Source organism: Mercenaria mercenaria, chromosome 12, assembly GCF_021730395.1.
Source record: "Mercenaria mercenaria strain notata chromosome 12, MADL_Memer_1, whole genome shotgun sequence".
Lineage (NCBI taxonomy): Eukaryota > Metazoa > Mollusca > Bivalvia > Venerida > Veneridae > Mercenaria > Mercenaria mercenaria.
This window is the reverse complement of record NC_069372.1, coordinates 76,765,637-76,909,815: the sequence shown is the minus strand read 5'-3', so window position 1 is coordinate 76,909,815 and position 144,179 is coordinate 76,765,637. Positions and strand designations below refer to the sequence as shown.

At 35.3% G+C, this 144,179-nt stretch overlaps 2 protein-coding genes and 2 long non-coding RNA genes across 6 annotated transcripts; 1 reads left to right on the top strand and 3 right to left on the bottom strand.

The window, feature by feature from the left end:
* Nucleotides 1–53,868: 53,868 nt before the first annotated feature.
* LOC123534398 (uncharacterized) lies at nucleotides 53,869–93,438 on the bottom strand. 3 transcript variants are annotated; one of them, XM_053520364.1, is made up of 22 exons: nucleotides 93,308–93,433; nucleotides 92,966–93,029; nucleotides 91,719–91,877; nucleotides 91,383–91,502; nucleotides 90,883–91,020; nucleotides 84,268–84,378; nucleotides 81,449–81,559; nucleotides 79,429–79,628; nucleotides 77,942–78,221; nucleotides 77,352–77,564; nucleotides 75,957–76,097; nucleotides 75,324–75,485; nucleotides 72,308–72,439; nucleotides 66,823–66,978; nucleotides 65,476–65,586; nucleotides 64,686–64,796; nucleotides 63,970–64,160; nucleotides 59,317–59,527; nucleotides 58,541–58,636; nucleotides 57,999–58,175; nucleotides 55,521–55,691; nucleotides 53,869–54,883 (listed from the first exon to the last, which is right to left on the bottom strand). In XM_053520364.1, the coding sequence occupies exons 2-22, from the start codon at nucleotides 93,027–93,029 to the stop codon at nucleotides 54,786–54,788; spliced, it is 3,153 nt and encodes a 1,050-aa protein (XP_053376339.1). In that variant the 5' UTR covers nucleotides 93,308–93,433; the 3' UTR covers nucleotides 53,869–54,785. The 3 variants fall into 3 exon arrangements, with proteins under 3 accessions (XP_053376339.1, XP_053376340.1, XP_053376341.1); XM_053520365.1 differs by having other exon boundaries at nucleotides 66,841–66,978; nucleotides 93,308–93,430; XM_053520366.1 differs by lacking the exon at nucleotides 55,521–55,691 and having other exon boundaries at nucleotides 93,308–93,438.
* On the bottom strand, nucleotides 59,591–63,963 carry LOC128547462 (uncharacterized). Its single transcript, XR_008366573.1, has 2 exons — nucleotides 62,670–63,963; nucleotides 59,591–62,328 (listed from the first exon to the last, which is right to left on the bottom strand). It is a non-coding gene; the product is annotated as an uncharacterized LOC128547462 (long non-coding RNA).
* A 356-nt stretch (nucleotides 93,439–93,794) lies between the features above and the next one.
* LOC123534399 (uncharacterized) lies at nucleotides 93,795–109,072 on the top strand. Its single transcript, XR_006683001.2, has 4 exons — nucleotides 93,795–93,930; nucleotides 94,792–94,958; nucleotides 107,675–107,885; nucleotides 108,942–109,072. It is a non-coding gene; the product is annotated as an uncharacterized LOC123534399 (long non-coding RNA).
* A 3,593-nt stretch (nucleotides 109,073–112,665) lies between these two features.
* Nucleotides 112,666–143,784, bottom strand: LOC123534127 (uncharacterized). The gene is made up of 22 exons (XM_045316215.2): nucleotides 143,590–143,784; nucleotides 143,400–143,463; nucleotides 142,097–142,255; nucleotides 141,687–141,806; nucleotides 141,128–141,265; nucleotides 140,061–140,171; nucleotides 134,881–134,991; nucleotides 134,223–134,422; nucleotides 132,810–133,089; nucleotides 131,547–131,759; nucleotides 130,898–131,038; nucleotides 130,219–130,380; nucleotides 126,702–126,833; nucleotides 124,505–124,642; nucleotides 123,446–123,556; nucleotides 122,469–122,579; nucleotides 121,386–121,576; nucleotides 120,011–120,221; nucleotides 118,205–118,300; nucleotides 117,655–117,831; nucleotides 116,401–116,583; nucleotides 112,666–114,913 (listed from the first exon to the last, which is right to left on the bottom strand). The coding sequence occupies exons 2-22, from the start codon at nucleotides 143,461–143,463 to the stop codon at nucleotides 114,816–114,818; spliced, it is 3,147 nt and encodes a 1,048-aa protein (XP_045172150.2). The 5' UTR covers nucleotides 143,590–143,784; the 3' UTR covers nucleotides 112,666–114,815.
* Nucleotides 143,785–144,179: the final 395 nt, after the last annotated feature.

The window sequence follows — 144,179 nt, the reverse complement described above, 5'->3', positions numbered from 1 at the left end:
CAAAGGTCGAATGTGGAATAATCAATTTCGATGACTCTGTTGGGTCTGGAACACATTGGGTATGTTATATTGGTAAAATATACTTGATCAAACCAAGGGTTTTCTTCATAGTACTTTGTACTTTGATCCATTTGGACTCCCTCCACCGAAAGAGGTAATTAGTTATATACCCGGAGTAAATAAAATCAGGAAAGTAGATCCCTCGGAAGCACCGAGAACAAGGCAAACAGTGAAAACTGCAGACTCGGTTTGATTGAGTCTGTTCATGAGCAGTAATGTAAAATGCAACACTGCCCACGCCCTCTAGCACCGGCTTAAGCAGTATTCAATCTTCAAATCTAAATGAGTTGAAATCAATGATCCCGAAGGACCAGAAAATATAACAACACTGAGATGAAGTCGGGGCGACATTTTACGGCCGCCACACAGCACTTAACACCCGCTGTTGTGAAGTAAATAAAATCTGGAAAGTAGATCCCTCGGAAGCACCGAGAACAAGGCAAACAGTGAAAACTGCAGACTCGGTTTGATTGAGTCTGTTCATGAGCAGTAATGTAAAATGCAACACTGCCCACGCCCTCTAGCACCGGCTTAAGCAGTATTCAATCTTCAAATCTAAATGAGTTGAAATCAATGATCCCGAAGGACCAGAAAATATAACAACACTGAGATGAAGTCGGGGCGACATTTTACGGCCGCCACACAGCACTTAACACCCGCTGTTGTGAAGTAAATAAAATCTGGAAAGTAGATCCCTTGGAAGCACCGAGAACAAGGCAAACAGTGAAAACTGCAGACTCGGTTTGATTGAGTCTGTTCATGAGCAGTAATGTAAAATGCAACACTGCCCACGCCCTCTAGCACCGGCTTAAGCAGTATTCAATCTTCAAATCTAAATGAGTTGAAATCAATGATCCCGAAGGACCAGAAAATATAACAACACTGAGATGAAGTCGGGGCGACAATTTACGGCCGCCACACAGCACTTAACACCCGCTGTTGTGAAGTAAATAAAATCTGGAAAGTAGATCCCTCGGAAGCACCGAGAACAAGGCAAACAGTGAAAACTGCAGACTCGGTTTGATTGAGTCTGTTCATGAGCAGTAATGTAAAATGCAACACTGCCCACGCCCTCTAGCACCGGCTTAAGCAGTATTCAATCTTCAAATCTAAATGAGTTGAAATCAATGATCCCGAAGGACCAGAAAATATAACAACACTGAGATGAAGTCGGGGCGACATTTTACGGCCGCCACACAGCACTTAACACCCGCTGTTGTGAAGTAAATAAAATCTGGAAAGTACATCCCTCGGAAGCACCGAGAACAAGGCAAACAGTGAAAACTGCAGACTCGGTTTGATTGAGTCTGTTCATGAGCAGTAATGTAAAATGCAACACTGCCCACGCCCTCTAGCACCGGCTTAAGCAGTATTCAATCTTCAAATCTAAATGAGTTGAAATCAATGATCCCGAAGGACCAGAAAATATAACAACACTGAGATGAAGTCGGGGCGACATTTTACGGCCGCCACACAGCACTTAACACCCGCTGTTGTGAAGTAAATAAAATCTGGAAAGTAGATCCCTCGGAAGCACCGAGAACAAGGCAAACAGTGAAAACTGCAGACTCGGTTTGATTGAGTCTGTTCATGAGAAGTAATGTAAAATGCAACACTGCCCACGCCCTCTAGCACCGGCTTAAGCAGTATTCAATCTTCAAATCTAAATGAGTTGAAATCAATGATCCCGAAGGACCAGAAAATATAACAACACTGAGATGAAGTCGGGGCGACATTTTACGGCCGCCACACAGCACTTAACACCCGCTGTTGTGAAGTAAATAAAATCTGGAAAGTAGATCCCTCGGAAGCACCGAGAACAAGGCAAACAGTGAAAATTGCAGACTCGGTTTGATTGAGTCTGTTCATGAGAAGTAATGTAAAATGCAACACTGCCCACGCCCTCTAGCACCGGCTTAAGCAGTATTCAATCTTCAAATCTAAATGAGTTGAAATCAATGATCCCGAAGGACCAGAAAATATAACAACACTGAGATGAAGTCGGGGCGACATTTTACGGCCGCCACACAGCACTTAACACCCGCTGTTGTGAAGTAAATAAAATCTGGAAAGTAGATCCCTCGGAAGCACCGAGAACAAGGCAAACAGTGAAAACTGCAGACTCGGTTTGATTGAGTCTGTTCATGAGCAGTAATGTAAAATGCAACACTGCCCATGCTCTCTAGCACCGGCTTAAGCAGTATTCAATCTTCAAATCTAAATGAGTTGAAATCAATGATCCCGAAGGACCAGAAAATATAACAACACTGAGATGAAGTCGGGGTGACATTTTACGGCCGCCACACAGCACTTAACACCCGCTGTTGTGAAGTAAATAAAATCTGGAAAGTAGATCCCTCGGAAGCACCGAGAACAAGGCAAACAGTGAAAACTGCAGACTCGGTTTGATTGAGTCTGTTCATGAGAAGTAATGTAAAATGCAACACTGCCCACGCCAGTAAAGTACAACAACATACAATATCAAGACAAAACAAGTGTATTGTGTGGTTATTATTGTTTATTTTTCATAAAAATGTTACAAGATGGTATAAACATTTATGATTTATTGTATAAAATACTATACATTAACAATGTAAAACAAAATGAACAAATAATTATAAATTACTTTTCAGTATAAGTTTAAATACCTTTACATTTTATCAATTAAAATAATCTGTCAAAAGTTTGCCAAAAGTTTGCCAAGTTGGCAGACACTGCCACATTGTTGCCTTCGTGGCAGAAATTTGAAAGAAATTTAAATATAAGTATTTTATCAAATTTAAATATATTAAATAACTTTGTCGAAGTTTTGCCAAAAGTTTGCCAAGGTGGCAGTCGCTGCCACTTTGCTGCCTTCGTGGCAGGATTTTGGCAGAAGTGTTTAATCATAATTTACTAAAGGTTTTCATAAAGTACTATGAAAACCTGTTTTAAATTTGCTGAAATTGGTCAGCATTGGTCGGTTAGGTCAAAGGTTAAAGTTACGTTGGGTCAAAATTGGGCTCGCTCCATCATTTCTTATACTACTAACATGCTTACTTTTCTCAATCATTAAAGTCTGTGACGATGTCGTTATTGCAACGAAATAATATATCTAATACGTCAAGATAACTTGATATCTTACATTATCTATAAGACATGAGATTTGAACTATTGTTGCACTCATTAGTCCATAATTCCATATACGGTTATCTAAACCTTTGAACATACGGGTATACAAACAAGCTTTTATTTGGAGCGCACAACTATTTCTAATGTAGCCGAATCCAATTTCATCTGTCCGGGGGGAAATGTAAAATTCTAAGCCAATACTTTGATACAACTTTTAGCAGCAATAATTTAAATAAGATATATTTCGCAATTGCCCGCAACTGCAGCATTGCATGCTCCAAAGCGGGCATATATTTGAACTCGTTCATTGTGCTCCATATGATGAAGTTCTCATACCTTTGATCTATAAAATAGAATTGCATGAAACAATTTGTTAAACACACATTTTATCATTGGCATTGGGTGATTCAAAGAGGACACTAGCCAACAGCCATATTCTCTGACATTTTAAAAATGATAACTTGCTTGGTAATTAAAATCTATCATTGTTAAAGTCTTAACCACTTAGAGTTTATCTAAGTTATAGAACCATTTCTTGTGAATCGAAATTTCGAAAAATTAAGCTCTCTTTGTAAAACCGTTGAAAATTTCTGAGATTAGAGTTATTTTATTGGCAAAAATAAGAGAGAGAATTTCAACAATGTCAGGGGACGTCTGTATATTAAGTATATTATTTTGTGCAAGACATCATATTAGCATTAATTTATAAACAGAGAAAATATAATCGGACTACATCCCTCTGTTTAGCCAGTATGGCAATCGAATATTTCACAGTAAATAGTACGATTTCTAACGCACGCCTTAACAGATATATAAATACCTTATACTGCGTTTAATAAATGTCCCAGGATTCCCTAGCAAAAAATTGCAATGTACAGAATTTGTAATACAATGGCTCATCCTGTATACATTGTATTTAATTAGTCGGTAAACAAGTACTTAAAATCGGTAATATATAAGAATGACTATATGACAATGATATATTGTCACAGACCATCCTAGGCTTTCCAATGTACAGTTAATGAGAGGTCAAAACAATTAAACCATCATAATGTATACTATCTTTAGTAACGTGTCCGAATAATAGTTCTACACTATTTCTCCATATGTTAGGAAAACGTGACTTGGTCAGAAGTCCCGGCCAAACCAGCCAATAGCTGGTCAGCCAAGAGTAAAAACAGCTTTGACCAATCATTTCACAGTATTCTGCAAAAAGCGACAGGCATGTGATTGTCACATGACCTAAAGTATAGAAAAGAAGGGCTCAAACTGCCCAAGCTTCAGTCTGGCCTCGGTTACCATCTGGCTAACTCAGTTTCAAGAAATATTTTCTTAAACTAAACCCTTATGTTAAAATAATCTAAATCTGTGTAACTGTAAATATCAAATAATGGACATATTCTCGTTAAACGGACTTGGAGTAGAGATGCGCGAATTAATTATAAATGTCAATCGGGTCAACTGTACTTGTGGGTTAAATCAATCATAATAGGGACAGCATAATATGGCAAGTAAAGCCTGTGTAGAAAAATAATTATTTGTAAAAATATTTTCAGATGACTAAGGAACATAAAATTAATATAGAAACGCATTAAAAAAATATTGAGAAATCTTAAAAAGGCTTATAATAGACGTAATCGTGCGAAGTATTTTTTTTTTGTAAAACAAAAATTATAAAAACTGAAAAAGTTATTGTTTGTTTAGGCAGGAAATCGCTGTCATAATTGGTTATAGTACAATGTCAATAAAGGTCAAAGATGACATATTTTATTGCTTAGATAAAATGGTTGTTCCCTCAACTACAGGTCAAAATCATTAGACTACCAAGTGTGGATATGATAACGTTAGTTGGTTGGAGAAAGACTAATTCTATTTAATGCTCCATTTACTTATTGTACATAATTTAATGTTCTTTTGTTTTATGGAGGTATGGTTCAATTATTTCTTGATGTATGGTTGATGAATGTCACTGGTTATTTAGTGTATGTGAATTTTGTTATGGAAAAACATTGCGGTATTATGAGAATTCACTGTGAGAGTTTGCGGAACCACAGGTTTTAAAAGATTTATTGGCATTCGGAGAATGGTGTAATATTGTTTTACATAAAGCGGTATTCGACTCTTTCCTTATAAAAATCTTGATGTGGTTACGTTTGACCTTGTAAGTGCCGAGTAATGGCGGCCAAATGAATTTTGTGCTCAAGTAGATTAATAAAATCTGTAAAAAGATCCTTTGGAAGCAAAGAATGCAACCAATAAGAATAAAGCAGACTCGGTTTGATTGAGTCTGTTCATGAGAGGTAATGAAATGTGCAACACCTCTCACGCCCCCTAGCACCGGCTTAAGCGGAACTCTATTACACATATGTTGAATGGACTCCATGATCCCAAAGGACCAGAAAATATAACAACACTGAATCCAATTACGGGGTAAAACTGGCTTACTGGAGGGTCACCTTATTGATGATGTTTTCGTGTTAGCAGAATGATGCTAAACGTTGTTCATATAGCTATTTACCGTGTAGATGTATATTGTAATTATTATTTGGTCTATGACATTGTAACGGGAAACATACCGGTGTGAGAGTATTCACATTTGACTAAGTGTAGTCAGTAACATGGAATGCCACGGATACATAATTGGTTTTGTTGGACGCCTGAAGGCTGTGCATTAGCTTTGCATTAATCGAAGTAACGGTTACCTACTGTAAGAACCTGGATATTTGCTGTAAAGTTAATGTAGAATAATGACGTTAAGTGTATATATTGGATAATGTTTTGGTATAATAAACATATGTATTGTAAATATTTCAGATAAGACAACGACGTACTTTAGAACGTTTATTTGGACTTTGCTCTCACTAGCAGGTATGAACGCATTAATGCATGAAAATGTTTTCTTCCATGAAATTGGAAAGTTTTCCATGTCAAGATCAAATTGGTTATTAAGGTTTGTTATTGATTTGAGTACATATGAAAGATTCTCACATAAACTTACGTTTGACATCAATAGGACGACGGAACTGACAAGCGAACTTCTCAATTCAAGGAAAAAACCGAGTTCTTTTCAGCCACAGTTCTATAGAAATGTATTAAGCGGGTTTCAAAATGAAATAATAGTCTTAAAAGTGATGCATTTTGATATAATTGATAGTTTTTCAGGTTTGTGAAGCTCTAAAGTTTCTACTAGATAGTATATTTGACTTCATGCTTAGTTTATCCACTGAGACGCAATTTGAAATTATTGAAGCTTTAATGGAACCTCAAGGTATCTTGATGATATTCTAAATATGGACAAACAATATTTTTCAGAAATGGTGAAATATATTTACCCAAAAGAGTTACTGCTTAACAAGGCTAATATTACTGATTTAGAAGCGTCATTTTTTTATTTAAATTTAACAATTGTAAATAATAATCTAGATAAGAAATTATATGATAAAAGGGACGATTTTAATTTTGAAATTGTCAACTTCCCTCATCTTGATGGAGATGTTCCTGGAGCAACATCTTATGGTGTCTATATTTCACAACTGATTCGTTTTGCAAGAGCTTGTTCAAAGATAGATGATTTTAATGACAGAAATCTTCATATCACCAAGAAATTGTTACAACAGGATTACCGTTATCATAAGCTACGGAAAGCTTTTAGTACATTTTACTACAGATCGTCGGAACTGTTAGAAAAATACAATACGAACCTAAAAACACTTTTAAAACTTGGACTTACACACCCGGAATACTGTGGAGATGTAGTTTATAAAATACATATCCCTTGTTTTAATCAAATATTTGTAAAATGGGTTAAAAAGTTTATCAAAAGAGGATACGATGTGAAAATCGTGAAGCACAGTGCATGTTTAGTGATTGACCCCTCTACAGTTAATTGCTACGCTTTACTATTTGATGGTGCGATGACTAATAAAGTGTAAGACTCCATAATGCTTTTCTCCTAAATCCTACATACAACGGACGGAGGGAGTTGATTTTTGTCTTACAGTTTTCTTAAGTTAGGCTCTTGTTGCTCCGACTTCAGACAAATTGTTGAGTACTTTGGTGAAATTATACCTTAGATTTACCTTAATTTTATGTTTTGCTTTATTTATCTGTTATTTTTGCACTAATGTTAGAGCCTTTCTCAGCGGGGATTTTATTTACATTGTATTGTCTAACTTGTTGAAGATAGGGTAAGTGCGAGGTTGGCATGCCCTAAACGCGTTTAAACCCCCAGTTTCCTTTAAATAGGTTACTGACCGTTCCAAGGCGGTGTCCCTATTTTCAACTGGTTGTTTTGTCTGTCTTGTATTGTCTGTTACGTATATTTTCTTGTTTGTTGTAAGCGTTTTTTCCTCCTCCCTCCCTCCCCCTATTGCCCTCTCCTTTCCCTTGCATTTACGCTACTTTTTGCATCCCCTCCCCCTTTACTTTGAGTAAGTTTTCGTGGCTCCCCTTTGTTCTGGCAGCCGGAATCCTAAGACGGTACACGATTGTATTTTTCTATTTATGTGGGTGCGTTTGTATGCTTGTGAGTCTATAACAGTGCCCTTCTTTTTTTTTATGTGGTGCTTGTTCGTTTTTCTATGTTATTCAGTTAGTCGTGGTTGTATGTTTATCTTTGGTACACGAGTGTCTGCGCTATTGTCGTTTACGTTGTAGCGTGACTGTTATTAATGAACGTGGCATTCCCTTTATATATTCGACCTTGTTCAACTTTTCCCTTCGGGTTCCTTTCGCCTTAACCCCCCCCCCCCCCCCCCACCACCACACACACACATACACATCCCCGGCCCAATTTTGCCCCTTACCATTTCCTTCCCCTCCATCTATATTTAGCATAAATTAATATGTACTTGTTGGATGTTAGAAGCAACCCGTCTGAAATATTCTTCCATTACAGCTTCTTTTTGTTATGGGCCTGCTATGCACAGGCGTGGCTCTGTGGCTGTGTTTTTGGTGCTCTGTGCTTCCGAGAAATCTACCCTTACCTATTATCTTTTAAACTCCTGAAGGAAAGTTCCAAAAAAAAAGAACCCTCGAAAAAAGCGTAAAGTATTGGGTTGTGTTGGGGAGATTCTCAGTGATTTGTTTGGTGTAATGTCTGAACGGGACCTTTCTAGTACACAAATCAAAATAAAGGAAAACCGTGAAAGAATAAATGATTTACTCTCTGTAGTTCAGAAAATAGACGACAAAGTCATTAATATGTCGGAGTATTTAGAAGCTGAGATTATTATTTTTTTTTCTTGATTTAACGTCGCACCGACACATGATAGATCATATGGCGACTTTAATGGTGGGGGAAGACCCCAGGTGCCCCTCAGTGCATTATTTCATTACGAGCGGGCACCGAAGCTGAGATTAGAGATGTTAGGACAGCCTTAAAATTATTTGCAAAACTAGATCCAACTACTGAAGAAATTTAGGGCGCCTGAACAATGTCCGTTTACTTTTATACTACATTTCAAGTACAGTTGCAAGCAGTGGCGATGCAAAGGTAAACACCATCTACTGTTCCACCTGGCGTTTTAAGAAACATGTTATTACAAATTGAGGATAGGTTACCGAAAACTGTAGGTTTGCCACGTGATCCTAGGACTCATTTATTTGACTACTATAAATTTGTAAAGTGTGTACCTATATTTGATTGAGCACATATTGTTGTATTTATCAAGATTCCTCTTGTAGAACATTCGCAACAGTTTGACATATTCAGAGCTTATTCTCTTCCTGTTTCACTGTTAGACAGACCGAAAATGAGCGAAAATACTAAAGATATATTCTGTTAAGCGAATCTGAAGCCAAGCTTTGTATTGAGTCTGGTCTAAATATATGTAACATAAAGAGTTCAGTTAGAAATAGCAATGTAGGTCACAAGTGCCTATAACTTCAATCAAGATAAAGAAAAGGTCAGAAAGTACTGCGATGTTTGGGTGCATCAGACTGTACCCCCTACTGCAGTCTATCTATCAAATGACATATATTTGGTAATTACAGAACATCCCATAGTATTTCACTTAGCTTGTAAGAAATAAGGAAGTGGTAGAATAGTAGGTAATCCACCATTTGGATTCCTTTTCCTTGACAAAGATTGTCAAGCTACCTCCGATCAGTTCGCATTGATGGGTTATTATGAAAATAGGAGTAATATGACAATTGAAAATCCTGCAAGTATAATGGTTAAGTCCTATAATATTAGCGACACGAATCTTTGGAAAAAGCTCGATCTTGTCGTACCCTTCAATACCGAAAGTATCAACATACCCGAACACCTTGCAAATATAGAAGATTTTCCACTTAATAATCTTGTGCAAGAATTCCTTGAGCATGACTCGAGTCGTGAACCAATGGAATCAAAGCATTTTCCAATACATATTAATAATAATAGGGGCAATCATAGCTTTGCAACTCATTCTTTTCTGCTTCCGTAAATATAAAGAACTTTTTTTTCTCAATTGTTCTGCCTTGCTAGGAAGATCCCAAAAGCAAATTAACAAGGAAACACTAGAGTGGCGAAGTATAACGCAACTGTCCACCAGGGAGAAGAACTGGAATTCATTCCATCAAAGGAGGAAAAATCGATGAATATAATAAAGAAGAAATTCACGGTGCTGGACGATACGAAGCGTTGAGAGGCAGCGTGTATTGGAAATCCTCAAGATTTCTAAGAAACTGCAGTTCAAAGACTCTTTTGTTGAAAGTATTGTAGTACAGTGCGTAATAAGCAACACTAACGAAAATGACATTCAAGAAGATATTTCTAGAGCAAATAACTTATTAGAGAAACTTTATATTCTTTATGGCATACAACATGGAGTTTCTCTCCTGAAAAAAAAATGACATTAATTTCTTACCTTCAATATTGAAGCCAACGCAGAATATCAAAATTCCGTAAGATATCAGAACATGACAGCCTCGTTGTTTAACCAGTTCCAAATAGGATTAGAACAACTCCAAGTTGAAAAGTATAAAACACCGTCAAGTATTGCATCAGAAACACAAACAGAACTATAGTATATCACTTTACAACACACGTAACTTTAAACTACAGCGATAGAAGTAAACACAGGTGCATTTTTTCAACAGCACGAATTGACAACTAGAATCACTATGACGTATTGTTTCCTGCAGCGCTACAATAAACTATGCTATTGACAGGTTGGACATCGCAACCTTCAGTATGGAACGCCACTATCGCCAAAATTCCACAATCGCCAAGATGTATCAAGACGACACAGACAATCGAATTTACGCGTGGATTGTTATTGCTTGTATAATTAATTAAGTTGCGAGAGAGTTTGTGAGCAAATTGAAATGAAATGTATTATTTTTGTTCATATTTTTTCTTAGATATGACCTAGGCACGTAGGATAACTATAGTATATTATCACTGTAGGCGCGCATATATTTTTGGTTTAGGGAAAAAGGATATCTGTATATATATTTCCTTTCATATATTCATTGTTGCTTTGTTTTGATTTAAAATGAAGAAAACTTCGTAATGCTTATTTTTAAACATTTCAAATTCTCTTATTAGGATGGGAGGAATATGTAATACAATGGCTCATCCTGTTTATTTAATTAGTCGGTAAACAAGTACTTTAAATCGGTCGTTATATAAGAATGACTATATGACAATGACATATTGTCACAGACCATCCTAGGCTTTCCAATGTACAGTTAATGAGAGGTCAAAACAATTAAACCGTCATTATGTATACTATCTTTAGAAACGTGTCCGAATAATAACTGTACACTATTTCTCCATATGTTAGGAAACCGTGACTTGGTCAGAAGTCCCGGCCAAACCAGCCAATAGCTGGTCAGCCAAGAGTAAAAACAGCTTTGACCAATCATTTCAGAGTATTCTGCAAAAAAGCGACAGGCATGTGATTGTGATATGAGCGTAGAAAAGAAGGGCCCAGTCTGCCTAATCTTACGTCTGGCCCCGGTTACCATCTGGCTAACTCATTTTCGATAAATATTTTCTTAAACTAATTTTTTTTGCTCTAGATCTAAATCTCAGAAATATTCATTTATTTTATAAGTTAGTGAGAAAGGACTTTAGAATCTAAAAGACTTTAATAAATATTATAAACTATTAATAAACAAGTGTTGCTTATTGACTTTTAAAGTGTTTATTAAATCACAACGCAGAAGTGCGACATTTTACTCTGTCGGCACTATTAAAAGCTTTTTTGAAATCTAAAAATGTTGCGTACAGTTTTCTGCGCTTTAACAGGAGATATTTAACAAAAAGATAAAGAATAACATGATTATCAATCGTAATGTAACCTGACCTGAATCGACGTTTGGCTTCAGTAATTTTACTAAACACATTAGCATTAAAAGTTAATCGTTTATCTAAAATACTAACATAGGCCTTGCTTGAAATGTCTAATAATGCTTTTTTCTGTAAGTATCAGAATTATTCAGAAAACCCTATTTATGTGCAGGAATAGGAACTGTAAGATACAGGAAAAACTCCTCCAACAAAAATTCTATTCTAAACCATACGTCATTATTGCAACAAAATAACAATAGTGTAAATAGCATGTTCATGACTAAAATTCCCTGCACAAACAGGTAGTCAACTTTTTATCCTTCACCCATCAATCTCTATCATTAAGGTATGCAGATGCATGCCTTATGGGGTGGGGTTGGGATGTAGAAAAAATCAACTTGTCATGTTCGTTTTGCCTATTATGCAGATATACAAGCTGGTCTTGTTTTCTTCTCAGATTTCCATCCATTAATCAAGTATGTTAATTCAGGTATGTAGATATATATGCAAAAGGGAAAATCAACTTCAGATTTTTCTCTGTTTGTCAACAAAAACTATGGAGGAAACAACTAACTACAGGCTCAAAAAGTCAACTGGATTATTACGATATAGTTTTTGTTTAAAAATAACGAATAGGATCAAAACCAACTTATCTCATTGAGGAAGGTTTTACCTTGCTTTCTGTGCGAGCAATTATGATTTGATTAGACCTCAGTTTTCAGTTCTTTAGAATATGAAACCCATATACAATCAGTTAGTATAACAAACCTTATTACAACAATAACAAGAGGCCCATGATGGTCCTGAATCGCTCACCTGTCCCCACATGACCCAGTTTTGAACTGAGTATGACGTCGTTTTCTCTTTTATTTGACATATTGACCTAGTATTTGAACTCATGTGACCCAGTTTTGAATTTGACCTAGATATCACCAAGATTAAAATTCTGTCCAATTTTCATGAAGATCCATTGAAAGATTTGGCCTCTAGAGAGGTCACAAGGTTTTCCTATTATTTGACCTAATGTCCTAGTTTTTGAAGGCACGTGACCCAGTTTTAAACTTGACCTAGATATCATCAAGGTGAACATTCTCACCAATTTTCATGAAGATGACCTCTAGAGAGGTCACAAGGTTTTTTTATTTTTAGAACCTACTGACCTAGTCTTTGACCGCACATGACTCAGTTTCGAACTTGACCTAGATATCATCATGATGAACATTCTGACCAATATTCATGAAGATCCTTTGAAAAATATGGCCTCTAGAGAGGTCAAAACGTTTTTCTATTTTTAGACCTACTGACCTAGTTTTTGATTGCAGCTGATCCAGTTTCAAATTTGATCTAGATATTATCTTAATAAACATTCAGACCAACTTTCATACAGATCCCATGAAAAAAATGGCCTCAAGAGAGGTCAAAAGGTTTTTCTATTTTTAGACCTACTGACCTAGTTTTTATTGTCAGGTAACCCAGTTTCAAACATGAACTAGATATTATCAAGATAAACATTCTGACCAATTTTCATGAAGATCCATTGAAAAGTATGGCCGCTAGCGAGGTCACAAGGTTTTTCTATTTTTAGACCTACTAACCTAGTTTTTGACCGCACTTGACCCAGTTTCAAACTTGATCTAGATATTATCAAGATAGACATTCTGACTAAATTTCATAAAGATTCCATAAAAAATGTGACCTCCAGAGTGGTCACAATCAAACGTTTACGGACGCACGGACGACGGACGCCGCGCGGTCACAAAAGCTCACCTTGTCACTTTCTGACAGGTGAGCTAAAAATACTAATGTTATTTACATATAAGAAACACAATCTTTTCTAAAAAAAAGAATAAAAAAACGTCTGAAAATGATCCCATGAAATTTCCTGTTTAGCTATTATGCGCATATAGACATTGTCTTAATGAACCAATGTAAGACCTGGAAACTCACAATAAAAGTTGGCCAGGTCTTTTCCTAGAACAACAAGCAATTCAACAAAGCCAAAGATCCTAATAAGATTTCATCTAAATGAAGTGTGAAGGAGGAAGGTATATAGGAGTCACCATGGTCTGTTCGTCCGGTCTGTTTGTATGTGTGTTCTCATGAATTTGATCCTGGAATTATTTGAATGCTTTTACATCTATAACACACACACAAACGGGCACGCACGCACACACACACACACACACTCACACGCACACACGCAAACACAACACACATACACGCACACACACGCATACATATACACACACCCTCAGGCAATATGTAGATAATGCCCGTTCTCTTCTTTTTCTTTTCTTTTCAAAGTCATGGCCACACTTTAGGGTCAAAGGTAAAATTGATACATTTTCGGGTCCGTGCCGTAACGTCTTTATGCATTAAGGGAATCTTAAATAATTTTGAAAAGTTCGCCATCATAAGACAATGTGTCGCATACAAGACACAATTTCCTAGCTCCAATGTCAATGTTACACTAAGAGGTCAAATGTCAAAAATAGGGATGGTTCAATTCCCGTGTTCGGGCCATAACGTCTTTATACATGAAGGGAATCTGAAATAACTTGTTAAAAATATTCACCATCATGAGTCGATATATAATACATAAGACACAGAGGCCCGTCTTATCAAACATACTACTAAATCGGTCGAAAGTCAAAACTATTATCCCCTCCTGTCTCACATCATCAACTTTTTGGAAGTCGTCAGGAAATTTTTTGTGACTTTCCTAGGAAATCTACAGAAGGAAATTTTTTTTGCGTGGCATACTAAGGACCCTATGTATATTTTTGGTTTCTAATTTTGTATTTTATGAGATTATATGTCTGTAAAACCAACACGGAATACTTTCTGAAACAGCTGCATTTTATTATTAGGCAAGATAGCAAGTCACAGACCCCTCCCTCCTACCAATGGATAAGGACATACATAGCACGACTGGTTCGACATAAAATGACATATACATGAAGACTGATCGATAGAGACATTTCGGTATGTTTTGTTTTAATTTCTTTTACGCCCTTAAAGAACATATCTTGCATACTTAAATCGCAAAATGGAATACATTGTCAGTCGCAAATACGAGTTCAGATCAATATCAAAATTAGCAAGTCGTCATACAGTGAACGGTTGCACCGTCTGGATAAGAAGTAATTTCTTTTAAAACGCAACAACTATGCAATATCTTATTTACATATTTGTTTATGCATGCTTATTTTAGAAAACAACATGGATAATTAGAATGCAAAGCAATATGACATTTTATTCACCAGTTTCGTGACTTGGTCTAGGCAATGAGTGTAATCAGTCAACATTTGTCAGCATTTTATAAACATTATTTGTTTGTTATATTACCACATACACATATTTATGTTCAACTTATCGTAAAATGTAAATACACATATCGTATAAATCAAAATAATTAATTTGAAGACGATTTCTTACCTTCGGCCTGTCGGTTGTTTGTTTTGATCGGTCGCATCAGGAAGAGGCGGAGTACAGTCGTTTATAGGGGGAATATTGGGCGTTTCAAATCAAAAACATTTTATTAGATCACGGATTGTTGTAAAGCTTCTATGGATATCTCTGTTAACATAACTAAATAACGAATAATTGATACTTATCTTCAGAAACGGTTTTCTACTTGGGTTTATGCCTTAGTACAATCGGTCCCCCTTCCTGTTCGAAATAAATAAATTACACGTTCTTTTCATGTTGGTCTGCCCTACCATATGCAAAAGTATATACTTTTATATTGTACATATATATCCATATACCTAAGCATAAACGTTTCTCCTCCTTTTTGCATATTGTCAACATATGCATGTCCCACATTATAACCCAGTATTATGCTGTTAAACTATACCTGTATAATTTTTTACAATACAACTTAGAGTAAATGCTTCCCACCCTCTAATAAATTCACACATCCCTTCTTTTGAGTTTTCCCAAACATTCTAACACGATCCGCAGCAGTTGCTATATAAACATATAGCGAAATCGCCTATACATGATTCTACGATAAAATATAGTGTTCCATTCCACCCTACGGTTGTAACATGACTGTGAAATTCTACATCGTCATGCAGACTAAATACTCTACTTCTGCAGTGCTAAGTAGTAGTAATAAAATGTACATCAAATTTTCTGAAACAAACATTTTATACGGTTTATATTTTTACCGTAAGAAAATGTTTCAGCCCGATAAGTTTCAACTTCAGCATCGGTGCATCTAGATCTATATCTGGTCGTGTGCGTAGTTTACAATTTCTGCGTTGTAGGCAACTAGATTCTACTTTGACAGTAAATAAATTATAATTCACTCATGTTCCAATCTTCCGGACTCAAGTGTTTACGTATTTACATGCCGCAATGTTCTGGTGTGTATATTTCAGTGCCATCATAGGTGACGTGTACTATTTTTAGAAACTGCATATGAATGAAGTATTTACTTATGATTTCTATATCCGACCTTAAATGTTATTGAAATTAACATTTTCACAGTAGTAACTACTTAATACTTTAATCAAAATTTACTGAATATCGGAAAATTCCGTTTTATGCAACGCTTTCGTGAGGAGGTTTTTGTAATAGCATATGACCAGCCGAATGACGTATCGAAATAAAATGTAGTCCCGTAAAGTGCGAAGAATTTGCGTGGTTAGAATCGAAATAATAAATATGTTCCAATAATTTTATCAGTAAATAAAATATGGGCAGTCGTCCGTGAATTGAATTTTTTCGCTAAATGGTGTCTCATTGATCATACAAAGCTACCAGCAGTTAGTTTTCCAACTGACATCAGAATTTTACATGTATCGGCTGTATAAATTTTCTAAAGAATTAATAATCATTATCTCTCACCTTAATTTACAGACATCCAAAATCACGATGTTCTCTTTATAACAAATATTGACGGGGGCCAAAATTCGAAAGTGTACCCTGCTACCTTAAGATTTTTCAGTTAATGAACAGAAGAGGGTTTTACTTGTTCTGAACTTTTATATGTCTTTCGCCAATTTAACCAAATAAAAATGTTTTCAGTAGCATGAAAAGAAGTCTGTTTGAGAGACTCTAAACTTGCCCACCCCTAATGCACAAATTTAGCCAAAATTTACAAATCGTCGCTACGAGACAAAGAACGTACAATATATCCGTTTTTACCATTTTCTGATATTATTTAACGTATTTTGTCATTAGGAATGATATAAGCGCAATTCTGCACCATTTTGCGAAAATAAAATGTCTCCACCCCTTATTTTCTTATTTCATGGGGTCCCCACCGTCCGACCATCACCCTGATTGACGAACTGCATAGCTGGTGGGCCAGATATGCGCTGTGTGGGTTAATAACGATAAAAATGATGTTTTTACTGTACCAGAACCTTGTTTCTGGAGCTAGAATCCAAAAAAATCGTATGCGTGTATATTGACTTTTATGCTTTTATGTGTCCTCACCGTAACATTTTTGAGCTGCTGTGCCGTCAGGTAGCGTTTTAAGTGCCCAGAAAGTTTAGAATATCGAAGAAGAGGTTCTAAACTATTTGAAACCGCACAAATTTAAGAGTTCTTTCAAAATTTAATTTTGGCAGATTTTCCTTAAGGTAGCAAGGTACACTTAGATGCGAAAATTTTGGGCACGAACGGTCTTACATGTAGCGAGTCGCAATATTGCACTTCCCCTATGAGCAAAATTTGGGTGGCTATCTTATAAATTGCGTGCATGTTTTGTGCTTTTAATTAATGGCAAGATCAGGATTCTCAAACAAGAATAAAAAAAGTTATCAAAGCGAAAGGTTTACATCATCCATGAAAAATAGCGTGCCAAAATCATCAATTTTGCACCTTTTGGACAGTCAACAATGATCCCGCTGCAAGAACACTGTCCAATTTTATTGCATTTCTTAATTTAATAGTCCTTACTGAACGTCAGGACATAAACGGAATGGGGGCCCATCCAGCTCGTTTTTTCGGAAAATAACGAAAATGTTCATGAGTATCAATCAACAAGCACAGAACCCTTCCGTGAATTGAATTTTTCCGCGAAATGGTGTCTCATTGATCATACAAAGCTACCAGCAGTTAGTTTTCCAACTGACATCAGAATTTTACATGTATCGGCTGTATAAATTTTCTAAAGAATTAATAATCATTATCTCTCACCTTAATTTACAGACATCCAAAATCACGATGTTCTCTTTATAACAAATATTGACGGGGGCCAAAATTCGAAAGTGTACCCTGCTACCTTAATTATTTCTTAAATACCATACACCGCGGTATAAACGGCCACTCACCCATTCCAGTAAAGGAAACACTTCTCGTGATTGGAAAAATAAATGAGTATGTCCCTAAAAATTCTAATTCTTACTATTAATATATACATACACTACTGTATACCCCCAGTATAAACACATCTGTCCTTACTATTTACCTTTCCCTCTCCTATTTACAAACAAATATGTAAAATATCATTCAGTTCAGATTAATTTATACCTCAATTTACTTATGCAAACTGTAAAAGCAAACTATTGATTGATGTATGTCCCCGTTTAGCACTCTTTTAAAATTGTTAGTATTGGAAAGAATATTATGAACATTTCATATGCAATAAACATAACACCCTTTTAAATGTTTTGTGCCTCGTTCTTTCAAGTAAATTAAGTAGCACTTCCTAGGTCAAGAATAACTTCGTGGAACATATATCAGTTTACTGTTTGTTCTCGAATAAGGCCAATCTTTTCAAATTTTTTCCTCTACTACCGTAACGTATTAAACGTATTAGCGTCTGATGTTCTTTTCACGCTTCTGTAGAACGAACATTTATTCATTTTGAAAATATTTCTGAAATGTCTAGGTCTGCAGCTCAAAAATACAGAAAAATCTAACATTTTAGGTATACAATGAGATTTTCAGACAACATCAAAGAGAACATTTTGAACGATTTGAGGAAGTTCCAAATATTTCCATTGACCCTGCTCAGTTACGGACCCCTTTGGTATTTGTGTTTATTTCGAGTTTAACTGAAAAGCGGACACGACTTTTTCCAAATTGATAGAAAGTGCTGAAAATCGACTTCCTATTAAACGCTTAAAATTTTTAGGCTATCGGAAGGACTAATGCTCTTTGATCTGTTTTACTGAAACAAATGGGGCCATTATTTTTGCGATAATGGAGCTTTGAGAAATAGAATGTTAAAGTTCTGCATTCTTTATATATCGGAAAACGAAGTTTTGTTGAACAAGGTGTAGATTTTGATTTTTGATTTTCTACTAATTGCAGACGTCTTCAATTTCAGTCCCTTTCTTTTGTTTACATTTTGAAGTTTCATTATTTTGCACACTGCGGAGCTGGGTGCTGGTTCTGTCAGTTTGTAGCGCTGTCAGTTTGACATTTTCAAATTGTGTAAGGCAATGTCACCTGCAGCAAAATGAGAAATGTCACTCTAGGATTTATCAGCGTAAATATTTTAACAAGCCAAATAAAAGTATTGCACTGCATTACTACTACGCATGGTGGTTGACAAGTTTTGCATGTAATATTATAGAACTAAATACATGTACAGGCTGTAAAAAATAAAAAGATTAATTCAACATTTGTTAACGTTAACATTGTTTTGGGCTTGTTTGAAGTGTACAATTACAATAATCTTCTTTCTATCGTTCGCCTTATTGCAACAATACAAATGTTTTGCCAAATGTCTTTATACCTCATGCGAAGACTTAATCAATTGGCAGAAGACGAGTAACCGATTTTGAACTATTTAGTGGGTCAAGGGTTACCTTCATATAGAAAACCCGTGAATAGAGTTTCAAGTTGCGTGAGAACGTTTAACATGACTAAAATACTTGAGATATGATTAACCACGCTTAATTTGTTTGCCTGCACTTAAAGAATTTTATAAATCTAAATCCATGTTCACCAAAACTATTCGGTCTCGGCACAGTTTTACACTGAAATCTTGATAGTAAAGTATTTTATTTCATTATTGAGTAGTCATTTGAAAATAGTCATTAACAAAGCAATCAGATTTTAGCATGCATTTTAGATATATGCCAATAATGACAACTAACTCAAATTCAGCCGAGACTACAAATGTTTCTGCAAGCTTTGTTTTGGTTTGCAGCGCAAATGTGTCTAAAATATCTTCTTTTTAAACATTTTTTTTCACAACATTAATGTAATTTAATGACTTTTTGACATTTTTAGTTAAGTCTTAAATCAGTTTAAAGAAGAGCAAACCTAGATGATGTGGAAAGATATCGAAATGTCAGATATATTTTCAGTATGTGAGAATAATAAAATTAGTTACAATTGCAATATAAGCAGTCTGTCAATATCTTTGAAACAAACGTTGTCATAACTTTATATATATTTTAAGTTTCTCCTGATGTCAAAGTTAGAAAATAGATATTTGGTAATTGTGAATATTATAAAATGTTGCATTCAGTAAGCATGAAAATGATATTTTAAACTTTGAATCAGCTCTCACTGACGTGCTCTCTCATTATTTTCATTAACTTATTAGAAATAAAAACAAAATAAAAACACTCCCATTCTGCAAGTTATTAGTGTCTTAGCTCGGTATTTTCAATCTTAAAACAGCTAGATGTTGACGAATTAGGATAATATATATAAATATATATATAATTAGGAATTATTTTCAATTTCAGTCCTCTCGTTCGTTTTCTTCTTGTCCTGAATTTGTAACGCGAATGAAATCTATTATTAGGCCACAATATTGTATCATTTAATTTGTACTTTTTTGTCAATCAAGTGAGAACATAGATAGTTTTCATGAAAATATCGGAGAGCGGTTACAAATCAGTAATGTACTTCAATGAATTTTGGTATTTTAAATCCACCTGTTCTTTGATATATTTCTTTATTTCTCAATGTATAACATTTCGATTGGATATGTGTAGTGTCGAAATGATTAATTTTGGTTTCAAAATGATATCATAAAAGGCAACCTATCTGTATCCAGCCTCAGATCAGACACTTGGTAGCATACATGTGTTTAAATATTATTTGATTCCATGAAAAGTTATGTTACAACTGACGTTTAACGGATATGTATAACATAAGGCGAAACAAAAAATGTGGTTATGTGCCGATTTTCATAAATGAATAGACAATGTAGTAATAACATATATTGTAGTACACATGCCAAAAAACTCATATTATAATGTTATTAATCAAGTGATTTCATATTGGCCTTGTTATTTGTCCGAGGGTTGTCATGAACAAATAACTAGACCAATATGAAATTACTTTGTTTAATTTAATGATTATTTTATTATTTAACATTTGAATTTTGACTAGAATGCAATAAGTATTAATCCAGTTATGCACATTCGTACCAACTTATTCTAGCAGTATTGATTAAACCCCGATTTTTTTTTTAAAAAATTACCTTATTTCATCTATACAACAGATAGGTCTGTGTACATAAGTGTGATTAAGTTTACTGATATTGCTTCAGTCAGCTATAATAGCAACTTACCATAATTATCTTCTATAACATTTTTGATGTTGCGAGTCATTTAATTCAGAGTTGGGACGGAAACTGCTTTTCATGTCATTTCCTTGCAGCTTGTAGGTAACGAGACAAAGAAAATTGAACACATAGATGTGTTGATCGAGTAATATAAATGATCATGCACGTGCCTCGTTTATTTTTTATCTGAAATGGTTACAGCTGACACCGTGTTTGTTATTCCTTGTATAATCATTTTTCTAGTATGTAAATCGCTATTGTGTAACTGCGCAAATAATCCAAACCATCAGTATGTATGTTCAATATTGCCTAAGCATTATCCTCTTAATATATCCAAGTTTCGCAGAATGTTCTGTATTTCCCAAAAAATGTCAGAAACTTTGACAAGAGCTTCTTTTGCAAAATGCACTACCGAAGCAGCATACAGTATCGTTATCATTTAAACAGATTTACGTACGCTCGGTAACATTTATATTTCTCGCGCGAAATTTTAAAACTGTTACAAAGTGAATTCTTATGTAAAACAAATTGGCGTCATTCAAAATTCTAACGGAAGTAACATCTCCGTATTGGTTCTGTCACTAGAACCAATGAATATGTTTGAATCTTTTATTGGCCCTGTGTTGTTTTCGTTTTGGCCCTGATTTCCTTATACTGGCTCAGTTGAGTTGAATTTGTTATTAGCTCAATCTATTATGATTTGCATAGTTTGTGTCCAATATCTCATTGTTGAATAATAATAATGGATACAAATTGCCCCCTTAAAGCAGAAAGGTACCATGTGACATGTTTATCTTTTAGAAAAAATTGCTTTTAAAGATTCAAGACTTGATATAAAATAAGTAGTTTATTTTGTAACACTGAAACTGCTTTTTAAGAACAAATATTAAATCCTGATCTCTTTCCCTTTATTAATCAATGATTATTAGTCACATTAGTATTATTGTTTCATTTTGCATTGTTGCATTTGCTGATCCTTTAATTGTAAGAATGTGCCATATTACAACTTGGTCCCTTTATGCATTAATATTTTCTTCAAGTTTTAGTTCAGAAAGGAACAATATGGTTTTAAGTGACAGATGGTGCCATTCTGCACCAAAGAAATACTGTGGAAGGAATGAAAGCTAGATTATGTTAGAAGCTTGAGTTTTGAATTTTGATTTGTCACTTGACACATTTTCATGTTTTTAACACTCTTTCAACAGCTGAAACATACAATTTACATATAACACATTGTCACATTCATCAAAGAGGTATTTATTCCATTTCAGTGTCATCTTCATCTGACTCCACTGGCACAAAGTCTTTTGCTTGCTACTTGTTGGCAGTGATGTATAGCAATTATGAAACACGTCTTGGATATATTTTTGGCACAGTGTAACCAAGTCACTTTTCTTTTAAACTGATATTCAATTTGGTAGTTTCTTTTAGGCTTGGAACTTGCAATAATGTTTACAGAATTGTTGCTGTAACCAACTGATTCCTATTTTGATCTCCACGTGAATCTGAATAGCATATAATTTCCTTGACATTGCTTCCACTACATCTTGACAGAGTATTCTTCATCGAACATGTTGCAATTTCAGACGAGCCTCGCTTGCCCTTCGTTTCATCACAAGTATGACACGCAGCAAGAATAAACGCTTAGGTTATAACAACAAAGTTGCCGTGAATAATACAGTTCGCTCCCCAGAGAACATGGTATTGTTAGTACAGTCAAAACATGCAACATAGACACTTGAATCTTTCTTTGCTCTTTTTTATCACTGAACTTTTCCTCACGCTACTGTGTCATCTATGCTTGTTCTTCATATTCTGTTTGCAACTCTTCAGTGGTGAGTGTTTCCGTTTCGTTTCTCTGATCATACAGTGTGAAAATGAACATAATCATTGATCTTTTTCAAGTTTTAAAAACGAAAAGTTAAATTCTTCGAAAAAAATCATCCTGTACATTGCTATTACAGGAATAACTCCCCTCTTATCGCAATCTTCACTAAATAACATTTTTATTATGTTTTGGTTGTGTGGTAGGTATTCTTTTCTAGATGATTTCTTGACGTAATGAGATTCCATTCTTTGGAAATTACAGTGTGTGATTTGTCACAAACCTGACTGTACCCTCATCTAGCTTGTTGACAAATGCAGATTTGGTTCCATTCTGCTTAACATTTATGTGTTTCATTATAAACAATTTCCATGCGAAAGGTACCATAAGTGACATATGGTACCTTTTAGCACCAAAATTAAGGTATGTGGAACCTGTTTGCAGAAAATAATTATGTCTTTTTAAGTGAGTACAAACTTACATTACATTTTATATCTTTAACCTTCAGGCATTAAACAGTTGATTTTTCAAGGATGAAAGATGGCTTAAAGTAGCATTAAAATATGCCAAACGGTCATTTTTAACCAAAATGTAGGATGGTCCCTTTTTGCTTTAAGAAGGCAAAATAGCTAGCTCTGTTTTCAATTATTTCCCTGTTTTCTTTTTTAACAATTTTTTTGGAGCTTCATTTATATTCGAAGATACTAAGCGGACTAGGTAACTCATAATCATTTATCAGTTTTAATTTATTTGTTGTTATCTTGGATGTTGATTTTAATGTTACACACAGTATGTTTGTAATAAAATAATATTAATATGATAACATACTTCCTGGTTGAAAAAGAAGGTTCTGTATAAAGGGAGATAATGCTTGCAATATAAGTAATTTCCATACATGTAGTTATCGGTACCGCTGTTAAATTATTTAAACCTAATGTTCTGTGCTGATAGAGGCAATGCTTTCAATATAACCGATTTCTGTACATACAGTCATCGGTACCGCTGTTAAATCATTTCTAATGCGAAATTTCCATTTATTACTAATGGAACTGGATGGCATTTATTTTTCACCTGAGCTTAAGTATACTTTAAATAACCAGTCTTCTACCTATGCTTTATAATATTTGAATGCAAAATGTTTGATCAACGTGTCATTAACACGGTAGCGACAGCAGTGAAAGTGAATACAAGGCTTTGAAGAGTTTACTATAAAAGAATATGAGAACATTGTGGAAAACAGACAAAGTATAATTTGTAACTTAGGTACTTGGAGTTTCAGATTCTGGTGCAAACGAGTTTGACCTCGAAGTTCCAATTTGTTTGTTTGTTTGTTTTGGGTTAACGACGGGCAGTTAACCTAACCAGTGTTCCTGGATTCTGTACCAGTACAAACCTTTCTCCACAAGTAACTGTCAAGTTCCCCAAATGAATTTATCAGTGGATGAGGACGAATGATTTCAGACACAATGTCTTTTATCAAATCGTTATGAAGAGCATACGCCACGCCCCGGGATCGAACTCGCGACCTTCGATTCGTAGACCAACGCTCTCCTACTGGAGAGTCGGAAAATGTAATGGTTTTGTCACAAAACTCTTCGTAACCTGTTACTGTCAATAGTGTTTACAATAGTTTTGAGTCAAGCCTTGAAATGAAAGACATTTGCTGAAGCAAATGAAAGTAAAATGTAAAGGTAGATTTGATAGAAGCACTGATCACAGCAACCACAGCTATAGCCACGCATCGCAGTGTAGGCCAGTCACAAATAGAATTTGCTGGAGAAAGTGTGTCATGTGACTAATCAAAATTCAGAACTCAAGCGTTTAAAATGGTCTAGCTTTATTCCTTCCACAGTATTTCTTTGGTGCAAAAAAGAACCATCTGTCACTTGGTACCACATTGTTACTTTCTGAACTAAAACTTTAAAAAGATATTAATGCATAATGGGACCAAGTTGTAATATGGCACATTCTTACAATTATAGAATCAGCAAATGCAACAATGCAAAAAGGAACAATGATACTAATGTGTCTAATAATCATTATTAATTAAGGGAAGGAGCTCATGGTTTAATATTTGTTTAACCTAATTGTTCTTTAACAGCATGTAAAGTTCAGTGTTATAAAGTAAACTACTGATTTAATATCAAGTCTTGAATCTCTAAACGCTATTTTCTCAAAAAGATAAACATGTCACATGGTACTTTTTTGCTTGTAGGGGGCGATATGTATCCATTATTATTATTCAGCAATGAATTATTGGACAATAGATTGAGATAATAACACACTCAACTCAGCTGAGCCAGTATTAGGAAATCAGGGCCCATATGAAAACAACACAGGGCCAATACAAGATATAAGCATTTTCATTGGTTGTAGTGACAGAATCAATACGGAGATGTTAGGAAATCAGAACCAGTACGAAAACAACACAGGGCCAATACTAGATTCAAGCATTTTCATTAGTTCTAGTGACAGAACCAATACGGAGATGTTACTTCCGTTAGAAGTTAGAATGACGCCAATTTGTTTTACATAAGAATTCACCTTTGAAACAGTTTAAAAATTTCGCGCAAACTATTATCTTTAATATGATAAATGTAATGTTACCGAGCGTACGTAAATCTGTTTAAATGATAACGATACTGTATGCTGCTTCGGTAGTGCATTTTGCAAAAGAAGCTCCTGTCAAAGTTTCTGACATGTTTTGGAAAATAAAAAAAATTCTGTAAAACTTTGATATATTAATAGGATAATACTTAGGCAATATTAAATACACATTCATACATAGCGATTTACATACTATAAAGATGATTATACAAGAAATAGCAAACATGATGTCAGCTGTAACCATTTCGGATAACCCAAAAAAAACGAGGCACGTGCTTGGTCATTTATATTTCTTGATTAACGCCATAGGTGAAACCTTTTCATGGAATTAAATAATATTTAAGCACATGTATGTTAGCAAGTGGATACAGATAGGTTGACCTTTATGACATCATTTTGAAAACAAAATTCATCATTTCGACACTAAATATATGCAATCGAAATGTTATACATTGAGAAATATAGAAATACTTCAAAGAACATGTGGATTAAAAATATCAAAATTACATTACTGATTTGTAACCGCTCTCCGATATTTTCATGAATACTATCTATGTTCTCACTAGGTTGACAAAAAGTACAAAATAAATGAAACAATATTGTTGCCTAATAATAAATTTCATTCTCGTTACAAATTCAGGTCTAGAAGAAAACGAACGAGACGAATGAAATTGAAAATAATGGATATTTATGTAGCTCAAATAAGTTTATTTGTAACTATTTCGTTTTATTTTCCAAATTACTGCAAATAGCTTATATAGCTTCCACATATAAAACTACCTTTTCATTTGTTTTTACACATAATAAATTAATAAAAAATGTCGTTAGGAGCGAGAACGTGAAAAATGTCGTGGAGATGTCGTCTCATGTTATCGTTAAGACTTTACTAACGTTAGAACGCACTTCTCCCGGAGTGAAGTGGCGTTTTGTTTTGTTTTCTGCATTCCATTACAATGATTAGATACATCTTACCTGTTGAATCTTGATTCCGTTTAGAACTGGAAGTATGAAACAGGTTAATGTGACTGTTTTCCAAAGCTACAGATGGTGTTCTATCAAACACTTGTGGCACCTGCTAGTACCTGTATCAACTAGGTGTGAGCAACAGATGGACAACTTCATTCCTATACAAACATGTCTGCACCTGCTATTCATGTTGAAAATATTTTAATTCTGAAACGAAGGGATCCTTCGACAGCAGTGAAATCAAAATAAACAGTGAAAATTGCAGACTCGATTTAATCATGCTGTAATCTTGACATTTAATGTAGGGCCGTGGGTGCAATGTGGTGCATCATTCAAAGAACCTCCCATACGTAAGCAGGGCTTATATGCTGAATATCATTCCTGTGAGGTTAGCTGATTCTAGCTTTAAATTTTCTAAATTACATCATAAAATGACAAACATAATTATATTTACTAAAGAAATGTAACAACTTTAACATTATGAACGTTAATGCCATAAACAATCCTTGTTTTGAATATTCCGAGAATATTTGTAAACTATCATACTTCTAAAATCGTACGTGTAAGAAGCCAATACCACCAAACCATTTTACGACCGTTTAAGGTGGTGCCCCACTGTGTTCCTGTATTTGTTTGTTTTGTCCTTGTGTGTTTATTGTGTGTGTGTGTGTGTGTGTGTGTGTGTGTGTGTGTAGTGTGCGAGTGTTGTTCGTGTGTGCCTTTGGGGACGCTGCGTTTTTGGAACGTGGCTTTCCCTGTTGGATATTCTTCCTTGTTTTTTTACTGATTCTAGGTAATACAAAAGTCGCGTGTCACAAAGCCGAATATTAATTTTGTTTGTAAAGTTATTTAAAAGACATCTGTGACTTATTATGTTTCGTTTCTTTATGTAAACCGCCTATAACAAGTGATAATAAAAAAAGACAAATAACTAGCTGCTTTTTGTATCTCACAAGTTCAATGTATTTTGTGTAAGTGTCTTTTTCGGATAAAGTCGGAATCGTAGTTTCAACTAGAATGTGTCTGTAGGACACAGGGTATGCCCCAACTGGTACATTTGTCACAAATAGGGGCAATGATTCCAATTGTTGCAGTCTCAAGGGAGTATAGCCTCAACAAACGTTCAAACGTTTTATATAATGGATTCATTATTCTAAGCCAAATACTTTGGAGCTTTGGGCATCACAAACAAGAAATCCACTATTTTGACTATTCCAACGACCATAACTCTGTAATTAGCGCTAAAATCTGAAGAAGAACGCCCAGTGTGCAAGGTCACATCATGATAAAGTCTCAAGCAAGGAGTCATTTACATCAAATAGTTCTTGAGCTAGGCATGTCATTAGGTAAAAATGTAAATTTTTGACTACTTCAGGTGTCTAAACTTTGCATAAAGGGGGTGGAGCCAGACGAAAAAAAGTAGGTGCCCAAGTTTATATCATGATATAAACTTATGCAAGATTTCATCAATTTATATCAATTACTTTTTGAGCTAGGAGCACACAAGGTGAAAATGTGTATTTTTGACTATTTCAGGGACCATAATTCTAAAAATAGGGGGCGGAGCCCCGGCAAAAAATAGGAGGTCCGCAAGTTCATATCATAATTAAGACTCACACAAGGATCCATCAATTTATATCAAATTATTTTTAGCTAGGCGCTATCACACAGGTCAAATGTGCAATTTTGACTTTTTCAGGGCCCATAACATAACTCTGACAATAGGAGGCTGAGCCCGAAGAAAGATCAAAGGTGCGCAAGTTCATATCAAGATTAAGAGTAATGCAAGGTTCCGTCCATTTATATCAAATACTTTATCAGCTAGGCGCGTCACAAGGTGAAAATGAGCATTTTTTTAATATTTCAGGTGCCATAACTCTACAAATAGGGGAGGAACAGACGGAGGAACAGGTGCGCAAGTTTATATCATGATAAAGACTCATGCAGGGTTTCATCGATTTATATCAAATACATTTTGATCTAAGCGCGTCACAAGGTAAAAATGTGCAATTTTGACTATTTCAAGGGCCAGGGGATGTTACATAATTCAAAGATCAATAACTCTAGAATTCAGACCAAATCCATACATCATGATTGCTCCTACATCAGTATACCATAGTGATACATATTTAAATTTCATGAAATCCTATCCATTGGTTACTAACGGCTGGCTCAGGTTGGATAAACTTTAATGATTTTTTATAAATCAATGGACAATAACTCTACAATTAAAGTCCCAGTACAAACCCAGGTTGCACATGCAACAGTGCTCTATTTATTTAAAGTTTCATAAACTTCAACCCATTGATTATTAAGATATGGCTCCAGACAGGCAAGTTTTAAGGTTGTTTTATAAATCAAAAGACAGTCATTCTTGAACTTAAGACCCAGTACAATTCCACCCATTGGTAGTTCAAATCTGGCTCTGGACGGACGCACACATGGACAACGCCAAAAAACATCCATCCCCCTTTGGTGGGGGATAAAAATTGAATTTACAGTTAATAATCATCATGTTGTGTTATAGTCGACAGCATTCACAGCATCTTAAAACTATGCATCATTTAACTGATGATATACCCTTTGTTAAATTTCATGTAATATGCATGAAGGTGATAGAAATTATTTGTTTCCAACGAATTGATATTAAATTGATTTGTTCTCTTACAACTTTTCAGTAGTATCACACAGTAAAACAAGTGAATGAAGTATTGCCATGCACTACAAAGTCCCCTATAGGCATGATTGGAAGGCACCTACTTTTCTCTATTGTGGAATAACATGATCTGATCTCTCAATGTTGTATAAACAATATTGTAATAGATATATACTAACATCTCCGGTATTCCTGTTAAAGTTCAAAATGAAGTGTTCAATCTAAAACTAACACAACTTGCTGATGATGACAAAGGGTTTAGTTTTGGCCTAGGGCTAGCTCATACCCTTACATCAAAATATTTGTTTGGTAGATTATGAGTTCGCTTTGGGAATGGCTCAACTGCAGCTTGCTGAAACAATAGATGTAATTAAAGATAATTAATTGCATATATATGCATATCATGTCCTAATACAACGATGAATAAAGACTAGGTGCAATGAAGCAAATCAATATTCATGAACATCTATATAAGAAGTCATGGGTGAAAGGTTAGCATTTGTTAGCGAAGAGGGTAGTATAACAGGATAACGGGACTATTGGATGTGTGACGTATAGGATCATTGTTCAGTATCACTTATCTCAAAGCTGTCACTATTTTATAAAAGGAGAACTTTAAAACAAAAATTCATTAACCAATTTTAATTCACGTTATATTTCTGTTTAACTTTTTACTCTACGACAATGACACTAGTCTGTTTGTAAGAAATAAGGATGACATTGAAAACACTATTTCTATCTAGACTTTGGATTCGGTATGTTGCATAAAAAGCCTTCTTACTGCAACAGCACAATGGCTGTTCTTTTCGCTGACTCTCTCACTCTTGCCCGTTACACTCTTATGTACTCTGACTAAAGGTGTCCACATATAGCTCTATGCTAAGAATTTGGAAACTCTTGTACTTTCCTTGAAACTATTTCATCAAGTTCATTATCTCTCATAAGACAATATAATTCTCTTATTGACAAATTGTAATACCTTAATTTCTGAAATCCTATAACGATTCAGAACACCTCTATTAAAAATTAATCCTTAAAACATCATTTGTTTGCAGTTTTAGGTCAGTAGGTAGAGAATTTTTAGGGTATCGTTATAATGGAAAGACAACTTTATTGAAAACTGCTACAAATCCCTAGATTGTAGATAAAAATATTTTTACAAGAAAGGCTATATATAGCTAAATGTTTTGAGTAGGGATACTTTTGAAGAGTAGGAAGTGAAACTGCAAACAATAAGATATACACACAGTCTTCGTAGGCATATCCACGCCAGTTTTAAAATGCAAACATATTCCTTATGTGCAAGAATGACTTTTGAGCTTATAAAACACCAAGAAAACAAGAGCTCGTAGAACACGGAATGCCCTCCCCCGCCCCTCCCCCTTTGGTGCATTCAGTAACTGCACTATTATTATTATTTGGACATTTTACGTACTGACCTCAAATTAATATTTATGGGTCATTTATTAGTCATAAGTGACCTCTGTATCAAATGTGATCTTAAACCAAAGCATAATCTAGTTATATGGCAAAAAAAAAGGTTCTACTGTTCAGCATCAATGTGACCTTGACCTTTAATATACTGATCTCAAATTCAATAGTGTTCATCTGCAGGTCATGCTAAACCTATCTATTAAAATTCGTTATCCTAGGCCCAAGCGTTCTCAAGTTATTGTCCTGAAACAGTTTAACTGTTCCGTGTCCCTTTGACCTTGACCTTTGATCTACTGACCTCAAAATCAATAGAGGTCATCTTTTGGTTAAGACAAACCTTTCTATCAATTTTCAAGATCCTAGGTTTAAGCAATCTTGAGTTATTATCCGGAAAACGTTTAAATGTTCCGGGTCTCTGTGACGTTGACCTTTGACCTATTGACCTAAAGAGGTGGTTTGCTGATCATGGCGCTGAATTTCAGAGTTTTTAGCGGGATTGGGGGTAGGAAGGCATGCCCCAAACCGCCCTATCTGGTTAGTTATTGTTCTATTTCAGGCTGGTCAAAACATATTGACAACCATGTACTTGTAAACACCTAAATTCCAACAAAATCACACTAAAATATTTAGTGTATAAATACACGTTTGTCATAGTAAGCCCGGTGTCGGTCGGTCCCCTGAGAACGTACCCTGCGATAAAACTGTACTGTCCGATAAAAAAGTTGGCTATTTACAATTAAAATTATCTACATACTGTTATAGGAGATGGAGGGCCCAGGCCGTGTGTTCACAAAACATTTTCGGTCTAAGCTGAGTTTGATAATGAAACATTATTTGTATTTTATATCTAAAACTAAATTTTAAGTTGATAAGTATTTTCAAATGGCTGTTTAGTACTGAAGATCAGATTCAATTGGAATTCAACAATGAAGTTTTAGTTAAATTAATATTAAACTTCACACTCAAACTCAGCTGACCGAAAAATACTTTTTGAACACGGATCCTGGCCTCTGTCCTGAAACTCTTAGTTTAAACTTATTTTATTCCAAACATATGTGCAAACTACATTTTACAATTTACAATATCGATATTATACATGTTGAAAAAGGATAAGATCCGAAAGCTAGGCTTATAAAGGTCTTCTCCTATATGGGATAAATTACAGTAAATTTGGCGGTATTACATAATTTGTTTGAAATATGTTATCGAACAAACATTTAGCTAATATGCATTGAATAGAACAAATGACATAAAACTAAACATAAAAATTAGTATCAGTTAGAAATTAACAAAGTTTTGACAAGAATCAAGATTAGAATTCGTAATTTATAGTATAAATAGCATTGAAAAAATAAAAAGAATTTTATGAATAAGAAGGTTATGTCCATTAGTACAAACTTCATAGACAAATATATAATATTGGTCAAATATAAAGCATCCCTATAGAAATGAGACGAAAAATATAAAAAAAAAATGTATAAAATCTGATTTGGATTGATGAAGGTTTGGAGCAAACTGGAATGTTAGTTAATATAATTTTAAGTTCATGGAAAACGTTTCCCTGGTGTAGTTTTGAACTGCTAGGACTATGCTATTGATGACGTAGGTCGTAACTCTTGGTGACGTAGGTGGCCGGCAGCAAGTTCCAATCCCTGGTGGTTCTTTGGAAGAACCAAGAAGAATGTGTTAGCTCAAAGTAGCGCAAAGACAATATGTTAAAAAAGTGAAATAACTCAAGTTAGAAAAAAAAAATACCTACAGATACATATGGTGGAAAATGATCTAAGGGACATAACTATTGGAGCTTATTTACGGCAAGTTTTACTGAAAATGCCGAATATTCATATGAACACTTACTAGCGCCCCCTCCCTCGTGCAATGATAAAACTAAATCATGCTTGGTTTCTTATGCTTCCTTCTTGCTTACACGTGATCATCCGCTGTCCTGTTTTCTCACATTCGATATGATGTTATTCGAACAGTTCCTGTTAGAATAATGTGTCGAAGATTAAACAGCAATGTAAACAGCCAAAATGGCGGATTTATTAAATTTTTAGATACCCATTTGAACTGTATTTACTTATTTCAGTAAATATTTTCTCTACTTTTTCCAGCTATAATTAAAGAAAGTATCATGTTTACACATTACAAAAACATATGAAAATTATTTTATTTAAAAGGTTATTTGCTAAATAAAGAATTCAGCAGTGTGTAAATGACGTCATAAACACACTAAAATGGCTGCCTCCACGAACAGCCATTTTCTTAAATTTCAAACTACCATGTCTTTTTCAATAGTGGTCCGATTTTAAAAGTTCTTTCACCATTATAAAAAGCTTGAACATGGCTTTCATATAATATTAACTTATTGCTAGGCTTTCCTTACCCTTTAAGAAGATACAATTTCAGTAGTAAAATGGAGCACTTACATACCATAAAAAAGAAGCCATTTACTGATTGAAAGGAGGTGTTATGCAGCACGAATAACCCATCAGTCAAAGAAAGAATAATTCTGCACGCATCTAAAAACTGAAAGTTGAAATACCAGAAAGAAAGATGTAATTTTGGCAGCGATCGTCCTCCATACATATCTGTAGAATGTAAAAAAATACGTATATTGTACTGAGCATTAAAGCAATACACGGCTGAAAAATCAGATTTGCATAGAAACTGTGCCTTTGTCTGAGAAACTAATATATCAATCGATGTTTTTGAACGGTAATTTGATCTGTTTATAATGAAGATGATACTTTTATCAATCATAACTAATAAGTGTTACATTTTATTGAAAGACACGAACGAGAGGAGCATAATATCATGTTTGAAGAATTTAATGTATCATTCACCACCAATGATTATTTTATAAAAAAGCGGTATGTTAATTGAGTACAAATAAAAATGGAGATCCTAATTCATACGTAATAAATGTACATTAACCATAATTTTGTTATCATTGATAAGATTTTTACAATAAGGTATTTCCCCTAACAAGGCGCTATATTTTGGCATGATGAACATTCGAGTTGCAGCTTTAATATTGCCTCCAAGTGACAGCTATGATCAACCTCCAAGCGGCAGCCATGATGAACATCCGAGAGACAACCATGATGAACCTTCGAGTTGTAGCCATGATGAACACCCAACTTGCAGCCATGATGAACCTCCGAAGTGCAGACATTATGAACCTCTGAATGGCAGCCAAGATGAACCCCAAGGTATTAGCCATGATGAACCTCTGAGTGGCAGCCATAATGAACCTTCGAGTTGCAGCCATGATGAACCCCCAACTTGCAGCCATGATGAACCTCAGAAGTGCAGACATTATGAACCTCTGAGTGGCAGCCAAGATGAACCCCAAGGTATAAGCCATGATGAACCTCTGATTGGCAGCCATGATAAACCCCAAAGTACTAGCCATGATGAATCTCTGAGTGGCAGTCATGATGAACCCCAAAGTATTAGCCACGATGAACCTCTGAGTGGCAGCCATGATGAACCCCAAAGTATTAGCCACGATGAACCTCTGCGTGGCAGCCATGATGAACCCCAAAGTATTAGCCATGATGAACCTCTGAGTGGCAGCCATGATGAACCCTAAGGTAGTAGCCATGATGAACCTCCTAGTAGCAGCCATGATAAACATGGTTAGTGGTCTTTCACTCAATCTCTGTTGTAACTTCCAACTAAGATTAGAACCATTTAACAGATCTTCACCAACCTATATCTATAGCATCATTTTACTGTCTTCCGTCAAGTTTAAAAAAAAATTATGAACCTCTATAATTTGATAAAAGAAAAATCTTTTCAACTAATCGATATTCACCAAACTTGTTCAAAAGCATCTTTATATCGACCTTTCTCAATTTTGAAAAGATTTTTAAACAGCATTCAATGTACTCTTTTGAAGGTTTCTGTTGACCTTGATCTTAAGCATCCTTGATTGGATATTTCTCCGTTTTATGCAAATGCATGTATGGGCTGTCAGTGTCAATAACTAAAAATATCTTTTAAAGAAACTTCTTTTCACGAACAACTTGATGGACAACACTTATCTTTAGCTCCCTTGACTGGATTTAATGTTTGTTCAGATAATTACCAATTTAAGGACCAACACTGAATGTATATTCAAATAACTGTTAATGAACTGCATAATGGATGTTCACCAAATTTGGGCAAGAGTAAATTCAAAAGGTCACTTTGGGCCTCTTGTTTATAAAACAAAAGTATGCTTTCATGGTTATTGTGGGATACGCCCTCTAGCACCTAGCCCAACTTACCCTATCATTGCTCGCATTCATCTGATTTGATACAGAATTTATTAATATAGATAATTTTATTACTTTCCTTGAAGCAAGGACATAAACATGATAAATGTCACTTTACCTCCTTGTTTGAAATTATAAAATTACGTCCTTGACCACATCTGTTGTGTATATAAATGTACCTTGCTTATTTTCGCAATAGCCAAGACGCAGCGTTAAGTTAGAATTATTATTGCTCGATATTACATGATATGTTTTGTGTTCATTTTTCTATCTACTGATAAATGGAAGGACAGTCTTAAATGTTGTCAGAACTTGTGACCGATCCTTTCGCCTTAAGTTGAAATCGTTATCAAAATCATCAGTAGTATAGGCGCCTCTTGGGCGCCACGAGTGGGCATGCGCGGCAGTCATCTTGGATCTATGACGTCATGTGCGGCGGCCATTTTGAATTCTATTTTAAGAATGACATCATCTTTCTATTTTAAGAATGACCTCACTCTGATATTTATATCTCCCGGACGTATACAGATCTGCCTTATATACTTATCTAGGGCGTGGTCGCGCACATTGAGGGTCAGGTGCTCAGCCCTAGAAGGGGAGATAACATAAAAACAAAAACTCTACATTAATTATGTTCAATTAATAATCATATAGATTTATCTATAACGTAAATGAATAAATACATTGTATGGTAAACAAAGAACTTATATAATAAGTAGCAAAATATTTATTATATTTTTAATTAAAAACATTAAGCTTTATTTAGGATAGCTACGTTAGAAGTAACGTTAACTGAAAATAAAAGACTACTATTTTGCTTACGATGTTTCTTCCTTGGCGTCCACTAACAAAATGACCCAATCATAAGTGTATTATTTCTAAATGCGCATGATCGGACCTATTTTTCACAATGACTTCATAAGCTATATTTAGATAAGGTCATAAGTGCAGCAAACGTGATCATGGTCAGAATGTCTAGCGTGTGCTAATTTAAGGCCGGATGGCCGGACAATAAAAAGTAAACATGTCAAAGTTAATCCCTTTGAAGTTGCCACAATGTCTGGCGTGTATTTATTTAAGAGCGGATGCGTTAACAATAGCCTATTCAACTGTCAAAGTTAATCCTTTTAAAGTCGCCACAAGGTCTAGCGTCTATTGACTTATGGACGGATGCATTAACAAAGGCCTATTGATCTGTCCGAGTTAATCCGTGTATTGAGTACAGGAAGGGAGACGACATCAGGTCTGGGACACATACGGACCGAAGTGCCTCTTTCATACCATCAATAATATGATATTAAAGAACATTTTGATAGTTTTCTAAAATAATTGGCAACATTTTCAATGGCCATCTAGACTTTTAGAACCATTAAGGTACTTTTTGAGAAGGTTGCTAAAAATCATCAAAAATAAGACGTTTTAAGGTCCAGTTTTACATTTTGGGTATCTGACATTTTTGAAAAGCCTATAGGGTACTCTTTACCATAACCTAGGTACCAACCGGAAATGAAGTCATTTAATTTCAAAGTCATCGTACAGGCTCGGTACTGGTTCCGTTAGAAAGATTTTAACGACTAGGTTCGGAAAATATGTACTATTATGGGTCTATCTCTATCCGTTTTCCAGATATTGAGGTTAAAACCGGAATCATTCATCCGGAAACACCCGGTCTCATGCCTTCAGTATTAAAGATAAACTAGGCATGTTGGGTATCTAACCGAAGGTCTCGACGAGTACTATAAGTCGGTACACACAAACTGGAAGTGAGATCAATCACGCGTAAAATCAACATTTTCTGCGCGTTTCCAGTCTCAAACCTGATCAAGTGAGGAATCTTAGGAAAGGTCTTGTCAAGAAGATTCGGAAAATGTATACTTTTATAATCGTATTTCCGAAAGGGACCAAAAAATGAACCGAAATCACTCAAGCGTTAAAACCCTGCTAACTCCTTCATAATTCAACTAAAGCTAGGCATGTAGGGTATCTAACCAAATGTCTCGATAAGTACTATAAGGCAATAAACTTAAACCTCAAGTGAAACCACTCATGCGTAAAATAGAACACTTTAACCTCTTTTTGGTATAAAAAAAAGAACCATTTGAGAGAAAATGTTTAATAATGATATAATTACGTACTGTCTATGGCTTGATCAATCGTTAAAATAAAGAGCATTAAAACGATGTGAGAATAATTGATATTCTATTTGTAAAATGAAATTATAAGATAAGATATTACCTACTCCTCGATACCTCGCGCTAAAATGAACCAACACGTGTGTGACACTCTTGATACCTTAAGCAAGTCTGTGCAGGATTTTACAAGACCATACATGAAATTCAACCTTTTAAATGTCAGCGGACATTAAGTATTAATATTTTTTGACTTGAGATCAGCTTAAGATAATGTATGAAAGGGAGCTGGCCAATGTTGACTGTAATACTTTGAAAACTGTAAAAGCGGATTAAATTTCGGTCATTTTTTTTACTTTTAGGAGAAACTTATAGAAACGAGTATTTTGTGTTATAAAACTTTCGTAGTCCTTTAGGATGCTGTCTTAAGTACAGGTAAGTTCTAGAAAGCCCATTTTGACCATTCTAGGAAATCGTCAAGATTTTCAATGAACAGAAATACAGTTAACATTGAACAATCAGTTTTTACCATTTCGTGACACACTTTCTATTCATCAATTCTGAGATTATTTCATGTGATAGAATTCATAAAAATCTTTCATTTACATCCCCCATTCTCGATTCGATTTTCAACCGTTATCGAGTTATGACGTAACATCGATTTTTAAACCCTCTTTTTTAAACTTTCCAATAAACTCTTGAAACAGGTAGTATTTGAAAGATCTCGTCGCATAGGTTCAGAATATGTATAGATATTACCTCTATTTAGATCCGTTCTCAAGAAATTTGCGTTTAAAGATTGAAGATTTGTTACGTCATTGCAAACTTTTTGGGCGGTAAATTCAAATTTCGCAACCGAAATTTTCAAAATGTAATTTCTCCTCTATTTGTGGACCGATTTCAATGATCTTGGTGTCAGACCAAAACGCTTGACGAGAACTAACGATTGCATGCATCCGACTGGAAATGAAATCACTCATGCGTAAATTATCGATTTTCTCCTTTATTACTCAACCGAATATAGTCGTGTTTGGTATCCTGCGAAACTGTTTGACAACGTCTATCAGCTCACGGTGTAAAAGCGAAAGTGAAATCACTCATGCGCAAAATGCAACTTTTATTCTTTATTCGACTATAGCGGTGTTTGGTATCCTACGAAAGGTTTTGACTAGTACTATTTAATTGTTTACACTAAAAGAATATGGGGTCACTCATGCGAGAAATATGCCAAAGTAAGCTTACCCGATCCTTACACTTTGATATCCAAAATGGCAGTGAATGAATCTACTGGGAGAAATATAATAAATAGAGCCAAAGCAACGTTCTGATTAGTCAGTATAGCTTATAGCAATGCTCTGATTGGCTAGTGATATGACGCAATCTCATTGGTCACTCAGGGATCACACGCACAAGTCATATATAAGTCGTATAAATCAAAAGTAAATTTAACCATGTCTGAAGGTGTTACGAGCTACTGTATATACCAATAACACCTCCTCCACTCCTCCTCCTCCACTACCTCCTCCTTCTCCACTACCTCTTCCTCCTCCACTCATCCTCCTCCTCCACTCCTCCTCCTCCACTCCTCCTCCTCCTCCTCAATCTCCTCCTCCACTACTCCTCCTCCTCCTCCTCTTCCTCCTCCTCAATCTCCTACTCCTCCTCAATCTCCTCCTCCTCCTCCAGTCCTCCTCTTCCTCCTCCTCCTCCTCCTCCTCCACTCCTCCTCCTCTTCCATCTCCTCTGCTCCAAGAAAGCGTAAGAATGGCTAACAGAACAGAATAAAGCAGTGTCTGTTTGAAAAAGATATATAACTTACATCGGTTTCACAAATGCATCAGTGTCCTGTTTGCCATCAGTCTTTCTCTAGGATTGACAACATGCGGAGAAATCAACGTTATGTCCACGGAAATGACGAAGCCACTGACAGTTTTTTACCGCCATTACAAACATGGGACATCTCAAGAGAGACGAAGTTTCAACATCCATTTTCTATGGTCGTTTCAGGACCAGGTGGTAGTGGAAAAACTGAATGGACAAGAAAACTGTTATCATCAAATCTTGTAGGACCTCAGCCTCAGCGTATCATATGGTGTTTTGGACAATGGCAACCATTGTATGATGAACTTCAGCGTGAAATTTCCGGGGTGGAATTTGTACACGGTATTCCAGACTACTTGAATGATTCCCAATACATAAATGTTAATCAAGGGAACCTGCTGGTCTTTGACGACTTGATGACTGAAGCTAAATGCGATCAAAGAATTGCTGATCTCTTTACCAAAGGCAGTCACCACAGGAACATATCTGTCGTATATCTCACTCAAAATTTGTTCCCTCAATGTAAAGCTTGTAGGGATATTGCTTTGAATACGCAGTATCTGATGCTATTTAATAATCCGATTGACAGACAACAAGAAGCTACATTGGCAAGAAGAATTTACCCTTCCTCTAGTAACATCTTTATAAAACGGTTTGAACGAGCGACATCAACACCGCATGGTTATTTGATAATATACTTAAAATCGAGCACCCCAGAACAACACCGTTTACGTGATAACATTTTCGAGGCAAACAATCCAAAAAAGAGAAAACGAAGAGATGATGAATATAAACCAGAAGACTATTTCAATGGAGAAGAATACTTATCTGACAAAAATGATGACAAGGATGAAGATGAGGAGGAGGAGGATTATGATGACCATGATGAAGATGATGATGATAGTGATAATGAAACAGAAAATAGGAATAATGACACAAGCTTTGTAAAGAAACGATCTTTGATCAAGGGACCTCCCGGTAAACGTAGTAATGTTGAGATTATAGAAGAGCGATCACGTCGTGAGATTTGGGATAAGCGTTTTCAGGATCCTCTCAGACAATCTATTAAAAAACAATTTAGAGCTAAAGTTAACATCTATACAGAACAAGGGCTCACTTTTGAAGAAGCTTTCCGTCGCACTGCTAATGACGAATTGCCTCAATTAAGAAAGAGACTGAGACAAAATTATGCCCGATTTCTAATATGAGCTACAAACGATTCTACTCAGCAGCAGATTCTACAGTCGGCTAAGAAACTAAGAAGTCAGCACGGCATGACTGTCAAAGAATCTATTCGACAAGACATAGCACTTAGAAAAGACTTTTTTGTTGAGTTGTGGCCCGATCATGAAAGCAAAGAAGAATATTCAATGGGTGATAATAAAGAAGCTGATGATGAAGAATGAACGTTGTAAGAACGATTGGCGTGCTCTAACTTTCATCACGCCAAAATGGGTTCCATAGAGTTGTACGATTATAAACAAGAACAATGGGTACCGTATAAACCGGACCCAGAGAAATGGTATCAACACTTCAAAGACTTGAGGGACGGATACGTACGGCCTGATCATATAGGCCGTTCCATAGTAGGTAGCGGTGCACATCGAAGAAAAATGACTGAATTAAAAGAGGAACAAAAAAGGGAAGCAATGAAACAAGAACAAAAAGGGGAAGATCTCCAAGTAGTTGATATTGCTAGGTCGGAAATAAGACGGTCACGAAAGCAAAGAGATCTGAAGCGACATGGGGATAAAAAATGGACACAACTATGAGTCATGATTTAGACAGCCCACGACGTAAGAAATATCGCGAAAGCATGACCCAAGATACTATGGATTGGAACACCTATACATTTTAAAATGAATAACTATGAACTCAAGAAAATGTTAAAAGAGTACCCTGTGACAATATGTGCTGCGGATCAACTTCAGATACGTAGGGGACAATACGTCATTTCAAATACAGACACGAGCCAGTGATCAGGAAAACATTGGGTGGCCTTTTATTTTCCTAAAAGTGGACCCTACGAATTTTTCGATTCACTAGGTAATAGACCAGTGCACTACAAAGTTCATTTTGAGCAAGTGTTAAAGAAGCGTTATTGGATGAACTTCAGTCAAATACAGGATACAGATTCAAACATATGTGGGCTGTATTGCGTATATTACATTATGAACCGATGCTCTGGACGAAAAATGAAGGACATTTTAAAACCGTTTGATGTGCATTGCAAGAAGTTGAATGATGACTTAATTTTGTCTTAGTATTAGTGATACAAGCTTTGGCAATAAAAGATTGAAAGAACAATAGGTCTTTGCTATTTATAACCTATACGTTTTAATTTGAGCTGACAGAAAAGATGAAGCGTTGGTAAGTGTGGTAGTGTACACAAATAAAACAACATATTTGTTAGTTTTATTTTATTTCTTCAACATCGTTTCACAAATTGATTTCATGCTTTTCAAGAAGCGTCTCTAGCAGTTCTAAATGAAGAATTGCATCAATGATATCTACAGATTTCGTAAGTAAAAAAAGATTATGTTTATTATTCTCATACGACTTATATATGACTTGTGCGTGTGATCCCTGAGTGACCAATGAGAATGCGTCATAATCACTAGCCAATCAGAGCATTGCTATAAGTTATACTGACTAATCAGAACGTTGCTTTGGCTCTAATTATTATATTTTTCCCTGTAAATTCATTCACTGCCATTTTGGATATCAAAGTGTAAGGATCGGGTAAGCTTACTTTGGCATATTTCTCGCATGAGTGACCCCATATTCTTTTAGTGTAAACAATTAAATAGTACTAGTCAAAACCTTTCGTAGGATACCAAACACCGCTATAGTCGAATAAAGAATAAAAGTTGCATTTTACACATGAGTGACTTCACTTTCGCTTTTACACCGTGAGGTGATAGACGTTGTCAAACCGTTTCGTAGGATACCAAACACGAGTATATTCGGTTGAGTAATGAAGGAGAAAATAGATAATTTACGCATGAGTGATTTCATTTTCAGTCGGATGCCTGCAGTCGTTAGTTCTCGTCAAACGTTTTGGTCTGACACCAAGGTCATTAAAATCGGTCCACAAATAGAGGAGAAATTACATTTTGAAAATTTTGGTTGCGAAATTTCAATTTACCGCCCAAAAAAAGTTAGCAATGACGTAACAAATCTTCAATCTTTAAACGCCAATATCTTGAGAACGGATCTAGATAGAGGTGATATCTATACATTTTCTGAACCTATGAGACGAGATCTTTTTTTTTTTTTTTTTTTTTGGTTGGGTTTAACGTCGCACCGACACAATTATAGGTCATATGGCGACTTTCCAGCTTTGATGGTGGAGGAAGATCCCAGGTGCCCCTCCGTGCATTATTTCATCACGAGCGGGTACCTGAGTAGAACCACCGACCTTCCGCAAGCCAGCTGGATGGCTTCCTCACATGAAGAATTCAAAGCCCCGAGTGAGACTCGAACCCACATCGATGAGGGGCAAGTGATTTGAAGTCAGCGACCTTAACCACTCGGCCACGGAGGCCCCGAGACGAGATCTACCTGTTTCAAGAGTTTATTGGAAAGTTTAAAAAAGAGGGTTTAAAAATCGATGTTACGTCGTAACTCGATAACAGTTGAAAATCGAATCGATAATGGGGGATGTAAATGAAAGATTTTTACGAATTCTATTACATAACATCTCAGAATTGGTGAATAGAAAGTGTGTCACGAAATGGGAAAACTGATTGTTCAATGTTAACTGTATTTCTGTTCATTGAAAATCTTGACGATTTCCTAGAATGGTCAAAATAGGCTTTCTAGAACTTACCTGTACTTAAGACAGCATCCTAAAGGACTACGAAAGTTTTATAACACAAAATACTCGTTTCTATAAGTTTATCCTAAAAGTAAAAAAAATGACCGAAATTTAATCCGCTTTTACAGTTTTCAAAGTATTACAGTCAACATTGGCCAGTTCCCTTTCATACATTATCTTAAGCTGATCTCAAGTCAAAAAATATTAATACTTAATGTCCGCTGAAATTTAAAAGGTTGAATTTCATGTATGGTCTTGTAAAATCCTGCACAGACTTGCTTTAGGTATCAAGAGTGTCACACACGTGTTGGTTCATTTTAGCGCGAGATATTTTATCTTATAATTTCATTTTACAAATAGAATATCAATTATTCTCATATCGTTTTAATGCTCTTTATTTTAACGACTGATCAAGCCATAGACAGTACGTAATTATATCATTATTAAATATTTTCTCTCAAATGGTTCTTTGTTATACAAAAAGAGGTTAAAGTGTTCTATTTTACGCATGAGTGGTTTCACTTGAGGTTTAAGTTTACTGCCTTATAGTACTTATCGAGAACTTTGGTTAGATACCCTACATGCCTAGCTTTAGTTGAATTATGAAGGAGTTAGCAGGGTTTTAACGCTTGAGTGATTTCGGCTCATTTTTTGGTCCCTTTCGGAAATACGATTATCAAAGTATTCATTTTCCGAATCTTCTTCACGAGACATTTCCTGAGATTCCTCACTTGATCGGGTTCGAGTCTGGGAACGCGCAGAAAATGTTGATTTTACGCGTGATTGATCTCACCTCCGGTTTGAGTGTACCGACTTATAGTACTCGTCGAGACCTTCGGTTAGATACCCAACATGCCTAGGTTATCTTTAATACTGAAGGCGTGAGACCGGGTGTTTCCGGATGAATGATTCCGGTTTTAACCTCAATATCTGGAAAACGGATAGAGATAGACCCATAATAGTACATATTTTCCGAACCTAGTCGAAAAGATCTTTCTATCGATACTGGTCCCGAGCCTGTACGATGACTTTGAAATTAAATGATTTCATTTCCGGTTGGTACCTAGGTTATGGTAAAGAGTACCCTATAGGCTTTTCAAAAATGTCAGATACCCAAAATGTAAAACTGGACCCTAAAACGTCTTATTTTTGATGATTTTTAGCAACCTTCTCAAAAAGTACCTTACTGGTTCTAAAACTCTAGATGGCCATTGAAAATGTTGCCAATTATTTTAGAAAACTATCAAAATGTTCTTTAATATCATATTATTGATGGTATGAAAGAGGCATTTTCGGTCCGTATGTGTCCCAGACCTGATGTCGTCTCCCTTCCTGTACTCAATACACGGATTAACTCGGACAGGTCAATAGACCTTTGTTAATGCATCCGCCCATAAGTCAATAGACGCTAGACCTTGTGGCGGCTTTAAAGGGGTTAACTTTGACAGTTGAATAGGCTATTGTTAACGCATCCGCTCTTTAATAAATACACGCCAGACATTGTGGCGACTTCAAAGGGATTAACTTTGACATGTTTACTTTTTATTGTCCGGCCATCCGGCCTTAAATCAGCACACGCTAGACATTCTGACCATGTTCACGTTTGCTGCACTCATGACCTTATCTAAATATAGCTTATGAAGTCATTGTGAAAAATAGTCCGATCATGCGCATTTAGGAATAATACACTTATGATTGGGTCATTTTGTCAGTGGACGCCAAGGAGGAAACATCGTAAGCAAAAAAGTAGTCTTTTATTTTCAGTTAACGTTACTTCCAATATTCTTTTACTCGTAATTGTTTAGCATTAATAAAAATAATTAATATTTTGACTAAGACATAATGAAATGAAAGACTGTTCAAAATACACATGAAATCTTGCAATGTAACGTTGGTGGTTCGCCAACTGTTAGTATTTTCCATGCTTTTAATGGTTCCGTCCACCAATCTTACTGGAATAGTAAAAAATAGTAAAAGTTCCTACAATATGTGTAGATGTATATTATCTTAAACGTGGTTCATCACATTTGAACAACATTTTATAATATTTTCCTCTTTTCATACATCTTATTAGACATTTATCTAATGAACAAAAAGACCCATAACATAGAGTCAGATCCATACTCAAAAGGTATATTTATTACTTTTCATGAAATATTGTAATTTCCCTCCCCCTACCCCCAGTATGAACAATGAAACATGATAATATAGACCTTATAAACAATATTAACAATGAGAATGAACTATAAGTATCAACAATAAACTGTTTGCGTCATCAAACAACGAAGCTTTAGTTTCATCATAAATAATAATAGTATATTAACTAACATTACTTAAGTAAGAAATGTTATAAAAATGAACAGTCCACACCTTTAATTGGATATTTATTTATTTATTATAGTCTCATCAGAATAATATAATATTATGTATAAAACACAATGAGTGCTTCCACTCAATATAGAGTTATAAGAGATTTATATATATATGCAAATAACCGCATATAACATCTTCAATGTATAAAGAGTATTCTAATATGACTAACAATGCTTTAATCATCACACCGATGTTATATTGACGTCACGTCAACGTGATATTTAGCGCCATGTACGCATCAAGAAATAGCGCTTTCAAATTTCATGAAATATTTTACTTAACAACATGTTTTAAACGAAATGTCACATTGCACAAATGTTTTGATTAATTTATACACATACTGAATTAGTTATTCGTTTGCTGAATAATTCGCCATGATTTTCACTCGAACTGAATTCTGCCGCAAGACGTATTACCGTTTCCGGTCCTGGCGTGTTTTAACAAATACCTACTATCGGCGCCATGCTTGCGCGAAGAAACAGTTCCATCATATTTAATATAAATTTTACAATAAAGAACATATTAGAATCGAAATAATTTATAGCAAAACAGTGCTTTATCACTATTTATACAATTTTTACGAGTTTAGTGATACTGTTGAATAATAACATCAACCGTGCATTCTCTTTTCAAAACCAAAGAAAGTATTTGATAAAATCTGATATGATTTGATACCATATGAGTAATATTGACAATTGTTCATTTTAATCTTATTGTATCAGGCTGTCTTCACATATGCCTATAATAGCGTGTGCATCATCTGTACATTTGTATTTGATAAATATTGTGATATTCAAACTACCTGAAACAAAAAAGTTTTAAAACAGTATGTAGCTTTGAAAATCATCTATTCTCATTCTATCTTGGTTGCGCAAGCCAACATAGGCAACGGAAATATATAAAATAAATTCATTAACTTGTATTTTTTATGAATTTTGGCAATATGTAAACTTGTCAATGCAAATATTTGACCAATTTGATATAATAGTACTGATATTCTTGTCATTTTTTAGACAAAATAAGTTTATGAAATTTATGCATAAATAACGCTTTCTTGTTTGGGCAATAAGGAAAGGAAAATCAAAGTTTAAAAATACTTTCAGTTCAAATCAAACATGTATTAAGAAATCAGTGAATATATTAAGAGCTGTTAAATTTTGTACAAACCCACTTGTTGACCTAAACCTTATTAACCATCGTTAAATAGAAACTATTTTATTTTGCAAATATGTGAAACCAAGATTTCTGCAAATGTTCTTTACGAAACGACTCACGAATTTATCATAATTTTGCTATATAATTATTCAAAAGCAGTAAGGCATGCAAATGCATTACTCGTTATTTCCAAAACCAAATTTCCTCGATAAAAATACAGTGAACAAAACTATATTTATAAAATCAAGTTTACCTGTCGTCAATACTCAAGCACCTATCACACTGCACCCGTGTTAAGTGCATTTAGTTTATGCTGCAATTTATTTATATTGTAATATCAAAATATAAGGGAAAAATACAGTTTGAAGAAATATGTTTATTTAAAATGTTGTCCTTATGTAGTGCATTAATAAGCCACAATGAAAAATTAACATTTGTCTTCTTAACAAAGACTACAATTTTTAAATGATGCCAGTTACTATGTGTTACATTTTTCGTTGTACTATTCATCATGTTTACAAATGCACAAGTCCGATAACTGTAACGTAGTCGATCCATAACAACACATACTGAACCATTTTTTAATGTTTATTTACACAGTAGAATATTTTGTACATAACCTTAGTAAACAATTCTGTAACTTCTTATGTCTTATCTTAAAAGTTTCGTATGTAAAACCTACTTTAGTCTTCTACATTGTCTCTCAATATTTTAATATCTACGAGACCCATTTTCTAGGCCTCTGCCTTGAACAACGGGTCCACACCCGGATTTTCCTAGACCCTTTTTCTTTGAATAAACGAAATATCTGAAACAATATATAGCCATACTCTAAATTAGCTGGCGCATTTTCTGACGAATTGACACGTAAGACTTGTTCGTTTGATATATAGAGGATATTACATGAATGCCTTTTCATATTGAATTTATTAAACGAGTAGAATAAAATAATAAAATGCGAGGCTCTGTGGAAAGTCACAAATGTAATATTCTTTTTATCACATGTTAGCCTTTCCTGTCGAAACATCAAAATTCTACTTTCTTTTACTATATAAACAAGACAATTTATCCTATACTATAAACGACGTCGACGTCAAAGCTTTATTACACTAGTGTATTATCATTTTTATTTAATGGCTTTATTACACTCCCGCTACGTCAACCATGTGATAAAACCTGTTACCAAAGAGCATCAAGAATATATATGAACTTGACAGATGTGGACTGGCGTGTCTAATAACCATATGTCTATGCTAATGTACTTTCTGACCTTACATAACAACTTTAACAAATCAAAATAATCTTTGATTATTTTTCATAACATCATTCTAAAACAACAAGAATCTGTAAACTCTTACAATATAAGAGACATCAAGGCCTTTTTGTTAAGAATTGTGAGAGTGCATCGTAAATCTTCTAAAAATGGACACTAAGTCATAATGGAACGTAATGAAAATATTTAAATTTGTCTTTATAGCAATCATTTTAGAAACTAGAAATGTGTCCATGGGACACAGATGCCCCCACTACATGACATTAGTCAGGGGCCAGAACTCCTACAATGCTGAATGAATCCGGATGCGAAACCCCAGGTGCATAACTACACATGCTGAACAACATTCTTGTAAACTTTGGTGATTCTAGGTCAAATACTTTTGGGGCTATGCGCGACACAACATTAAAATGACCAATTTTTTACTAAGTCAGGGGCCATAACTCCTACATGACTGGATGAATCCGGATGCGAAACCCCAGGTGCACAACTACACATGCTGACCAACATTCCTGTAAAGTTTTGTGACTCTAGTTCATATACTTTTGGAGCTAGGCACGACACAACATTAAAATGACCAATTTTTACAAAGTCAGCGGCCATAACTGCTACATGACTGAATGAATCCGGACGCGAAACCCCAGGTGCACAACTACACATGCTGACCAACATTCCTGTAAACTTTGGTGATTCTAGGTCAAATACTTTTGGAGCTATGCGCGACACAACATTAAAATGACCAATTTTTTACTAAGTCAGGGGCCATAACTCCTACATGTCTGGATGAATCCGGATGCGAAACCCCAGGTGCACAACTACACATGCTGACCAACATGTCTGTAAAGTTTTGTGACTCTAGGTCATATACTTTTGGAGCTAGGCACGACACAACATTAAAATGACCAATTTTTACAAAGTCAGGGGCCATAACTTCTACATGACTGAATGAATCCGGACGCGAAACCCCAGGTGCACAACTAGACATGCTGACCAACATTCCTGTAAAGTTTTGTGACTCTACGTCAAATACTTTTAGAGCTACGCGCGACACAACATTTTCGGAAGGACGGACGGACAGACGGACGGACGGACGGACGGAAGGACGGAAGGACGGACGGACAAGAGCAAATCTATATGCCCCCCCCCCCAAAGTGGGGGCATAAAAAATCAAATCAGTCTGCATTTGATATTAAATATTAATAAACCAAAATTGAAGTAGTTTCTGGGTCTTTGGCGTAAAAAATGCCAAAAGCAGTTTTGGCTTTACCATAACTTAATTGATGTTTTTTTTTTTATATTCTGACAGTTGCATTCACAAGTTTCTCTATCTTCTGATACTGCCCATCCCTTCAAAGGGACGTAGACACTTCCGTGCGCTTCAAGTTGTAGAAAATCGGGCCAAATAAAAGGGAAAGGAAAATTTGTTATAGCGATTTAAAAGATAAAAACAGGGTTGAAGAGCAAGATTATGGTGAAGTATGTTCAATATTGCAAACATCAGCATTAAACTGCTCAAGGGTTGGAAGGAAGGGAATGTCAGGTAGATGATTATTCCATAGGACAGTAGTCCTTGGGGAAAGGAGTATATGTAGTAGTCAGTGGTTGCAGAGATTAATCCGTAAGACAGCGAATGATAATAGCGTGATTGTCTTCTTAGGGGGATGAGAGTATCTTTCATGGGAATAACAACCAGTTGATTTAAGATTTTATACAAAAGAGAGAGACGGGAGTCAAAGCGCCGGAGATCTAGCCTCCGCCATTTTAGACTATATAGCATGTCATTGACAATGGATGTGCGGCAAACTCGGACAGAGTCCAACGCACTGACCGTCTTTGGACCGAATCTGTTTGGTCTGTTTGGGTTTGTATGTATAGAGACCAGACGTCGGAGCTATATTTCCAGCTGTGGTCCGACGAGGGTCTGATATGTTATAGATTTAAAGGGTTCGGAGTTAACCTTTATATTCCTGTGGAGGAGTTTGATTTGCCTTTTTGGATCACCTATTTATGTGGACGTCCCACGAGAGATCGTTTAAGATATCCAAGCCAAGGTATTTTGCTGAGGTGACAGATTCTAGCAGTGTATTATGCAGGTAGTATTTTGAGAGAATATGATGTTTCCTTCTTGTGACATGATTTGGCATTCTTGGGTAGTTTTGACTGTCTTCAGGTGGTGAGTTACGGTTTTGATCAGATATGTCTTTGGAGTTTCATTTTTCAGTAGGATGCCACCTTTAGAGGTGGGTTAAATTGGGTTAAATACCGACTGAAATTGCTTATTAAGTTCTATAACATTTTTGTCAATCTCTGATTTGAATCAGGGCCTACGGATCACTTAACAGTAGATAATAATTTCTAAACCAGATTTGTGTACGTAACAGTCAACAAAAGTTAGTAGAAGTTTTGAAACTAATGAACGTCAGCCAAACAAAGCAAAAATATACCTGTTTGTGTGAGAAAAGGTGTCACGAGTCTTTACTCACACTCTACTGGTTTCGTACTGAAAGTCTGTTGAAATCTGGCATGAAACCAACAAAACAAAGAGGGGTTTTGAAAGTATTACTTAAAATGCTGGTATTACTGAGTGTAAATATTTGTCCAACTGACAACCCTGATCCGCAATAAGCCTCTTGTTGTCAGCACTTTCAGTGCTTTGATTCTTATTTCGTGACGTAATTAAATAACATAAAAGCACCGAAGACAGGAAAGCAAGTGCTTTTCTCGGCAAATAGCTACTGCCATACACTCTCAATACTACATAGTCCCGAGTGTGAGCTCGGAACATCGAAACAACGATACTGCGTTAAAAAGTCGAGCGAGTGAGTTAGTGAGTTGGGTTTTACGGCGAATGTTAAAAAGTCGAAATAACGAATCTATCCTGGTGAAAAATCGAAACCACGATGATGAAAATACGAAACTACTCCAAAGAAGAGTCGAAATTATTTCATACTTTCATCGTACTTTCGACTTTTTACCATCGCAGTTTCGAATTTTCAGCACCGCAGTATCGCCTTCCTGATGTCATGCGCACAGTGCTAGTCAGTGTTTTCTCTCTCAATGATTTGAAAATGAGGTTTGCATTTAAGGAAATGCGTACTCTCTGTTTACAGATATATTTCTGAGACTGTATGTACACAGGATGGCCAGCCCTGACATTTCGGTATTGTACATACGGTAAAAAAATTCGATTCAGGTTACATTCTTGCTGGTATAATTTTTGTTTCTTGACGTAATTTGATCAGATAAAAGCATCGGAGAAGGGAAGCGAGTGCTTTTCTCGGCAAAAATAAATAAACCGTCTGCCATGCACTCTCAACGCTACGGTGTCCCATCGCCATATACTTTGAGCTCGAAACATCGAAACAACGATACTGTGATTAAAAAGTTGACATAACGGAACTATGATGGTGAAAAGTCGAAACCACGATGATGAAAATACGAAACTACGATGGTTAAAAGTCGTAAATATTACATCATCGTACTTTCGACTTCTCGACATCGTGGTTTCTTTGTTTCGACTCTTCAGCATCGTAGTTTTGACATTTCTACATCGTAGTTTCCAGTTTACACATCATACTTTTGACTTTCGAACAATGCCTTCCTCATGCCCATGCGCATAGATCTGTTTGCCGTCTTATTCAACTCTTATGTTATTTTTCTGTTACCTTGTATTTGTTATTGTTTAAATGTAGTCTAGTCCTATCTTGAGCCCCATTGGAAATAAATTTAAGACTTTCATTAGGCTTTCCTGCCATAACATGTTTAGTTACTGTCTAACAAACAAACTACTTGAGTGTTTTAAATATGTAAGTATTTATTTCTGAAATAACACTTAGGTATGTGTTCCTTATGTCATGTTTTATTCTGGAATTTATTTGTCATACTCTCTCTCTCTCTCTCTCTCTCTCTTTCTCTCTCTCCAATCTAATCTCATCTCATCTCATTCCATCTAATCTTATCTAATTTTATTTCTTATCTTATCTTATCTAATCTAATCTAAACTAATCTAATCTAATCTAATCTAATCTAATCTTATCTAATCTTACCTGATTTTATCTTTTCTTATCTTCTCTGATTTAATCTAATCTAAACTATGTATATAAAGAACGGAACTACAGTCATCTGAAGATGAAAGTTATTGATAATATTTTTTTTCTTTTCTTTTATTTTATTTTTATTATTATGTCTCGCTTGTTCAAACTTACACACACACTTATAGCCCATTTATGCATATTTCAAGTGTCATATCTCTGGACTTAATGACAGAATTCCCACTTAGAAATCATGGGTTCACGACTTCAAAGTCTGAAAAATATTCCTAGGTCAAATACTTTTTGAGATTTTTGCGACACAGTATAATTTCTTTAAACCTAGGATATACATATGTAATAATTCTCATACTAGTAACCGGCAAATATTGTATTACTAATGTCGCCTACACATTTACTTTATCAGCGTTTCGTGAATTTGGATTTTATAATTCAGTCTAAACATGTCACAAGGCTTTTGTCTCTGTATCACTATTTACTTGTTTGTTTCCAAGAATGTAGAGATACATTTCAGGAAAATTGTAAGTTTTGAAACAAAATGTCCATGGCAAGGACGATTGTGATATAATATAATTACAAAACATGCAACAGAAGGCAAACAATAACTTTTAGTAATTGACTTGGTCTAGAAATCAATATAATGCTTGCAACAATTTCGTAAAACTGCAATATTTAAAAGAGAATTTACCGTAAATTTACTTGAAGTCTGTTGAAATAGCTTCATCATCTTTCTCTGTTTAGAAATTGTGCATAAGTCAAAGTTTGTCCTCTGTCAGCAGTCTGACCAGTTCCGAGGTATTTTAGAGAATTTATTGCAAGGTGATTTGCATATATTCCGTGTTAACAGTTGTACTTTTTTAAGAATTTTATGCTATTTTCTGTGCAACTATACGGGTATTAACCAAACTGAGACTACTTGCAAATTCATGATTTGCTAGCGATTCTTTGATGATAAACAAGAAGCCTTCAAGTGTGGTTCATTCTAATGTATAAAGACGTTTTCTTGCAAAAAGAAGCTTGAAATTTTAAAATATTTTAAGTTTAGGCCTCTTGTTTACGACTGGTGCGCCCATTTTTATCTGAGATTTTGGACTTGTCACTTAAAGGGTTAGTTACATGTAAGTGTATATATTAAAACCTTTGCACTTGTATACAGGATATTTCTTATCTTTGCAATGAACTCTACCAAAGACACTTTGCAGAACAAAGTGTGGTTCTTTATAATGTAGAAAGACGTTTTCGTGCAAAAAGAAGCTTGAAATTTTGATATATTTTAAGTTAAGACCTCTTATTTTCGACTGGTGCGCCCATTTTTATCTGAGATTTTGGACTTGTCACTTAAAGGGTTAGTTAAGTGTAAAACCTTTGCACTTGTATACAGGATATTTCTTATCTTTGCAATGAACTGTACTAAGGACACTTTGCAGAACAAAGGAAGTATTTATAAGGGGACAAGAAAGGTCTTTTTCTAAACCCAAAACACAATGCCCCTTCTGCAAATAAACCCCAACAATTTACAATCTTCTTCAATCAAACATTTTCTACTCTCATAAACAGACTCGGTCAAACCGACCAATTGTTATATTACTTGGTTTCTTTCTTTGCTTAAAAAATGTCTTCTTACGATTTTATTCACTATTAAACAACGTGATTAATGCATAGAAAGTATCCCCGTATTAAGGATCAGTAATGTCCAGTCCTTAAAAATAATGTAGTTCATTATATATTTAAGCAAAGGCGTATCGTTAGACAAAATATGTAATGGTATGAGAAACTTAACTAATGTCTATGTCAAAAAAGGGATAAACTGAGCTAAACTCCTTGTCCAACATGTGTAGACTATGATGGTAAATATGTGATCAAGTTTCAAAGCAATATGACAAACAGGTAAAGCAAAATATGGACAATATGAAACATTTAACTGAAGTTTCAAAGCCACACGTCAAATAGTTTTCAAAACCTTTAACAATTTCTAAGTTTAAAAAGGGCCATAATTCAGCCGAAACTGTTGTCAGAAAAATGTTCTCTTGCCTGCAGATGGAAATCATGATGATAAGCAAGTGTTCAAAGTTTAAGAGCCATATGACTAATAGTTTTAGCAACACATGGACCAATCTCCAAGTCCAAAAAGAGCCATAAATCAGTGAAAATAGTTGATAGAGTTATGTACTCTCACCTACAGATCGAAGTTATTATAATAAACAAGTTATAAGTCATGATATAAGTCAAAAGGGGCCATAATTCAGGCAAAATCCTTGATAGAGTTATACTCGTGCCCATAACTGGACATGGAGATGGTTAGAAAGTGTTGAAAGTTTAAAAGCTTTATCTCAAGATCAAGACTTGTCATGATATGGTCTGGTACGAAAAACCTAACCAAGGTGTGACGCCGACGCCGTTGTGAGAAGGATAGCTCTACTTATTCTTCGAATAGTCGAGCTAAAAAAGGAATCGGTTGGACCCCCTTCCCCCTGACCCCCAATAAGCGGGGACGTAAGGGATGTTTCATATTCCATTGCCTCTAATGAACAGACGAAATCAAACCAAGTCTGCTATTATCTAGTTTTGTTTTGCATTCTACGATTCCTTACAAATGATCTACTTCAGATCTTAACAGTGATAAAAACAAATTATTAAACACGTATTTACGCACATCATCAAAACTCGAAACATAAATATAAAGAGTACCATGGCATGTATAATGTTCAAAGCAAAGCTCATAATGCATTTAAGTTATAATTTTATAAAAAAAAAACCTTTTAACTTTTCTGTCAATAAGAGATCAATAGGCTCGTTATTTTCAAAAATATCTCCGTATAAAATGGAAATTTCTGTTTTAAGTGTAGAGCATTTCCGTTCCTGGCACGTACTTTGTACATTCTTTACAGGGTCGCTACCCTAATATGTCTCCAGATATCTAAGTAAAACTAGGCTATATTTAGCCTATATTTATCGTGGCACCTACTTCTTGAAGTGTTGTAAGGCAATATCATTTAATTAAAAAACAAACAGAAAACATAAATACACCGTCCGAAACGACGTACAAATTACCAAAAGTACGATAAAAAGTGTCATGATTACAGAATAGCATATACTTCTCCAATACATCCAGATTCCAAACAGATGACTGAGCTAAAATACTCGTCGCAGTTTAATTCGAGAGCCTGTCTTTTAATATAAATAAATTTCTTATCGTATGTTTTGTTACTTCACTGCTTCGTAATCATTTATATTTTGAATAACAGATTTAGAAACATTAGGAAAAGAAATAAATCTTTGACACTTGCGTTGTTATCATCACAAGCAATATTTACGGAAAGTACCAAGTTGTTATAGATGTGCTTTTCTGCCATATTGTTTCTAAACGCAATATCATAATAGATATCGCAATCGAGGTGACAGAAAGCGGCGACGCTAAAGGTTTTCCGTTCCAGTCTATTTACTATGGTCAAGCCTTGTGTATAGTGTTACGAGTTTTCAATGAAAACAATGATGTACATGGAAACTGCAAGCAGGATGTGCATGACATTCACTTGTTCTCTCATACTTCTCGAAGTTTTGTTGTCTGTAAATAAAAACAAAAACAAAAAAAAAAACGTTTTAACTAAGACAAAATCTTTAAAATTGTACCATACTCACTCAACATAGCAGATATCTATGTCCAAGCCTATGAAACATCGGTGGCCAAATCGATAGCCTTGATAAGGAACAATTAATATAAGACACTTAGTTAACATTTCACATGGACTGAAAATGTCAGTATCGCCTAAACTTCGTAATAGGAACACTAACCATTCATCTCTTTACAAACCGGATGATCAGAAAGAAGAATTTATTATACCTTAGACGAAAATCTCAAATACAAACATATATACACTCAAGAAACATCAGCTCCACGTGCACACGTGACTATCGGTACTCTTCAAGTACACAAACGAAACAAGAGTAATCCAACAAAGAATAAAAATAAATGTATATAAATTGTAATACATGTAAGTTGCAAGAATGAATTGATTCTTGTTTACATTCCTTGATTGTATTATGATTAGAAATATTTGAATAACCCTTTTTACATGTATTAATTTCAAAGCTGTTTTTCCCATATATGTCCAACAAATAATCGTTTTAAATGTACTTCAAATGACAGGATCAGTAAATATTAAATTGGTCAAGATGGGATTGATAAACATAAGTTTCCCTACCGTCTTCTGTATGTAAACTGCAAGACGGTGTATTTGCAGACCAATTGCCCGTAGACAAACACTCGATCACTTCAGCACCATTTAATCTATATCCAGTGTCGCATTGGAATGTCACAGTCTGTCCGTTTACATCCATTGTTCCGTTTGCAGGAGCTTCCACTGTGTCGCATACTAAATATTTGAAAATGTACATAGCAAACTGTTCAATAATCGAGGAAATATTTAGAAAATTCTAAAACGCGAAAACATTGAGAACTGCAATTTCATGACAACAAAATGATTCTCCTCAGATTTAATGTTCTTGTTATGAGTTCAAGAGTATCTAAAATATCCAAAATATTCGTCTGCTTAATCATGCAATGATGTTTATGAACATGAAATCTTCTCTTGATACCTGGGAAGCTTATACAATTTAGCACAACAGACTTGTAGATTTCGATCTAGCAAATCGGCAGAAGATATACTTCATTTATTATAAGACTGTAAACTTTAGAATGAAATGACATTAGACTCAATATACTAGGCAATATCATTTCGAGTAACGTACTCCATGATCTTGATATTAATGGAAAACAGAAATATTTGAAACAGTTTGGACATGGTGCTTTTATTATGTATATTGATTGTATTGATATTTTTTAGGATATGTTTAAGTATGTTAACAACAATGCCATGTTCAAAATATTTTACTTTTTAAGTTCATTAGATTTTCTGTGACAAAGCAAAGGACGGGTAAAATGAAAATGGGAAATACTTCGCTAATTGAAGCAGACGAGGCAAAATACCATTGAGTGAAACTTTGCAAACGGCTAACCTGGAAGCCCAACATTAGTCAAGCAGAAGGGAAGGTCCGTAGGAAGCGTACCACGATGCACAAACTTGCTGGAACAACGCAGGGAGCAAATGAGCAAACACTCAAGACAGTATATCAGGGAACAGTGAGACCCCATTTAAAGTACAGCTCAACTGCCTGGTCCACTACTGCCAAAACTAACCAACTCTAGACAAGGTTCAGAACCAAGCATTGTGGATCATGACAGTTGCTACAAAGTCTACAGCAGTCTCCTTCATGGAGAAGCTAACAAGCACACAACCGTTACAAGACAAGAGATATGCAAAGGACCTGCTTCAAGCAGAGATGTTGAGAGCTTTTCAAGACCCTCCCATGAAAGCCAAGCTAGATGGCTACACCAAAACCGAAATCGACTCAAACACACCAGCTTCGTTCATGAGGCAAAGAAACTCAACCGAGAGTTCAAAACTGAGATGAACATACCAAGGACTCCACTATGTATTGAAGACATTATAACCCACTAGCGAATGATCTGTCCTCAGTGACTGTGAGACTTGCTGTTCCTCGTCTTGCCCGCGGGAATAAAGAGGATGAAGGCATTCGGAAGAGCCGCACACTTGCTATGATCAATGAAGGCTATCCCCCGGAATCCAACACTGCAGCAATTACAAGGCAGAGACTGAAGCACTCATGAAGGCCGTCTCAAAGGTTGAAGACTCGGCAGAAGAAACCTCCTCAGTCGTCTTTCTCAAAGATGCACTGTCTGTCATGGAAGCTCTTTTTCAACAATAAAGCTCCGCGGCTAGCCAGGAGAATGCAGAGCCTGAGTGTAACCTGCAAAGTATCACTTCAGTGGATTCCATCTCATTGTGGACTTGCAGGCAATGAATAGAGAGCCAAACTGGCTAAGCTTGGAGCTCAGTCAGAACAACCAACAAAACCTGTGAGTGACAAGAAGAAGTCACCATCATCAAGGCACTAAGACCAGGGATGGAGGAAGAGGTTTTTCATCTGCTTGTTCGGTCTAAACAAATAATGATGGTCAGGCTCCATGCTCACGTGTACAAGAAATATAAACTGGCATCATCGCCGGCTTGTCCATGTGGTGAGGAAGATCAGATTGCGGAGCATATACTTCAGGGATGTAAAAGGCAAGACCAGGAGCGAGCTGCAACTTGGCTGATAGAAACCTCAAACCAGAAACTGTATGGAGGCATTGAGGATCTGCGGCAAACCACAAGCTTCATCGAGGCTACTCGTCTGACAGTATAGTGGCGAACGAACGAGAAGAAGAAGATCTCAGCTCAAATATGATGAAAGCTTTCAGCTAACTTGAACTACTCTCCAGTCCGCTTCCTGGAAAAAAAACCTGTATTGGTGTCATATGAGAAGGCGTGATTTTGAAATCTGTCGGGTTTGAACCTTCTTTCCCCGGGTTCAGCGGACAACACCTTCACCACAATATCACCGCCCTTTTTTGAAAAATACATTTCAGACAATCAGATTCAAACTGAAAATATCTTCAAAGCAAATTGAGATCCGTCTTCCACGTTTACAGATGTTAGGGGTAATAAAATATTTTCGTTCTTGACATCCTTGAATAAATATAAGAAATATCTTTTATTAAAACATCCAGTATATGCCCTCAATAATAAAACGGTAGAAGTCAAAGTGAAATAACAAACCGACTGGATCGCAGCTTGTATAGAGTTCCCACTGCATATCTCCTCCACAGACTGGTACACTATTATACGACAGCCGGTAACCTTCATTGCACTCCAGGACAGCTACAGCACCAATTTCAGTCCCGTTTATTGTCGTATTTATAAAACCATTGTTTGTTTCTGGTGGAGGACCACAATCTTAAAGACATAATACACTTGTATCTGTTCGATATTCGTAGAAATCAAGGATATTACTATTTAACCCGGAGGAGTTGTCTTTATGAAGGTTTACTATGAATAACGAGGGAGTCTCATCCCTCATTCGATTTAGTACTTTATCCATGGTAAGCTATGTAGTCAAATATCTTTTTCCTCAGAAAAATAAAATGACTTAATGCTTGGTATTTACTTTCAAAGCTATATCAAAGAAGATCTTTGTGAAACTGTCTAGCTATCTCATGCAAAGTTATTGTTTGATTTAATTCTTAGAAAACGTTGTTTAACATTATTAACTATGATATTTACAATAATAGTGAATAATGATATGGATAATAAAATTGAACCTCCATTTATCCAACTGTACATAATTCCAATTCCATTGAAAGCTGCATCCGAATATTTTCCATCTCCAAATGATTCTGGTATGCATACTAAAGCTCCTATAATATACACTGAATATCAAGTATTGGAAGACAAATTCCAGTTCATATGCACTTTTGATCATGTGACTTAAACGAATGAAGTTACCGTTAACCGATTTATACTTATCTATCTACTTATACATTACTGCTATGATAAGCAGATTTTGATTTTCATTGATACAAAAATTTACATAGCTGATTCTAGTATAATGAAGCCACAAAAGTATAGAAGTAATCTAACGGCTCTACACATACAACATAAAGTCAATTTGTAAAAACGAAACTATTTATTTGATCTGATGTCTTAATATTTCTCTATGTGTACTATTAACAATACTCGCTATATGTAGCTATGTTTGTGTATTTCAGTTCTGTAACGGCGGGCAGTTAATCTAACCAGTCTTCCTGAATTATGTACCAGTATAAACCTGTCCTCCGCTCCCCCACATGTATGAATCAGTGGTGGGGGACGAATGACTTCGAACACAATGTTTATTAAATCGTCAGGGAGAACACATACCTCGAAATCACGTACCTCGAACTCAAAACCCCGCTATACGTAGGACGGCGCTCTCTCTACTGAGGTAAGCAGTGGGATGGGGTTGGTAACTCACTTTGCACTACACATAATGAATTTTATTTGTGTGTTTCTTGTGCGTATCTTCAAACCAAATAGTAAAATTCGGGTATTTACTCACCTGTGTCAGAGCTGGGTTTATACAGCAATATCTTAATGTCCCTTTCACGGGAAAATCTAAATTCCAGCCCTGTTTCATAACCGTACATAAAACCTCCAAATATACATTTACTGGCGCTATCTTCTTTGTGGTACCCATTTCTGTCGGCAAGATACGCCGAACTTGGAAACCGGAAACCTTGATTTGGACTAGAAGAATCACTTATGTGTGCCTGTGTATATATATATATATATATATATATATATATATATATATAAAGAAAAAATAAACAACATTACATGAGTTAGATTATATTTGCCTACAGGTTTCGTTTATACTCATCAGGGCAAATAATACAATATGGCGTCAATAAATGTTCATTTATTTTTTTATAATATACTTGATCCGGTACAGACTTTTGCATATATATAATGAATAAGAATTATTATAAACTTAAAATTCTAGAAATGCTTGAAGACAAAACATTTTACAGAGAAGCTGATGAAGCATGTTCTAAAACAACATTTAAGAAAATTAGAGATGTCATTAAATTTAGTAAAGATATTAGTAGGAAAGAAATAGATTATTTATTAAACTTTGAATTCAAACCTAGTATGCTTTATGGTCTGCCTAAAATTCATAAAAGTAAGCTTTTAAAAGATAAGTGCATTGAACAAAATAATGAATATATAGAATTAGGAGACCGAGATGATCTCAAATTTACACCGACAGTAGCAGGCCCAATATGTGAAACACACAGACTTAGTAACCTTATAGATATTTTATTAAAACCCTTTGTCTGTCATGTTAAAAGTTACATTAGAGATGATATAGACTTTCTTTCCCACATGCCATCAATTACAACTGAAGATGCATTATTAGTTTCATTTGATGTTACAAACCTTTACAAATATTTCACACAACTTGAGACTAGAAGCAATCCAACATTGGCTGGAAAAATATCCTGATTGTATTCATAAAAGATTTACAAAAGAATTCATCTTAAAACTTAAAAGGCATCAAAACAATTTTGGAAAATAACAATTGTTCATTCAATGGAACCTTGTACAATCAAATCAGGGGAACAGCTATGGGAACAAAATTTGCACCTACATATGCAACATTAGTATTAGGTTACCTGGAAGAAAAGCTTTATACAATCTTGGAACATGCAACAGACACAACATCTGCTACATATATAAAAAAGAATTAACTAGAGCTATCACCAAAGGTGATGAATGTACCCCCCGCATGCACTGACACAGAACATTGCAATTTGACACACACAAGACTGCATAATTATGTGGACTGTATGTATATAGACTGTATGTATACAGTATAGTAACAAAAAACAAAGTCCCATAACTATGCAGAATATTTATCTAAAAAAATGCAACATGCCCCATGCACAACTAGGGTTGGTACTGATCACTTGTGTGAAGTTTCATTAAATTGTGTGCAAGGGTTTGGTAGATTAGGCACGCGCAAGATTGCATATGAAGACTGTATGTACATAGTATGTTAACAAGAAACAAGGTCCCATAAATCTGCAATTTTTGTCGCTGAAAGAACCTAACATGCCCCATGCACAACTACTGTTGTTACTGATCAGTTGTGTGAAGTTTCATTAAATTGTGTCAAGGGAATGAGGAGAGATATGCGCACAAGATTGTGTCTATGTCTATAGTATAGTAACAAAAAAACAAAGTCCCATAACTCTGGAATTTTTTTTTCTGAAAGAACCTAACATGCCCCATGCACAACTACTGTTGTTACTGATCACTTGTGTGAAGTTTCATTGAATTGTGTCAAGGGGATGAGGAGAGATGGTGCGCACAAGATTGTGTCTATGTATATATTATAGTAACAAAAAAACAAAGTTCCATAACTCTGCAAATTTTTTTTCTAAAAGAACCTAACATGCCCCATGCACAACTACTGTTGGTACTGATCACTTGTGTGAAGTTTCATTAAATTGTGTCCAGGGAATGAGGAGAGATGGTGCGCACAAGATTGTGTCTATGTATATAGTATAGTAACAAAAAAAACAAAGTCCCCTAACTCTGCAAATTCTTTTTCTAAAAGAACCTAACATGCCCCATGCACAACTACTGTTGGTACTGATCACTTGTGTGAAGTGTCATTAAATTCTGTCAAGGGGATAAGGAGAGATGGTGCGCACAAGATTGCGTCTACGGACAGACGGACAGACGACCAGACGGACAGACAGACAGACGGACAGACAGACAACCTGAAACCAGTATACCCCCCCCCCCCCTTACAACTTTGTTGTCGGGGGGTACAAAAACGATTCCTAGATGACTGTTTTGTCATTTGGACAAAATCACGAAACCTACTTGAGCATTTCCACGTCCTGTTAAATAATTTGCACCCAGATATTAAATTCACAATAGAAATAGGGGAAACACAATTATCTTTTTTAGATAATTTGATTAAGAAAAATGGTTGCCATCTTTCAACAGACATTTTCTTTAAAACTTCAGATATAAAACAATACCTTAATTTTAAATCATGTCATCCAAAACATACAAAATTAAGTATACCATATAATTTAGCAAGACGTATTTGCACAATTGTTTCAGATACTAACATTAGGAATATACGCTTAAAAGAACTTTTGTCATCACTTCTTAACAAACATTATCCTAAAACTATCATCCAAAATGGAATCAGCAAAGCACTTAAAATTCCAAGAGAGAAACTACTTAAAACACAAATCAAACCACATAAAGACACAATTCCTTACGTATCTACATTCAACCCTAAAAACCCTGAACTATATACAATTATCACAAATAATTTACCTATAATAATGTCAGACACTAAAATGAAAGAGGTACTCGCAAACTCAAAATTTATCAAAAGCAAACGGTAACCACCAAACCTTAAAAAATTATTGACAAAAGCAAGATTCACAATAAAGTCTGATAAAAGCGGAAATTTCACCGTTTCAAAATGCAAAAGACCCAACTGTAGTTTATGCAAACATATAAACGAAAGCAATTACTACAACTTTAAAGGTCCAATACTAAGGAAAGTGAACATTTTAATTTCTTTTAAAAAGCACAGAAACTATTTCATTTTATTGGAAAATGAAAGTTGGTATGTAGAAATTCGAAATAAATCGCAGTATATGTACAATTATTTTTCTATGAAGTATGAAGAAAGTTAAAAAGACCTGGGGGTCATTCTGTCGATTCATTGAAATTTCAACATAATACACATACATTTCTTTGAGTTCCAAAGACCTTCTGTAAATTTTGACCTGCCAATCTTCATTATTTAGTGTCTTGCAGAAGTCTATGCACTGGCTATGAAAAAAATTGCCAACTCACTTTCCCTTAGTAATGGACCTTTAACGGCAAAAGATTTTACGTAAATGAAAATATGTCCTGTGATATAAAAAAAATGTACTGTATGTAATCACCTGCAATGGATGCGAAGAATATTATATTGACCAAACTGGCGATACATTAAGAACAAGAAGAACTATCCACGCACAACAAACAAGAGACCCTTCAACTAGACAAGTTCAAACAAAATCTGATCAAACGCATAGTGTAGCATTGTACATATATAATCGGTTTTCGGTAAATATTACAGCAGTCTAGTTTATAGAATATCTTAATACTTTAAAATTCATCTAGCCAATCCCCTCTTAACAATCGATATCAAGACAGCTTATTACATATTTAGGCCTCTATACTATTAGAAATAATGTCAGAACCTTAAACTAGTTCCAACTCCAAGTTTTATTAATGATTTGTAACCTTTAGTTACATATGCAATACAAGAAGAAAAATCCTCAAAAGAAACCAAACCAAACTCTGAAAATAAGATGTTTATTTGCAGCTCCCTTTAAATATCAATTAAACAAAGTATTTCAAATATCAATTAAACAATATATCTTATATGACATTTCTTTATTCACGCGTATGCATTACATAATAGTTCTACAAGCATTTTATAAATAAATTGCTGTAACTGTTTATGATTTATGAGCAAATATTGATATCATCAAGTACCCCTCCCATCTGTATTAACATCGTGAATATACTTATTAAATCTTATGAATATTTCCTCTGAAAATTCCTCTGACTTTGAAATACACGTATTTAGTGTAAAACTCCTTTAAACTCCAAAACCGACGAGTTTGATATAGAAAAAAATGTATCCATAAATTTGGTTAGAAGTTCTGTGTTCAGAATTGAAACACCTATGTTCTAAATTTTGACACTCCAGTGCTTTTTGACAAAGATGATAAACTGCCAGTACTTGCTAGAAATCTTAAAATATCTTTCTTTCTAATATTCAAGGCAAACAGTTGTGCTAAAGTATACCAGTCGTAGAACAATACAGAACATTGTCCACAGTAAAAGCCACAATACGTATTAGACTTTGGAATTCCAGTCTATTCCACACCAAAAAGTTTATGTTGGAATAACTAGTAGTAGCTCAATTTCAAAGTTAAAATGAACCACCTAATTTTAAAGTCATTTTATTAATCTCACGTTATATGATAATCAAAGCGTAGGTTCTTAATATATTTTTAAACAATAGAGCAAATTTAAGATCTCCCCGTTACCTAGTAGCCTTTTGTAAAACGAGCATTTTATCTGCAATCTGTATATTGATTTAAACAACTATACTCACCACAGCTACGTTGAGAGCATCACTCAGGGGATAGTTCATCGGAAATTCGACAGAATACGGAAATCTGTCGTCCTCTAAGGAGAACATGTACGTGAAAAATGGAGTTAATGTTGATATTTTCCACGCATAAATTTCAACTGTCGCTACTGAGACAACAATGTTTAATTTCGTCTCCTTTCCGTCAAATATTGCTAAATAAAAAATGTAAAAACTTTTAATACACTATGTTTGTCTACTTTTCTACTTTTACTTATGACAATTTTAGTACAGTACATCAATTTTTGATGCAACATATTTAAAGGTTCATGATTATGACTTTGTGGTCGCCACCATTTTCCTAAAATAAGTACTTCTAAGTACTATAATTGTTTTTCCATATAGGTGTCAAAAACAAGCACGCATGGCTAATGGGTGTTTAAGTAAAAAATGAGTTCAGCCCAGGAATAAAGAGAAGGAATAAAAAGGATTGCGATATGTTCATTTATTGGAAAATGGTGTTAGCTAACACGTAGTATTATATGATCAAGTGCTCGTGAAAATCTTCTGCTTACCATGATGTAGTTTTGAGCAGCTTGGAATATTTGAATGTTAATATCATTACTGAGATCCCGGTCTCCAATCAGTAAGGTATAAAGTGTTACGGTGAAATAGACGGAAGTAGTTTCATTGAAATATATGTTGAAGTTAGTTTAGTATGAGTATTAGATACCACAAACCTCCGTTTACAGACGAGTCTACCCACGTGCGCACGCTCCTGTCATTAAAGCCGTAGACAAGAAATGCGTTTCCAAAGCCAGGCTGATTGTAAAACACATTTAGAGCTGATCCTTCAACAAAAAATCAGAAATACTTCTGAAACAATATCTTAATCCATACATACTCGACATAAATCATAAAATGTTAACTTTATTTTCGAGATATGATGACAGCTAGTTTAATGTCTTGTTCGAGCCTCATTCAGGACGTTGAATTCTTCATGTGAGGAAGCCATCCAGCTGGCTTACGGAAGGTCGGTGGTTCTACCCAGGTGCCCGCTCGTGATGAAATATTGCACGGAGAGGCACCTGGGGTCTTCCTCCATCATCAAAGCTGGAAAGTCGCCATTTGACCTATAATTGTGCGGTGCGACGTTAAATCCAACAAAAAAAGTTTAATCTTTCACTGCACCGTCACTATGCCCAAGGATGCTGAAAGCGCTTGTACACCTTAACTCAAATCTCGGTTAAACCGTTAAACATAACATTTTATGCATTGATATCACTGAAATAAAATGAAGTTATTGAAATATGTGTGGTATTATAATATCTTATGTCATCTTTTAATCCACCATAAAAGAAGAAACACTTTCTGCCTAAATTGAATGTGGTAATAAAATGCATATGTGCATTCATTAATTGCTGAGTCTTAATTATTCAGCTATCTGTTGGAATTAGTTTAAAATTTATGTTTTCTGCAAACGGCGCACACTATATGTTTAAAGGGAAAGTCATATATTTTACTACATACCCACACCATCTGCGTAGAAGCTGCTTCCATTGTTCATCATTTTAGCTCGTACTACAACAAGACCGGGATATTCTCCTAGATTGTGTTCTAGTTCATAAAAGGAGTCGCTGGCTGAAATATAACAATTAACTACTTCAAATATATAAGATCGTCTTATTTAAAAAACTAAAATTATCATTATATGTTAAATAGCAACTGAGAACTGAGCAATAACTTAAGGCGAAATATACCCTAAGGATAGGTTGGTTTAGTGGTTGCACAATAAGTTTGAACAGTATTTTTGAAATAACTGTAAATGATACAATTTTACAAATCTTAGCACACAGAAAGCTTTAAACTTTCTTTGAAACACTCTCCAATTACATAACGTAATTTCAACGGTAATGAAATAAATAATCCATCTTAAATCTGCTTTCAGTTTCCTCGTTTATCGATATGGTATGAGACATTTTGTCAAATTGAAGTATAAAAATAGAATGGAAAAGAACACATTTTCAGATGTAAAATTACACTATAAACCTCTTTCTATATATGTCTTCTATAATAACTTGTATGAGATGTTTTCTTGAATCAGTATTGTTGTAAAATGTTATTCTTTTGTACGAAAACTATTGGTAAGATGAAAACACAAACTTTATTGCATGCGTGTGGTTCTATTACAATTTTGATTACTTTGTTTAGATATCTTAATAAAGTATATTTGTACATTTAAACATTTTCGTATATGTATGATTCACAGTTAAACGGAAACAACTTAACATAAATGTATTTTTGCTGATTTTTGAAACTAAGACGTCTTGATGATAGATGTAATATCTCCATGATCTGACTGAAAATTCATACGTTCATACGTACGCTTTCCATACATTCATAGTTCTTTAGTATTCCAATTGATGCCAGTGATATACAGAATACCGTAAATACACAGACGAAAATAACTTTACCGTTAATCAAAACAAAGTTACGGTTGTAATGCCTTACATTTCCTACATTATCACGTAACATCATTTCATGTTTATTGACCAACTACTAGACTGATTCAAGTTGGAAAAGGAAATGCAAATATCATTCAGTGAAGAATACTGTTTTCGTACTCGTACTTTCCAAAGTTTTGTATTTATCATTGTGACAATTTGAAACTAAATTTTCTTTAGTTAAAACAAAGTAATTCTGATAAATATTTCAACTGCTGGCGGCGTTAAAAATGAATCCAAAAATCCCTTAAACTAATTAATTGCAGCATAACTAAGACCTTAATTAAATACGTCAAGTCTAAATATACATGAAAAAGTGTTCGAGAATACACATTCGAAGTTTAATATTGCAATTCATTCAACAATTATTTACATTTAGATGATTTATCACCTGTGGAACTATTCGCACGAAGCACTTTGGAGTCGTCTGTTAAATCTGGAGTAGGAAGTGATTCGGATTTCCAAGCACGTGCTCTAGCTCTGCCGTAACTACTCCAGTAATATTGGTAACCATACCATCTGTTCGTACCTAGTATGAGGAGAAAAATGGTATCATTGTTATTGCATAATATGTTTTTCTTTTTTTACTGATATCCAGTCATTCTAATTTGTTTCATCATTCGGGTCTGAAATTCTACTCGCAGACCTGCGGTTTTCCATCATTCGGGTCTGAAATTCTGCCTGGAGACCTGCGGTTTTCCATCATTCGGGTCTGAAATTCTGCGGTTTTCCATCATCAAAAGCTGGAAAGTTGATATCACCAAAACATGTGTAGGAACAAAAAATGCATGTGTCAGAAACATAGAACAGCTTGTCAAACAGCGACGCAGATAATTTAATACCTTGAACTATAAAATCGAATGCGTAAGGATGACGCAGATAGTTTAATACTTTGAACTATAAAATCGAATGCGTAAGGAAGACGCAGACAGTTTTATACTTTGAAATATAAAATCGAATGCGTAAGGAAGACGCAGATAGTTTTATACTTTGAAATATAAAATCGAATGCGTAAGGAAGACGCAGATAGTTTAATGCTTTGAACTATAAAATCGAATGTGTAAGAAAGAACCTCTTCTTTAAAACTAAATGAGCCATTACTGGTGTATTTGGAAGTATAGACCTCACACAAACAAAAGAACCCCAGTTCACTTGTTAGTGAACCCCATAGTCTCATATTTTTTGTTATAGGAACTTAGATTTCTTTGGCTCTTACTGTTACATACATGGTTTACTATCATAGAAATTACTTCAAATGTGCTTAATACAACAAAATACATGTAATTATGGATTTTAAAATCGTATAGGTTTGGTTAAAATGAAATGAATGCTAGAAAGATAACATTATATCATTTCAACCTAGGTTTGAAACAGCATGTAAGTGGAGAAAATATTGTGAAAAAAATAGATCAATGTAAAAATTAGATCAATGTAAAAAACTAATATTGTTATTACAAGTTTCCTTTCTTCTTCTACCAGTTAAAGGCCATCGTCAATAGGATAACTATTCTGCCGTGCGAAAGGTAAAAGTCCAAACATTAAAAAAGAAAATATTTCATAAACACTTGTGCTTCACAAATTTACAGTGTCCTTAATGAAAAGCATGTGCTTATTATTCTAACACATTTCAAAATTTGAAATGAATTTCATTTTCATTTGTTTATCTTTATACAAATCATAGAAAATAGATTTAATTAAATTCAAACACTCTTAAATTTGTTACAAGGTCGAAATAACATTGCCGAAGCAGATTATTAAAATACTTCTTGACTTCCTGAAGAAAAAGTTTTTAGGATTTTCTATTTAAAATACAACGTGCACACACAAAAAAAATCTGTATCAAACTCACATTATACTACATCATATACGGACAAAAATTCAATGGTTGGATTACTTGCTCTACTTGTTACATCAAATAAGAGGTAAAAAATGACGTGAAGGTGGCACAAACATTCAATACGGCACACATTTCCAAATGAGTTTTCAGCAATCATAGTCAGTTAGGGGCTGATGTAACAGCAGAAAATATGTATATGTGTATGAAAAATGATCTGCATTGATAATGTATTAACCTCATGCGATTGGTGCCTTGAAAAGGCCACTTGAGCTTTGTACACCACTGTAGATCAAGGTACTGTTACAATAACCCTATCATATTCACCTGAGCCGTGTACACCACTGCAGATCAAGGTACTTATAAAAAAAACCTATCATACTCACCTGAGCCGTGTACACCACTCCAGATCAAGGTACTGATATAATAACCCTATCATACTCACCTGAGCCGTGTACATCACTGCAGATCAAGGTACAGATATAATATCCCTATCATATTCAACTGAGCCTGGTACACCACTGCAGATCAAGGTACTGATATAATAACCATATCATACTCACCTGAGCCGTGTACACCACTCCAGATCAAGGTACTGATATAATAACCCTATCATACGCACCTGAGCCGAGTACACCACTGAAGATCAAGGTACTGATATAATAACCCTATCATACTCACCGGAGACGTGTACACCACTGCAAATGAAGGTACAGATATAATAACGCTATCATACTCACCTGAGCCGTGTACACCGCTGCAGATCAAGGTACAGATATAATAACCCTATCATACTCACCTGAGCCGTGTACACCGCTGCAGATCAAGGTACAGATATAATAACACTATCATACTCACCTGAGCCGTGTACACCACTGCAGATCAAGGTACAGATATAATAACCCTATCATACTCACCTGAGCCGTGTAAACCTCTGCAGATCAAGATACAGATATAATAACCCTATCATACTCACCTGAGCCGTGTACACCACTGCAGATCAAGGTACAGATATAATAACCCTATCATACTCACCTGAGCCGTGTACACCACTGCAGATCAAGATACTTATATAATAACCCTATCATACTCACATGAGCCGTGTACATCACTGCAGATCAAGGTACTTCTATAATAACCCTATCATACGCACCTGAGCAGTGTACACCACTGCAGATCACGGTACTGATATAATAACCCTATCATACTCTCCGGAGCCGTGTAAATCACTGCAGGTCAAGGTACTGATATGATTACTCTATCATACTCACCTGAGCCGTATACACAACTGCAGATCAATGTACATATATAATAACCCTATAATACTCACCTGAGCAGTGTACACCACTGCAGATCAAGGTACTGATATAATAAAGCTATCATACTCACCTGAGCCGTGTACTTCGCTGCAGATCAAGGTACTGCTATTATAACCCTATCATACTCACCTAAGCCGTGTATACCGCTGCAGATCAAGGTACTGATATAATAACCCTATCATACTCACCTGAGCCGTGTACATCACTGCAGATAAAGGTACTGATAAAGTAACTCTATCTTACTCACCGGAGCCGTGCACAACACTGCAGATGAGGGTACAGATAAAATAACCCTATCATACTCACCTGAGCCGTGTACACCACTGTAGATCAAGGTACTGATATAATAACCCTATCATACTCACCTGAGCCGTGTACACCACTCCAGATCAAGGTACAGATATAATAACCTTATCATACTCACCTGAGCCGTGTACACCGCTGCAGATCAAGGTTCTGATATAATAACCCTATCATACTCACCTGAGCCGTGTACACCACTGCAGATCAAGGTTCTGATATAATAACCCTATCATACGCACCTGAGCAGTGAACACCACTGCAGATCAAGGTACAGATATAATAACCCTATCATACTCACCTGAGCCGTGTACACCACTGCAGATCAAGGTACTGATATAATAACCCTATCATACGCACCTGAGCCGTGTACACCACTGCAGATCAAGGCACAGATATAATAACCCTATCATACTCACCTGAGCCGTGTACACCACTGCAGATCAAGGTACTGATATAATAACCCTATCATACGCACCTGAGCCGTGAACACCACTGCAGATCAAGGTACAGATATAATAACCCTATCATACTCACCAGAGCCGTGTTCACCACTGCAGATTAAGGTACTGATATAATAACCCTATCATACTCACCTGAGCCGTCTACACCACTGCAGATCAAGGTACAGATATAATAACCCTATCATACTCACCTGAGCCGTGTACACCACGGAAGATCAACGTACTGATATAATAACTCTATCATACTCACTTGAGCCGTGTACACCTCTGCAGATCAAGGTACAGATATAATAACTCTATCATACTCACCTGAGCCGTGTACACCACATCAGATCAAGGTACAGATATAATAACCCTATCATACTCAACTGAGCCGTGTACACCACTGCAGATCAAGGTACTTATATAAAAACTCTATCATACGCACCTGAGCCGTGTGCACCACTGCAGATCAAGGTACTTATATAATAACCCTATCATACTCACTGGAGCCGTGCACACCACTGCAGATCAAGGTAATGATATAATAACTCTATCATATTCACCTGAGCCGTGTACACCACTGCAGACCAAGGTACTCATATATTAACCCTATCATACGCACCTGAGCCGTGTACACCACTGCGGATCATGGTACTTATATAATAGCCCTATTATACGCACCTGAGCCGTGTACACTACTGCAGATCAAGGTACTGATATAATAATTCTATCATACGCACCTGAGCCGTGTATACCACTGCAGATCAAGGTACTTATATAATAACCATATCATACTCACCTGAGCCGTGTACTCCACTGCAGATCAAGGTACAGATATAATAACCCTATCATACTCACCTGAGCCGTGTACATCACTGCAGATCAAGGTACTTATATAATAACCCTATCATACTCACCGGAGCCGTGTATACCACTGCAGATCAAAGTACTTATATAATAAATCTATCATATTCACCTGAGCCGTGTACACCACTGCAGATCAAGGTACTTATATAATAACCTTATTATACTCACCAGAGCAGTGTACACCAATGCAGATGAAGGTACAGATATAATAACTCTATCATACTCACCTGAGCCGTGAACACAACTGCAGATAAAGGTTCTGATATAATAACCCAATCATACTCACCTGAGCCGTGTAAACCACTGCAGATCAAGGTACTGATATGATTACTCTATCATACACACCTGAGCAGTGTACACCACTGCAAATTAAGGTGCTCATGTTATAACCCTATCATACTCAACGGAGAGGTGTACACCACCGCAGATCAAGCTACTGATATAATAACACTGTCATATTCACCTGAGCCGTGTACACCACTGAATATCAAGATACTGAAAAAATAACTCTATCGTACTAACCGGAGCCGTGTACACCACTGCAGATTAAGGTTTATTATATAATAACACTATCATTCTGACTTGAGCCGTGTACACCACTGCAGATCAAGATACTGATATAATATCCCTATCATACTCACTGGAGCCGTGAACACCCCTATAGATTAAGGTACACATATAATAACCCTTTCATATTCATCTGAGCCGTGTGTACCGCTGCAGATCAAGGTTTAGGTATTATAAATTTATCATACTTCCCTGAGCCGTGTACACGACTGCAGACCAAGTTACTGATATAATAACCCTATCACATTAATCGGAGCCGTGTACTTCACTGAAGACCAAGGTACTAATATGATAACCCTATTATACCCGCCTGAGCCGTATACACCACTGCAGATCAAGGTACTGATATAATACCTCTATTATTCCGGAGCCGTGTACACCACTTCATATCAAGGTACAGATATAATAACTCTATTATTCCGGATCAGTGTACACCTCTGCATATGATAAACCTATCATACTCACTGTAGCCATGTACACTACTGCAGATCAAGATAAAGATATAATAAACCTTATCAAACTTACTTCTTGAAATGAGATTATTATCGTCCAAGTTATCCCTAGGTAGAAATGTAGATACGTTAATATATCTTTCATCATAGATATACACTACTGCGCTACTGCCCCAGCTTCTTTCATCTTGGTTCGGTGGGAAACCTGGAAGAAACTTGATTAATTCAGGATCAAAGAAACATCGGAAAAGCTCAACAAAATACTTCGAAACTTTTGAAACAAGAGCTTTCACAGGAGACAGTACGAACGACCATTTCAGTGCTGGGTAGTAAAAAAAGGGCACATCCGAGGAGGCTCAAGCTAATACACGAGTGTTTAATAACTCAAATGTGTATTACTATATGAGACAATAGTTTAAATCTGAGTCCATTGTATTTAGTATTAATAGAGTGTGAAAGTGTATTTTGAAAGCATTAAATAATTATAAAAGGGATGTAATTCATAGAATACTTCTGTGAGAGTAATGCACTTCATATGTCATATCATTTGGCTGCCAGGCTAATTACGTGAAACAACAATATTAAGTTTGAAAAGAAGCTATTAACTGAGATACAGAAGAAAAGATTACAACTTTTACATCTTCATAAAATATTGGTGTCAAAGTTAAAAAGCTTGTGTGTCACATGATGTGATGATGATGTGGAACAACCTTTTTAAGTTTGAATCAATTTGTTTAAAATCCATTTATAAACATCATAAAAGTGTTGCAAAGCATAAAAATCAAATTAAAAATGGACATCATTTAGAAAATATTGGTGCAGAAGTGATGACTCTTGTGTCATATGACTTGGGTGATGATGTGGAACAACTATTCAAAGTTTGTATCAAATCCATTTAGCTATAACAGAGAAACAGGGATAGTGTATAAACAATTTGACCAGAAATTTCGTGATAAAAGGGGAAACATTCATTAAATATTGGTGCAAAAGTTATGGTCCTTAACAATTATTTCAAGTTTGAATCAAATCCCTTCTGAAACGGAATGAAAACACTTCAAAAATAAGTAAACATCTAAGCAAATGGGGGCATTATTCATAAAAAAAATAATGTTATGGTTCGGACAAATAGTCCATATGATGTCAGTGACGATGTGGAACAAATGTTTAAAGTTTGACTCCAATCCTTCTATTCATAACAAAGTTAGTGAAAGTGCAAAAAAAAACTTTACTCTATAACACTAAGTAAAAAGGGGATAATTTATATAATACTAAGCAAGAGTACTGACCTTTGTTACATATGATGCGGTGGATGCTTGGAAATAAGTATTCCAAGACATAAACAAATTTATCAAGTAATAAGAGACACAGGGTGACAATTAATCAAAACTTAAACCAGGATGTGCACACGGAACGGACTTAGATAGCTAATCATACTCTTCGTATAGTCGAGCTAAAAATGCTAAACAGTAACGCTGGAGCTGGACGAGCTTCGCTTGACTCGAATAGTAACAACCATGGATTCAGAAACCGTACAAATATCGACGGGAAAGTAACCATGGATAAAGCTTTTCTAATACTTTTCTAGGTCAAACAGCTGTCAGGACTGCTCGATTGTTTTTGGTCTCATGGGTGTTACAACAAGTAACGTCTTTAGATTGCGATCTCACTTATCAACTAGTTTTACTTATATATTGACATCTGGGACGGTGCATTTTTCATGACTTCTATAACAATGCCCACAACTAGGCATTGCTTAAGAATAAATATGTGATGTTTTGAGAAATAGACAAACTAACATAGAGCTCGTAGAATACATAATGCCTACCTTGGTGCATTCAGTAATTGCATAAGGAACAAGAATTATTTGGTCACTGTTCACAAAACTTTTACTGTTCATCTGCTAGTCCTGACCAACCTCTCTATCAATATCCATGATCCTAGGCCAAATCATTCTTGAGTTATCATCCGGAAACCGTGAGCAGTTTCTAGGTCATTGTGACCTTGACTTTTAACCTACTGATCTCATAATCAATAGGGGTTATCTGCTTGTCGTGTTCAACTACCCTGTCAACTTTTATGAGTCTAGACCCAATTGTTCTTGAGTTATCATCCGGAGACCGTTTAATTGTTCCGGGTTAATGTGACCTTGACCTTTGACTTACTGACTCAAAATCAATAGGGGTCATCTGCTGGTTATGACCAACCATCCTATCAACTTTCGTGATCCTCGGCCCAAGCGTTCTTAAGTTATCATCCGGAAACCAATTTGTCTATATACCGACCCATCGACATCTGCAAAACAATGTACCCCTCCCTCCTCGAAGTAGGGCATAAAAAGGTATAACGTTTCTGGGTATTAGTCCTGAAAATTTATAAATAAACAAGTATATTCCAAATATGAATAAAATCCATTCTACAGCTTTAAATGGAAACTACAGACAGGATTTTGTAACAGTCGGACAACAGAAAACTTTTATATTGCAAATAATGATTAGAACTGAAACATTATAAGAAGTGAGAAGAAACTGGGAAAGCCATTACCTTTTTAATTTTCAAGGACCTGTAACTCTAAAATGATTTACTCAAAAAAGACTGTAAATATGCACAGATAAGCTCTTACACACATGAAGTTTCATTCAAGTTTGTAAAGAGATTGAAATAAATAACGTGAAAATTTACACGACTTAGGTCAAGGGGTCATAAATCATTCATCACACAACCATTTAATACCTAGCCTTGCTATTAAGCTTTCAAAGGATCTTCTGATAGATTTTATTGGTATTGATTATGTATTTTTAAAGTTTCATTTAATACAGGAAAGTTAGTCCGAAAATTTTACATTAAAAATCCTTTAGAAATCATGGCTTTTGTAAAATCCGTAAAAAGGATAGAAATACAATGTACCATGATCATATTGGAAACCAGTATTTTAATAATAAGGAAACCACAAAATTAACCTTGTTTATAAAAAAATTAAAAGAAAAAATTACGATTATATAAAATGTCGTCTTAGTGGGCACACTTCCATTCTTCAAGTTTTCAAGCAAGACTAAATAAAATACATGAGTTTATAGATATTAATAGTTTACCTATTGCATGGAATACATAGCCATCAACATCCACCTGGACATCAACTAATACTGGTGCTTTGTCTAGACCATGTTCCAGTTCGAGGTACCACTCATGTCCATTCCTAAACAGTGATATCCAATCACTGTCATAATCTGCTTTTTGCAAATATTTTCCTTGAGCTGTGGAATATTCGTATAATGAGTAGAAATAGCAAAACATGATTAAATTTCATAAGAAATCAATTGAAATTTAGACTGAATGCATTTTCACATATACCTAGATATATATATATATATTGCTCTTGTAACTAGAGCTGTCACTAAAATTGATTCATATCTCTAACTAAATGCAATTCTGAAAAAGCAAATAATATCCAGTGTAGTCTTAGTCTTATTCAGGCTAACCACGTCTGAATATTGCTGCAAAAAGTGCAATTTCCGAAAAGTTACCTTCGTTCTAATGCTGGTAAACAGCATAAAATTACCTTCAATGCAGAAAAAAACGTATTATCTTAATGTTTCAACAAATGTATGAGCGGCATGAAAAGGGATAGAGTGATTTCAACTCTTAAAGGATATACCGCGATTACGTTTGTGTCGATGAAACAGCCTACAACATAATTATATCATAATCAAGATTTTTTTCCCTACCTTTACAAAATCTATCCCTATGCCTGTATCCATCATTGCAAGCGCATTTGTATACGTTACCCTCCGGAATAAGAGTACAAGAAGCGTGAATATCCCGGCATTTATCAACAGCCGGATTACACTCATTCCCAACTTCCTTCTCTACAAAATGGTAAAGAGAAGAGAAAATATTTCAATCAAGAGATATCAACGAACGTGTGGCAACAACAAAAAGCAATGAAATGGTCCCATATAGTTCACTATAAAACAATAGCCGATATTCGGCTGACTCACAATTACAAAACGTCTATTTCAAATTATAAAAAATGTCTACTTTGGAATCGAGAAAATAACGTTCCTGATTCCACATGCCGGCTTTTATCCTCCTTAGTTATATCTTCATGCAAATGAAACATTATCAGTGCCGTAGTAAATTGCACAGTCAATATCACGTTTTTTTTTTGTTCTTTTTTGTTTTTGTTTTTTTTTTTTTTCAAAAATTGTTTGGAAACAATATCAAAACGTCACAATTATCAGCAAAATCTAGGGTTTTTTTTCTCTTTTTTTTTCTTTCTTTTTTTTTTTCGCTTTTTGTTTCTTAAAAAAAAGGCTAGGGCTCCTTCACAATATTGGGGGGAATAAACCTCATGGTACATTTTACTGCAACTAGTGCTTAAAATGTATTTAACCTTTATGTGAATTTTACATTTTGAACATTTGAACCTCTTAGACAAAAACCACTGAAATGGCCAGAAGCAGTAGGAAATACTTTATACAAAGGTAAGCGTGCGTTTTGGAAATATATATTTTTTCAAATATTACATGAACTGTGTTCGACTGTCAATATTTTATTTTGTGGAGAATATCAAACTTCCATTTCAAATTTTTTATCAACAGTCATCAGTTATATTGGTTATAAGGCGCATCTAAACTAAACCTATTCATTTACAGCATACATGTATATGACAACAGTATGCGAAACGCTGCGAAAAGAAGAGATACATTAATATACCTATCATGGTTTCTTACTTGCGATTATTCCTGATAAAATAGGCGTTATAAAACAATAATCATCAAACCACTTTTTATAAAGTATAAGGATTGGCATGTTAAAAAAGAGCTTGTCAACTTGTTCATGAGTAGCCACAACTCGGAACTGTCATGTGATAGTTTATTTGTTGATTTTTCAAAACCAAAATCGAAAAAATCAATTAAAATATGCGTGCTTTGTCTTAAAAAGTTCCCCTTTCAATAGGAAGTGTTTCGATAATTTACTCTTTTATCTGATGAGACATTCTCAAAAATTGACAAAAATCGTCTTCTTTCATTGAACTGTACAGGTGCGTTTGAATACACGGCATAAATTGATCTTCTGCCTTATACTAGTATGAAGAGTCTGTGTAAAATTTGATTTACCTTTTGGTATACATTTGGGAATATTTTCCCAGTATCCAAATGTATGACATGTTATTGTAAAACGTTCATGGTCATGAATGTAAGAATCTTCTTTTGATTGCATAACAAATCCCTCATTGCAATGTACTCTTGCCTTCGCAACGGTTGCCGTTTCTTTGATTGACATGTTGGCAAACCCGTTGGGAATGACTGGTGTCGGACAACCACCATTTTCTGCAAAAAATAAGTAAACATTGTTTTACTGTGAATTTCTTACTGTCAGTGATTCTTTAACACATATAGGCGATATTTTATTACAATTTTTGCATAGAAGTAGTAAATCTATTCGTGATCTCTTGTATCCAACGTTTCAGCTGGACGCAACGAAGTCCAGAAGTGGAAGCGCCAATACGGGGAAGTAATTTAATTAACTAAAATCATTCATCTCCTAAAACCGCAAAAGTGCTACGAAAATAATGATTACATTACTTCACAAACCAAAGTTTTAGCTAAAATTTATACTGTACGAGGCTTGCTCAGAGGCTTTGTCTTAATCCAAAAAAGTCTAAAATGCTATTTTTATAGCTCTTTGCATAATCATATTTTCATACCTTGGTATATAAAGCTTTGTATGTACACTGATTCGCTGTTAGACATTTCAGAATTTGTTCCATCTCCAAATGATGTGGCGATAAATATTATTGATTTATTGCCGAAATATTTCGATCGGAAAAAATTAAACTTGGACTTTGTTTCATAGGTATATGAAAGGCCACCGACGGTCGTATGTTTTAAGGAGTTCCCTACTTCCAATGGTGCAGGATACCCGAGATGAAATGCTCCAGGAAACCGAAAACCCTCATTGGCGCCACCTGGCTCTTCCGCTAGAACCTGCAATAAGATGTAAAAACCAGGATGAGCAAAATATGGTGTCTTTTGAGTTTAACGTTCATTGAATAACAAATATTTTCCAGATTAGTGTAAGTCAAAGAAGTATTTCAACGTGCATGTAGAAACCAAGAATAATTGTATTAATGCTGCATCTATGAAACTTGAAAAATCGATATTTCATTATCTTTGTATCAAAGACAGTTAAGTCTCAGAATAGTTTCACAATATGAACGCATATATAGGCTTCATGTGTCTTCTCAACAATTTTTCCAAAATCATCTTATATAATTTTATATCAGGAAAACATACTTCTTATATTCTATTGAATATGGAATGCTAGAGTTGTCTTATGTAAGATGAATACAAGGTATCTTCTTTATTTTGAGTCGTTTCTTCAAAGGATCATGTAATGTCTTGTAAATCGTGTTGACTTGCAATGCCATTATGTATGTACCATTTTGTCATAGTGCTTTATTTGACATTTAAACGACCATCCTATTTTCTCAAAGGAACATGTTATCATTTTCAAATAGTACGTTACTTTGATAAGATAGGATGGACGTTTAACACGATGGCACGCCACTCCTAACAAGATACTTAGTAGTATGTTCACTGGACATGATATCATGTTGCTTTGAGAAAATAGCATGAACGTTTGACACAGTGTTGCGTCACTTTTAACAAGATAGTTTGTTCACTGAACATGTTATCATGTTGCTTTGAGAAAATAGGATAGATTTTTGTCAAGATGGCACATCTCGTTGACAAATAACATGTACGTTAGACAGGACAGCATTGCAAGTAATCATGATAACACAGTAGTTAACAAGACATGAAAAGATTTTGAGAAGAAACGTCTCTAACTAAAGAAGATAACCGAATTCATCTAACATAAAACAACTCCGGCGTTTCCATAAAAGAAACCTTATTTGCATGTCACTTTCACAAATACTACTAATTTTAGTCATTTTAGGAGCATAATGGTAATGCAACCTTTCAGCAATCAGTAGCGTAACTTATTACAGGCACTTTAAAATGTGCCAAAAACAATTCAAAATGTCCATAGGATGCATCTATAACGATCAAATACAACATTTCTGAGATGGGATACATCATCACATCTCAAAAGGAAAGGTGCCGCAATTATACTTCTGTCAAGATACGCCCTTTGTTACAGATTTGATAAAAATATAAAAGTTATAGTTACCGAAACACGAATAAATGATGGTTCGAGATCATATTCAACGACAACGTTCAACCATGACGGGATTTCGTCCATAGTATATTTTGTTACAACACGCTTATTGTATTGGGGTGTTACAGTTGAACATTTCCATGCGTAGATCTCGGCCTCGCCCTCGGATATAACCATATCAAACCATGTATGTTTTCTGCCGTCAAAAATTGCTGAAAAATAGGAGGAACTTTCATGGCTTCATTACCTACTACGTGTTGTTATATTTTAATTTACAGTCTTTATTTTCATGACCAGATGTAACTCAAAGAAGACGTTTTATTATGACACTGTAATGGCCAGTAACCGCAAGTGACTTTGCAATACAGACTTTTCTTTTAAGATAACACTCTCACATGCACTGGCTTCCCGAAATCAAAAAATACGTATATACTCACAAAATATGTAGAAAAAAACTAGTACAAAAATGACCACAATGCCATCGTGCAGTAGTATATATTTTTTATTTTACCATTGAATAACCTAAACCATTGTTTACACCACTATCACCAGACCGGAAAGAAAATGTTTTATATCTCTTTGATCTCTATATGGACTGGGGTTGAAAAAACTCGAAGTAGAAAAAAATTTAAACAAGGCCGACTTGTCGTATCTACGTAAGAATGATATTTGCTTTCTATTATATTGCATATATACATGTAGTCTTTACAGGTTTTCTATATATGCGTGTTTTATTAAAGATATAGAGACTTACCCTAAGCCTTCTTTACACAAGGGAAACAATCCGTTTATATAATGAAATTGTTGAGTGAACACCGTTTCTTAATCCTAATCCTGCCCATGTTATATCAGTGCAAAGGAAAAGTAACCTATCTATGATAAATGCCATGTATGATTACATAGTTATGCATCAACAACAGTCTTGGAATTGATTTCTTTGAATTTCTCATATCTCTAGATATTTTCCCATACTTTGACGCATATGTATGGGTAGTTGAGATAGTTCTCTTTCCAGCAATAGCCTTTTCAACATATTTCACCTTGTGAAATTCTGTGGGTTTTGACTTTTTGAAAAAAAATTGTCTGTTTGTTGACAAATTTCACCACAAAAGTGTCCTACTTACCCCAGGGCAATCAATTATTTGATCTTTACATAGTTTGTATTCAGGTTGCTAATTCATGTGGCAAGTATGCATGCTTTTTTCATGATTAGAGGTAAAAAGTGCATAGTTTGCATGAGGTTCTAGGTCAATAGTCACCTAAGCCTATCATACAGTCTTTGCGGAGTTGTCTCCATTTTTTCCAAATATTTCATCCAGGATCATTTTTTTCAGCTCAAATAACTCTTTTTCAGAAAATGATATTTTAATAATTTTTTCAGTCCTTATATTTTGATGCAGTTAACTACACATACATTTAATATAGATAGCTCCTACTTGAAGTTTGTATTTTCAGTTACAATGCCTAAAAGATATGCATTACTTTTCACTGAAATATTTTTCTTCAAATGTATTTAATTATACATAAATCAATTATGTATGTCATGAATCAAATATGTATGTCAAGCGGGTCTTGGTTTTGATTGCCATTATAGGATTACGACTTTGATTTTTTCCCAGATGAGACCAGTACCAGTTTTTCCGGACACGGACTCGTAAGTGGTTCAAATAAGCTTTAAAGTTTCATCACAGTCGAGCTAAAATAAATTAGTTTAAGCTGAACTAACTAAAGCTACATTCGACATTAAATGATATGCAGTAAAAGTTTGTTGTTCTATTTGTATTAGTAGTAGAATACAGTTTCACACATTTATAGTGTGTTTAGCTATACATGTTTCAAATGTATACTATATTTATCATACTGCATACTACTGCTAGAACACATTAACTTGTTAATTTATGTTTACATAAGCAAAAGTATTAACGGTTCATAACTTCTAGAGGTCAGAAAAATATCTTAAATTGATCAGAACATTTCATGCAGTAAAGTAAAAGCAAAGTTTATGGTACGCCAGATAATAAAGTAGTCATACCTCCATAAATTGAGGAGTCCACCCACAGTCTGAATGTGGTATTGCTATAACCATACACAAGATAGGCATTCGTTCTGTCCGGTACATCGGCAAATACCTGCATACTGGAGCCTGTACAAAATATAGTCATATAAGAATTATAGCTTATCAAGGACAATAAACTATTTGCCAAACCGTCAAAACAGACACTTGTATTTCATCGAACCGATGACCTTGTTGACTAATTTGAACACCTATCTGCCATAAAAATCCAGACTATGTCTTGTAAATAAATTACAGATGATTCATATGAGAAAATTGTTTTCTCAAAAGTTTGAAATAACTGGATCTACAATACGTTGAAATAAGTATAAAAAGTCAATTGTTTTCGATATCTTGAATAGTCCGGAAACAAAATGCAAAGGACATTTGAACTCCATCTGTGACCTTGATCCTTAACCTACCAACCAAGCTCATGCGCTCTGCACCTGCTGTCTCTGTTAGATGTCAATACATATTGAATGGTCATTACGTTATGCTATGGATACAAAATAAGAGGACGAATTTGTCCTTGCTTTAACCTAAACATTTTATCTACCAACCTGGTTCATGCGCTTGAATATTAAAGCTCAAAAACATAAAATGGACTTTCTATTCTTTTTTGTGGGGTGCCGGGTATACAATAACTAATTTGAATAGTTTTGTCGTACTCTGAACACAAAATAAATTGGAAAGGAACTTAGTTTGTGACCTTAACCTTTGACCTACGGACCAAGTCCATGCGCTATGCACATCATCTCATTGCCACCTACTTATATGTAAGGACGAATTGTGAAAGAAAAATTTGACCTTTAAGCTCCATTTTTGACTTTTACCTGTAACCTGTCGACCTTGACCATGTGCTTTGCGTATATTCTCATCGCGAACTACCTTTATGCCAAGTTTACAGTCAATCCCTTGAATGATTACCGAGTTATAATCCGGACAAAATATATGACAGACGGACTGACTCATGCGACATAGTCTTTTGTTCCAAACCGGGCGCACAATGTAATGAATACCAATTAAAGTATGTTTATGATCAAAATGCTGAACAAAACATCTGAACGCAACTAAAGCTGGTTTATACCTCAACTGAAAGCGGTGCCCTCATAAAATGTAAGAAGAGCATATAACGCAACCAAGCAGAATAACAGTAGACTCGGTTTGGCTGATTGTTCTAGAATGAACTGTTAAACACCCCTCGTGCCCAAATAGTTCCATGTCATATAACAAGTCAGAGTTATGGAACTGGAAGTCTATGTGAAGTTTCAACCAAATGCATGCATGCCTTATAGACATATTTTATTTGAAGTTTCAACGCGAAGTTTCAACGCGGTACGTGCATGCCTTACAGTTATATTTTATGTGAATTTCAACCCAGTACATGTATGTCTTTCAGACACAGTTTATGTGAAGTTTCAACGCGGTACGTGCATGCCTTAAAGTTATATTTTATGTGAATTGAAATCCAGTGCGTGCATGCCTTTCAGAAATAATTTATGTAAAGTTTCAACACAGTATGTGCATGCCTTTCGGAGATATTTTATGTGAAGTTTCAACCCAGTACGTGCATGCCTTTCAGAAATAGTTTATATGAAGTTTGAACCCAGGGCGTGCATGCCTTTTAGAAGTATTCTATCTGAAGTTTCAACCTAGTGTGTGCATGCCTTTCAGGAATAGTTTATGTGAAATTTCAACCCAGTGCGTGCATGCCTTTCAGACATATTTTATGTGAAGTTTAAAACCAGTGCCTGCATGCCTTTCAGACATAGTTACTGTGAAGTTTAAACCCAGTACGTGCGTGCCTCTCAGACATATCAACAACAATTTCGGGACATTTTCTAAGGTTATAAAGGGAGAAAGTTTAGTACTAGAAGTGTAAGTATAGGATATTTGTTTTGTTATTTCAGTTTTTATGTGCCTATCTGCTTCTAGCCGAAATATTGAAAAAATGTTTCTTTTCTGGCTATTTTTCCTAGAGCAAAATTAGTATTCGAAAGTTGGAGTTATGGGACCTGGTAGGTGAACTTGTCATGTGAGCCTTACTACATGTTTTCGGCATGAGAATGATACCTGCCTGCTTCATGTATATTCAAAGTAAATTCGAGACGAGGGGAAGGACGTTATGTGATTCAAGGTGGACAAAGTGATTCCAATATAGCCTCCAAAACTGAACTTGGTGGTGGTATACAACAATAATTAAATTAAAAAAAAAACTAAATATTAAAACAATATTTATATGCCGGAAAAAAGATGAAAACTTGATAGTAGGAAAATGTTGGTTATATTTCTGTAACAACACACAGCTTCATAATTTAAATGATCATGTTTATACTTCAAAAAAGTGTTTAAAAATTTAAACTGAATGAAATGTCGGGACCATTTCTACATTTTTGTTATAGTATAGTATACATTTTGTGTATATGAAAAGGTTTTAAATCAAGACTAAGCTAAGGAAATATGATACAGTGAACATTGTTACAAGGTCTTTCGTATGAAAAGACAAAAAGTAATAAAAGAAATCTTACAGTATTAAAGATTTACAGATAAGTTATGGGAAATCTAGATCAATAAAATGACAAATAGAAGTGGTAGAAGTAATTTGATTGTCTTCTGCTACAAGTATTACTTGCAGTATAGTACACGTCAATCAACCAAAATCGCTTTTGGTTCACAGACAAACATACTGTTTGCTTTTAGGGGGTAGGCTTGGTTGCCATCACAGGTGACATACATATTGCTTTCAGAATACTTATTTTCGAAACCAAAATCTGTACGAAATTTATTATTTGACTTACCAACGCCATCAGCCATAATCGTACTATCACCATGGTACATTTTCATACGAACAATCACAAGACACGGCATTTCATCCAGGTTATGATTCACTTCAGCATAAGAATCGGAAACTGTAACCAAAACGTTACTAATAAATTTAGCATGATGATGGTAACAGTAAGAAAAGTAAAATTTTAAAACCTAAATGGTTATAGTCTAAAAGAGTAATGCTTGTCGTGATACTCCACTGGTGTTCAAGAGATCTCGAAGTTGGGTTGGGGTACCCATACTTTCCATGAAGATCTTTGGATAACCATATAAAACGTTCCTCCTCTGATTGACAATAGACATTGCTTAAAATTCTTATCAGGAAATCTAATTGCTCTCTCTCTCTCTCTCTCTCTCTCTCACACACACTATCTCTCCCCCCCCCCTCTCTCTCTCTCTCTCTCTCTCTCTCTCTCTCTCTCCCTCTCTCTCCCTCTCACAAGCTACTTAAAACTTACATTAATTCAGCTTTATAAAAAAAACAGAGGTTGAGTGAAGAATAGGCTGTTTAAGTATGTGTATTGAGTTGTATCAATCGGAATATGAATGTAAAAATACATGTATAATACCGGGTTTCTTTTTGGAATGAGGAGTGAAAGAATTAACGAGCTTGTTTATGCTATTGTCTCTCGTCGTCATTTGTGGGTGAGAGAGGGGAGGTGTGGGTTGTCGAAGCTATGCATTGAATCTTTTAGATGAGATGATAAATCGTTGTAGGTCAGTGAATAGGGAAATATAGATGTCATCACCATGTGATAGATGTCATCACCATTGGAAAACATATCAATTCGAAGATATAGGTATTTTCAACAATGTAGCGGATAATGGTCGACAGTTTCTTTCTCACCAAAACCACATCTACCAGTATTTGTGATTCCTCGGAGGTTGAGGTCATAGTTAAGCTACGACCCAGACGTAGTCAATCATGAAGAATTTGGCCTCTTCTGGATCCAACTTTACAATGTCGTTGATGTAGGTTAGGAACAACAAATGCCCTAGAATAGATCTTTTTTGGACACCAGTATTAATTATTGAAGGCCTTTGAAACGCCAGAAAGCACGGCTCAAACTTCTTTGCCGTTATCGAGAGCATTGCAGAGTTGGTTCACTGTAGAGTCACCTTTAATAAGCCTGATTGAAGAGAAGTAAGGAGATTGTTTTGAGTTTGTGAATACACCGTTACATAAGATTGCCTATGAGGCTAAAAAGGGAAATTGGTCGAAACCTCGAAGGTTTAGAGGAATCTGATCTTTTAAAAATTGCAGTAACATTTACCATTTTCCAGGACGAAGGGAAGAAGGCATGCGTAAATAACTTGTTGAAGAACTGTGAAAAAGGTTCAGGAATTTCTGTTTTACCTTCTCGAAGAAGTTAAGGGCTGATGAGATCAGGACCACATGTTTTAGAAGGATCAATGAGGGATAAAGCATCAGAGACGTCTGTTGGTGTAATAAGAATATTCGTTAGGGTAGCTGTAGTACAGGATGGGCATGGTGGCAAAGTTTCGTTTCTGTCATCTATGGTGGATTGTGAGCAATACAAACAGTTAAGAAGTTCTGTCTTTTTTTTCTTTGTCTTTAGATGCTTGCATATTTTGGTCCAGTTGTGTTGGAATTGTCTTCGCTGTTGTTATGTTTGTTAGTTTTTTAACAGTTCTAATCATGAGTTTTGCTGTTATTGTGCTTGAGTTTAGTCCAAGCTTTTTCAGTGTTAAGGTGAAAATTTTGAGCTTTGTATATAATTACCCTTTCCTATCCTGCCTACCCGCTAACTTCTGTAACTATAAAAACCCTATTTCTACTTTTCTTCTACTTGCTATACCACCAACAAACTATACATATCTTAGTCCGACCTACCTGCTTTACCAACCCCTGTAACTATACATATCTTATTCCTACTTGTCTGCTTTACCAATCCCTGTGATTTTACATATCTTATTCCTATCTACAGGTCTGCTTTACTATCACTGTAACAATACATATCTTGTTCATATCACTTGCTTTACCTATCTCTGTAACTATACATATTTTACTCCTACAGGTCTTCTTTACCAATACCTGCAGCTACACATATCTTTATCTTACCTACCTGCTTTACCAATCTCTGTAACTATACATATCTTATTCCTATCTACCTGCTTTAGCACCCCTTGTAACGGTACTTATCTTATTCCTATGATGAGTACTATCAGAACAAGATTGGAGAAGCAGACGGAAACATCAAAAAGCTATAAAAAGCTATATACTGTAACATCCAATTTACTTGGGAAGGTCGAAGGACAATCCGCTCCCATTACACACAATTTGTAACTTTGGCACATAACTTTCTACGATACTTTGCTGATAAAATAATCAAGTTGAGAATGAGTTTGACAACGTATCAACTGAAACACCCAGCAATAGTAATTCTTCCTACTCAAATCCCCCTGTGATTATGAATACATTTACTGCGTTCAAACCACATTCCGAAACCGATATTTTGAAACTTGTATATGCATCAAAATCTACAACTTGTGAACTTGATGTGATATCAACTAAAAAATTAAAGGAGCATTTTTCACAACTTGCTCCCTTTGTGACAGAAATTGAAAATCGATCACTGCTATCTGGTATGTTCCCTGAAGAATGGAAAAGTGCTGTAATAACACCTTTGTTGAAGAAGGAAGGTCCCCCACTTAAACTGCAAAACTATCGCCCAGTGTCAAATTTAACATTCCTCTCAAATATTCTTGAAAAAGCTGCACTAAATCAAATCAATAAGCATGTTAAATCTAACAAACTTCTAAAAGAACTACACTGGCTTCCAGTTAAGGCTAGAGTCATGTTCAAAGTCTTAGTAATAGTCTTCCGTGTCATCAATGGTCCAGTTTATCTGAGGGAAATGTTTGTACCTACTCAACAACGATACAGACTTTGCTCGCAAAGTGACACTAACTTTAACACCACTAGACGGCGAACAAAATTAGCAAACATATCTATGACAGTCGTTGAACCCAAATGGTTGAAAGATCTACCTAGCTATCTGAAAAACATTTAGTCTGAAACCAGCTTTAGATCAAAACTGAAAACACATTTATTTAGACAGTTTCATGAACAATGAGTGTAGTCTTGTTAAAATACAAAATAACAGAAGTAGTATAAAATAGTATTTATACATGTCCAAATCTCTAAATCTAAATTCTAGACTCCTGTTCATATTTTGGATGGATAATTTAACATGTGTGTTATGTAATTGTAAAATGCAATAGAATATTTTATAAATTTTGCCTGCTTTACTAACCCCTGTAACTACACATAACTTATTTCCACCTACCTGCTTCACCAACTCCTGTAACTATACTTATCTTATTCCTACCTACCTGCTTTACCAACCCCTGTAACTATACTTATCTTATTCCTACCTACCTGCTTCACCAACTCCTGTAACTATACTTATCTTATTCCTACCTACCTGCTTCACCAACTCCTGTAACTATACTTATCTTATTCCTACCTACCTGCTTTACCAACCCCTGTAACTCTACTTATCTTATTCCTACCTACCTGCTTTACCAACCCCTTTAACTCTACTTATCTTATTCCTACCTACCTGCTTTACCAACTCCTGTAACTATACTTATCTTATTCCTACCTACCTGCTTTACCAACCCCTGTAACTATACTTATCTTATTCCTACCTACCTGCTTTACCAACCCATGTAACTATACTTATCTTATTCCTACCTACCTGCTTCACCAACTCCTGTAACTATACTTATCTTATTCCTACCTACCTGCTTTACCAACCCATGTAACTATCTTACTCCAGCCTACCTGCTTTACCAACACCTGTAACTATACATAACTTATTCCTACCTACCTGCTTACTACCACCTTTAACTACTGCTCCAGCTAACGCTTCACCACCCTGTAACTATCTTACTGCAGCCTACCTGCTTCACCGACTCCTGTAACTATACTATCTTATTCCTACCTACCTGCTTTACCACCCATGTAACTATCTTACTCCACCTACCTGACTACCAACCCCTTTAACTATACATAACTTATTCCTACCTACCTGCTTTACTAACACCTGTAACTATACATATCCTATTACTACCTACCTGCTTTAGCAACCCCAGTTACTATACATATCTTATTCCTACTACCTGCTTTACCAACCCAAGTTACTATACATATCTTATTCCTACTACCTGCTTTACCAACCCCAGTTATTATACATATCTTATTCCTATTACCTGCTTTACTAACCCCTGTAACTAAACTTATCTTATTCCTACCTAACTGCTTTACCAACTCCTGTAACTATACTTATCTTATTCCTACCTACCTGCTTTACCAACTCCTGTAACTATACTTAACTTATTCCTACCTACCTGCTTCACCGACTCCTGTAACTATACTTATCTTATTCCTACCTACGTGCTTTACCAACTCCTGTAACTATATTTATCTTGTTCCTACCTACCTGCTTTACCAACCCCTGTAACTATACTTATCTTATTCCTACCTACCTGGTTAAACAACCCCTGTAACTATACTTATCTTATTCATACCTACCTGCTTCACCGACTCCTGTAACTATACTTATCTTATTCCTACCTACCTGCTTCACCGGCTCCTGTAACTATACTTATCTTATTCCTACCTACCTGCTTCACCGAATTCTGTAACTATACCTATCTTATTCCTACCTACCTGCTTCACCGACTCCTGTAACTATACTTATCTTATTCCTACCTACCTGCTTCACCGACTCCTGTAACTATACTTATCGTATTCCTACCTACCTGCTTTACCAACCCCTGTAACTATACTTATCGTATTCTTACCTACCTGCTTTACCAACCCCTGTAACTATACTTATCTTATTCCTACCTACCTGCTTTACCAACCCCTGTAACTATACTTATCTTATTCCTACCTACCTGCTTTACCAACTCCTGTAACTATACTTATCTTATTCCTACCTACCTGCTTTACCAACCCCTGTAACTATACTTATCTTATTCATATCTACCTGCTTTACAAACCCCTGTAACTATACTTATCTTATTCCTACCTACCTGCTTCACCAACTCTTGTAACTATACTTATCTTATTCCTACCTACCTGCTTTACCAACCCATGTAACTATCTTACTCCAGCCTACCTGCTTTACCAACACCTGTAACTATACATAACTTATTCCTACCTACCTGCTTTACTACCACCTTTAACTATCTTACTCCAGCCTACCTGCTTCACCAACCCATGTAACTATCTTACTCCAGCCTACCTGCTTCACCAACTCCTGTAACTATACTTATCTTATTCCTACCTACCTGCTTTACCAACCCATGTAACTATCTTACTCCAGCCTACCTGATTACCAACCCCTTTAACTATACATAACTTATTCCTACCTACCTGCTTTACTAACACCTGTAACTATACATATCCTATTACTACCTACCTGCTTTAGCAACCCCAGTTACTATACATATCTTATTCCTACTACCTGCTTTACCAACCCCAGTTACTATACATATCTTATACCTACTACCTGCTTTACCAACCCCAGTTACTATACATATCTTATACCTACTACCTGCTTTACCAACCCAGTTAAATATACTATCTTATACCTACTACCTGCTTTACCAACCCCAGTTAACTATACATATCTTATACCTACTACCTGCTTTACCAACCCCAGTAACTATACATATCTTATACCTACTACCTGCTTTACCAACTCCTGTAACTATACATATCTTATTCCTACTACCTGCTTTACCAACCCCAGTTACTATACATATCTTATACCTACTACCTGTTTTACCAACCCCAGTTACTATACATATCTTATTCCTATTACCTGCTTTACTAACCCCTGTAACTATACATAACTTATTCCTACCTACCTGCTTCACCAACTCCTGTAACTATACATATCCTATTACTACCTACCTGCTTTACCAACCCCAGTTACTATACATATCTTATTCCTACTACCTGCTTTACAAATTACCCTATTTCTACTTTTCTTATGCTTGCTGTACCACCAACAAACTATACATATCTTATTCCTACATACCTGCTTTACCAACCCCAGTTACTATACATATCTTATTCCTACTACCTGCTTTACCAATTACCCTATTTCTACTTTTCTTCTACTTGCTATACCACCAACAAACTATACATATCTTATTCCTACATACCTGCTTTATCAACCCCTGTAACTATACATATCTTATTCCTACCTACATGCTTTACCAACCCCTGCAACTACACATATTTTATCTCTGCGTACGTGCCTTACCAACCCCTGCAACTATACAAATGTCGTGTTCTATTCTAATCAACATATCTAACTATCCTTCTTCCTTCTTATGTATTTTTTCTGCCTTTCCACTTTACCTATCAATTCATTTATCAATATCAGCTATTTCTTCATCAATATCTTCCGCGATTTGTTATAAATATTCCATTTCGAATATAAAAATATCTATTTAAGTGAGCACAACGAACATTTGTTTCAAAGTTGATGCAGTTACGTCTATATAGTTCAAGAAGTGTTTTAGAATTGTTTATTTCAAACCTTTCGAAGTATTCGCTTTCAACATTATTCCTGACTTCTTAAAGTCTTCTGCAGGAAATGAAGAGTACCTCCAAGCTCGGATCCGCACATTCGCCTCGCCCATGATTACTAAATTTTTCCCTTCATATTGCCGCAGTACTGGAATCAAAAATTAAATGATAAAAACATACATGATAAAACACATATGTAATGCATCTTAGATTAACCACACATCCCATCGAAATTTTCATCCTAGGATATCTACCGTCCAGTGTCCTTACCATTTGATGACAAAATTCAAACTGGACCGATTTGACGCGTCCACAAACTCTAAATAAATAAGTTGCCCACAGCAGTTAACAGTTCTGAATTAAAATTTAGATTCTTTTTTTTTTTTAAGACTAGAGCACTTGGCCATGTTTAACGAAAATGCATATTGTTAAAAAGGGACCTTAAGAAGGACTATATCACTTTACGGAATTTCATTTGCAACTGTGACAACACTAACACTCTACTCTTACCTGTAGGAAATATTCTGTAAAGTGGATCTTCTATCGGAGACGTTGATACATTGACATACATGTCATCATATATATAAACAACTGGTCCAGACCTTTCTTTCGGGTGATCAGGTCGAAACCCTAGAGAGTGTATAGAATGAAAGTACACCTTTAAATTTGACTGCATCTACACACGATAATAACTATAATACGCAGCATGAAGATGTTATCAGAAAATTATACTAACACAGGTGGTTACAATTTAAAAACACACTCCTTTATCTACTATTAAAATGGTGCTACTGGCTTTAAACGCAATGAGCTCCGCTCCACCTACTAAGCAAAGAAGAAGTTTACCTGAGGCCGGGAATATATGGTCCTTGATTTTTACCGACACATCAACAAGAACCGGAATTTCCCCTAAACCATGGTCGATGTTAAGTCTAGCAACATGTTCGAGGCCGTTTTTAATGGGCAACCATCCACTTTCGAAATCTGGCCATGGTAAACTTCCACCTAGAAAATATAAACATACATTACAACTTTGTTTAATAAAAAGTCAATGAACAACTTCCATTGTCAAAGATATTGGAAGAAATGCCTCAAGTCTAACCCATCAAATTTTAACAGATGTTTTTCTTGAAGCCAGTGTCATAATAGGTTTGTTCTGATTATTTTAGAAATCTTGATAATAGTCAATTTTATGACTAAAACTGAATTTTCCTAGACAACGAAAACCTAAAAACAAGTTCATTTTGACACATTACAAAACATAAACAGGATATTCTTCCTTATATGTTTGATAAAATATAACGGAAGTTTTTCGACACATTTAAAGACATTAAGAGGATATTGTTCTTTATATGTTTGATAAAATATAACGGAAGCATTTTCGACAATTTACAAAACATTAACAGGATCGTGTCCCTTATATGTTTGATAAGATATGACTGAAGTTTTTCGACACATAACAAAACATTAACAGGATGCTGTCCTGTATATTATATATTTCATAAGATATGACGGAAGTTTTTCGAAACATTACAAAACGTTAATGCGATATTGCTCCTTATTATGTTTGATAAAACATTACGGAAGTTTTCGACACATTACAAAATATAAACACGATATTGTTTCTCATTTGTTTGATAAAATATGACGTAAGTATTTTTGACACATTACAAAACATTACCAGGATATTGGTCCTCATTAATTTGATAAAATATGACGGAAGTATTTCAAAACATTCAGAAATGTTAACGCGACATTGCTCCTTATTAGGTTTGATCAAACATTACGGAAGATTTCGACACATTACAAAATATAAACACGATATTGTTCCTCATTTGTTTGATAAAATATGACGGAAGTATTTTCGACACATTACAAAACATTAACAGGATATTGTTCCCTTTATATGTTTGATAAAATATGACCGAAGTTTTCGACATATTATAAAATGTTAACATGATATTGCGGAAACTAAGGGAACTTGATTATCACAGAAAAAAAAATCAAATATCTATCGAAGTTTCTAACCTTACTCGAATTTCGAAACATTTCTCGAATAACACGTGTAAGAAGGTAAACAAGTATTTACTTACCTTTTACAATCCAAAACCAAAACGAAAGTAACAAGCAGTAAAATTCTGGTTTTATGAAAAGCATCTGAAACGACAATGGTATTTTAACTGATTATAGCACGCGAGCCTCCTACGTAAATACTTTTCTCGTAACACAGATTCAATACGGTGTCACATAATATTTCAATAATTTTACCTTGACCGGTAATATCTGTCTCGTCAATCCGGCTGTGTTAAACCAGACCCATTTTATGTGAAAATTATTTCAGATACTTATATATTGTTAAAAGTATTTCACATTGCTGTCAAATATTGATGAAAACATAAAATTCATCCGAAGAATGCAAAAGCATTTACACTTACATTGATTTAAAGGAATGCACGTTTTCGGTTCTGCATGCGCGGAGATTTTGCAAGTGCAGTCTGGCGTATACTTAATATGGAGGTAGTAAACAGTTTTCAGCTGTTAGTGTTGAATTGTCCAGGGTCAAATTTTCAAATAAGAGGCAATTTACAGACTGAAGTTCATATTTGAACTTTAAAATAATAATAATTGCTAGAATTGAAGTTTCAGTGGCTAAGACATGAAAATTGAGTTTCACTAATCAAAGAAAATTTGTTCAGTAGCCTTGATCTTGAAAATATGACGTAAGGTTAAAGTGAATCAACCAACACAGCTTCTGATTGGTTGAAAATGTATACGGAATTTCGAGGTAATATTTACAAAGTAAAGCGATCTCCCATTGGTTGAATATCTGTTGGATGTTTTTGAAACTGTTTTATTTCATAAATATAAATTGTAAACAATGTTTGATGGCCAAAAAGAAATTTAGTGAAGCATTTTGAGAGAGAAATATGTATGTTTTATATATAGATGTGTTTTCATAAAAAATAAAAAACGATTCACTGCCGGACAGAGGGTTGTCGGCTTCCGGGAGAAAAAAGTGCCCAAAAGTGATGGTCAACCGGTATATTGGTGTTTTCTGGTAGGTCTTGGATAGTTCATTCCTCTAGGGTAGGTGGGATCAAAAGTTAAAATGTTTGTGAAGGGCCATAACCCAAAACGTTACAATGTAAGCCTATAGAAAAGCGGTTTGTTCACTTTGACCTAAAGGTGGAATTTCTGAAGTATAGATGTTACATTGTTTGGGGTACTTGTTTTACTTTTGGATAGTTTTATGCAGACGAAATCTTTACAAAATGTCAACAATAGAGACACAAACTAGATTTAATGAAACATCAAGCTATATATTGAAAACAAAAGCAAAAAAGGGTGTCAACAGCTTGGGATGCATAAAGTGGCTGGCGGCTTGTGACCGGGTTGGCTACGGAATGAAAGGAGTTACACGACCAGGCACAATTCCACATTTAGAGCGTGTTTATAGAATTGTACATGATTTACATTCCGGAAAGAATATACCGGAAACCGACATGTATGGAAATAGACTGGACTGTTCCCGTCTTTGCCATAATAAATGGTGCAAAAACATTGATCATATTTTTATTGAGCCACACTTTAATAACCTTGGGCGTCGTCGGTGTTTGAGTACTGGTGCCTGCATTGGATTTGAACCTCGGTGTCTCTTTCCCGTCGGTACATACTGGTATTTTTCTCCGCTTTTCTGGTGTTAATACAAGTATCATGATTATATTTTTTATGATCAAGGCTAGGTAACGATGTTGATTTTGACTGCAACTGTCTCTTTTGGTGCCTTCTATAACTGATGATTTTTGATATATACATTTTCTTCTCTTGATGTGTTTCGTACAGTTTGTAAAGGCGATGTCTTCTTGCTTTTCTTTTAGTTTGTACGCTAGTGATCTTTCGCGTTCTTTCTGTTTTTCAGAATACCACTGAAGCTTGTCTAGTGTTCTGTCAACTTGGCTACAGGATGGATAGGAAACCCTGTCGCGTTACACAGTTTGCGTATTGAAACCCCAGGACCATTGTTGACAGAGTGCGAGGCACTGTATACACGTAATTCATAACACCTAGAAAATGTCTTGTCTGTAGGTAAGGATCATTTTATTGCTCAGTTAGTTGCTTCAGCCTTTTGACTATTACTATTGAGTTTGGTTAAGTTTAGAGTTTGGACACCAAGGCGATATTTAATAAGTCCCATCAATGTTTTTAATGTGTCTGATTTTCAATATGATTTTTGAATCCTTTTGGTAAGTATATACTGTTATGAATAAAGTTGTTATCTAGGTCTCCCTTACAAACACCAGAATTCGTTCCACATAAAACATGATTCCCAGCATAGCAGTTTTTATCATTACCATACAGTCTCTGGTCATTTCCAACAGATTTGAAGAACAACCGACACATTTTTTTACTGTACAGCTCATTTCCGCCTGGCATCGCTGACTCAAGTCTGCCGCAAATCTATTTTGTATGGAAACTCTGTATGCTTTATTTTTGCCCGGCATCATATCTGTGACACTCTGGCGGATGATTAAATATATATTTACGGTGATTTGTCCCAAGATGTCTTGTATCGAGTTGTTGGATTGGTTCGACATATGTGATTTCTTTATCGTACAGGTACCTTGCTCCTTCACAGGCCTTTCCATCACCATCACTGGTCAGATACTTTATCTTAATTTCTTCAGATTTAAGATCCTCAAAGCAGTATTCAGCCCATTTGGCCTTGTCACCAATATAAATTTCCATATATGCAGTTGCCGAACAGCTGTCGGACTTTATATTACATTCATCTTCTTCCTGCGTATGAAACCCGTGCTTTATGCATAATTTATTAACCGTCTCAACACCGACAACCTGCTTTTTAGGGGTTAAGTTCTCGCAAACAGTTAACGTACATTGTGTCGCAGGCTGGAATGGTATTCGTCCGATTCCAGAATAGAGAGGATTGTTATAAACTCCATCCACCTGTGCAGCAATATGTGTTTAAGGGCGCCCTTTCCACTTGTTAATTTTCTTAAGTTCTTGTAAGCGTGCAGACATGTCCCTTTTATTTTCAGTTATAATTTTATTTCTCAGCTTTTTATTCATAATATAAATTCCTCTGGCTGATCGAGGATTAATATTTCCGCCAGCAAGAATTTTAGTGAGGCCTGAGGCTGCTATTAGAATCTGAATGAGTGCAATGTTGATGCCGACATTAGCTGCAGCAGTCTTACGACCACAGGTTACCCGGTCTCAACCTCGTTATATAGGTTAAACATATTGGGTTTATATTTGCAGCTATCACACATTGCGGGTTCTCTCCAAACAGTGTCCCGTTGCTCCTCTCTGGCTGGGCCGAAAGTCAAGTCCCCACGACAGCTTGGGTCACACTGTTTACCATCTCCCACAGTTTTCCAACATGAACAAGTTTGTTGCAGTCAGTAGTAGTGCTGAAAATACATGATACACACTCTCCTACAAAGTTGATCCGATTGTCTAGTGCGCCAGATAATTGTCTACCCTGCAATATACAGAAATGCTCAGAGTGCATCCTGTGTCATTTCAAACTGAATTAAAGTATCAAAAACACCATTCGAATATTAATACATGTTTATAGGATTGTAAATATATGCATTTTGGTAGACTTCAGCTGTTTTTGTCATGTAAATCTATTTTTAAAATGTAGTTTTACTTTGAGAAATATGATTTTGAAGATTTTTTTTTAAAAAAATGAAAATTTACTGATATATTTGAAATACATCCTATAAATATTATAAACATGGATATCTATAGTGCTGTAAGCAGTATGTTAAAACTAACTTTAGTATCTGGTCCTTCAACTCGGTTTTATATGTGTAAATTGGCATGTCAGTATTCGGGCGTAGTAGTTTGACTGTAGTGCTGGGTTCGTCTTGTGTCGATGTTGAGGACATTGCGGAATCCTTAACCGGTCCGATTCAAGGAGCTCTGCCTCCTGCTTTGTCAGCCTAACATATTCCATCTTTACTCCCTGCAACGACCCCTTCACTGATCCTTTAGAGTATTCATGACCGCGCTTGAAACGGCTTTTACATCTAAATCTATCTCCTTTCATTGTACACTTATAATATTCTATGTTTTAGCACAATAGTTATATAGAATTCCTTTTAAGGAAAGTACTAAATTGTTATATATGTGCTTATCTATCACTTCATTTCTAAACGCAAAATTATAATAGATATCCCAATTAATGTGACAGAAAATTGCAATTAGCGGCGACATTAAGGGTTTACTGTCCTATTTATTTACCATAGGATAGCCTTGTGAATAGTGTTACGAGTTTTCAATGAAAACAATGAGTTACATGGAAACTGCAAGCAGGATGTATATGACATTCACTCTTTCTCTCATATTTCTCGAAGTTTTGTTGTCCGCAAAAAAAATAACAAACGCGTTTTAAACGAAACAAAATCGTCAAATTTGTATTATACTTACTCAATATAGTACATATCTATGTCAAAGCCTATGAAACGTCGATATCCAAAATGATAGCCTTGAACGGGATCAGTTAATATTAGATATCTAGTTAACATTTCGCATGGACTGAAAATATCAGTACCGCCTAAATTTCGTTATAGGAATCCTAACAGTTCATCCCTTTACAAACAAGATGATCAGACAGAAGAACTTAATTGACTTTATAAGACGAAAATCTCCAAAACAAACATATATACACCGAAGAAACATCAGCTCAACGTGCACACGTGACTATTGACGCTCTGTAAGTACATAAATGAAACTAGAGTAAACCATCAAACAATAAAAATGAATGTATACAAATTATAATGCATTTAAGTTGCAAGAAAGATTTAATTTTTCTGTTGAAATTCCTTGGGTGTATTATAATAATATTTGAAAAACTCTTTTTACATGTATTGATTTCAAAGTTTTTTCCAATATATGTCCAGCAAATGATCGTGATACATGTACTTCAAATGACAAGATAAGTAAATATCAAATTGATCACAACCGTCTTCTATATGTAAACTGCAAGAGGTGTATTTGCAGACCAGTTGCCCGTAGACAAACACTGAATCACTTCAGCACCATTTAATCTATATCCAGTGTCACATTGAAATGTCACGTTGTGTCCGAATGTGAGACCGCTTACATTCATTGTTCCGTTTGCAGGAGCTTCCACTGTGTTGCATTCTAAATATTTGAAAATGTACATAGTAAACTGTTTAATAATTGAGTTAACAGAATATTCTAAAACGCGCGGACATAGAAAAACTGCAAAAAATGATTCTCCTCAGATGTAATGTTCTTGTTACGAGTTCAAGTGTATCTAAAATGTCCGAAGTATTTGTTTGCTTTATCATACAGTGTTATGTTAATGAACATAAAATCTTCTCTTAATACCGGCGATGCTTACATACTTTAGCACAGCAGACTTGTAGATTGTGTTCTAGCAAAGCGGCAGAAGATGAACTCCATTTCTTATTAGACTGTGAATTTTAGAAGGAAATGACATTAGACTCAATATACTAGGCAATATCATTTGGAGTAACGTACTCCATGACACGGATATTAACTGAAAACAGAAATATTAGAAACAGTTTGGACATGGTGCTCTTACTATGGGCATTCATTTAATTTGCTGTGTGCTCAAATGCACATGTCACTGTAATAATTATAATATATTTGCTTGCTTACTTACTTGTATCAATTATAAAAATAACATAACGGATATAAAAATTCAAGTTTTAAGTGTTCGTAAGTGCGTGTTTCATTAGCTACTTTTGAAATAGTTGATGGAAACATCATTTTCCACTTCTTAAAAATGCGAGGAGCACTAAAGAACTTTTAAATACGAGGGATTTTCAACATATGGCCGGAAAAGTGTGATGATTTTATGTGTTTCATTCATTTTGGATATTCTTTTGAATTGCAAGCTCACTTTATTTGCTTTGTTTTGTTTTGTTTTTTGTTTCATTGATATTTTTAAAGATATGTTTTAGTATATAACCAACAATTCCATGTTCAAAATATTTTACTTTTCTTCACCACAAGATCACCTTTTTCGAAAACTACATTTCAGACAATAAATTTCAAACTGAAAATATCTTCAAAGCTAATTCAGATCCGTCTACCACGTTTAGAGATGGTACGGATAATAAAATATTTTCGTCCTTGACATCCTTGAATATATATAAAAATATATTTTAATAAAAATCCAGTATATACCCTCAAGAATAAAACGGTAAAAGTCAAAGTGAAATAACAAACCGACTGGATGGCAACTTGTATAAAGTTCACACTGCGTATCTCCCCGACAGACTGGTTCTCTATCATATGACAGCCGGTAACCATTAACGCACTCCAAGACAGCTACAGCACCAAATTCAGTCCCGTTTATTGTCGTATTAATAAATCCATGATTTGCTCTTGCTGGAGGACCACAATCTACACAAATACACAAATAATAATACCTGTTCGATATTTTGTAGAAGTCAAGGGAAGGTATTTCAGCGGAGTGTCTTTATGTAGGTTAACTATATATAAAGAGGGAGTCCCATCCACCATTCGGTCTGGTGCCCTATCTATGGTTAGCTATTTTGTCAAATATCTTTTTTCTTTAGATAAGTAAAATGACAACGATGGAAAGATAATATCTTTGGTATTTACTTTCAAAACTATATCAAAGAAGATCTTTCTAGCTATATCTTGCAAAGTTATTGTTTGATAATTATTCTTAGAAAATGTTGTATAACATAATATAAAGTATCGAAAGACAAATTCCAGTTCATATGCACTTTTGATCATATGTCTTAAACGAATGAAGTTAACCGTTAACCGAATTATACTTATCTATATACATTACTGCTATGATAAGCAGATTTTGATTTTCATCGGTACAAAACTTTACATAGCTGATTCTAGTATAATGAAGCCACAAAGGTATGGAAGTAATCTAACGGCTCTACACATATACTATAAAGTCAATTTATAAAAAGGAAAATATTTAATGATATAATGTCTTATTTCTCTATGTATACCATTAACAGTGCTCACTATGTGTAGCTTTGTTTCTGTGTTTTGAGTTTAACGCCATTTTCGAGCAGTATTTCAGTTCTGTAACAGCGGGCGGTCAACCTTATCAGTGTTCCTGGATTCTGTACCAGTACAAACCTGTCCTCCGCTTCCCCACATGTATGAATCATAGGTAGAGGACGAATGATATCAGACACAATGTTTATTAAATCGTCATAGACAACACACACCTCGAACTCACGAACCTCGAAATCACGACCCCGATAATAAAACTAATTTCAACATTATGTTGATGATTGAAATCTTTAATACTTATGCAATACAAGATAAAAAGTCCTCAAAAGAAACCAAACCAAAAACATGAGATGTTTAATAGCATCTATCTTTAATATCAATTAAACAATATATCTTACATGGCATTTCTTTATTCAAATGCATGCATTACATAATAAAGCAGTTCAAGACGTATTTTATGAATAATTGCTGTGATTGCTTATGATTTATGAACAAATATTGAGAATAAGTACCCGTCCCATCTCTAGTAAAATTATAAATATACTTTCGTTTTATTAACCTCTATGACTGTTTTCTCTGATTTCAACTGCTGAGATTAAAACACACGTATTTAGCGTAAAAATCCTTTAAGCTCTAATACCGACCAGTTTGTTATAGAAAAAATGTATCTATATATTTGGTAAGAAGTTCTGTGTTCTGAAGTTAAACACCTAATTTTTACGCTCCAATGCTTTTTGACAAAATTGATAAACTACCAGTACTTGCTAGAAATCTTAAAATATCTTTCCTTCTAATAATCAACAATTGTGTTATAGTATACCAGTTGTAGAACAATACAGGACATGGTCCACGGTAACAGCCACAATACGTATCAAACTTTGGAATTTCAGTCTATTTCGCACCAAAAAGTTTATGTTGGAATTACTGGTAGCAACTCAACCCCAAAGTTAAAATGAACAACCTAATTTTAAAATCTTTCTATTAACCTAACATTATATGATAATTAAAGCGTAGGTTCTTAGTATATTTCTAAACAATAGAGAAAATTTAAGATCTCCCCGTGATTTAGTAGCCTTTGGTAAAATGAGCAATATCGATTTAAACAACTATACTCACCGCAGCTACGTTGACACCATCACTCAAGGGATAGTTCATCGGAAATTCAACAGAATATAAAAATCTGTCGTCCTCTAAGGAGAACATGTGCGTGAAGAATGGAGTTAATGACGATATTATTTACGCATAAATTTCAATTGTCCCTTCTAATTTGTCATTAGTTTTCACGAGCTGTCAAAATTATTTTTATCTCTCTATTCTGTAAATGCATTGTTCTTGTAAGTATTATGGTCAGTAGGAGCCATAAACGCCTCAAAAGCTCGGCGCTCGTCCGTTCTATTTTTAGCTCGTTGCACTAAGTGACCTTGACCTTGACCTTGACCTAGTACATGACTGACATACGCGACCTTACGCGACCGCAGGAATGTCCTGTCATAAGGGTGAAGCGTTAACTAGGCCATTAATTATTTTTATCTGCTAGAAATGTCAACTCGATTACCCTAATCTTTTTTTCATTAAAGGAAATCGCAAATTGAAAACCGCAAACCCACATTAAATAGAAGAGGTGTTACTTGTCAAATCCCTGAAAATCAGAGTGTTTCTGCGAGTGTCGCAGACCAGGTCAAGGTCACTAAGTGCAACGAGCTAAAAATAGAACAGACGAGCGCCGAGCTTTTGAGGCGTTTATGGCTCACTATATACTACTATGGTCGGATATTGTAGTGTGTAACGTACTTTAAATTCCACATTAATATTTGTTTTTGAAATTACTCTGTTGAGCTTATCTAAGTCACGTATGAATTTCTATTGTCTTAGTTTATTGTGGGTTATAAAGATACCAAATCTCAATATCAAGATATAAGAATTGTTCCTTCCTGGTAGACAAAGGAAACTATTTCGTTGAATCATAACATTACGGTTTTTTGAAAGAACTGAATATTCTTTTGTTTTTTGCTATTCACCGGAATTTCAAAACGTGACATCACCTTAAGAAATGATAAGTTCCCAGACGTGGTTTATCGTAGAATAACCCGAGTTGAGGTCTTGTGCGAAAGAATACATCACGAGGCAGGTCTTCGTGATATATTGTTTCGCATAAGAACGAAAAACTCGGGTTATTCTACGATAAATCACACTTGGGAACTTATTATTTCGATTCTAACACGACATTCTAGTATCAACAATGTTAGAAAAAAAAATGGTAACTATTTTTTACGACCTTGCTACGCACCTGAATCGGATGACGTCATTGCACGCGAGTGGTTTATTGCAAAGTAACCCGAGATAGATTTTGTTCTACATGTATGTAGGTTATTTGCTGGTCGTGTAAGAATATACTTTAAAAGACGTCGACGTCAAAGCTTTATTACACTAGTGTCTTATAATTTTTATCTAATGGCATTATTACACTCCTGCTACGTCAACCTTTTACCAAAGTGCATCAAGAATATATATCAACTTGACGGATGTGGACTGGCGTGTCTAGTAATCATATGTTAATGCTAATGTACTTTCTGACCTTACATAACAGCTTTAACAAATCAAAATAATCTTTGATTATTTTTCATAACATCATTCTAAACAACAAGAATCTAAAATGGACAAATTAAATCATAATTAAATGTAATGAAAATATTTAAATTTGCTATATAGCAATCATTTTAGAAAAACCAGTCTGCAATTGCTATAAAATATTAATAAACAAAAATTTAAGTAGTTTCTGGGTCTTTGGCGTAAAAATGCTCAACGAAGTTTAGGCTTTACCATAACTTAACTGATGGTTTTATATTCTGACAATTGCATTTATAAGTATATCTATCTTCCGATACTGTCCATCCCTTCGGTGGGACGTAGACACTTTAGTGCGCGTCAAGTATGTTCAATGTTGCTAATAGCGATCTTGAACTGCTCAAGGGTTGGAAAGAATGGAATGTCAGGTAGAAGATTATTCGATAGGACTGTATTCTTGGGAGAAAATGAATATATGTAGTAGTCATTGGTTGCAGATATTAATCCATAAGATGGCGAATGATAATAGTGGAATGAGATTATTTTTCATGGGAAATGCAGCCAGTTGATTTAAGATTTTATACAAGAGAGAGAGACGGGAGACTAGCCTCCGCCATTTTAGACTGTAAAGCATGTCAGTGACAATGAATGTGTGGCAAAAGTCGGACAAAGTCCAAAGCGCTGCCCGTCTTTGTACTGAATCTGTTTGGTCTGTTTGGATTTGTATGTATAGAGCCAAGACTTCAAAGCTATATTTCCAGCTGTGGTCCGACGAGGGTCTGATATGTCATGGATTTAAAGGGTTCGTAGTTAACCTTTATATTCCTGTGGAGGAGTTTGATTTGCCTTTTTGGATCACCTATTTATGTGGGCGTCCCACGAGAGACCGTTTAAGATATCCAAGTCAAAGTATTTTGCTGAGGTGACAGATTCTAGCAGTGTCTTATACAGGTAGTATTTTGAGAGAATATGATGTTTCCTTCTGGTGACACGGATAACTTGACACTTTTAGGGATTGAATTCCATATCCCCCGTCCATGTCCCACTTTTTCTAGTGTTTTAAGGTGGTTTTGGAGAGTATTTGATTTTGTGACAGAGGTAAGTGATATGTATATTGCAGTGTCATCTGCGAATAGACGCACTTTAGACTGGATAGCCGGTTATCGAGAAAGCCCTTAATCCATTTCAGGGTTTCATCAGCTATACTATAGTAATGAATTTTAAACTGGATTTTCTTCTGGCTGACTTTATTAATTGCTTTGCTTAAATCTAAATCTAATAGTATCAAGTCAACCTGCTGTTTGTTGTACACTGATTTGACAATGACAAGCATAAGTGTCACACAGGACAACATGTTGGAGATGGTACAGAATGTTAATGTTTGTAAAGCGTTTTGTAATTGATGAGGACACTATATGCTCTACTCTAGGGTTTTGCAGAGTACGCACGTAAGGTATATGGGCCTGTATTAGCTGGGTCTGACCTGTCGCCCTTCTTGTAGATGAGGGTTACATTTGCATTTTCATCTGGGATGGTATACATCCCTCATCAATGGATTTCTGGAAGATAATTTCAAGGATTAGTGACAGCTCCTATAAAAGCGTTGATCTTGTCTGGTCCACATGCCTTATGAGGGTTGATATGTGAACGTAGCTTTTCTATGCCATTGGCATTTGCATGGATTTGGCATTCTTGGGTAGTTTTGACTGTCTTCAGGTAGTTAATTACGGTTTTGATCAGATATGTCCTGAGAGTTTCATTTTTCAGTAGGATACTACCTTTAGAGGTGGGTTGAATAGGGTAAAATACCGACTGAAATTGCTTATTAAATCCTATGATATTTTTGTCAGTCTCTGATTTGAATCAGGGCCTACGGATCACTTAACAGTAGATAAAAATTTCTAAACCAAATTTGTGTACGTAACAGTCAACAGAAGTTAGTAGAAGTTTTGAAACTACTGAACTTCAGCCAAACGAAGCAAATATATACCTGTTTATGTGAGAAAAAAATGTCACGTGTCTTTACTCACATTCTACTGGTTTCGTACTGAAAGTCTGTTAAAATCTGGCATGAAACCAATAAAACAAAGAGGAGTTTTGAAAGTATCACTTAAAAGGCTGGTATTACTGAGTGTATACATTTGTCCAACTGACAACCCTGATCCGCAATGATCACCTTGCTGTCAGCACTTTCAGTGCTTTGATTATTACGATGACGTATTTGTTAATATAAAAGCACCGAAGACAGGAAAGCGAGTGCTTTTCTCGGCAAATAGCTACTGCCATACACTCTCAATACTATATAGTCCCATTAGAGTGTAAGCTCGGAACATTGAAACAACGATACTGCGTTAAAAATTTGAAATAACGAATATATCCTGGTAAAAAATCGAAACCACGGTGATTAAAATACGAAACTACTCTGATGATAAGTCGAAATTATTTAATACTTTCATCGTACTTTTGACTTTTTACCATCGCAGTTTCGAATTTTCAGCACCGCAGTATCGCCTTACTGATGTCCATTCGTACAGTGCTAGTCAGTGTTTTCTCTCTCAATGATTTGAAAATTAGGTTTACATGTACGGAAATGCTTACTCTCTGTCCACAGATATATTTCTGAGACTGTATGTACACTGGACGGCCAGCCCTGACATTTCGGTATTGTACATACGATAAAAATAACTCGATTCAGGTTACATTCTTGCTGGTATAATTTTTGCTTCTTGGCGTAATTTGACAAGATAAAAGCATCAGAGAAGGGAAGCGAGTGCTTTTCTTGGCAAAAAACGTCTGTCATGCACTCTCAACACTACGGTGTCCCATCGCCATATACTTTGAGCTCGAAACATCGAAACAACGATACTGTAATTGAAAGTCCAAATTATGAAACTATGATGGTGAAAAGTCGAAACCACGATGATGAAAATACGAAACTACGATGGTTAAATGTAGAAAATATTACATAATCGTACTTTCGACTTCTCGACATCGTAGTTTCGTTGTTTCGACTTTTCAGCATTGTAGTTTTGACGATTCTACATCGTAGTTTCCAGTTTTCACCATCATACTTTTGACTTTCGAACAATGCCTTCCTCATGCCCATGCGCATAGGTGTGTTTGCCACCTTATTCACCTCTTATGTTATTTTTTTGTTACCGTGTGTTTTGTTATTGTTTAAATGTAGTCTAGTGCCGTCACTAGCCCCATTGGAAATAAGTTTAAGACTTTCATCAGGCTTTCCTGGCATAACATATTTAGTTACTGTCTAACAAACAAACTGCTTCAATTATCTAAATATGTAAGTACTTATTTCTGAAATAACACTTAGGTATGTGCTCCTAATGTAATGTTTTATTCTGGAATTTATTTGTCATACTCTCTCTCTCTCTCTCTCTCCCTCTCTCTCTCTCTCTCTCTCTCTCTCTCTCTCCCATCTCATCTCATCTCATTCCATCTAATCTTATCTAATTTAATTTCTTATCTTGTCTAATTTAATCTAAACTAATCTAATCTAATCTTATCTAATCATACCTGGTTTTATCTTTTCTTATCTTCTCTGATTTAATCTAATCTAATCTACGTATATAAATAATACATCGTAGAACGTAACTACAGTCATCTGAAGATGAAAGTTATTGATAATATTTTTTTATGTTTCGCTTGTTCAAGCTTAAAGAAGTAGATCTATATTTAACAATTCTATCCTCAATAAAATGATATAGATAAACCCTGCAATGTGATTTTGGCACTAACTAAAAACTATTCAGATGCCAGTCATGATGATTTCACAGTATAATTATAGAATTCAGTTGTAATTCAACATTTCACACATTTCATTTGACTGTGTAAATTCCATTATTTCAAATCAACTAAATTGCAGCAGTAAATACTTCTCTCCTGAAATTTATAAATACATGAGCTACAATAAGGAAATCACAGGGATCTGCACTCTGTTAGTATCTTTTTCAGGGTAAGTCAGCTGCTTCACCTGGATGGAGCAAACTGATCTTTTCTTGACCTGACTCATATTCACTTATTTTTAGGAAGCTCAGCCTACAATTTGCTTGTCCGACCTACACCAGACTGCCCTTAAAACACGTATATTACAAGTGCATTTCATGGGTTTATTTTGCTAAAATCTGTAAACTGAGAAAAAATAGAATCTTTCATAATAGCTACAGAGGTCTGAAAGTGCGTTATTATGATAGTAATACTCTTACAAAAGCAATGTTTAATATTTGTGTTTAATAACTTATTTTACTTTTTATATACAACATATATCCGTCCTAACTGAAAAGGCATCGACCTCATTTTCGAATCATTGAGAGAGAAAACATTGATTAGCACTGTATGTATAATGGAGATTTACATATGTGATTTTAAATATATATAATATATAGAGCTAGATCCATTCAGTCTTCACTTCATGAAGATCAAAATATCAACCTAAACAAATGCATATTTATACTTATACAAAATATTGACCCGATTACTTGGTAAACAGATATGTGCTCATGGTCATCAGGAAGGCGATACTGCGATGTTGAAAACTCGATACTTCGATGTGAAAAGTCAAAAGCAGGATGGTGAAAACTCGAAACTACGATGATGAAAAGTCAAAAGTTCGATAGAAAAATGTCGAAACTCTGATGATGTAAAGTCGAATCAACGAAATCGCGATGGTGGAAAGTCGAAGGTAAGATGAAGAAAGTACGAAATAATTCCGAATTTTCACCATCGTAGTTTCGTTGTTTTGACTTTTCACCATCGTAGTTTCGTGTTTTCCTTATCGTGGTTTTGACTTTTCGCCATCGTAGATTCATTATTTCGCCTTTTCATCATCGTGTCTTTATTTCGTTGTTTCGTGCTCACTGTACTTTCTTCAAACTTCGCCCGAATCCCAGTTTGTACGTTATGTACACATTTGGTCCGTGAAAAAAAATCATTTAGGCGAAATGGTTGAGAAAAGTATTAAGAAAGTCTTATAGACGCTTCTTTCAGAGGAAAGCACTAGTTTCATGTCTTCGACGCTTTTTATTTGATCACAATCAGTCAAGAAGTAAAGAAATTATAAGCAAAATGTTTCCCGAATCGAGCGATTTCCCCATGTGTTCGATATCGAAATTTCACGTGGGCTGGCCATCCTGTCTACAGTAAGAAGGAAACACTTTCAAATATATAACTATTTCTCTCTCTTGTTTCAGATGTCAAGTGAACAAACTAGTGGTGCTTACACAGGGCCCGAAGGTCACGAAAACAACAAGCACCACGAAAATAACAAGCACCATGAAAACAACAAGCACAACGAAAGTAACAAGCTCCATGAAAATAACAAGCACCATGAAAGTAACAAGTATCACAAAGTAACAAGCACCACGAAGGTAACAAGCATCACGAAAGTAACAAGCACCATGAGTAAGTGTTACTTAAAGTTTTATAGCCTGAAAGGAAATTGTAATGTTTTATTGGGTATTAGATCTACTTAAAGCAGCATGTCGACAAAAAAAAATGTTTTTTAGATATCTTGAAATAAATGCTATATTTCTTAAGAAGGCTTTAAAACTTAATTACTGACAAACTTTATGTTACGGAAACACATGAGAATTTGCTGTTTTACTACTTTTTACGATGAAAATCGAAAAGGGTTTGTCACACTTGTACTCCATGTAAACTGTCTCGATTATAAATATCTATATTTTGAAGTCATTATTCACTACCTCAGCTATAAAGCTTTTGGTTACGACGACGGGAAAATTTCGTTATTGCGCGGCGGTCCGGGGTTCGATTCCCGACGCGGTCATCTTTTTTTCTTGATTTGAGACTTTTAAAAGATTTTAGAAACAAAGAATCATATTCTAATGTTCATAATAAGACCAAACTTCAATTTGAAAGAAAGATTATTTTTTAGCCAAATTTGGAGGCATGCTGCTTTAAACATTTTAGGAAACGAAAGAATATTTTCACCATCGGGTTTAAAGTGAGAAAACTATGAATATTGCAATATGTGATCAAATGACAGCGAAAACATAAAAAATAGGCGGATTTAATTTATTTCTACATATTTATTTGAATTGTTTTGTCTTCGTTTCTGAAAACAAAAATTTTATAATGAAGGAAATTCAAACTGTACTTGTTAAACTTAAGAAGAAAGTATAGAATATTAACCTGTATAAATGAGTATTTGCTAAATGAATAATTCAGCAGTGTGTAAGTGGCCTGGCTGCCTCTATCGTAAGCTATTGTTCTACTATATCGTTTTAAATTAAGATCCCATTTCTTATTATAGTTTGATTCCTTTTATGTCATTTGACGACTCTGATAAGAGGTACCCTGAGCATAATTTCTTACATGTTACAACTCTACGCCATAGGTGTGCGCCAAGAATGGCTATAATTATACGATAAGATCTATGTTCAACGCAGTTTTATGCTCCCTGGAAACGAATAACAATTATATTTTTATTTTTTCCAGAGTCGAAGATAGTCGGACATAGAAACCTTCCGCATGCACAAAGGAATGACGTGCCACCCTTCGCAGAAAAAAAACACAAATAACTTATATAACTATTTATATAACTAATTTGAAATAAATATTTAAAAACGTTGAACGTGTTGCCTGCAGTTGATTAGCCTCATACTTTTAGACCAGTTAAATGCTGTTATTCAATGAATCACAGGAGGCTGAACGTAACGTCGTTCGAAGAAAACGGTTGTAGTATTGACTAAGTGTGAAACTAGATGTGTTGCCATAATGTTTCCCCACTCATTTCACTGTACATGGTTTTATTACTCTGGATGAAATAGGGTTTTAAATGCTTGCAACACAAACTTTTATGAGTTTTATGTATATTTTTCACTAAATGAAGGACCATAACTCTGGCCTAGCTTAGAGAAATCCCAAAGAAAACACCAGGTGCACAACTTCACGTGCTTTAAAACAATCCTCTGATGTTTATAATACTAGGTCAAGTACATTTTGAGATGCATGGGGCACAAACCTCTATTTTTTTGATAAGTCAGAGGCCATAACTGTGGTCGTGCAAAGTGAAATAAAGAAATGAAACCCATGGTCTCATGACTTCAGGTTCACTTCTTTTTAATATATTTGCAACACAATATTATAAATACTCAATATGTATTTTTCACTAAGTCAAGGGCCATAACTCTAGTCTGGTTTAGAGATATCCCAAACAGAACACCAGGTGCAAACCTTCACATGTTGTATAGCAATTCCTTAATGTTTTATGACTCACAATACTTTTAGATATATATGCGACACACACACTTATAGCCCATTTATGCATATTTCAAGAGTCATATCATTGGTCTTAATGACAGAATTCCGACTTAGAAATCACAGGTTCACGACTTCAAAGTCTGAAAACTATTCCTATGATGTTTCATGACCCTAGGTCAAATACTTTTTGAGATTTTTGCGACACAGTTTGATTTCTTTAAACCTATGATATATCTACGTAATAATTTTCATACTAGTAACCGGCAAATATTGTATTACTAATGTCGTCTACATATTTACTTTACCAGCGTTTCGTGAATTTGGATTTTATATTTCAGTCTAAACATCTGTCACAACGCTTTTGTCTCTGTATCACTATTTACTTGTTTGTTTCCAAGAATGTAGAGATACATTTCACGAAAATTGTAAGTTTGAAAGGACGATTGTGATATTACAAAACATGCAACAGATGGCAAAAAATAACTTTTAGTAATTAACTTGGTTTAGAAATCAATATAATGCTAGCAACAATTTCCTATAACTGCAATATTTAAAAGAGAATTTACCGTAAACTTACTTGAAGTCTGTTGAAATAGTTTCATCTTTTTTTTTCTGTTTAGAAATTGTGCATAGTCAGAGTTTGTCCTCAGCAGTCTGACCAGTTCCGAGGCATTTTAGAGAATTTACTGCAAGGTGATTTGCATATATTCCGTGGTAACACGTATGCACACATGTGTACTTTATTTAAGAATTTAATGCTATTTTCTGTGCAATTATACGGGTATAAACCACACTGAGACTTCTTGCAAATTCATGGATCGCTGGCGATTCTTGGATGATTAACAAAGGCCTTCAAGTGTGGTTCATTATAATGTAGAAAGACGTTTTCATGCAAAAAGAAACCTGAAATTTTAATATATTTTAAGTTAGGCCTCTTATTTTCGACTGATGCGCCCATTGTTATCTGAGATTTTGGACCAAAAAAGGTCCTTTTTTATCTCTGTAATATTTATCAAATAATCAATTAATGTTAGAGAATGATAAAATTAATAATTCATTTCTATCTTTTTAGAATGAATGAATAATATTTCAGCTTCCAAGCCAGTCATTTTAGTTGCACATGTTTTGAGAATGTTCTTTTCTTTCTTTTTTTTTCTTTCATTGAAAAAGTGAATTTACAATTTTGTAAGACCGAAATTATTGGGAGTCCAAAAAACTACACAGACCGACTTTATGTATGGCGAAATCGCGAGGACTAGCTTTCAGGGTACATTTTTATGAAATTATTTTTCAATCTGAGTACGACTGAAAATAACTGCAATTCTTGTGTACAAAATGTTAAAAGATGATCTACATGAAATAAATTAAACTTGTATTCATTCCTTATGATGTTGTTACTTTCTTTTGTTTTTGTCCGTTTTCAACAAAGAAGTGGCAATACTGATCTATTTTTACGGGCGATGAAACAAAATAAATGATCAATTTGAACAAAGGTGAAACGAAAGATTATAAAATTCTACATGAGACACTGTCTCGTTTATATTCCAACCTTATTAAATATTCAAAAAAACATGTATGAACAACCGTCATAGTTGCAATGTGTTAAAGGATGCGTTTCATTTTATTCTCGCATGTATTTTGTACATTGGTCTGAGAAGACAAGATATCCCAGAAAAATTCTAAAAATTACCAAATATGTACTAATATACAGATTTTCTGAATAAGACAGATCAGTTAGAGGTTAGAAAATTAGGAGCATATATATATATATATACCAACCGTTTCTGTAAGGAACGAAACTATGTATCAATGTCTTCCCTGTAACAAAATCCAGCCAGTACAGATAATGTTTAACTTGTGACTTAAAGAGTTAGTTAAGTGTATATATTAAAACCTTTGCACTTGTATACAGGATATTTCTTATCTTTGCAATGAACTGTACCAAGAAAACTCTGCAGTATAAAGGAAGTATTTATAAGGGGGCAAGAAAGATTTTTTCTAAACCCAAAACACAATGCCCCTTCTGCAAATATACCCCCCAACAATTTACAGTCTTCTTCAGCCAAACATTTTCTACTCTCATGAACAGACTCGGTCAAACCGACCAATTGTTATATTACTTGGTTTCTTTCTTTGCTTTAGAAATGTCTTCTTACGATTTTATTCACTATTAAACAACGTGATTAATGCATAAAAAGTATCCCCGTATTAAGGATCAGTAATGTCTAGTCCTTTAAAATAATGTAGTTCATTATATATCTAAGCAGAATGGCGTATCGCGTGGTCAGGTACTTAATGAATTCAACACACGTGTCTGCTGCAACTCATAAACAATCTCAGTCGTACCAAGTCTGCTATTATTTTGCTTGGTTGCGTTTTACGCTTGCTTCGCGATTTTATCATTCTATCGTAGTGGCGTTTGGCAGTCTGTAAATCCCATACTGTGATTCAATAGTATATTTTCTGGTCCTTTATTATCACGGATTTTTTATGTATAACGGGGTTTCACTTGGGTCGTCACTTGGCGAAAGATGGGCGTCGCATATTTCATAGCATCTCTGAAACAGACAAAACCAAACCGAGTCCGCTGTTACTTTGCCTGGCTTTGTGCTTTGCTTTCAAAGGATCTTCTTAGAAATTCATGTACTATCATTATTTCATCACTTTTAAAGTGACGTGGCGGGACTGTAAAGTCGCCTCGTACTTGGGCTTAGAGTTGTTATTTTTCTTGCCATTTGGGATCGTGGAATCCGTTCAGCATTTATATACAATTGGATTCCACTTGGGCAAGTGCTGGGGACGCGAGAGGATTGTCCATTGTCTCTCATGGACAGACCCGATCGTACCGAGTCTATTTTGCTTTTTTGGCTGTATCCTTCAAAAGCATTTCCTTTAGATTTTATTATCCACATTTTGTTTTAAGTGGTCTGACAAGATTTTTAGAAACACGATACAAATGTTTTATATTTAGATATAAGAGGGTTTAATAGAAAATTATACAAATATATTAAAGTAATATGACTAATATCATAACAAATAAGGAAAAATAATCTTAAATACACAAACACCACACACATGTATTAATTGAGCATACATGTATAACAAAAATATTATCTAAGGCAGAATCAGGCAATTTGTAAATGCCATGGTCACACAGTACGCATTTATCATCAACAGTTTTGCAATATTCTAAAAGTCAAAACATGACATCACATATTATATTCGTTTTGAGATATGATACATTGTTATATTTTCTGGTTCTTTTGGTTCATTTTGGGAGTCCTTCAATGTATTGGTAAACCTGTGCAAAAGACCAGCTGTAATAAAGATCATTACTATAAAACCCGTTTATGAAGGTCATTATTTTCTCTTCCTCTTTAAACCGTGAAAATTTAATTGTGTTGAGAGACCACCTGTAAACAAAGAACGCTTGTATTCATTTCCTATTGGTTGTCTTTCTAGGCAGGTTCGATTGTATTTGTATCACTAGTAACGTTCCAACCGATGTTGAATACATGCGCGGATCCATAGGCGGGATCCGGGGGTGCGGATTCCTCCCCTCCCCCACCCAGAAAATCCTAAAAGGAAAGAAGAGAAGAAGGCAAGAAAATATTTTTTCGAAAAGGCAACATTAAGGCCGCATTTAAAGCGTATGTGGCTGCTGCTACATATTTTATTATTTTTCCCAAATTTAACAGGTGAGCTCATAAAAATGGAAATAATGGGTATATTCTATATAAAATTGCAGTGGAAAAGGTGTTCTTAAATGCTCCAAAGATACCCCAGAATGCAGGAAATGAAGCACCGAATTTCAAAAATTTCCAGGTTGGAGTGTGTGTGTGTGTGTGTGTGTGTGTGTGTGTGTGTGCGAGGTGGTGAGTGGGGGGGCATGCCTTCAGTCCCCTCCCCACCCCCTACCCCAAGCTTATTGGCTACTTTTCTATTTCTGCCAACTTATTCACAACCCTGTACTTGTAAATACGGCTAACATCCACAAGACACACATCAAACTATTAAGTATATAAAGACACATGTTAGTCATAACAAAGAACTATAAAAATTGTACTTCTTTAGTCATAATAAGGGGTCGGTTGGACAACACCTCCACACCCCCCCCCCCCCCCCCCCCCCCCCCCCCCCCCCACTCCTAATAATAGAGGACGTAATGGGGTGTCGCACTTTCCATTGCCTCTAATGAACAGACGCAATCAAACCAAGTCTGCTATTATCTAGTTTTGATTTGCATTCTATGCTTCCTTTCAAAGAATCTACTTCAGATCTTAACAGTAACAAAAACCAATTATAGGCCTACAGTACTGAACACATATATTGCGCACAACATCAAAAATCGAAATATCAATATAAAGAGTATCATAGGAATGTATCATGTTAAATTTTCCGTCAGTGGTGATCAAAAGACTTATCATTTGCATCATTTGTAAAAATATCTCCATGTATATATGGAACTTTTTTAAGGTATAGTACATTTCCGTTCCTGGCACGTACTTTGTACATACTTTACAGTGTCGTTGATCATGCGTTTCGCACGATATGCAAGTAAAACTAAACTATATTTAGCCTATATTTATCGTAGCGTAGTGTTAGGCAATATCATTTCATTAAAAAAAAAAAACAGAAAAGTTAAAAACACCGTCCGAAACGACGTTCAAATTAACAAAAGTACGACAAAAAGTGTCATGATTATAGAATTGCATATACTACGTCCAGATTCAAAACATATTCCTGGGCTAAAATGCTCGTCGTAGTTTAATTCGAGAGCATGTCTTTTAATATAAATACATTTCTTATCGTACGTTTTGTTTCTCTTCTACTCCGTAATCATTTATATTTTGAATAACAGATTTGGAAACATAAGAAGAAGAATTAAATCTTTGACACTGGCGTTGGTGTATCATCACAAGCAATATTTACGGGAAGTGCTAAGTTGTTATATATGTGCTTTTCTGCCATATTGTTTCTAAACGCAATATTATAATAAATAACCCAATCAAGGTGTCAGAAAAATACAATTAGAGGCGACGTTATTGGTTTACTGTCCCATTTATTTACTACGGTCCAGCTTTTGTTTCGACAGCCTTGAGCATAGTGTTACGGATTTTCAGTGAAAACAACGATGTACATGGAAACTGTGAGCAGGATGTGTACGACATTCACTCGTTCTCTCACACTTCTCGAAGTTTTGTTGTCTGCAAAATAAAATAACAATAACGTCTTAAACAAACCAAAATCTTCACATTTGCATCATACTTATTCAACATATAATATGTCCAAGCCTATGAAACATCGGGAGCCAAATTGATAGCCTTGAACCGGATAAATTAATATTAGATACTAGTATCTAATTATCACTTCACTTGGACTGAAAATATCAGTACCGCCTAAATTTCGAAATAGGAACATGTAAATAAATCTGGCAATTCATCCCTTTACAAGCTGGTTGGTCTGACAGAAGAATATAATTGACCTTATAAGAAGAAACAGATATACACTCAACAAACATGAACTCCACTTGCACACGTGACTATGGACACGCTTCAAGTATACAAATGAAACAAGAGTACTCCATCGGATTTTAAGAATAACTAGAAGGTGTTTTTGTCACAAAAACATATTTCTCCCCCTATGTATACCTTGAGCTCTGGTGGCCATTTTGTGCAGCGAACGGAATGTGTCGGCGATATGCACAATTAGGCTTGGTACCGATCACTACTGTGATGTTTCGTCGAAATCCAGCCAGCAGTTTGACCTGTGACAACCGGACAAGATTTTATTTTTCTGCTTTTAGCTCTAGTGGCCATTTTGTGCAGCAAAGCGGAACGTGCCGGCGATATGCACAACTAGGCTTTTGTGTGTTTTACATGCCATGCCTTTTTGTTTCCATTACGTGTGTTAGAGATTCACCTGGCGGAGATTACTGTTCCTATTTTTTGATCTGGCGGCCATTTTGTACAGCGAAGCGGAACGTGCCGGCGATATGCACAACTAGGCTTGATAAAAACTGATCACTCCTGTGATGTTTCGTCGAAATCCAGCCAGCAGTTTGACCTGTGAAAGCCGGACAAGATTTTTCTATGTTTAGTTCTGGTGGACATTTTCTGCAGCAAAGCAGTACATGCCGGCGACATGCACAACTATGTTTGGTACTGATCACCCCTGTGAAGTTTCGTCAAAATCCAACCAGCAGTTTGACCTGTGAAAGCCGGACAAGATTTTTCAATTTTTAGCTTTGGCGGCCATTTTGTGTAGCGAAGCGGAACATGCCGCGATATGCAAAACTAGGCTTGGTACTGATCATCCCTGTGAAGTTTCGTCAAAATCCAGTCAGCAGTTTGACCTGTGAAAGCCGAACAAGCTTAATGCGGACAGACAGACAGACGGACGGACAGACGGCAAAGGCAAAAACAATATGTCTCCCTAACCACATGGGGGAGACATAACAATAAATGTATACAGAATACTTGCATGTAAGTCGCTGGAATAGTTTGCTTTTTGTTTATATTCCTTGAGTGTATTATTTTAAGACATATTTGAATAATCCTTTTTACCTGTACTGATTTTAAAGCTATTTTCCCATATATGTCCAGCAAATGATCGTGTTACATATACTTTAAATGACGAGATCAGTAAATATTTAATTAGTCACGACGGGATTAATAAACATAAGTTTCCCTACCGTCTTCTATATGTAAACTGCATGACGGTGAATTTGCAGACCAATTTCCTGTAGACAAACACTCTATCACTTCAGTACCATTTAATCTATATCCAGTGTCGCATTGAAATGTCACCTTGTGTCCGAATGTGAGACCGCTTACATTCATTGTTCCGTTTGCAGGAGCTTCCACTGTGTTGCATTCTAAATATTTGAAAATGTACATAGCAAACTGTTTAATAATCGAGTTGACAGAATATTCTATAATGCGCGGACATAGAGAACTGCAATTTCATGACAACAAAATGATTCTCCTCAGATTTATTGTTCTTGTTATGAGTTCAAGTGTATCTAAAATCTGCAAAATATTTGTTTGTTTTATCATACAGTGATATGTAAATGAATATGAAATCTTCTCTTAATACCTGCGAAGCTTATACACTTTACCACAACAGATTTGTAGATTGTGTTCTAGCAAAGCGGCAGAAGATGAACCTCATTTCTTATTAGACTGTGAATTTTAGAATGAAATGACATTAGACTCAATACACTAGGCAATACCATTTGGAGTATCGTACTCCATGACATGGATATTAATTGAAAACAGAAATATTTGAAACAGTTTGGAAATGGTGCTTTTACTATGGGTATTCATTTTGTTATTTTGTTGTGTGCTCAAATGCACATGTCACTGTAATTACATATTTGCATGCTTACTTATTTGTATCAATTATAAAAATAACATAACGGATAAAAAATTCAAGTTTTAAGTGTTCGTAAGTGCGTTTTTCATTAGCTACCTTTGAAATAATTGATGCAAACATTATCATTTACCACTTCTTAAAACTGCGAGGAGCACTAAAGAACTTTTAAATACGAGAGATTTTCAACATATGGCCGGAAAAGTGTGATGATTTTATGTGTTTCATTCATTTTGGATATTCTTTTGAATTGCAAAGCTCACTTTATTTGTGTTTTTTGTTTCATTGATATTTTTAAGGACATGTTTTAGTATATAACCAACATTTCCATGTTAAAAATATTTTACTTTTCATCACCGCCCTTTTTTGAAAACTACATTTCAGACAATAAGATTCAAACTGAAAATATCTTCAAAGCAAATCGAGATCCGCCTACCACGTTTACAGATGTTAGGGGTAATAAAATATTTTCGTCCTTGACATCCTTGAATATATATAAAAATATATTTTTAATAAAACATCCAGTATATACCCTCAAAAATAAAACGGTAAAAGTCAAAGTGAAATAACAAACCGACTGGACGGCAACTTGTATAGAGTTCCCACTGCTTATCTCCCCGACAGACTGGTACACTATCATACCATAGCCGGTAACCATCATCGCACTCCAAGACAGCTACGGCACCAAACTCAGTCCCGTTTATTGTCGTATTTATAAAACCATTGTTTGTTTCTGGTGGAGGACCACAATCTTAAAGATATAATACATTTGTATCTGTTTGATATTTCGTAGAAATCAAGGAAAGGTATTCGTTACTATTTAACCCAGTGGAGTTGTCTTTATGTAGGTTTACTATAGATAACGAGAAAGTCTCATCCATTATTCGATTTAGTAGTCTATCTATGGTTAGCTCTGTTGTCAAATAACGTTTTCTTCAGAAAAATAAAATGACTACATGTTTGGTATTTACTTTCAAAGCTATCAAAGAAGATCTTTGTGAAACTGTCTAGCTATCCCTTGCAAAGTTTTGGTTCGATAATTTTTCTTAGAAAATGTTGTATAACATTATTAACTACGACATTGACAATAATAGTGAATAATGATATGGGAAATAAAAATGAACCTCCATTTATCCAACTGTACATAATTCCAATTCCATTGAAAGCTGCATCCGAATATTTTCCATTTCCAAATGATTCTGGTATGCATACTAAAGCTCCTAAAATATACACTGAATATCAATTATTGGAAGACAAATTCAAGTTCATATATGCACTTTTGATCATGTGACTTAAACGACTCAAGTTACCGTTAACCGATTTATACTTATCTACCTACTTATACATTACTGCTATGATAAGCATATTTTGATTTTCATTGGTACAAAACCTTACATAGCTGATTCTAGTATAAAGAATCCACAGTTGGTTTGTTTGTTTGTTTTTGGGTTTAACGCCGTTTTTCAACAGCATTTTAGTCATGTATTGTCCGTAAGTATTGACTTGGCACTCATTAATCTTCGCCAATATTTTCGGGCTTTTTCGTTTATTTACGCAATATTAGTATCCTGAAAGTATCTTCATTACTAAAGTAACATGTAAAGTTAATCGATGTCAGGGTGGTGTAAAGGTAAGGTGTCTGACTTCCACGCACGTTAACACGGGTTCGAAATCACTTACTGAATAGATATTTTTTTTTAATTTATTGTATTGTAATGTTATTGTTTATATTATTTTCTGGGTCATATTTCGTGAATTTTAATTGTTTTCCCTTGTAGTATTTATTTTCTGGAATGCTGGTTACAGGTAATATGTCTATTTATCTAACATACACTTAAAACAATTTTATTCCACCTTTTTACAACTGATAAATATTTTTATTTATATGATTACTCTTAATAAATGAACCATAAATATCAGGATACGTTTGACCAAATGAGTGGTAAGTCTGCATATAAAATTTTGGGAAAAAATATAGGGTCAGACGTAGGACTCGAACCCACAATCCTGATATTGACAGGAAAACGCTTTGTCCGCACAGCTACCTGTACATTCGACAGTATATCAAAAAAGAACGATACATGTAATAATTAGTTATATCGCTATTTATGTTCGGACACCGAAAATTAATTTACGGAAATACACGGAATATTCATGAGTGCCAGGTAAATACTTACGGACAATAACGGCGGGCAGTTAACCTAACCAGTGTTCTTGGATTGTGTACCAGTATAAACCTGTTCTCCGCAAGTAATGCCAACTTCCCCACAAGAATCAGAGGTGGAGGACTAATGATTTCAGACACAATGTCGTTTATCAAATAGTCATGGAGAACATGCGCCCCGCCCGAGGATCGAACTCACGACCCCGCGATCCGTAGACCAACGCTCTTACCTACTGAGCTAAGCGGGCGGGTCGAATGAATCCACAGAGGTATAGAAGTAATCTAACGGTTCTACACATTACACTATAAAGTCAATTTGTAAAAAGGAAACTATTTATTTGATCTGATGTCTTAATATTTCTCTATGTACCATTAATAATACTCACTATGTGAAGCTTTGTTTGTGTGTTTTGGGTTTAACGCCATTTTCGAGCAGTATTTCAGTTGTGTAACGGCGGGCAGTTAACCTAACCACTTTTCCCGGATTATATACCAGTATAAACCTGTCCTCCGCTTCCCCACATGTGTGAATCAGAGGTGAAGGACGAATGATTTCGGACACAATGTTTATTAAATCGTTAGAGAGAACACACTCCTCGAAATCACGACCCTGCTATCCATAGATATGCGCTCTCCCTACTGCAGTGGGGTGGGGTTGGGATGGGGGACTCACTATGCACTATACATAATGAGTTTTGCTTAAACATTTGGTACGTTTCTTAAGCGTCCCTTTAAAACAAAGAGTAAAAATCTGTTATTTACTCACCTGTGTCAGAGCTGGGTTTATACAGCAACATCTTAATGTCCCTTTCACGGTTAAACCAATATCCCAGCCCTGTTTCATAACCGTACATAAAACCTCCAAATATACATTTACTGATGCTATCTTCTTTGTGGTACCCAATCCTGTCGGCAAGATATGCCGAACTTGGAAACCGGTAACCTTGATTTGGACTAGGAGAATCACTTATGTGTGTCTGTATTAATATATATATATATATAGCGAATTTAATCACTTCATCTCCATCTTCATCCAAAATCCTGTCAAACGCATAGTGTAGCATTGTACAAATATAAACGTTTTTTGGCAAAATATTACACCAGTCTAGTTTATAGAATATCTTAATATTTTAAAATTCATCAAGCCAATTCCCTATTAACAATCGATATCACGACAGCCTATTACCTATTTAGGACTGTTATACTAATAGAAATAATGTCAGAAACTTAAACTAGTTCCAACATAAAGTTGTATTGATGATTTGTAAACTTTTATTACATATACAATACAGGAAGAAAAGTCCTCAAAAGAAACCAAACCAAACTCTGAAAATAAGATGTTTAATTGCAGCTTCCTTTAAATATCAATTAAACAAAGTATTTCAAATATCAATTAAAAAATATATCTTATATGATTTTTCTTTATTCCAACGTATGCATTACATAATAAAGCAGTTCTACAAGCATTTCATTAATAATTGCTGTGACTGTTTATGATTTATGAGCAAACATTGATATTATCAAGTACCCCTCCCATCTGTAGTAACATTGTGAATATACTTTCGTATTATTAACCCCTATGAATGTTTCCTCTGGTTTCTGACTTTAAAATACACGTAGCATAAAACCCCTTTAAACTCCAATACCGACTAATTTGTTATAGAAAAAAATGTATCTATAAATTTGGTTAGAAGTTCTGTATTCTGAATTTAAACACATATGTTCTAAATTTTGGCACTCTGGTGTTTTTTGACGAAGATGATAAACTGCCAGTACTTGCTAGAAATCTTGAAATATCTTTCCTTCTAATATTCAACGCAAATAATTGTGCTATAGTATACCAGTAGCAGAATAATACAGAACACAGTAACAGCTACAAGACGTATTAGACTTTGGAATTCCAGTCTATTCTAAAGGTTATGTTTGAATTACTTGTAGCAGCTCAACCCCAAAGTTAAAATGAACAATCTAATTTTAAAATTTTTCTATTAGTCTAACATTATATGATAATCAAAGTGTAGGCACTTAGTATATTTCCAAACAAATGAGCAAATTTAAGATCGCCCCGTGATCTAGTAGCCTTTTGTAAAACGAGCAATTTCATCTACATATTATATATTGATTTAAACAACTATACTCACCACAGCTACGTTGAGGGCATCAGTTAGGTGATAGTTCATCGGAAATTCGACAGAATATGGAAATCTGTCGTCCTCTAAGGAGAACATGTACGTGAAGAATGGAGTTAAGGTTGATATTTTCCACGCATAAATTTCAACTGTCGCTTCTGAGACAACAATGTTGAATTTCGTCTCCTTTCCGTCAAATATTGCTAAATAAAAAATGTAAAAACTTTAAAGGCATTATGTCTGTCTACTTTTCTACTCCTACTTAATAAAATTTTAGTACAGAACATCAAGTTTTGATGCAGAATATTTAAAGGTTCATTATGACTGGGGTCGCCGCCATTTTTAAAAAAAATAAAATTCTTTTACTACGCTCTTAAAGGTCCATTACTAAGGGAAAGTGAGTTGGCAATTTTTTTCATAGCCTGTGCATAGACTTCTGCAAGACACTAAAAAATGAAGATTGGCAGGTCAAAATTTACAGAAGGTCTTTGGAACTCAAAGAAATGTATGTGTATTATGTTGAAATTTCAATGAATCGACAGAATGACCCCCCAGGTCTTTTTAACTTCCTTCATACTTCATAGAAAAATAATTGTACAAATACTGCGATTTATTTCGAATTTTCACATACCAACTTTCATTTTCCAATAAAATGAAATAGTTTCTGTGCTTTTTTAAAAGAAATTAAAATGTTCACTTTCCTTAGTATTGGACCTTTAAGCATTATAATTATTTTCCCATATATTTGTCAAAAACAAGCACACATGACTAATGGGTGTGTAATTTGAAAATGAGTTAAGCCGAGGAAGAAAATGAAGGATTAAAATGATTGCGATATATTCATTTGGATTGTAAAACGGTGGTGGCTAACACGTAGTATTATATGATCAAGTGCTCGTGAAAATCTTCTACTTACCATGATGTAGTTTTGAACTGCTTGAAATATTTGAATGTTAATATCATCGCTGAGATCCCGGTCTCCAGTCAGTAAGGTATGAAGTGTTACGGTGCAATACACGGAAGTAGTTTCATTGAAATATATATTCAAGTTAGTTTAGTATGAGTATTATATAACACGTTAGAGATACCACAAACCTCCGTTTACAGACGAGTCTACCCACGTGCGCACGCTCCTATCATTGAAGCCATAGACAAGAAATGCGTTTCCTAAACCAGGCTGATTGTAGAACACATTTAGAGCTGATCCTTCAACAAAAAAATCAGAAATACTTAGAAACAATATCTCATACAGACTCGAATAAATCATAAAATGTTTACATCATTTGTGAGATATGATGGCAGCCAGTTTAATCTCTCACTGCACCGTCACTATGCCCACGGATGCTAAAAGCACCTGTACACCTTAAATCAAATCCCGGCGAAACCATTGAAACATAACATTTTATGCGTTGATATCATTAAAAAACAAATGGAGTTTTTTTTTTTAATATTTGTGGTATTCAGATGGTCGAGTTGGTGTTATAATGTCTGAATACATATATTTAGGGAATTTCAAGTCCAGTGTATTTCATCACTCAAGGACTATTTCTATAAGTAAAAATGGAGGTATTGTTAGTAAGCTGTCATTCATATCTCGCATTACTTTAAACCTTATGCCATTTTTAAATCGACCATAAAAGAAGAAACACTTTCTGCATAAATTGAAAGTGGTAATAATTTACATATCTGCATTCATTTATAGCCGAGTCTTCATTTGTCAGCTGGTGCCATCTGGTGGAGAATTAGTTACAAAATGTTTACTAGTAATGCACTGTAAACGGCCCACACCATATGCTTCAAGGGAAAGAAGCGCGATTTGAAAAATTAGCAAATGTAAAGTTATATTGAAATTGCCTTAGAAATGTACTCCATGTATTAGTTTTAGTTTATATGAAAAACACCAAGTAAAAAACGCAACTCATCTTACTTTAATGATTTTTATAGATGAATAATGTACCTGAAATTGCAATATTTTACAGTGTTTCAGGTCTAAAATACATTTTACATCTGGACCAAACAATATTTGTATTGATGTTTAGAAGTTAAGGCAAGTCATAATATATACTACGTACCCACTCCATCTGCGTAGAAAGTGCTTCCGTTGTACACCATTTTAGCTCGAACGACAACAAGACCGGGGTATTCTCCCAGATTGTGTTCTAGTTCATAAAAGGAGTCGCCGGCTGAAATATTACAAAATGCGATATGTATTTTCGTTACATTTACGTTGAAAATCTTACATCCTATTTTCTTATTAATTTCCAAAACTTTAATAAGACATTTGTTTTAAATATATCTCATTTAGTGATTTGTCGCTGAATAAATCATTGCTTGGAGTTCAGATGCGAAGGAATTATATCACGAGGGCGCAGCCTGAGTGATATAATTATACGCATCTGAACGACACGTTACCAAGGATTTTTCAGTACATCCTTGACGACATTGATTAAATATTTGCCCGTTTTCAATCGGTTTCTTTTCCAGCGCGCCGCTATGCCGTTTGACGCCATGACGTAATAATTATGACGTCAGAACAGTGATTTGTTGTCTAATAATTCACTGTTTCTGCCTCCTTTGTTTAATAGGAAAATGAATCGGATCGTGTTAGAATACTTAATAAAGTATATTTGTATATTTAAACATTTTGTACATGTATGATTCACAGTGTTAAACGGAAACAGTTTAACATATAAGAATTTTTGTTAATATTTGAAACTAAGATGTCTTGATGATAGATGGAATATCCCCAAGATTTGGCCGCACAGTCATACGTAGGCCTACATGTGTATTCTTTCCATACATGCATGATTCTATAGTATTCTAATTGATGCCAGGGATGTACATAATAACGTAAATTTTATACAAAGACGAAATAACTTTACCGCTAATCAAGACAAAGTTCCTGTTGTTGCGCTTTTCATTTCCTACATTCATCACTTCACATAATTTCATGTTTATTGAACAACTACTAGACTGATTCAAGTTGGAAAAGGAAAATTTATACATTTAATATTATTCCGTGAAGACTCAATCTACATGAAAAAGTGTTCGCGGATATACATACGAAATTTAATATTGTAATGACATATTTCTTTCGTCAACAATTATCAATATTTAGATGATTTTTTCACCTGTGGAACTATTCGCACGAAGCACTCTGGAGTCGTCTGATAAATCTGGAATAGGAAGTGATTCGGATTTCCAAGCTCGTACTCTAGCTCTGCCGTAATTACCCCAGTTGTATTGGTAACCATACCATCTGTACGAACCTAGTATGAGGAGAAAATGGTATCATTGTTATTGGATAATATGTTTTTGTTTCCTTTTTCCTAATATCCAGTCATCCTTGTTTTTTTCATCATTCGGGTCTGAAATTCTGCCCGGAGACCTGCGGTTTTCCATCATCAAAAGCTGGAAAATTGCAATATGGCCAAAAACTGTGTCGGAACAAAACATACATCTGTCAGAAACATAAAACAGCTTGTCAAACAGCGGCGCAGACAATTTTAAACTTTGAATTATAAAATCGAATGCGCAAGGGAGAAACTCTTCTTTAAAATTAAATGAGCTAGTGGTATCTTTGGAAGTATAGACCTCACACAAACAAAAGAACCCAAAGTTCACTTGCTAGTGAACCGCACAGTCTCGTAAGTTTTTGTTTAGGAACATAGCATTTATTTGGCTCTTACTGTTACATACATGGTTTGCTATCATAGAAATTACTTCATATGTGTTTAATACAACAAAATACATGTAATTATGGATTTTTAAAATCATATAGGTTTGGTTAAGATGGAATGAATGCTAGAAATATAACAATATTTCATTTCAACCTAGGTTTGAAACACCACGTATTGTGAAAAAAATTAGATCAATGTAAAAAAATTAATATTTTTATTACAAGTTTCCTTTCTACTTCTACCAGTTTAACGGCCTCCGTCAATAGGATGACTATTCTGACGTGCGAAAGAAAAAAAAATGTGCTTCACAAATTTACAGTGTCCTTAATGAATAGCATTTGCTTATTATTCTTACATATTTCAAAATTTGAAACGAATTTCATTTTCATTTGTTTCACTTTACACATATCATAGAAAATAGATTTAATTAAATTCAAACGCTCTTAAATTTCTTACAAGGCCGAAATAACATTGCCGAAACAGATTAAAAGGATCTGAAAATACTTTTTCAAACTAAAATTATCACCTATCAAAGTCCTGAAGAAAAAAGGCTTTTTATAATTTTCTATTTGAAATCCAAGTGCACTAAAAATACAAATATCTGTACAAACTCCCATTAGACTACATCATATACGGACAAAAACTCAATGGTGGGATTACTTGCTCTAGTTGTGACATCAGATAAGACGTTAGAAATGACGTAAGGATGGCATATTCCATACGGCACACATTTCCAAACGAGTTTTCAGCAATCATAGTCATTTGGGGCTGATATTACAACAGAAGTATGTATATGTGTATGAAAAATGGTCATTAAAGCAATAACTTGATCTGCATTGATAATGTATGAACCTCGTGGGATTGATGCCTACAAAAGCCACTCGAACCGTGTACAACATGGCAGATCAAGTTACTTATATAATAACCCTATCATACTCACCTGAGCCGTGTACACCACTGCAGATCAAGGTACTGATAAAATAACCCTATCATACTCACCTGAGCCGTGTACACCACTGCAGATCAAGGTACTGATATAATAACCCTATCATATTCACCTGAGCCGTGTACACCACAACAGGTCAAGGTACAGATATAATAACCCTATCATACTCACCTGAGCCGTGTACACCACTGCAGATAAAGGTACAGATATAATAACTCTATCATATTCACCTGAGCCGTGTACACCACTACAGATCAAGGTACAGATATAATAACCCTATCATACTCACCTGAGCCGTGTACAGCACTGCAGATCAAGGTACTTATATAATAACCCTATCATACTCACCTGAGCCGTGTACAGCACTGCAGATCAAAGTACAGATATAATAACCCTATCATACTCACCTGAGCTGTGTACACCACTACAGATCAAGGTAGAGATATAATAACCCTATCATACTCACCTGAGCCGTGTACACCACTGCAGATCAATGTACTGTTATAATAACCCTATCATACTCGTCTGAGCCATGTACACCACTGCAGACCAAGGTACTGATATAATAACCCTATCATACGCATCTGAGCCGTGTACACCACTGCAGATCAAGTTATAGATATAATAACCCTGACAAACTCACCTGAGCCGAGTAGACCACTGCAGATCAAGGTACTTATATAATAACCCTATCATACTTACTTCTTGAAATAAGATAATTATCGTCCCTGCTATCAGTAGGTACAAATGTAGATACGTTAATATATCTTTCATCATAGATATACACTACTGCGCTACTGAACCAGCTCGGCTCGCCCTGGTTCGGTGGAAAACCTGAAAGAAAGTTCATTAATTCAGGACCATAGAAACATCGTTAAAGCACAACAAAACACTAATCTTAAAAACTTTTAAAACAAGAGCTTTAACAGGAGACAGTACGCACGGCTATTTCAGTGCTGGGTAGTGAAATATGGCACATCTGAGGAGATTGGAGCTTTAACACGGGTGTTTACTGACTTAAATGTGTATTACTATACTTGACAATAGTTTAAGTCTGAGTTAAGCGTGTTTAGTAATAATATATGAGAGAAGGAGAAAGTGTATCAAAGCATTAACTAAGTATAAAAGGGACCTAATTTTTGGAATATTTCTGCAGGAATAATGCGCTATATATGTCATATCATGTGGCTAATTATGTGGAAAAACTACATTCAGTTGAAAAAAAAAAAGTTTTAACTAAGATAGAGAAATAAGAACATCATTACTTTAACCTGAACTTCTTAGTTTAAGTCATAAAATATTGGTGACAAAGTTATGGACCTTGCGTCACATGATGTGGGTGATCATGTGGAACAATCTTTTTTAAAGGGGAGTATGCAGCATTTGTCAACATTTCTTACTAGAAAGAACTAGGTGAAACATTATTCTAACACGATCCACAGCAATTACATGAATCTACGATAAAATATGGCTGGCTGTTACATTTCACCCCCTATGATTGTGACATTAGAGATTCTACTTCAGTTCTATTACATACGAATTATTTCAGGGCCAAACGGTTGAAAACAACATTTCAAAAAAAATAAATATGATAAAAAATCAGACTGACTTTAATGTGTAGGACCGCAAAACACGTTTTGATCTCTACGAACGAATTCAATTAGCTCAATTATGATTCAGCGGTGACGTCATAAATGTATATAAATGCCCTATAAAAATAAAACGAGTTCGGTGACCTGTGTTTTTTCTTCTCTTGTTTGTCTTAGAAACTAATGTTCTTCAAGCTCACAGAGCATGAAAAAATTCTGACCGTTAGAAAAAATTTGCTCCTACATCCTTAAAAAGCATAAAATTAAGTTGAAATTCTAAGTAGAAATGGACATAACTCATGAAATATTGGTGCATGGGTGATGGTTCTTGTGTCATATGATATGGGTGATGATGTGGAACAACTATCTAAAGTTTGTATCAAATCTATTTACTAATAACAGAGATAGAGAGAAAGTGTATCCAAACTTTAACCTAGAATTTTAAGTAAAAAGGTAGATAATTCATGAAATATTGTTGCCAAACATATGGTCCTTCTGTCATATAATGTGGTTGTTGATGTGGAACAATATTTTAAGTTTAAATCAAATCCCTTCTGTAATGAAAGAAACATAATGAAATTACATCAAAAATAACATAAAATTCTAAGTTAAAAAGAGCATTATTCATGAAAAAATGTACTGGAGTACTGAAAATTGAGTCATGTGATGTGTGCGATGATGTGGAACAAATATTTAGAGTTTGAATAAAATTCCTCTAGTAATAATACAGCTTGGGTGAAAGTAGTCTGGCTACCGACTAGATAATCTTTTTTTAGAAAAAATATTTTTTTATATATTCTGACTTTATCAGTCTTGGCTCTGATTACGTATGTTTTGAGAATAAAAGGGACATAATGATACAAAATGTGTATAGCTCAGGAGTTATCTTCTGTGAACAAAACATAGGGTCTGAACACAGACTAGGGTGAAAGTGGAGCGAAACTTTTTCTATTATATTTTTCTATAATTCTAAGTAAAAAGGCGGGGTAATTCATAAAATATTGTTGCGGAAGTAAAGGCCTTTGTGTCATATGATGTGGATGATGATGAGGAATAAGTATTTCATGATAAAGGCAAATTCAACAAGTAATAAGAGACATAAAGTGAAAAGGAATCAAAACTTTAACCAAGGTGTGGAAGCCGACTAGGCCGCCGACGTCAAATCGAGTAGGATAATAGCATATCTCCATATGCTTTGTATAGTTGAGCTAAAATGCTTAACAATGATGCTGAAACTGGTTGTTATGAGCTTCGCTTGACTCGAAGAATAACAACAATAGATTCACAAGCCGTAGAGACAAAACACCTAAACCACACTAAAGCTAAAACACCGAACACTAATGCTGAAAGTGAGTATTGTGTATTCCTACATGGAAACAAATATCGGCGGAAAAGTCATCATGGATATAGCTTTTCTATGAACAAGAGCTCGTAGAGCACGTAATGCCCCCCTTGATGCATTCAGTAATTGTAATTGCGCAAGGAACAGAAATTATTTGGTCACAGTGCACAAAAATTTCTACTGTTCTTGGTCAAAGTGACCTTGACCTTTGACCTATTGATCTCAAAATCAATAGGGGTCATCTGCTGGTCATGGTAAACCTCCCTATTACGTTTCGTGATCCTAGGCCCAAACATTCTCAAGTTCTCGTCTGGCAATGGTTTTACTGATCTGGGTCACTGTGTCTTGACCTTTGGCCTACTGACCTAAAAAGCAATAGGGGTCGTCTGCGTGTCATAACCAACCTCCCTATCAACTTTTATGATCCTAGACCAAAGTGTTCTTGATTTATCAAACGGAAACCGTTTAACTGTTCTGGGTCACTGTGACCTTGACCTTTGACCTACACATCTCAAAATCAATAGGGGTCATCTGCTGGTCATGACCAACAAACCTATCAACTTTTATGATCCTAGACCCTAGCAACTTTTATGATCCTAGGCCCAAGCGTTCTTGAGTTATCATTCAGAAACCGTTTAACTGTTCCGGGTCACTGTGACCTTGACCTTTGACCTACAGATCTCAAAATCAATAGGGGTCATCTGCTGGTTATGACCAACCATCCTATTAAATTACCTTTTTTAATTTTCATGGATCTGTAATTCTAAAATGATTTACCCAAAAAGACTGTAAATATGCACAGATAAGCTCTTACACACATGAAGTTTTATTTAAGTTTGTAAAGAGACTGACAATAAATATGAAAATTTACGACTTAGGTCAAGGGCCCAAAAGCTCGCTAAAATCATTCATCGCACTATATAGGCTTGCTATTAAGCTTCCAAAGGATCTTTTAATAGATTTTACTGGTATTGATTATGTCTTTAACGTTTCATTTAAATCCGCCCAGTAATACAGGAAAGTTAGTTTGAAAATTTTCCATTAAAATCCTTTAGAAATCATGCCATTGATAAAATCCGTAAAAAGGATAGAAATACAATGTACCATGATCATATTGGAAACCAGTATTTCAATAATAAGGAAACCACAAAATTAACCTTGTTAATAAAAAAATAAAAGAGAAAATTACGATTATATAAAATGTCGTCTTAGTGGGCACACTTCCATTCTTCAAGTTTTCAAGCAAGACTAATTAAAATACATGGGTTTATAGATACTAATAGTTTACCTATTGCATGGAAAACATAGCCATCAACATCCACCTGCACATCAACTAATACTGGTGCTGTGTCTAGACCATGTTCCAATTCGAGGTACCACTTATATTTATTCCTAATCAGCGATATCCAGTCACTATCATAATCCGCTTTTGGTAAATATTTTCCTTGAGCTGTGGAATAAACTTAAAATGAATAGAAATAGCGAAACATGATTAGATTTCATAATCAATTTAAATTTGGACTGAAGGCATTTTCACCTACACCTCGAAATATGCATTTAAAACTAGAGCTATCACAACAGTTGATCCATATCCCTAACTAAAAAGCGATTCTGAAATGGCAAATTACACCCACAGTAGTCTTATTCAGGCTAACCAAATCCGAATATTGCTGCAAAAAGTGCAATTTCCGAGAAGTTGCATGGTTATGATGTAGATATGTATTCAAAATAGAGTGTCAGTTTCTTCTTCGTTCAAATTCTGACAAAAATCATAAAATTAACTTCAGTGCAGACAAAGGTATAATCTTAAATGTTTCAACAAATGTATGGGCGGACATGAAAAGTGGATAGAGTGATTTCAATATCGCCTAAAACTTCTTTGGTGGTGTTATAACTCTTAACTGAGGTGTTTGTGCCGAGAAAACAGCATACAGCACACCTGTATCATAATCACGTTTAATTCCTACCTTTACAAAATCTATCCGTATGCCTGTATCCGTCATTGCAAGCGCATTTATACACTTTACCCTCCGGAATAAGAGTACAAGAAGCGTGAATATCCCGGCACTTATCAACAGCAGGATTACACTCATTCCCAACTTCCTTCTCTACAAAAAAGTAGAGAAGAGAGAATATTTCAATTAAGAGAAATCCGTAAACTGCTCCCCCATTCACTCCCTTAAACCCTCCCCCACTTCCCCCTGATTCCACATACCGGCATTTATCTTCACGCAGAGGAAATATTATCTGTGCTGTAGTAAATAGCAGAGTTAATATCACAACGGTATCAACTTGAATTTGTTCAGTAGCCACACACTCGGAACTGTTCTGTGATAGCTTATTTGTTGATTTTTCAAAATCAAGATAGAAACATTCGATGAAAGTATGCTTGCTTTGTCTTAAAAAAGTACCCCTTTCAATAGGAAGTGTTTCAATAAACTACTTTGTATCTGATGCGACGTTCTCAAAAACTGACAAAAATCGTCTTCTTTCGTCGAACTGTACAGATGCGTTGAATAAACGGCATAAATTGATCCTCTGTCTTACAGGCTTACTAGTATGAAATCTCACCGTGTACGAGTCTGTGAAAAAAAACGATAGTAAAATTTGATTTACCTTTTGGTATACATTTGGGAATATTTTCCCAGTATCCAAACGTATGACATGTTATCGTAAAACGTTCATGGTCATGAATGTAGAAATCTTCTTTTGATTTTATAACAAATCCCTCGTTACATTGTACTCTTGCTTTCGCACCGGTAGCCGTTCCGTTGATTGACATGTTGGCAAACCCATTGGGAATGACTGGTGTCGGACAGCCACCATGTTCTGCAATACATAAGTAAACATTGTTTTGCTGTAAATTTCTTACTGTCAGTGATTCTTCAGCACAAATAGACGATATTTTATTACAATCTTTGCATAGAAGTAGTAAATCTATTCGTGATCTATGTCATTGATGTTACAGTGTGTTTTATTGCGAAGTTATCTCTAACACTCAGCCAGTTCCATATACGTTATTGAAGTGATGACAGTACTTACTTAAAAGAATTAGTATTAGTAGTATGTATTCCCTCGGAAAATTAGAAACAAATATCCTTGTGATCCAGTTTCCTAGAGAATACAAAGCTTATCTGGTCCTAATTAATTTCAAATCAATGTCAATGTTGATTTGTGAGACATGAAAACAGAGATTCATGTATATATGCAAATACTGAACCAATGCAGTTATATCAAACAGTTCTAGAAATTACTTGTTGCGGAATATGGACACTTGTCTATACTGCTTGACGCGTTGACATAGCTATATAAGCTGGCCTGGAGATATATAATGTGAACTAGTATCCTCGCGGATGTCAAGCGGGAAAGGTAACTGTTTTGAATTTATTTAATTAAATAATTTTCAATGTACTTACTAGAAAGAAACAGTTTGATATTTTTGGTTCGTATATTCAGCTACGTTTTAGTCTATTCATTCAAAAATAACGAGTTCAGAGATCAGGAAGAAGGTAACGTGAGTATACTGGTTTGAGAACTTTTGTCCAGAGTTTCCACTTGGCGCAACGAAGTGCCGGAAGTGGAAGCGCCAATTCGTGGAAGTCATTAGATTAAATAAAATCTCTTAAAATTGCGAAAGGGAATAGTTTCCAATTAATGTTGACAGGTTTTATTTTTGAAAAATGAAAAACTTGTCATTATTCATTAAAGATGTCAAAACGAGGCCACAGCATCACTACGAAAATGAACATTACATGACCTCACAAACCAAAATTTAAGCTAAAATTGATACTGTACTCGGCTCGCTTAGAGGTTTTGTCTTAATCCAAAGAAGTATAAAATACTATTTTTATAGCTATTTACATAATCATATTTTCATACCTTCGTATATAAAGCTTTGTATATACACTGACTCGCTGTTAGACATTTCAGAATTTGTTCCATCTCCAAATGATTCGGCGATAAATATTGTTGATTTATTGACGAAACGTTTCGGCTGCAAAAAATTAAACATGTACTCCGTTTTGTAGGTATATGAAAGGCCACCGACGGTCGTATGTTTTAAGGAGTTTCCTGCTTCCGATGGTGCAAGATACCCGAGATGCATTGCTCCAGGAAATCGAAAACCCTCATTAGCGCCACCTGGCTCTTCCGCTAGAACCTGCAAAAAACAAGTAAAAACCAGGATGAGCAAAACATGGTGCCTTCTGAATGTGACGTTCATTGTATATCATATTTTCTTTCCAGATTATTGTAAGTGAAAGGAGTTTCTCAACGCGCATGTAGAAACCAAGAATAAATGTATTAATGGTTTCGTTACCTTTGGGAACATGTATCAAAGACAGTGGAGTCTCAGAATAGTTTCACAATAAGAACATATATATATATATAGGCTTCATGAGTGGTCTCAACAATTTTCCAAAACCATCTAATATAATTTTCTATCTGGAAAACACACTTCCTATATTCCATTGAATATGGAATGCCAGAGTTGTCTCATGTGAGATGAATACGTCTGTTAAACTATCCAATTATCGTAAAGCAAAATGCTATTATGTCCAGTGAACATGCTATCTTCTCAGAATGACGTATTATTTTCTTAAGGGACCATCCTATTTTCTCAAGGAACATGATATCATGTCCAAATAGTATGTTACTTTGAGAAAATAGGATGGACGTTTAACACAACGGTACGCCACTTCTAACAGGATACTTAGTAGTATGTTCACTGGACATGATATCATGTTGCTTTCAGAAAATAGGATGAACGTTTGACAAAATGGTACATCACTGTAACAAGATAGTTTGTTCACTGAACATGGTATCATGTTGCTTGAGAAAACAGGATGGCCTTTTGACAAGATGGCACGTCTCGTTGACAAATAATATGTACGTTAGACAGGACAGCATTGCAAGTAAAAATGATAACACAGAAATTAACAAGACATGACAAGATCTTCAGAAGAAACGTATCTAACTAAAGAAGATACACTTAATTCATCTAATATAAGACAGGTCTGGCGTTCCATAAAAGAAATCTTATTCTCATGTCACTATCACAAATAAACTAATTTTAGTCATTTAGTCATTTTAGGAGCAGAATGGTAATGCATCCTTTCCGCAATCAGTAACATAGCTTCCTACTGGCACTTTAAAATGGCGATAAAAAACAACATTTGCCGAAATGGCATACATCATCACATTCTAAAAGGAAAGGTGCAGCACATTTACTTTTGTCAAGCTACGTCCTTGCTTGCAGATTTGATAAACAGAAAACAAGTAAGGCATAGTTACCGAAACACGAATAAGTGAGGGCTCGAGATCATAATCAAGATCAACGTTCCACCATGACGGTACTTCGTCCATAGTATGTTTTGTTACAACACGTTTGTTGTATAGAGGTGTTATAGTTGAACATTTCCACGCAAATATTTCGGCCTCGCCCTCGGATATAACCATATCAAACCATGTATGTTTTCTGCCGTCAAAAATTGCTGTAAAATAGGAGGAACTTTCACGGTTTCATTACATACTACGTGTAATTATATTTTAATTTACACTCTTTACTTCATGGCCAAATATAACTCAAAGATGAGCGTTTTTAGGACATTGCAACGGACAGTAACCGCCAGTCACTTTTCAATACAGACTTTTATAATAACGCTCTCGCATGCACTGGCTTTCCGAAATTAAAAATATGTATATACTCACAAAATATATATAAAAACTATTACAAAAAATGGCCAAAATGCCATCGGGTAATAATACCTTTTTTCATTTTTCCATTGAATAACCTAAATCACTGCTTACACCACTAGCACCAGACCGAAAGGAAATGTTTTTGTCATGTTAAGGATAGGTTGAACCAATAATTTTACTGCAGTACTGTATTTAAAATTCTTCGCAGTAAAAGCAAAGTTTATGGTACACCTGATAATAAAGAGAACCATACCACCGTAAATTGAAGAGTCCACCCACAGTCTGAATGAGGTATTGCTATAACCATACACAAGATAGGCATTCGTTCTGTCCGGTTCATCGGCAAATACCTGCATACTGGAACCTGTACAAGATATATTTATATAAAAATTATAGCTAATCAAGGACAAATAACTATCTTCCAAACCGTCAAAACAGTCACAGCTATTTCATCGAACCGATGACATTGTTTACAAATTTGAACCTCTATCTGCCATTAAAAAGCCTATGTCTTCTAAATAAATTACACATGATTTATATCAGAGAATCCTTTTTTCATAAGTTTGAAATAACTAGATCTACAGTAATTGAAATATAAAAATTCAATTGTTTTTGGTATCTTGAATAGTCCGGCAACAAAATGCAAAGGATATTTGAACTCCATCTGTGACCTTGACCCTTAACCTACCAACCAAGTTCATGCGCTCTGATGAAATCTAGGCTGAGTTTGAAAATGGGTCATCTGGGTTGAAAAACTAGGTCACTAGGTCAAATCAAGGAAAAACCTTTTGTATGCAATAGAGGCTGTATTTTTCAATTGATCTTCATGAATTTTGGTCAGAATGATAACCTCGATGAAATCTAGGCCGAGTTAGAAAACGGGTCATCTGGGGTTAAAAACTAGGTCACTAGGTCAAATCAAAGAAAAACCTTGTGTATGCGATAGAGGCCGTATTTTTCAACTATCGTCATGAAATTTGGTCAGAATGATAACCTTGATAAAATCTAGGCCGAGTTCGAAAATGGGTCATCTAGGGTCAAAAACTAGGTCAAATCAAAGAAAAACCTTGTGTATGCGTTAGAGACTGTATTTTTCAATTGATCTTCATGAAATTTGGTCAGAATGATTGCATTGATGAAATCTAGTTCATTTAGATGATGGGTCATCTGGGGTCAAAAACTAGGTCACTAGGTCAAATCAAAGAAAAACCTTGTGTATGCGATAGAGGCTGTATTTTTCAACTGATCTTCATGAAATTTGGTCAGAATGATTGCCTTGATGTAATCTAAGTCAAATTTGAATATGGGTCATCTGGCATCAAAAACTAGGTCACTAGGTCATATCAAATAAAATACTTGTATAAACTCAAGAGACCACATTTTTGGTCCAATTCTAATGAAAATTGGCCAGTATTTGTTTCCATGAAATCCCTAGGTCAAACATGTTTACACTGTTATGGTGTGTTTCTCAGGTGAGCGACCTAGGGTCATCTTGGACCTCTTGTTCTTTTTACGGGGTGCCGGGCATGGGGTGAAGTAATGTGGATTGTTGCACTACTCAAATCAGCCCGGTACCACCCACCTATATTCCAAGTATAAAATCAATAATTTGAATAGTTTTGTTGTACTCTGGACATAAAATACACTGGAAAAGAAAATAGTTTGTGACCTTTACCTTTGACCTACGGACTAAGTCCATGCGCTCTGCATATCATCTCATTGCCACCTACCTATATGCCAAGATGAATGGTTATTAGGTTATGCTCCGAACACGAAATATGAAAGACAAACTTGACCTTTGAACTCCATTTTTGACTTTTTCCTTTAACCTATCGACCTTGACCATACGCTTTGCGTATATTCTCATCGCGATCTACCTTTATGCCAAGTTTACAGTCAATACCTTGAATGATTACCGAGTTATAATCCAGACAAGAAATATGACGGACGGACAGACGCACGCGCCACTGTTTTTTGTTCCAAACGGGCGTATAAAATGAAATGAGTACCTATTAATGTATGTTAATGAACAAAATGCTGAACAAAACATCTGAACACAACTAAAGCTGATTTACACCTCAACTGAAAGCTGTTTATACTGATGCCCTGATAAAATCTAAGACGAGCATGGAACGCAACCAGGCAGAATAACAGTAGACTCGGTTTGGCTGAGTGTTCCTGTAAGGTAATGAAATGTGAAACACCCCTTGTGCCCCATAGTCCCATATCATATAACAAACAAAGACAAATATCAAACAGGAAATGCCTCGTACCAAAATCCCAGCCTCCCCAAAACGAAACCTACAGCACGCAGACACATACATATACACGCGCACACACACACAAAACAAGTCAGAGTTATTGAACTGGAAGTTTATGTGAAGTTTCAACCCAGTGCATGCATGCCTTTCAGACATATTCTATGTGAAGTTTCAACCCAGTGCCTGCATGCTTTTCAGACATATTCTATGTGAAGTTTTAACCCAGTGCGTGCATGCCTTTCAGAAATATTTAATGTGAAGTTTCAACCCAGTGCGTGCATGCCTTTCAGAAATATTTTATGTGAAGTTTCAACCCAGTGCGTGCATGCCGTTCGGACATAGTTTATGTGAAGTTTCAACCCAGTGCCTGCATGCCTTTCAGACATAGTTTATGTGTTTCAACCCAGTGCCTGCATGCCTTTCGGACATAGTTTATGTGAAGTTTCAACCCAGTGCGTGCATGCCTTTCAAACATAGTTTATTTGAAGTTTCGACCCAGTGCGTTCATGCCTTTCAGACATAGGTTACGTGAAGTTGCAACCCAGTGCCTGCATGCCTTTCGGACATAGTTTATGTGAAGTTTTAACCCAATGCCTGCATGCCTTTCAGACATAGTTTATGTCTTTCAACTCAGTGCATGCATGCCTTTCGGACATAGTTTATGTGAAGTTTCAACCCAGTGCCTGCATGTCTTTCGGACATAGTTTATGTGAAGTTTCAACCCAGTGCGTGCATGCCTTTCAGACATAGGTTATGTGAAGTTTCAACCCAGTGCCTGCATGCCTTTCAGACATAGGTTATGTGAAGTTTCAACCCAGTGCGTGCATGCCTTACAGACATAGGTTATGTGAAGATTCAACCCATTGCCTGCATGCCTTTCAGACATAGGTTATGTGAAGTTTCAACCCAGTGCCTGCATGCCTTTCAGACATAGGTTATGTGAAGTTTCAACCCAGTGCCTGCATGCCTTTCAGACATAGTTTATGTGTTTCAACCCATGCAGTGCCTGCATGCCTTTCGGACATAGTTCATGTGAAGTTTCAACCCAATGCCTGCATGCCTTTCAGACATAGTTTATTTGTTTCAACCCAGTGCCTGCATGCCTTTCAGACATATTAACAACATTTTGGGGCATTTTCTAAGGTTATAAAGGGAGATAGTTTAGTGTAAGAAGTACAAGTCTGGGATATTTGCCTCGTGATTTCAACTTTTGTTTGCTTCTAGCTGAAATATTGAAAAAAATGTTAATTTTCTGGCTATTTTTCCAAGAGTAAATTTAGTATTCGAAAGTTAGAGTTATGGGACCTGGTAGGCGAACTTGTCATGTGATCCTTATCACGTGTTTCCGGTTGGAGAATGAGATTTGTCTGTTTCATGTATATTCAAGGTAAACCCGAGACGAACGGGTAGGACATGATGTGATTCAAGGTGGCCGGTGTGATTCCAATATAGCCTCCAAAACTGAACTAGGTGGTGGTATGAAAATATAACCAAATTAAAAAAAAAACAAGGCAGTCTGAAAGACAGCTAAATCCCCCGCCACTGCTATGGATACTGAAAGGGTAAACCTTTGATTTTAGCTGTGACCTTGACCTTGAACTGACATGGCTGACTCATGAATTCTGCACAACGTCTTGATGAGGTGCTCATTTGACCCAAGTTTGATGAAAATCCTTCAAGGGGTTTAGGAGATACAGAGCTGAAACCTTTGACCTTCAGTTGTGACCTTGACCTTGAGTTGACATGGCTGACTCACGAGTTCTTGATGAGGTGATCATTTGACCCAAGTTTGATGAAAATCCTTCAAGGGGTTAAGGAGATACAGAGTGGACACCAAATGGAAGGCTCAAACCTTCGACCCTTAGTTGTGACCTTGACCTTGAGCTAGCATGGTTGACTCATAATTTCTGCACATAATCATTTTACCCACGTTTTATAAAATTCCTTCAAGGGGTTTAGGAGATATAGAGAGGACACAAAATGGAAGGCTCAAACCTTTGACCCTAAGTTGTGACCTTGACCTTGAGCCGGCATGACTGACTCATGGGTTCTGCACATCGTCTTGATGAGGTGATCATTTGACCCAAGTTTTATAAAATTCCTTCAAGGGGTTTAAGAGATATAGAGCGGACACAAAATGGAAGGCTCAGACCTTTGACCTTGAGTTGTGACCTTGACCTTGAGCCGGCATGGCTGACTCATGGGTTCTGCACATCGTCTTGATCAGGTGATCATTTGACCCACGTTTTATAAAATTCCTTCAAAGGGGTTTAGGAGATATAAAGCGGACACAAAATGGCAGGCTCAAACCTTTGACCTTGAGTTGTGACCTTGACCTTGAATCGACAAGGCTGACTCATGGGTTCTGCACATCGTCTTGATGAGGTGATCATTTGACCCAAGATTCATGAAAATCCTTCAAGGGGTTTAGGAGATATGGACCGGACACGATTTTGTTACGGACGGAAGGACGGACAGACGGACGGAAGGACGGACGCAGACCATTCCTATAATCCCTCCGCCACGGCGGGGGATTAAAAACATTAAAAAAATGAATATGCCGGGAAAAACTTATAAAGGCATGAACACTGGAGAGTAGGAGAATGTAAATTATTTCCACTTTGTTATATTTCAGTGACAACACACAGCTTCATAATATACATGATCATGTAAATAGTTCATGCTTATACTTCAAAAAAAATTGTTTAGAAATTTAAACTGAATAAAATGTCGTAATCATCACAATATTTCTGTTATAAAATAGTATACATTTGTGTATATGATAAGGTTTTAAATCAAGATTTAGGAAATGTCATACTGTGAACAGTGTTACAAGGTCTTTCTTATGAAAAGACAAAACGTAATAAAAGAACTCTAATATTAAAGATTTACAGATGAATTATGGGAAATCTAGGTCAATAAAATGTATGACAAGTAGAAATGTATGACAAATAGAGATAGTAGCAGTTATCTGTCTTCTGCTACAAGTGTTACTTGCAGTATAGTAGACATTCAAATTTCAACTTTTTAGCACATCAGTCAACCGAAAACGCATTTGTTTCACAAACAATCATGTTTTCCTTTTTTTTGCCATAACAGCTGACATATATATTGCTTTCAGGATACTAATTTTCTAAACCAAAATCTGTACGAAATTCATCATTTCACTTACCAACGCCATCAGCCATAATCGTACCATCACCATGGTGCATTTTCATACGAACAACCACAAGACACGGAAATTCATCCAGATTATGATTCACTTCAGCGTACGAGTCGGAAACTGTAACCAAAACGTCACTAATAAATTTAGCATGATGATTGTAACAGTAAGAATAAAAGTATTCAGTTATATTCATTTACATGGTATTTTAAAACATGAATGCTTACAGGCTTAAAGAGTAATGCTCGTCGCGATACTCCATTGGTGCTGGAGAGATCTCGAAGTTGGGTTGGGGTATCCATACATTCCATGAAGATTTTTGGATAACCATAAAAAACGTTCTTCCTCTGATTGACAATAGACACCGCTTCAAATTCTTATCAGTACATCTAAATGCTTTTTCTAACATCTACTGTTATTTCTGAGGAAAGGCAGTTTTAAGGTCAAAAGTTTCGGGGAAGGACTAAAGCAAAAACTGCGTGTGGGGGAGGGGCACAAGCTGATAAATGATTACCAGCATTCCTTCCTAACATACTAGTATCCTACCCTATGTATATAATTACCGTTTCCTACCCTACCCTATCTGCCTGCCTATCCTCCTACTTTATCTACGCCTATAACTATACAAACCCTATTTTTACTTTACTCCTACCTACTATACCAACACTTGTAACTATACATGTTCTATTCCAACCAACCCATCTAACTATCCTTCTTCCTACCTATATAATCTTCTACCTTTCCAACCGGTCCTACCTTTCTTTCTACTTTAAAACTACCAATCTACTCACCTATGTTCTTGACTTTCCTACCTTCCTACATTGTACCTATCTTTCTTATCTGTCCGTTAAAACTTATGTAGTTATGACCGTTCGTTAGTTATCAATCCATCCATCCATTTCTCTGTTATTTCTTAATCATAATCGTAATACGTTCGTAAATGTTTCCGTTTCGAATGAAGAAAGGTCTTCATCTGTTAAGGTGTGCACTACGACCATTTTTCGAAGCCGATGCAGTTATGTTTATATAATAAATTAGATAGTTTGAGTAGTGTTTTAAAATTGTTTATTTTATACCTTTCGAAGTATTCGCTTTCAACATTATTCCTAACAGGTTAAAGTCTTCTGCCGGAAATGACGAGTACTTCCAAGCTCGGATCCGCACATTCGCATCTCCCATGATGACTAAATTTTCCCCTTCATATTGCCGCGGTACTAGAATCAAATATTTAAATGATAAACACGTTACATGAAAAAAACACATATAAAGTGTCCCATGCATCTGGGATTAAACCACACATTCCCATCCAAAATGTTTCATTTTAGGATGTATATACCGGTCCAATGTCTTACCCTTTATCTGATGATCAAAATTTCAAATCTTGACTGGAGTCTGACGGCGGTCTCCACAAACTCTTAATAAATAAGATGCAAACAGCAGTAATCAGTTTCAAATTAAAATTACTTTTTTGTTTAAAGAAACTTGAGCACTTGGCCTTGTTTCATGAAAAAAAATGTCATGATTATTCTTTTATTCTTTATCATACTATAGAAATTGTAAAATAGGGAAATTAAGAAGGCCTACCTTTATGGTTTTTTATTCGTAAATATGACAATAATTACAATCTACTCTTACTTTTAGGAAATATTCTGTACAGCGGATCTTCTATCGGAGACGTTGATACATTGACATACATGTCATCGTATATATAAACAACTGGTCCGGACCTTTCTTTCGGGTGATCAGGTCGAAATCCTGGAAAGTGCACATATTTAAAGGGCTAGAACACGGGCATATGAAAGTACATAAAACTTGATTGCATCTCATATTTCTACACATGAGTAATATAATACGCAGCATAAAGTTGTTATAAGACATTATACTAACACAAAGTCGGTGGTTATAGTTAAAGACACACTTCTTTATATACTACTAAAATGATGTAACTGCTACTTGTGAGCTACTGGCTTCAACGCTTTGAGCTCCGCCCACTGATTAAGAAACATTCTCTGCCAGTAAACCTACTTAGAAAAGAAGTAGTTTACCTGAGGCCGGGAATATATAGTCCTTGATTTTTACAGACACATCAACAAGAACCGGAATTTCTCCTAAACCATGGTCAATGTTAAGTCTAGCAACATGTTCGAGGCCGTTTTTAATGGGCAACCATCCACTCTCGAAATCTGGCCATGGTAAACTTCCACCTAGAAAATATATACATTACAATTTTGTTTTATAATAAAAAGTCATTGAACAACATTTCAACTTCATGATCCCTTCCATTTTCAAAGACATTGAAAGAAATGCCTCCAGTCTAACCCACCAAGTTTCAACAGAGGTTTTTCTTGAATCCAGCATAATAATAGGTTAGTTCTGAATATTTTAGATGTATTTATAACCTAAAACTAATTTTCCTTGCCAACGAAAAACTAAAACCAGGTTGTTCGACACATTACAAAATGTTAACATGAAACTGATCCTTATGTTTGATAAGATATGACGGAAGTGTTCCGACACATTACAAAACATTAACAGGATATTGTTCCTTATATGTTTATAGGGTGATTATAGGGTGTGCTGCCATGAAGATGGTCTTAATGTGACCCTCTCCTGGCGGTTTGGGGTGCTTGTAGGGTGTGCTGCCATGAAGATGGTCTGAATGTGACCCTGGCGGTTTGGTACCTCTACATATGGTTCTTTAAAAGTCAGTGACAAAGTTAGTTGCTCAATTAACCTAAGACATGTCCAAGTTAAAACAGATAATGATGATAACTCTATGAAATAAACAGAATAAGACAATAATTCACGGTAGATTTAAGTGTTGCGGTATCTTTTTTTTTTTCGAGTCGGCTAGCTTTCGGGCATTGTATGCAACGATATAACACGAGAGAAGTTCGCGGGCTAATTGATACCACAGTGATCATTTTGTAATTCGTTTGTTTAAACTGATAAGAAATTATATATAACAAAAGTTACTATATATGTACTGAGAAATGAATTAGGTCCATTCAAGAGACTCGCGTCCTTTTTATGGGCACATCTGTACTCTCATTTGTCAAATGTTATTAATATGTATATCATGCTTGTCACTAGAAACTATATAGTTAATGTGAAAATAAATTTGTTCGTTCGTTAAATTGTTCGATAAAATATGACACATTACAAAACATTACCAGGATATTGCTCCTTATACGTTTGATAAAATATTACAGAAATTGAGGGAACTTGAAAACTCAAATATTTGCCAGTTTTTAAAACCTTACTCAAGTTTTAGGCGTGTCTTTTTTTGGAAGTTTCGAAACATTTCTCAAATAACACGTGTAAGAAGATAAACAAGTATTTACTTACCTTTAACAATCCAAAACAAAAACGAAAGTAACAAGCAGTAAACTTCTGGTTTTGTGAAAATCATCTGAAACAATACACAATGATATTTCAACTGATGTACAAAGTTGCAAGTACGCGAGCCTCCCGCGTAAATACTTTTCTCGCAGCACAGATTCAGTACAGTGTTACATAAATATTTCATAAATTTTACCTTGACCGGAATATCTGTCGTCAATCCGACCGTGCTTTATGTGAAAAAATATTCCAAATATTTATATATTGTTAAAAATATTTCCCATTGCTGTCAACTATCGATGAAAAACATAATCAATATCCGAAGCGTTAGCTAAATCTAGCGAATAATTCAATGCACGGGCAGATCAGGATGCGCGGAGTCTGGCGTATACTTGACATACAGTGACATAGCTAACCAGTTTGCTTTTTTATACTACTCAGGGTTGTCAATAAGTTTTTGTTGAACAGGCTGAAATAGAAATGTAGGCGGCCAGCTAGGGGGGTCCGGGGGCATGCTCCCCTGGAAAATTTTGAAATTCAGCGCTTCATTTCCTGCATTTTGGGGCATTTTGGAAGCATTTAAGAACATCTTTTCCACTGCATTTTTAAATACAATATACCATTATTTTCACATTTTTATGAGCTCACCTGGTAAATTTGGAGATAATAATAAAAATGAGTTTACACGTTCATTAATGCATTTTCAAGTCCTGAAATGCTAATATCTAACTTGTCACCACACTCCAACTCTTTGTTGTACTTCTTTGCAAAATCAAATAGTTATTG

What these genes read in the sequence shown, in the direction of transcription:
- LOC123534127 (XM_045316215.2), bottom strand. Translation starts at nt 143,463, where the DNA reads ATGATTTTCACAAAACCAGAAGTTTACTGCTTGTTACTTTCGTTTTTG. An exon ending in GATTATGGCTGATGGCGTTG is followed by an intron (nt 134,992 to 140,060) that starts GTAAGTGAAATG and finishes TATCTTGTACAG; the next exon opens with GTTCCAGTATGCAGGTATTT. An exon ending in CAGTTTACATATAGAAGACG is followed by an intron (nt 114,914 to 116,400) that starts GTAGGGAAACTT and finishes TTTATTTTGCAG; the next exon opens with ACAACAAAACTTCGAGAAGT.
- LOC123534398 (XM_053520364.1), bottom strand. Translation starts at nt 93,029, where the DNA reads ATGCTTTTCATAAAACCAGAATTTTACTGCTTGTTACTTTCGTTTTGG. An exon ending in ACAAAGCTTTATATACCAAG is followed by an intron (nt 77,565 to 77,941) that starts GTATGAAAATAT and finishes TATTTTTTGCAG; the next exon opens with AAAATGGTGGTTGTCCGACA. An exon ending in TAGGGATAGATTTTGTAAAG is followed by an intron (nt 75,486 to 75,956) that starts GTAGGGAAAAAA and finishes AATATTCCACAG; the next exon opens with CTCAAGGAAAATATTTGCAA.